Source organism: Gobio gobio (assembly GCF_949357685.1).
Source record: "Gobio gobio genome assembly, chromosome: 24".
NCBI lineage: Eukaryota > Metazoa > Chordata > Actinopteri > Cypriniformes > Gobionidae > Gobio > Gobio gobio.
The window spans coordinates 7,667,311-7,795,805 of NC_137120.1; the positions used below are offsets into that span (position 1 = coordinate 7,667,311).

General features: G+C 41.2%; 2 protein-coding genes across 2 annotated transcripts; both read left to right on the plus strand.

Annotated features, from left to right (window-relative positions):
• Window positions 1–62,541: 62,541 nt before the first annotated feature.
• LOC307120314 (uncharacterized protein) lies at window positions 62,542–74,698 on the plus strand. Its single transcript, XM_079807300.1, has 4 exons — window positions 62,542–62,648; window positions 62,961–63,284; window positions 73,576–73,686; window positions 73,910–74,698. The coding sequence occupies exons 1-4, from the start codon at window positions 62,600–62,602 to the stop codon at window positions 74,062–74,064; spliced, it is 639 nt and encodes a 212-aa protein (XP_079663426.1). The 5' UTR covers window positions 62,542–62,599; the 3' UTR covers window positions 74,065–74,698.
• Window positions 74,699–92,154: 17,456 nt separating this feature from the next.
• LOC307120312 (uncharacterized protein) lies at window positions 92,155–105,812 on the plus strand. The gene is made up of 4 exons (XM_079807297.1): window positions 92,155–92,306; window positions 92,419–92,763; window positions 103,736–103,852; window positions 104,079–105,812. The coding sequence occupies exons 1-4, from the start codon at window positions 92,258–92,260 to the stop codon at window positions 104,231–104,233; spliced, it is 666 nt and encodes a 221-aa protein (XP_079663423.1). The 5' UTR covers window positions 92,155–92,257; the 3' UTR covers window positions 104,234–105,812.
• Window positions 105,813–128,495: the final 22,683 nt, after the last annotated feature.

Sequence of the window (128,495 nt, forward strand, 5' to 3'; positions counted from 1 at the left end):
ATTTTCTTTATTTAAAATGAACAAAATTTAAACAAAATGATAGTAGAAAAAAGAATCCCCTAAAACCTAACTTTACAACAAAAAATCTAAAGTCTGACAAATAAACCAAGATATACTGTCACATGACAGCAGGCTACACTACAGCTACATCTACTATGATACACTAGTGTTGCAAAAACACTTTCATTTAAATCTGCTGATAAGCTTAATCCTCCATTGAAACAAATGTCCCATGTTAATGTGAGTGTGACAGGAGAGCATAAAAATCTTTCTTTAAACGACATCAAATACACAGGAACAGAAGCAGCCATGTCAGAGCAGTCTTAATATTCATACAAACACAATGAGATTAGTGTTTAAATCATGCTCAGTAGAATATTGCACGCTCCGAATATGTCCCCGCCTATAAGTCTCCTGAAAAGATTTTCTTGCTGATAAGTCTTTGCCGTGGGAAATGCACCAGCTCCAATAAATGCATTCCCTCTTCTGTACTTTTGAGTGGAGTGGGAGCTGAAAGAAAACAAACGAGACAGATGACACCAATGATTTCAGTAAAAAAATAAAAACCTAATTTCATATAAAAATACAATTGCCAATTTTCATGAGTTATTCCTAAATGTCAGTTTCCACTTTCTCTCACGTACCGCCTGTAGTACCCCTATTTGAGAACCACTGATCTAAACCATCTGAAGTCAATGTGTTTAAAGAGGACATACACCGATCAGGCATAACATTATCACAACTGACAGGTGCACAGTACCTGTTAGTGGGTGGGATGTATTAGGCAGCAATGTTGATGTGTTAGAATCAAGAAAAATGGCCGGTGTGTGCACGTCGCTTACCTGGGGAACACATGGCACCAGGTGCACTATGGGAAGAAGGCAAGCCGGCGGAGGCAGTGTGATGTTTGGGCAATGTTCTGCTGGGAAATCTTGGGTCCTGCCATCCATGTGGATGTTACTTTAACACGTACTACCTACCACAGCACACCTTCAGGGGTCTAGTGGAGTCCATGCCTCAACGGGTCAGGACTGTTTTGGCAGCAAAAGGGGGACCAACACAATATTAAAGCGTCATAATGTTATGCCTGATCGGTGTACATATGCTTTTTTACTTCTTCATCTTTCTTTAGTGTGTAATGTTGCACTCGGTCACTCCAGCGGGAGTTCTTCTCTATATCAGTGTCAGTGTTTCTGAACTCCATTGTAGTCTTGAGTTTTCTTCCGGGAACAAACACGTCACAATTTTCCTCAGTTGAATAATTCATACACCGATAAAAGGGGCGGGCCTGTTTGAGTTAGTTAGCAGTGTGTTGAAACTGCCGGTTATGCTAAGGTGCGGGACATTGAAGTGCTTGACCAATCACAACACACTGCTCCAGCTGACCAATCAGAACACATTGTGTTTTTCAGAAGGCGGGGCTTCATAGAGACCGGAACTGCACAAAGCATTACTGACAGACTGAGAAGAGAGGAGCTGCAACAATGGAGAATATGTAAGGAATAATTGATGACAGGCCATTGAATTATTAGAAAAATAATGCACACCCGAGGTGGAAATGTGGCCACAACACATGCCGGGTGCTGCATTATTTTTCTGATAATTCAACGACCCTGGAGCCAATTATTCCGCTTATACTACGGTTACCACACCTCAAAACATTGTTCAGATGATGTATTTAAAGACATTTGTCAGGTTTTGTCTCTCGTGTGCAGGACAAATTTCTTACGCATCTCATCCCAAGCCTCCGTTGCTAATTCCAAAAAGGACCCTTTAGCCACTGATAGCAAACTAATGCAGTGAGTCCTGCCGAATCCTAAACCGAATCCTAGGCTCCCATTATCACAGTAAACACATTAATGAAGTAGGCTAAACAATTTCCACAGCAGTGTAGGGATGCTCATATTGCAAAATATGTTACGCGGTATTAAAATACAGCAGTAGTACAAGCTCCAGACTGGTGGAAAGCAAATGAAAGGCACTTCCCGAGGCTTGTTTTTAAATTAGCCGTTGCATCGCAATGTGGACGTGGGCAATTCTGCATCGATGCAGTAATAGACCATAATCGATTATAGCCTACTGACGTCTATCTGATGCCATTCGTCACATACAAGCTTCTCACGCTAGCGTAAAATGTTGGAGGGATGCGAAACACAAAAGTGAGTGATAAAAAAGGCACCCACTATTTTAACATTTACAGCGTCCGAGTGTGTGTGTGCGTACGAGGGTGTGCGTGTGAGCACTCGTGATTGTGTGTGCGCGTTATTGTAACTTAAAGTCCTCATGAAATCAAAATCTACCTTATTTACTTTGTTAGCACACATTACTGGTCTTAGGGTGAACAATTAATCTGTGCAAGTTAATGCACAGAAAAAAAATTGTTTGCTGCGGTAAACTTCAAAATCTGAAAGTAACTTCCGGTCTGGAATGATGTTCCTTCTCTGATGATGTCAGTTTGACGGCTTGGGTTTGAATATCCTTAACCACTCCCCTCCAACCGTTAGTCTGCTATGAGCGAGAGATGGAGAGGAGGAGCGCTGAAGTAAAACCCTGCCCTCTATTCAATATTCCATTTCACTTGGAAATACCTCACAGCACTGAAGAAAACTCAGTGGCTACTTCCGGTTCACTGGGACTTTAAGTACATATTACTTGACAATTCCATGCACTTTTAGTAGCCTATTTACTTGTTTTTATTAGTTAAATGCTCCTGTTGCCTGGTGTGTTCAGAAGTTGTGTTTGATGTTTGCTACATTCAGGAAGTTTACTTTCTTGGAGCAGATAAAATAAAAAGGGTTATATAGAGTTCATATTTCTGACTTGCTTGTATTCATTGGCGAAAACGTAGCCGTGTAGTAAAGCTCGGGACACAGTGGAGTGCACAGACCTCCGTGGGGGCAGGGGCAATGCGATTAGTAAGGGGTTTCCCCCTCGGTAGAAATCGCGTTCGTGGGGGCACTTCGACACTTTCACGATTAAAGGGGCAGGGGCTCAAGAAGTTTGTAAGTCTTGCACCCAGCCGTAGCAGAATTGTTTATAAGCTTCCAATGACTTAAAGCTTCTGAACTCTTGCATTGTGTAGGCACTGATACCATAAACCAGATAACGGACGATGTCAGGGTGTGTGAGAGGTGGTAGCGATTGGGTTTTTCGTCCATTCTGTAGCTGGCAGGTCGTAGCTGCCCGATGTTGTTGATGTCAAGCAGTTTCTCTAAATAAGTGTTATTTAGTCTCTCCCGGTAGAGCACCTTTCCTTTTGTTTCCCCCTTCTCCATTTTTTCCCAAGAAACTGCGATGTATTGCAAAAATTCAAACCAATCTCAAGCTGCTTTCTCGGTCTGACTGTCAAAGTAACCATGGCAACGGATGGCGTATCCTCCTAATATGGCAGAACCTTCCCGAAATGCAACGTGGAGTGAACATCGTTACGTCATCTTCTCATTCTCTATTCCTGACATATTATAATTAACTAAATATATACTGAATATAAAAAATAAAAAATAAACTATTTTGTACATTAATTTAGTTTTACCATGATGAATACAGATTATGAATAAAGAGTAGAAGTTGACTGAAAAAATACTTAACATCATGACATACAGTCATAATCAACCAATTACAAGCTACTACCAGTGACATAATTTAGTAATCGCCTGTCGGGAGTGCAAATGCAAAGTTTCAAAGCTGATTTCGTCTAAAACACTTAACGTGCTTGATCATTCAACAAGCTATAATGGATTTAAGGAAATGGCTCTCGTCAACTGCAGCTTTTCTAAAGGTAGGATGTGTTTTTGCTTTTTTCTCTTTGTTACTAATATAATTGATTATATAGTCAGTGCTGGTCCTTATTAAAGGGTTAGTTCACCCAAAAATGAAAATTCTGTCGTTAATTACTCACCCTCATGTCGTTCGACACCCGTAAGACCTCCGTTCATATTCGGAACACAAATGAAGATATTTTTGTTGAAAGCTGATGGCTGAGAAAGGCTTCAGATAGGCCTCCATTGGCATTCAGTACATTTACACTCCCAAGACCCATAAAAGGCACTTAAAACATCGTTACAAAGTCCATCTCACCACAGTGACTCTACAATAATTTTACGATGCGACGACAATAGTTTTTGTGCGCAAAAAAAAAATCAAAATAACGACTTTATCCAACTTGTTCTTGTCTTCCGTGTGTGCCTCCACGACGCATGCGCGAGAATATGACGCAGATCCGGCGTTCGGACACATGACCCAGAAGCGATTTGTTTACGAGCAGAGGAAGACGCGCGTGTCTAAGCTGTTGAATTCTACATTGATCGTGCTTTAGGTCTCGGCGTAGTTCTCAAAATGGGGTTTAAGTGTGCATTTCATGGATTCCTGAACCCCGGCGCTACGTCATATTCTCGCGCATGCGTCGTGGAGGCACACACGGAAGACAAGAACAAGTTGGATAAAGGTGTTATCTAGATTTTTTTGGGTGAACATTTTTGGGTGAACTAACCCTTTAATGAGAATGCAGTAGCATTGCTCTGTATCGTCGGGTATATGATGGCATGATGGTTGTTGTTTTTAAAAAATTTAAAAATGGGTGTATTATTATTATTATTATTGAGGGTGGGAGTGGTAGGCCCCCCCAGTGACACATCGAGGCCCCCTCGTTCCGTATGTCCTGGCCCCGACGCAGGTGGATTTCATCAGTAGTGCTAGTTCTTTGGCGTAGGTATGGTGTGTCCCTACCTTATTAGTGAAAATTGAGGATGCAACTAATCGTGATGCATCCTGATATCGTGTCAAATCATTGACATGATAACCGTAAAAGAATTGAATCGTGAGACGAGTGACAATTCACCCCCCTATCGGCGAGGCATCAGCATTTCTCTCAGGTTGCGTCTTTGATAGTTCACACTACGCGATTGACTCTCATGTGAACAAGCAATGTTTTGCCTACGATTTCGTCCATTTATTGACAGCAATTATCACAAAACTGTGGGTGAGTGAAAATCTGGGCTAAAATCGTGATGAGATTTCTTTTGAACAACTGGGCCCTGGAGATCAATGTTCCCTCAATATTCATCTTCAACCTCAATCAAACACACCTGAAGCAGCTCATGAAGATCCTCAGGAACACTTGATAATTACAATAGATTTTTTGATTAGGGCTGAAACTGAACTACACCGAAAGCTAGATCTTAAGGAACAGGATTGTGCAACCCTGATCTAAGGGCCTGTTCACACCCGGTCACTTTATGCGTTTTTACAGATCAGATAGCTGATTTATCAAAACGATTTCATTTACACTTGGTCACATAAATGTGTTTCCACAAAACAGATATGAATCTGATCTTCAATTCCCGCGCTATATGCAGATTTAATGGATTTTACGTTGAGTGCAACAACAGCACTGGTACGATCGTTTTGTGCCCTTACTTTTAATGAAGATGATTGTGTGTTGAGCATCTGCGACTTACTTTCGGTTTTATTTGCAGTAGTTTGTGTGTTGACTTGAAGAGATATTCAGCTGCTCCCCTGTGCCTATCTGGCTATATTAGTTTATTTTTTAGCATTGTTGGGAGTAAAGTTTACATATGTGGTTTCAACAACCAGATGTATTTAGTCAAGTCAAGTCAAGTCAACTTTATTTATATAGCGCTTTTAACAATGTAGATTGTTTCAAAGCAGCTTTACAGTGTTAAACAGGAAAATAATGCAGCATAATTTTATTCAGCTGTATAGCCATTCTGGAAAAAACGCTGACGTCATCAGTTCATTTCAATTATCATACAGTGACAGTGTGGGCTTTAGATCAATAATTCGATCAGTAATTTAGTTTAAATGGTTAATTTAGTTTATTAATTAGATTTATTTTGATGTTTAGTTGAAAAATTTAGTGTTTTTTTTTAGTTGAAAAATTTAGACTTGTTCAGTTTCATCTGGAATGCGACCCAGACCACCTCCTGAAGTGGCTTGAGTGATTGGATTTAAATCCGTCTCAAATGCGTTTTGGAGGGCATTTACACCTGGTCTTTTCACGATCGGATAGCTATCCAATCAGAGAAAACGCATGAAGTGACCAGGTGTAAACAGGCTCTATATGACATTGTCACAGTGTGGATCTAAAATAAGGTCATTATTACACTGGAATATTTGAGTTACTCACCAGATACACTTCTACTGGCCTTAAGTTCAGAAGGTTTCCTTGTGTTGTTTTTGATTTTCAGAGATTCAATCTGATGATCCAGCTTCGGTCTGTCTCTGAATCTCCCATCAGGAAGATGATGTGTAGTGGTCTCTCTAGTCCCTCGGTTGGTATCAGGTAAATTCATGTTCACATAATCTTTCTGTGGTTTAGCATCAGTGTTGGGTGTGGAGGATTTTACCTTCATCTCTGGCACTGACACGGTCTCAGCAACTACAGAAACAGAAAATACAGAGGAGAATTTAGAATAGTAAATTCTAGAATAAAGAATAGATAGTAAAAAGCAACAAAATCAATGCTCAGTACCCCAAATTAACTCAGTCGCTCATTACTTGAATGTATTGTAGCTTTAAGTCAAATGGCTCATGCTTCCATGCATGTTGTGATCCATGTTTTGGCCCATCATCGTCTCTGATACATGTTTGATCAGTAACTGTAATATATGCTACATTAATTCACTAAATTGTTAAACATCAGTGTGTTTAATTTTGTTTATGTCAGGAAACAGGTTGTAAATATCTAACTTAAGGCGCTTTTCGACTCGGCTCAGTTCGTTTCGGTTCGCTTTACTTTGGCTTGGCTTGCTTTTCCACTGCAGTTTTAGTGGGTGGGATTATAGACTAATCTTTATAGTTGCTCTACTGCCGTGACACGATACATCCATTTCTTATTTCAAGTTGTGTGACGGTCATTTAAAGCAAATCGGTTAAAAAGGTGGTGCGAACAAATGATACTGCGGTGGCTGTTGCTGACTATTTAAATCTGGCGAGTTTGGTGTCTCGTGTGGTAAATCCAATAACGCTGGTAGTGACGATTCTGACCAACAAGTGATCTACAGTGTTTACACGTGATATTTTAGTATTGCTGCGGCTCACTTGGAACCTCAACTGAGGTGGTACCAAAAAAGGTACCAGGTACTAGGTACTAGGTACACAGTGAAAAAAACCCCCCAAAAGTTAGCCGTACCGAACCATAAGATGCAATGGAATATTTTTTAGCAATAATGATTATAGTGTAAATTATTATTAGTGTAAATTATTATATTTATTACAATTATTAAATGAATGAAGTCCTCCCTACACCTACCCCTAACCCTATCCAATAAATATTTTTATTATTATTAAACATTTCGTTAGTCACTTTATTTCCACTTTTAGAACATTTTCTTCATTTTTATTGAAAGTAAATGCCTTTCCGATGTGATATGTGATGGGAAAAGGGAGAAGAGCGAGATCTGCAAAAGGCGGATTTGAACCTGGGTCAATCGCGTCAAAACCAAGATCTTTGAGCCTTACACTCTACTGACTGCACCACTGAAGACACTGAAATGCATGCATCATTTTTAATCTTGTGTGGCCCAAACAGGCATTGTTGGGCGGAGCTATAGTGTAAATAGCGCTTGCCAACAAGGTGCGCTATTCGCACTTTGTGTAAATAGACACTCCATATTTTTTATTGCATTTACATTTTTAGATGTCATTTGCTCTAAATTTGACTTTGCTTTCTTCTGTACCAGTCTACAGATCTTATTCTGATAAACTCTAGACTTTATATTTTAGTACAGGTTAAACTCTAATTAGAATATCGTGCAAAAGTTCCTTTTTTCAGTAATTCAACTTAAAAGGTGAAACTAATATATTATATAGACTCATTACATGCAAAGTGAGATATTTCAAGCCTTTATTTGTTATAATTTTGATGATTATGGCTTACAGATAAATTAACTTTTGCACAATATTCTAATTTCTCAAGTTTCCCTTGTATATAATAAAATGTAGGTTTTTATTTTTGTCTGAATTGTTCTCTGCAAATAAGTTTTACATTTTATCAGTAGACTGATGGGTAGAATTACAGTATATCCTTATGAATAAAAATAATTCTACATTTCCTTCAAGCAAACAGACTGTTCTCTTTCAGACAGGTATATACAGCATATATTCAGCATTTATGCTGAATGCTGCATATATAAGCTACACTCTAAAAAAATGCTGGGTCAAAATAACCCAATTTGGGTTATTTTGGCAACCCAACGCTGGGTCAAATATGGACTAACCCAACGCTGGGTTATTTTAACCCAACTGGTTGGGTTAAATCTTTAACCCAACATGTTGGGTTGTTTTATTTAACTCAACTATTGATTAAAAATTACTACATTGCTGGTTAAATAAAACCCTGAAATAGGTTTGAAAATAATGAGTGCAGAGAATTACCAGAGGAAACAGTAATAATCAAAAGGAGAAGATTTATTAATAAGAGAGCAAATTTAAGATAAAAGAAATTCATAGAAAAAGGCAATATTTTCATGCTCAATGAACATTTAATTCCAATTTGTTTAGAAATATTTAAAAAAATAAATAATATCAATAAATTACATTAGCTTTACTTTTAACATTTACATTAAATACATTAAATACCCTTAAACTCATAGCTTTTATCAAATTGGCACAAGAACAGTGGCACAATAAAATGCGTTAGAAACAGTATGCATTACTTTGACAATTTTCCATTTATGAACTCATAACATCTTAGAGAGGGTTGTGGTTCCAGTACTGCTTAACATGACAAGTATCCACGGAGCAGTCTTACTGATGGAGATTCTGTTCCTGGGAGTTTGTAGACAACAGTTTGCAAAAATTCCCACACTGGTGCGCACTGCTTTGGGAAATGAATGTCCAAAACATAAAAAACTTTAAAACATGTGTCCACAGCACCAAGGAGAGTGTTTGCCTGTAGTGCCTGTTTGCCAACTATTACAAAGGCCTGATGGCACTGACTGTCATCCCCAAGACCAAGTACAAAGGGGAAGGGTTTAGTGAGCTCAGCCTCCTTCAAAAATTCCACCATGTTGGTCCCAACCTGTTAAAAACAGAAGAATGTTAAAAACATACAACTCACAGCACAATGTAGCATTATATACAAAAATAGGGGTGGGACAAAATATTGATATGGCGATATATTGTTGTCCTTCACAGTGTGATGCGAGAATCGATACACTGGCGCCAAATATCGATATTCTAATTGACAAAATAAGGCACTCTAAATTAGTAGTCGACCAATATTGATGGCCGATGTCGGTATCTTAGAGAGCAGGGTGGTCGATGGCCGATATAAAGCCGATATTTTTTAATATATATATATACACACACACACACAAACATAAAATTATATATATGATTTTTATTTATATTATATATATATATATATTATAAATTATAAAACAAATCTTTAAAATAAACATGCTTATACTTTAGATGGCATCTTCTTGAATCTGCAATCCTGTTACAGTATTTTTCACAAATAAAGTAATTGTTTAAAAATATATGAATATGTGGAAAAAAGGAAGTAGGCTAAACACTGCAACAGGGCTCTCAGTCATTTTGGTAATTTCATGCGCACTGGTAATCATATTTTTTTCAAATAAAGACAAGGTAATTCTAATTTTACATACAGCACACAGTAAAAACGATATGAATATGACACCGTGGGCAACTGGATACAGCACAGCATATTTTAAAATGAAGGATTTAAGGTTTTTCGATCGCATCTCCAGTGAAGCTGATCTTCTGTTCGCATTCACTCACTTCACACGGACCGACCGTCACTCGCAGTAACACGTTTATGCAGGCTAAAAATGCACACTTCACAAGATATCAGCTGGATTCGATTAAATCTGCAAGGTTTGTGAAATTAAATGTTTATTAGATATTCAGAAATTTGTTTACATGATGTAGATGTGCATTTGCTGAATGTTGATGGTAAATGATAAAGTATTTTCTAGCCTAATTGTTTGCCTTTTCTGTTACAAATAATAAAGCAAACACTGTACACACTAAAAAAAAAGTCTCGTAATCATAAGGGAACCTTTTTTAGTGCTATATAGCACCAATTTTGGTGCTTCAGTGGTTCTTCAGAGGTGCTATATAGCACCTTAGTCAAAGAACCGGTGAAGAACCTCTGAAGAACCGATGAAGAACCTCTGAAGAACCGCTGAAGAACCACTGAAGCACCAAAAATGGTGCTATATAGCACTAAAAAAGGTTCCCCTATGATTACGAGCCAAGAACTATTGTTGGTGCCATATAGAACCTTTTTTTTTTTAGAGTGTACTGGCATTTTGTTTTCATAGTTAGATATTGTGATGCATCATTATAGGATTCCTTAGCAATATACAAATTATCGCAGAATCGCTGTTTCGTGATATTATCGTTATCGTGAGCCATATATCACGATAGTACAGAATCGTGAGGTTCCATGCGATTCCTACCCCTATCCAAAATCAATCCTTATTTTAAATATAATGCAGTTTACTCAAATGGCATTTTACATTAATTTGCATAATTAGTCCTTTAGTCTTCATAGGATGCTTCTCAAATGCTCCTAGTGAGGCTGTGTCTGTCCAAGTCCAGTCCTTCTGGAGGCTTCTAGGATATAGAGTTCTGCTCAGTATTAAATCCTACAAGGAGACTAAGTGCGCATGGCTTTGCAATAGTATGTCATAAATGTTTTCAACCCCATGGTCGAGCACAAAAATAGTATTAAAATAAAAAATACAAAAAAGCAATTATATTGGAAATCTTTATATTAACTAACTTTCTATTAAAGCAGTCCAGGTAATGACAAATGTTTGTGGTCCCTGAGTGGCATTATGTAATTAATTTAGAACATACGTTACATAACATTAGGGCTGTTGAATATGCCGAAATTATTGAAATATCACAAATGTACATATCGCAATGCCTTGCAATAACTGGGTCGTATCGCATATTGATTCTTGGATTATTAATGAGTTACCGCATATCAGGTTTTTCTTCAACAGTTATTTTCTGATTCTAAGTCATGACAAATACAGAATGTAATACTTTGAAATTACTGTTGATACTGTTGCTCTTATAATGGCCTGCATAGTGATGTGTGCAATGTTACATTACTTACATTCTTGAATTCAATGAAAGACTTGATATTTTCTTCCAAGCTTGGTTTGAACATTTTCATCCCGTTTTTGTAGATAGGGGTGGGCAGTATCACAGGTAGCAGCCTGAGTGCAATGTCACTTTGGGCTTCTGTGCAGATTAATATTTTGTATCAATTAATTATTTTATTGTCATTATTTTAAGGCAGAGGTCTTCACCCTGCTCCTGGGGACCCCCGGTCCTGCAAAGTTTATTTCCAACCTGCTTCTGCACACCTGCCTGTGTATTTTCAAGTGATCCTGAAAAGCTAAATTAGTTGGTTCAGGTATGTTTGGGTTGGAGCTCAACTCCACGGGACGGTGGGTCCCCAGGAGCATGGGTTGAAGACCTATGTTCTTGCATTCACAACTGTACCTGGAGACAAATTGTCTACTTTGTGGAGAAGCTCCTGAGCCTTTTTCTCCTGGCTGGCAAAGTGAAGGATTTTGTCTTTGAAACTCAATTTCCAATTTTGACAAAGTCTCTCTGCATGGTCGGGGAATAATATAGAGAAGTCTTGTGAAATCTGAAAATGACAAATCAATAGTGCATTAGCTTATTTTAAACACTTTAAAGGCAATGATCTGTCTTCCGTCTTTATTGAATGTATTTAACCCATTTCAAAGCTTTTTCAAGTTGGTTTTTAAGACTATTAATTTTCCAGAACAGTACAGGCATTTCCATATTTTAAAATATATCCCTACAAGACACAATGTTCTTCAGCTAACACCACTCGAGAGATTGCAAAAAACAAAATATGTTACAGGGCTTCAGACTGTGACTAAATGGTAACATGAGGGTGAGTAAAATAATGACAGACTTTTCATTTTTGAGTGAACTATCCATTTAAAGCCCGGAACACACCTTTGCCTTGGTTGCACTGGTGTGCCTCAATTTTTTTATTTAGGTGCACCAGCACAAAATTTAGGTGCACTCAAATTTTTCCTCGTCTCGCGTTGCCTGTAACGCCACAATTTCAAGGTCACCTTTTTATCACCCTCCATATACATTCATATATATTATGTAAATGCTTTTAAACAAGAATAAGGTGTAGGTAAAAAAATATATATTTTTTTAAGCACAATTATACTGTATATAATAATAAAAATCAAAAAAAAAAAATTTTTTAAAGTGCTGTTCATTTGTACATTGTTCAAGTTAGGGTTGGGTATACAAATTTCACAATTTGATTAAATATTCGATTCAATATTGATTATTTTTGATATCAGGTTCTTTATTGTTTTAAGGAATGTTTAAGCATGTTTGCACAGTTAAGTTTACATTATCTTACTTTTGTTTATAAATTATATTTTTATAGTTTAATTAATAAACCCTCTGTTTTTTTCCAGGCTTCAGTTATTGTTGGGATACTCTTTAAGTTGGCAGCATCATCAAATAATATATCATAATAAATATTGTTATGAACAATATGGAAAAGTATCATGATCATTTTTTTTTTGCTTAATGACAACCAAAAGGAATTTTGACTTTCTGAAGAAAAAAAATAAGCATAGATTTGGACCTACCATGCCTGGAGTATCAAGGAGTCGAGGGAATTCACAATTTATGTCCTCAATCGATTTTGTCCCATTAGCTCTTATCCACTGAGCCCTGTGGATGGCTGTTTCTTTCATGTATTCTGCTACTTTGTTAGCTGGCCACATGTTATTTTTGAGCCATTCAGCAATTTGCACTGCCCTGTCTGGTGAAATACTTGGCTCTGCAAGTAAAAATAATTTTAACAACAATGAAATTAAGGGCATTTGCCAAAATAATAAGCACTTGTTTTTAGTAAAGGATAAAAAATTTACACATTTACCTGGTATAACCAAGATGCTGCTCATGGCTTGAGAATCATCCGTCTCACGGCTTGCGTGGTTTTCACGGCTTGCGCAGTTCTCACGGCTTGCACAGTTTTTACAGCTTGAGCTGTTTTCACGGCGTGATCTCTTTCTGACATTTCTTAGGTGTAGAAGAGGACTGGCTTCTTTGATTCAGAGAGTGTGAGGATCGTTAAGTAGAGCTCACAGCGGGTGATCGGTCAGAATCACGCAAGATTTTCTTCATTGGAAGTATTTATTGAATGCACAACTGCATGGCTGAATATGTACAGTGAGGAGTGGTTCTGAACAAATAAAAAATAAAACAAACATAATTAGTTGGATGCAAATGAATGGTTCTCATGCAACAAACCTCTATTTGTATTAACTGCATCCTATTCTAATAATGTAGCAGAAATAAATACAATTATATTTTAACATGGCCAAAACTAGCATTAAAGAATGAAAAGGGCTGTACTGTAGATCTAAACAGCTACAACTATAACAATGAGTAATTATGAACCATTCGCTATACAATGGCTCCATCTGCTGGTCATATAAATAACTGCATCAGGCCGCTCAGAGAGGTGTCACGTGACGACCAGCGTACATGCGGGAGGTGCGTGTCCTATAACCAATTAACTAGATGGAAGGCGAATATCACCGCAAACTATGCGCAGAGGGTGCTTAACTGGTATTCTACAATGTGTAACCAAAGAATAATGCTCGAGTGGCAATCTATACATTGATAGAAAGAAGTATCACGATACGAGGACTAACCGGGCAGGAAAGCCTGAGCTTACAGTTAGCAACACTAAACAGACAAAACACTACCAATCTATCCTTAGCAATGACAGTAAAAGATCAACAAAATACTGATTCTTACTTGTAAAGACGCACACAGAATAAAGCAGTTGTATCAAGGCGGGTTGCAAGTCCGTGCGGTTAATTTAAACTACTGGCAAAGTCTCGGACAGAATGCTACCAGCGTGCAGCGATCCTGAGTCACTTGTGATTGGCTAATAGTCCAGGTGAAGCGAGGCGTCCTCTAGTAGGAGGGAGAGAGAGAGTCACAGTAAAGTGTCTGATGCTTAGCGGCCACAAGGGGGCCTTTTTTACAGCCGCCCCCAGATTACTGAAGGGAATCTGCAGAAGAAGAAAAGGCGCCCACTCGTCCGGTAGTGGTCAGTCTGACAACTCTGGAAGCTGGATGAGTCGAGCCACAGGGCGGGTGTATGCCCGGTCTCCCACCTTCACTTCAGCAGATCGTACTTTACCGTCGAGGCCGGGGAAGACGCTGGTAACTGTACCCACTGGCCACAGTGAGCGAGGGAGCTGAGGGTCAATGATGAGGACCGTCTTGCCGATGTGCAGGTCTGGGTTTTCAGCATTCCACTTCTGTCGGGCCTGGAGGCTGGGCAGATAGAAACGGATAAAATGTTTCCAGAAGTGGTCAGCCAACAGCTGGCTATGGCGCCAACGCCTACTGCTCAGGAGCTCGGAGTCAGGATACACCACCTGCGGGAGAGAGGCATCTGGCCGCCCAATGAGCAGTGAGTTGGGAGTTATTGGATCAGGGTCGGCAACATCCGCAGATGTGTAACCTAATGGTTTGGAGTTGAGAATCCCTTCAATCTCAACTAGTAGGGTTCTCAACACTTCATCTGTAACAAGCTGGGCTCCAAGGGTTACTTGCAGGGCTTGTTTTACTGAGCGTATCTCGCGCTCCCAGCAGCCGCCAAAGTGGGGGGCGTTAGGTGGATTAAACTTCCAGTCGATTTGCTGAGAGGCGAGTTGAGCTTTGATGTCTGGAGCAAGGTCAGCGAATGCTTCCCGGAGTTCTCGATTACCACCTCTGAAGTTAGTCCCCTGGTCTGAAATCAGCTCGAACGGCTTTCCTCTGCGGGCGATGAACCGTCTCAGGGCCATGAGGAATGAGTCGGTATTCAAACTGGAGAGCAGGTCGATATGCACGGCTCGGGTGGTCATGCATTTAAAGATTATTCCCCAGCGCTTTTCACTCCTCCTTCCAATCGCCACAGAGTATGGCCCGAAGCAGTCTACTCCTGCTGAGTAAAATGCTGGCTTGAAAAGTCGGACTCTGGATGGAGGCAGGTCTGCCATTTTAGGGATTTGTGGCTTTCCACGCCATTTCTGACACTCTTGGCACTTGCGCTGAAAGCGGCGGATAGCCTCTCGCCCTCCTGGTAGCCAATACTTGCGGCGCATCTCTGCGAAGACCCTCTCTGGGCCTGAATGGTGCAGCTGATAATCATACTCTTGGATGAGCAGCTGCGTGACTGGGTGTTTGGCATCCAGCACCACCGGGTGAACAGTTTCCGGTTCCAGCTGATTACTATGGCGCAGACGTCCACCAACACGGATGAGCTTGTCACTGTGGTCGAACTCTGGTGCAAGCTTGAGAAGTCTGCTGCTTTTGGCGACTGGTTTCCCTGACTGCAGCTGGGCATAGTCAATAGGAAAACTGTCTTGTTGGACCTGTTGTAGCAGAGCCAGCTGGGCTTGGCTGTAGCTTGTGACGTTGCCTGAGGCCGCCCCATGTAGAGTCTTTGTTGTGGCAGTCAGGAGGTCTCTGAAGGACGAGAACTGCTTAGCGTCCGGGAGATGACTTGGCGCGGTAGTGGTGAGGCCGCAGAAATGAGGTTTCTTGAGCTCTTCACCCTGCTCTGCCTCTTTCTGGATCTGAGGACTTTGTGGCCATTTGTCGGGGGCACAACACAAGAAGGTTGGGCCCTGCCCCCAGCGGCTGTCTGGTGTCAATGTGTCGAGAGGTTTGCCGCGTGTTATGTCGTCGGCAGGGTTCTGCGCAGAATCCACATACCGCCATGTATCGCCCTCAGTGAGATCCTGGATCTCTGCCACGCGTGTACCAACAAACACTTTGAATCGGCATGACTCCGACTGCAGCCACTGGAGCACGGTGGTAGAGTCCGACCAGAGCACCACCCGCTTGATGTGCAGTGTGAGTTCAGATTTGAGGATCTGAGCCATTTGTGCTCCGGTCAGAGCAGCGCATAACTCCAGGCGTGGGATTGACTGCTGCCTTTTTGGAGCAACTCTGGATCTTGCAGTGACGAAAGCTACTTGGACGACTCCATGAGGATTCTCGGTTCGGAGGTATGCCACAGAGCCATAGGCTCGCTCTGAGGCATCACAGAACACGTGGATCTCACGTTCACAGGTGGGAGAGTCTAACTCATGTCCAGTGTAACACCTCGGAAGTGCTATGCTCTGTAGATGAGGTAACTCGTCCTCCCACTCTCTCCATGCAGCTAGCAGGTGATCTGGCAGAGCAGGGTCGTCCCAGTCACGCTTTTTGTCCCACAGGTGTTGGATGACAATTTTGGCTCTGGTGGTGTAAGGTACTAGAAAGCCAAGGGGGTCATATTGGCTTGCCACCACTTTATAGATGGAGCGCATAGTGACGACTTCTTCAGTGGCTAAAGCCTCTCGACACTTGAAGGACAGAGTGTCCTCTCGACAGTCCCACTGCAGGCCCAGGGCTGATTCTTCTTGGCCTGGGTGACCTTGGGCGATCCACTTTTCAGCACTAGCTGATCTTGCCTCAGCAGGGAGGTGACGGATGGTGTCTGGATGTGTACTGGCCCACTGGCGTAGCTCAAAGCCTCCCTCGGCAAGGAGAGTCTGCAGCTTGTCAATGATGGGCTTGGCATCTTCAACTGTAGGCACGCTTTGTAGACAGTTATCCACGTAGAAATGTCTTAACACAGAGTCTCTCACTGCATCAGCTGGTTGAGTATGGTCGGTGACGTGTTTCTGTAGGGCATATGTAGCACAGCAGGGGCTACAGGTAGTGCCGAAGGGAAGCACCTTCCACTGGTAGACTGTAGGTTGTTCATCACGCTTGAGCTCCCTCCAGAGGAAGCGGAGGAGAGGCTCATCCTCTGGAAGGAGCCTGACCTGGTGAAACATCCCCCGTATGTCACTGCTGAAGGCCACACAATGTTCTCTGAATCGCAGGAGAACTGAAAGGAGTGGTGGACCTAGGGTTGGACCAGGGAGCAGGAGTTTGTTCAAGTCAGCGGCGCTGTACTGGAAAGAGCAATTAAAAACCACTCTGTGCTTGCCATTGTGCTCGACAATGTGGTGAGGGATGTACCAGCTGCTTGAGGTGTTCTCTGTGCCAGGGGGTAGTTGTGCTACATAACCAGCCTGTTCAAGTCTCTGGATCTCTGCGTTATAAACTTGGGCCATCTCAGGGTTCTTCGCCAGCCGCCTTTCCGTGTTCCGAAGCTGAGGAAGTACTGCCTCCTTTGGTGCGCAGAGCTGGGGAAAGTTCTTCACGCGGAGGAGAGGAGTAGCATAGCGGTGGACACCATTAACCTGTACTCGCACCGTCTGTTTATCCAAGCATTCAATGGCCTCCTTGTCCTGCCGTGACCTCGTACTGGCCTTTTCGCTGCGCCATGGAAGGACGTCCAGCTGCCACAGCCTCTCAACATGCTGGTAGATGTCAGCCGGAGGTGCCCCAAAGGTGGTGAAAAGACAGCGTTGTTCGATTAGGTACTGCTTTAGATTATTGGTTGGACCTTGCAGCGTCCATCCGAGACGGGTGCGGACAGCAACCGGTGCACCAGGGGGACCAAAGATGACTGGCTCAACTGGAGTCACCAAATGAGGGTGGTCTGAGCCAATGAGCAGTAGTGGGACAATGTCCTTGAATGAAGGGATAGAAAGTTTCTTCAAATGTCTGTATTTACTCTGCAGTGCTTTGAAGGGATACGTGTGCTGGCCTAGCCCGAGCTTGGGTGCGGTAAAGGCTCCTTGGATGTTGTATACCATGGCTGGAGAACAAGCTGGAGAAATGCTAAATGAAACAGCCGCCCCATGAAGCGTCTGCAGCTCCTGTCTAACTGTACGCAGGGGCAAGTCCTCGGGCTGGCCTTCAAGTCCCAGTTGTTGGACAGCCGGTTGGAGGAGCAGGGTGCGCTCGGAGCCGTCGTCTAGCACAGCGTATGTCTCTAGAGTTTGGTCACCATGGCGGAGGATAACTTTACTGACCTTGAGAAGCACACGATGGCCCTGCGGTGGCTTGCCAATGTATAACACTTGGTCTGCACTTGGTATGGACAAAGGTTTGCTTTCACTAGACTTCACCTGGTCAGGCCTTCTCTCGCTGACATCGTGCAGAGCAAGCAGGTGTCTGCTGTTGCATGTTTTACAACACATCTTCAGATCACATTCAGCTGATCTGTGTTCTCGGCCGCATCGCCAACATCGGTTGTTGTCCTGAATCCAGTTACGTTTCTGGGTGGCGCTGAGCAGTTTGAAATTTGCGCAATTATTCAGAGTGTGCTTGTAGTTCTCACAGAATGGGCAGAACTTCTTTGCATCTAGACTGGTTGGAGGGGTGAATTTGGCCGACTCCCTAATCGTTTTGGGTTCAGCCCCCAGCATGAGGACTGAGGCCTTAGGTGACGACTTGACAGTACTCCTGATATCTTTGGGCTTAGATCCAGTGTCCTTTCTCAAGCGATACTGTGCTATATCCTCCTGGATCTGGAGCTCGTATTCCAACCAATCTGCCAGGTCCAGAAGAGTGGGGATAGGAATACGGAGCGGGTGGATGTAGCGCCTGAAACTGGACCTCAGGTCGTGCGGTAGCTTGCCCAGTAGACGGGTGACATGAGAACCACAGTCCAGCTCAACTTGCCCCTTTAAACCGAGCTGCTCCAACATGCTCACCAGTGATCTGACGTTCAGGGCGAACAACCTAAATGACTTGATGTCTCCACTCTGAATGTTGGGGCCGTCCATCAATTCAGCAATACGCTGAAGGGCGAGTTGGTGTGGTTGCCCGTACTGCTGGTTTAAAGCTGCCATAGTGTCAGTGAAGGGGTAGTCTGAATTGCTATAGGAATCTGCCACCAACAATGCTTCCTCCAGCTTCAGATGATCCACTAATATCTGGAACTTGAAACGTTCAGTGGCATCCCTTGGAAGGAGATTGTCTAGGGCAATACGGAGTCTTGCAAAGTCTCTTGGGTTAGGACGGTTGAAGTTTGGGATTGTAGGAGTGGGCCCTCTGTATGTTCTTTCCTGTCCACCAGGGGGAGTCACTGAGCGTCGGCGTCTGGGCTCGTGCCGAGGTGAAGGGGGTCTACGTCTCTCACGCTGGTCTGGAGAGTAGCTGTAACGGTGTGCAGGAGAGTAGTCACCTCGGCATGATGGTTCTCTGTATTCTCTGGAGGAATAACAAGAGTCTCTGTAGCTGGCGTAGCGCTCAGGTGAGCGGCGGTGGCTGCACTGCTCATAATTATAATGAGAACTGTAGCGCCCTTCTCTGGACTCATCGCTTCGTCGCGAGGCCTGGTGCTTGGTGCGTATTGGATCGGGAGAGCGCTTAGGTGAAGGGAGAGTCATACCTGGTTGATTCCCTGTAGTCCTTTGTCTCTCTACTGTGGCCATGACGCCTGTCAGAGGACCGTTGTGGTGGTGTCTCCCTGTCCCGGAAGTAGACTGATTTATACTGGGTTGAAGCACCTCCATAATCCAGCCCTTCTCGGCAAAGTCTATCTCTGGCAGCTACAGTACGTAGCTCTGAACGGGACTTGCTGGGCTCCGCTCTGGCTTTGAGCTGTTCGTTCTGTAATTTTAATTCCTTCATTGATGCCAGAAGATCTTCCCTTTCTCGCTCTAGTAAGCGGCACTCCCTTCTCCACTCATCTGCAGAAGATTCCCCTTTATCAGTGACTGACCATCGCACTGGGCTGTGGTGCAGCTGACCTTCTGGGGTTGCAGAGCGTGAATCAGATCTACTGTGGTCTTCTTCGTCTAGCCGCTCTCTGGACGGTGACTCAGAAGGCTTCTTGGTTTGAGATCTGGTCGGGAGATCAGATAAGTCATAATCTTGCAAGTAGTTAGGGAGGGACCGCTGCCTCCTGCATCGAGCACTAGACTCTTTATCCGAGGTGGTAGACATCTTGCTCCGCTGCAGGCTCTGGCTCCGGCTCGAAGGACCACTTTTGTAGAAGAGGACTGGCTTCTTTGATTCAGAGAGTGTGAGGATCGTTAAGTAGAGCTCACAGCGGGTGATCGGTCAGAATCACGCAAGATTTTCTTCATTGGAAGTATTTATTGAATGCACAACTGCATGGCTGAATATGTACAGTGAGGAGTGGTTCTGAACAAATAAAAAATAAAACAAACATAATTAGTTGGATGCAAATGAATGGTTCTCATGCAACAAACCTCTATTTGTATTAACTGCATCCTATTCTAATAATGTAGCAGAAATAAATACAATTATATTTTAACATGGCCAAAACTAGCATTAAAGAATGAAAAGGGCTGTACTGTAGATCTAAACAGCTACAACTATAACAATGAGTAATTATGAACCATTCGCTATACAATGGCTCCATCTGCTGGTCATATAAATAACTGCATCAGGCCGCTCAGAGAGGTGTCACGTGACGACCAGCGTACATGCGGGAGGTGCGTGTCCTATAACCAATTAACTAGATGGAAGGCGAATATCACCGCAAACTATGCGCAGAGGGTGCTTAACTGGTATTCTACAATGTGTAACCAAAGAATAATGCTCGAGTGGCAATCTATACATTGATAGAAAGAAGTATCACGATACGAGGACTAACCGGGCAGGAAAGCCTGAGCTTACAGTTAGCAACACTAAACAGACAAAACACTACCAATCTATCCTTAGCAATGACAGTAAAAGATCAACAAAATACTGATTCTTACTTGTAAAGACGCACACAGAATAAAGCAGTTGTATCAAGGCGGGTTGCAAGTCCGTGCGGTTAATTTAAACTACTGGCAAAGTCTCGGACAGAATGCTACCAGCGTGCAGCGATCCTGAGTCACTTGTGATTGGCTAATAGTCCAGGTGAAGCGAGGCGTCCTCTAGTAGGAGGGAGAGAGAGAGTCACAGTAAAGTGTCTGATGCTTAGCGGCCACAAGGGGGCCTTTTTTACATTAGGCGTTCCTCCAGAAATCCAGTGGCTGGACGGTGGCTTCGTCCTGGGCTGAACCATGCTTCCTAAAACACAAAATAAGTTTGTATCCTTTAGGAATGTGACCGAAACTAAATACTTTATTTGCAAAGGCACAGATAATGAATAACGCGTTCTATGGAGCCCCTAAAGGGACATGGTGATGGAAAAACATGAGATAGGAGGAGAAATTAATTTTCAATGCTTTTGCGTTTGCTCACAAAAGTTTAACAAATAAACTAGGTTTGTGCGATGTCTATCAAATTGACATCAGACAATGTTTACAGTGAAAGGTCTGCACGGGAATTTTTTCCCCGTCCAAGTGCGCAAGGTTCTATTCCGCACTAGGGCTGCACGATTTTGAGAAAAAACCTAATTGCGGTTTTTCTGACAAATATTGCGATTGCGGTGCGATTTTCGATTTTTGCGTTCGATACTTTTAAGTGCATAAAACCTAAAATTATGAATACAATATGTTGTTACTTTTACGACACAGAGGGTTAAATAAACTACATACATAGTGATTGAGGTAATGAGATTTTTTGATGCTTCGTGATTATTAAATACCTGAACCTAAATACCAAAGAATAAGACGACATAATGGAAATTAACTTAACCACTTGGTCATTTATTTTGTTTTTAAATTTAACAATCTTAAACACTGAAAAATAGAAAATGAATTCTTATTAGATTTACAATTAGAAAAACAAAATAATTCTGTAGTCCACTTCCATTTACTGAACATGAAACTGTTATATTGCAGACATTTTAAAATAAATGACAATAACAATTAAAAACAACACCTTATCCAGCCTTCTGCAAGATAAGAAAGCGCAAAATCAGAAACTGTGTCAGAGTGCTACATTAAAGGTTTTTTACTACAAATATTATAATATATATATATACTATATACTATACTATATTTTTAAGATGCTGGTATAGATTGGTAGTGTTTCCTCTGGATCTGGCCACGGCACGTCAACATATTTTACATTTAGCACTCTTTTGCTCCACGTCGTTCTTCGCGAATCCAAAATAAGTCCAAACAGCTGAAGTACCACCCTTCTTGTTAACCAAGTGCTCCGCTTCCTCTCCCGTCACCGAAGAAGTGCCTTCGGCCATTTCTGCGCAGTTACAAGCTTTTTCTATTGGCACAATTCGAGGTACACGACACGTTGTGTGTTAGCTGCTTTGCTGCTGACAGAAAGCCGCACGCCGCGCCCGGTGCATTGCATTATACAACCTTGTGTCCATTGCTATTTCTAATTGGCCAGCAAGCCAGGAACGTGAGATTCGACCATTTTGATTGGCTAATAGGTTTGTCACTCAAATATCAGAGGCGGGGGAAAAAACCTCAGACTCCTGAGGTTAGGTTATTGCGGGAGTTAAAACCTCAATATCGATGCGATAAAGGTTAATCGTGCAGCCCTATTCCGCACCCACCCGTACCCGCTTAAATAATGCTTATAATGATTTAATTCCCGACCCGACAGGTCCTGCTAAATGTTGATTGTTTCCAGAATGTCATATTTAAACTTCCCCTAAAGAAAGAGAGATTGGGGATAACCAATATAAAATATTGGCTATACAATAAGTTATACATTTGAATATCAGTCATTTAAACAGTAGAGATTTTATTGTGCAAAAATTATTAGAATTATAGGCTACTAGATGTTTTACACAAATTGTTCATCAAACTGTCTTGAATGTAATTTATTGTGATCGGGAAAAACTTCATTATGTTATTATTACCTAAGCAGAAAAAAAAATTGAAGTAAGGCCTTGTGTCCACCAAAGCATTTTTATCCAGCTGAAAACGTCTCGCTGTGGGTGCTTGAGAGCGTTTTGGCAGCGTAGTGTTTTTTTTTCAGTTGTGCTTGTTATGATACGGAATATCCGCGGAAGTGTTACTAGCATCTCATTTCACAGATAGTTTTTTTTCTGTATTGATTCTATATAAAAATGCGTTTTTTAATTATTTTGTTCCATTATTATACTGCTTGTTGTCATCTGTTGACGTTGTGCAGTACAAGCAGAATGTGGCAGTTGGTCAGTGTTGTATTTGTCCCGCCCGCCCCTCCTCCACTCTGATTGGACGGCTGGGTGAAAAGTGACAGTGATGAGCGCTGCGTTTTACTCAAAGTTGAACATTCTTCAACTCTAGGCGACCGGTAAAAAACGCTGAGCACTCAGCGCTTGAGCGTGAAATACTCGAAAAAACTAAAAACGCGGCACTCCCATTGAAAACAATTGAATACGCCAGTCAGCTGCATGAAAAAACGCTTTGGTGGACACACGGATGCACGGAAATTGAAAACATGCATTGCACTGGGCGATATAGTGTGATTAATTAAGATTTTCTTGCGGGGGTGGGGGGAGGAATCATGATGCTAGCAAAACATTGTGATGTCTGTCAGCCATCAGCAATGGACGATGGCATCGTCTATCGACCCAACGCTAAAATGAACGCAAAATCATTGAAATATATTCTCCTCATTTAATTTTTCCATCACCATGTCCTTTTAGAGGCTCCATCAGCTTCAAGAACATCCATAGTATCCTGTGAATGCAATAAGGCCATAGACCACTTTGTTCCTTTTAAAATGAAAAGCTTTAGAAATATGGCAACAAGAAAGTTGTACTTACATGGCCTTTACCCTGGGTGTCCTTTAGACAGGGATATTGCTCAACCAGAGAAACAGCCAAACACATCTTTTTCTTAGAGGATGGGCTAGAAATAGTAATAAAAATAAAAAAAGAATTAAGGAGTTTGCACATCATTATAATATAGACATGAAAGAATTTCTAGTGCTAGACAGACAGACAGCTCATGCAAGCTGGATGCACTATTTGACCAAAATTCACTTTTGTCAGTTGAATGTACAACCCATATGCAATAAAATATACTTTTCATTACGGACAAATGCATACATACTTTTCTCCAAAGCGACTTATAAGGTGTGAAACTAGTATTCTGACCATGCATCTTCGCTGTTTTAAAGATAAAGTGTTCTTCTCGACACTGGCCAAAATTTCCTTGCCTTCCTCGCTGCTCATTAAGACCTCAGAAATATTCTGTTGTAGAAGACAAAGAAGCAATCTTTTCAAATCCAGCTGCACATCTAAAAAATTTAGCCTACTAAATGTGGCTACACAGGACTAAATTTAAAAAATAACTGACAAAATTAAAGGGATAGTTCACTCAAAAAATTTAAATTCTGTCATTATCTACTCACCCTCATGTTGTTCCAATCTCCTAAGATGTCCTCGGAACACAATTGAAGATATTTTAAATGAAATCTGGGAGGTTTCTGTCCCTCTATTGATAGCTTAAGCAGCTGACACTTTGAAAGGCCCAGAAAAAAACATCATGGATGTAGACCATGTTACTCCAGTGGTTGAAATGTACTTTTTTTGAAGTGACGGGAATGCTTGTGTGCCAAAACCCCCCCAAAAATAACAACTATTTTTCTTCACTTCCGCTTCAATCTCTAACCTGTGTTCACGAGAGCTGCTTCTTCTCCCATCCTCGAGAGCACCACAACGCTGGTGCTTTTGTTGATGCGATGACTCTCACTATACAACCCGTATGCTGCAGTACTGTTTTTTGAAAGCAGAGGACACTGTATTACAGTATGACAATGTTATTACAGTAGTGTTCCTCTTCCTCTGTTTGCAAACAGTAACAGCACTTCTGGTACGGGTTGTATCGTGAGAGTCGTGCTCTAGCGTCAGCACAACACGCATGCGTTGTGGTGCTCTTGAGGATGGGAGAAGAAGCAGCTCTCATGAATGCACGTTGGTGATTGAAGCGGAAGTGAAGAAAATGTTGAATAAAGTTGATATTTTTGCATTTTTTTGCACACAAAAAGCATTCCGTCACTTCAGAAAGTTACAGTTGAACCACTGGAGTAACATAGTCTACATCCATGATGCTTTTACTACCTTTCTGGGCCTTCGAAGTGTCAGCTGCTTAAGCTGTCAATGGATGGACAGAAACCTCTCAGACTTAATTTTAAATATCTTCAATTGTGTTCCGAGGATGAACAGAAGTCTTAGGGGATTGGAACAACATGAAGAGATTAATTAATGCCAGACGGTTTTTATTTTTGGGTGAACTATCCCTTTGACACTAGTGCAAATCCCTTTTCCAGAGTTTCACATTTAACAGTTAATTTGTTTTAACTCGTGAACATACTATACACAAATAAAATAAGTGAAATAATTAGTAAAATCATTGTAAATTTTTGTAAACGTGATAAAACTGTGTTGCACCTGATTTACCCCTTTCTTTTATGTAAAGTAATTTGAAGTACAGAAAAGGCAATAACACATACAAATGTTGGCACTTCCTCCACTGATATCTGATTTTCTGCTTCACATTGTTGGTCCACGAGGTCCGGAAGTTGATCCAGTTTGGGTCTGCTCTGGTTGTGGCTCCTATAAAATTGCATGGAAAAAAGGGTTAAATAAATGGTTTAATTTCTTGTAGCAAATATTAAGCTACAATCTGACATGCATTTTTCATATTGACATTTATTCTACAAATAATAGTGCTTGGATGCTATATCTTAATTTGAAAATAGTATAGTATTGTAATATATTCTACATATACTTACGCAAAGCATGGTCAATTATAAAATTGTGAATTAAAGATAGCCTCCTTCGTGAAAAAAGCTTGCATCTCCAATATTCTTCACAGGTACAGTCCAAAAAATAAAAAAAATAAAAAAAAATTGTTCTTTGGAAGCTCAAGTTGAAAAAGGGGACATTTAAAACAACCTGTAGCGTATGGACACATAGTGGTTGCTGTCCCCTTCCTTGTATGACCTCACTACATGTAGAGGATGATAATCATCAATGGAGTCAACATCAATGGAGTCAATGACAGTAGTGGGAATGACACAGCATGCGAAATAGTGTCTTTCAAATCCTACTGTGTCCCATTTCCTAACAATGAACTTGATGACAGACTCAAAAACCACAATCGCCTGAATTGTTCCAAACTGAGGTTCACCATCTGGAGAATGAGACATAAGGAGGGTCATTCCTGGACGATATTCTGTCCCTTTCCACTTCACCCAAGAGGGTATGTACACTTCAGTCAATGGAGATTGCTCAAATCTTTGGCAGACTCGATCAAATCCCTCAATGGATGCAAGTTGAGTAGTGCAACCAGGACCAAGTTCTTTGTGATGTGAAAATATGTGTTCAGACAAAAGATTGTAACACAGCAACATTTGATGCCTGAAGGCCATTGTTTTGCAAATGTTTCTGAAATTGCATGTGACGTGGGCAAGCCTTTTAAAAAAACCATGCTTGGCCTCAAAGCGCATGGACCAGTAGTGCACCAGAGGGCCCAGTCTCCTTATGGCACCTGGATAATGCAGCATGAAATGATGTTTTGGCTTTAGATGTCTATCAGGGAAGAGTTCTAGGAAAAGGCTGTGGTGCTCATCAATGAGATGTCTGAGAAATAATACTGCATCTTCTGTTAAGGCTGGAGAAAAAATGTATTCCATACAGGTCAACAAAAGCAGCAAGAGGTCCCAGTATTTGTTTCCCTCTGGAATGAGATCTCCTATCATCAAAGGAAGTAGCCTTAACAGGCACCACATTTGTGCTGCCGTCTGCTTCATCGAACTGTCAGGTATTTTTAGTTCTTGAGGTCGGATTGTGGATGGCTTGTTGGCATAGTCACAGAAGCCATAATCATAACTTGTGATTCGGTAATTAACCTGGTCTAAGGTTAACACCTTCTGTGAGATGAGAGAGCCTAATACCAATTTAATTTCATATGCCCCTACTCCTTCAAGGATATCATGCATGACATCTGGTGCTACATTTTCTGTCACATGGAAGTATTTCAGGTTGTTCAAAATGCTCTCTCTTTTTAGGCCAGTTTCTGTTGGATTACTTTGTACCAGATCTGAAAGATGGCCATCCTTATTTCTAAGCAGTGAAGGATCTTCCATTGTTTGTGTTCGCAATAATGGTTTCTTCACATGGCACCAGCGACAAACACTGTTCCCAGAGAAGCTCTCTGTATAGCCAAGGATTGAATTTAGCCCCAAATTATCACCACAAATTTGGGCAACCCAAACCTTTAATGTGCCTTTGAAGTGAGTCGTGTCTACTTCCACACCATTTGTTTCCAAGTCATTGATATCATCAACAATTGACTTCAGGACAGCATCTATACCATACGTTTTGGCATCATCTGCTTTATACACTGCCAAAAGAAAGTGAGAATCAAGACTGGAAAGACACTTTGGAGGAAGACATTTAAGAGTGAAATAGATGAATCCCAACTTGTGGATTGACGTCTTGGAGCCTAGTGGATTAACCATTTCACAGTCGTCATTATACAGCAGAAGAGGAACAGAGGGCTCAGTGGGGAAAACAGAACTTGTTTTCAACACAGTGGTGTCATCCAGACTGTTTGAGTCACTAAGCTTCCTTTTCCACTCCATTATCTTCTCCATCGTCCCTGGACTCTCAAGAATGATTTTCAGTAGTGGACGTAAAGGAATCCTTTGGAAAGTATCCTGCACTGCCACCTGTTTTACAGTTCCTGTTTGTGAGTCCCTTTGTTGGGTGTACGAGACACCAGGGAGAGGCTGCGCCACTGGCTGAACTAGGTACCCAGTTTGAACAAAGTATTTCATCTGCTTGTGTTCAGTATCCAAGCATTGAAAAGGTTTAGCTGCATTTTCAAATTGCTGATTCAGCTGTTGGCCTTCAGGGGTCTCACTTTGGCCAATCCTTTTTAAGAAAGACATTGTCTGTCTTTGTAAAGCACTAACAATATCAAAGACCAGACTAGATGTTTGCTGAACTACAAAGTTGACAGTAGATAGGGTCATAGACGATTTTGCTTTCAACTTCGATAGAAACAAGGCCACTCTATCTGTGATATTGTTCTGCTCTAACTCATCCCATTCTATGTCATCAGCAGCATTATCTTCGCAAGCATTATCTTCCTCCTCGAAAGGCTGACTGTGAGAAGTCAGAGGTCTGCTGTCAGACCTCAATGTCAATGTCTCAGGCAAGTGTGTTGAATGACTGGATTCTTCTGTCTCAGCCTCTATATGGTGCTGGAGCAGATGTCGCTTAAAAGATCTGCTGTAATTAAATGTCCTGTGACACCCAGCTTGGCCACACTCAAAATAACTTGATGAACTATGTACATTATGCATTCTCCTTAGGTGAGAAAACAAAAAACGAACATGGGCCCCAACTGTTTTTTTACACTTAAAGCAGATATATCCCATCTTAAATGTGGATTTCTTCACTCACAACAAGGAGCTCTCTCAGGTGCTTTTTAAATTTCAGACGTAGGCCTATCTTTGGTATCATTGCTTCAAGTGATTTTTCATCAAGCAGCAGGAGGGTTTCTTCATCAATTTGTTCATCTGTAAAGAGAAGGAAACAAGAGACAAGAGAAGAATATAAGAAAACTGACCTATTCAGAGCTCAATGGGTTTTAATGAACATATAAAGAAGTGCATTTTAATTTTACTTAAAGTTTACCTTTAAAGCTTGGTATCAAGACATCCAAGTTCCATTCTTTCAGCTTCTCCTGTACAAAATGATCCATTATCATAAGCTGTTTTTCTGCAACCTGTCAGTGGGAAAATGGGAAAATTGACAGAGGCTGTGAGTTTTCAGTAGTCATCACGTTTCTTAAAACATTTAAAATGAGACAAAATGTCTGTATATCAAACAGATGAGAAATTCGAATACACTTAACTTTTGAGCAAATACTTTTTTTTAAATCAATGACTGACAAAAAAGACAACTGTGCACTATACAACAATAAGATTTATTTATTTTTGGCCTATACAGATATTTTCCATTTGCTCACTTATTTGAACTTTTGTCATTAAAACATAACTGTTTTGTTCATGTTTTAAATAATCAAAAGTCAAAAACACATGCATTAAAGGGACAGTTCATCCAAAAATGTAAATTCTGTCATTAATTCCTCACCCTCATGTCATTCCACACCCGTAAGACCTCTCTTCAGAACACAAATTAAGTTATTTTTTATAAAATCTGAGAGCTTTCTTACCCTGCATAGACAGCAACGCAACTACTATTTTAACAATGTCCTTACTACCTTTCTGGGCCTTGAACATGGTAGTTGCGTTGCATGAGGGTGAGTAATTAATGACAGAACAGAATTTTCATTTTTGGGTGAACTAACCCTTTGAGATATAGACTGGCTAGTTTATTGCTGTATATTCAAATCTGTTTCACTGAATCCATTTTTCCAGGATCCATTTAATACCCAAGAGGCAAATATTATTATTATTATTACTATTATTATAATATATAAAATGTATTTTGTACAGATTTAATTGTGTTTTACACAGAGAGAAACGTTGGATTATGCAACAGACATATTCAGTGCCTTCTCGTAGTTCATTAATAAACTATCACTTTGTTATGTCTGTGTAGATATGACTAGGGATGCACCGAATATTCGGCCACCGAAAATTTTCGGCCGAAAATGGCCCAAAAGTGCATTTTCGGTTTTCGGCCGAAATACTTTTATCACCGAAACAACACGGCCGAAATGTTGTGATGACGCAAACAGAAACCGCGACCTGCACGTGCTTGTCTGAAGCAGTATATTTGAGAAACACCCACGTCAGCTCCATGTACAAGCACTGACAGCCAGAGCTCATGTTCTCGATGAGAAGAGGAACAGACTTCACTGTGAGTTCCCACACAAACATCGATCAACATGTATCACGAAATTCAAACGATAAATGCCGTTTTGACGCTCTTTAATGTGGCATCACTGATCACATCACAGTTCAAGCCGCGGCGCGCGCGCGCGTGAACGCGATCATCTGTGAGCGCGATCGATCATCTCTTCCTTAAGAATAAACATGAATGAATATCTTAAGGTATGTTGAGGATACATTAACACTTACTGTCACGTATCATATGTGGTGTAATCGCTCAATCAGTGTTTCAACAGCGAAAAGACGTCAATATAACTGCTTGTAAACTAGCCTAAACAATGTCATGCAACTTTAGCATCACATTTACCTCAGGCAGTCATTCAGTGTCCACAGAATTTTATTCACTAGAGTAAATCAACTCTTTCACTAAATATATGACCTATATTAGCCGTTATATTCATTATATTCTACTTAACCTGTTAATGATATCTTGATTATTTCCTGTATGTTTAAATAAGCCTGTCATGAAAATGACAGACACTGTGTATAAATGATTATATTTCAACAACGAATTGGAGAAAAAACAATTTTATTATTAGATTATTAGTTATTGCAAAAACTGCCTTATGTGAAGTTTGCATGTTTGCGTACTATGTTATTTGAGTGTTGATTATTAGACCTAAAAATAAATAGCAACTGAATTTAGGCTAATAGTTTGGGCTCTGTTGTTAACCTTTAATATTAATGTGCAAGTAAGGGCTCCCTATATAGTTTACAGCAATATCTTCAATACACTTTTAGTTATAATTTAATTCATTTAAGAACAGATACTTTTTTTCCCCAGTAAACCAATAAAAATAAATAAAAAGTCATTTTGTAAAACTGCTGTACCGAACCGTCAGTTTTGTGTACCGTTACACCCCTATTCTACAGTTAACATATGGGCTATGGCAGTCTTTGCTTTGATACACTATTATGTTGAAGGCCTACAGAGAAAATAGTTGTATCTTTAAGCATTTGCACTTGTTCTGAATGCACTTTGTAGTAGTCCTACAGAGAAAAATTTAAAATGCACTAGACCTAAATGTACTTTGTTTTTATGAGAGAACATTTAATTTAAAAACCTTTCGGTAGGCCTGTACATTATTATTTAATGCACAAATGAGTGGGGTCAAGTTAAACATTTTAGTTTGAATTTTATTTTATACTGTGCATTGTTGCAATGTGCTAAATAAATATTGGCATAATTTGTAATTGATTTATTCTTTGAAACTTTAATATTAATTTATGCAATTACAATGCCTTGATTTTAGTAAAGTTAGTAAACAGTCATAACCATAAATGCAATGGTACTAATAATTGGCATAATTTATTTCGGTGTTTCGGTTTTCGGCCTTGGTTTCCTCTTTTTCGGTTTTCGGTTTCGGCCAAGAATTTTCATTTCGGTGCATCCCTAGATATGACCATATGACTATGGTTTTAAATTTCCACGCAAGTGCACCTTCTAACATTACAGATATGTCACACATGAACTCACTCATATGCTTTGTATAAAGCCATGTCTCAACATCTTGAGATATTAATGTGTGTGTGTGTGTGTGTGTGTGTGTGTGTGTGTGTGTGTGTGTGTGTGTGTGTGTGTGTGTGTGTGTGTGTGTGTGTGTGTGTGTGTGTGTGTGTGTGTGTGTGTTGTAGCTTGTTGGTCTAGAGCAGTGTTTCCCAACCTTTTTTCAGTCATGGCACCCTTTGAAAATGTTCTCCATTTTGTGGCCCCCCCTCGCATACGTTACACTAGGAGTGTAACGCTACAGATTGCTCACGGTTTGGTTTGTATCACGGTTTTAGGTTCGTTTTGGTACGGTTCAGTATTTGCTATGTTCAGGGAAAAAAGGACTACTGTCAGATAAAAATAAAGAAAATAATAAGAACAAATAATTTAAATACAAGCAGCAGCACATATAAATACTATTGAGCAAAGATACTAATAAAATAAACTATGCTTTTCAGGTACGTCTAACATTAGTTTTCAGGTACAGAAATTGATCAAATGTAAAATAACATTGCATATTTGACTGTATAAATCAAAGATTAATCCTATTAAACTTACAAAAGCTATTCAATCAAATATATATATATGAAGGACTTTTACACGGCACCCCTGCTCTCGTCAGACGGCACCCACCCCGGTTGGGAAACACTGGTCTAACGGTTAATAAGTAAAACTGTATATTATTCTGTCTGAAGAACCTTCTCTCTGTTTATAGATACGAATATATGACATACGTTTAGCTGTAGGTAACTTAACGTTACTCTGCAGTAGAGAAAGTCAGACAATAAAGTCCTCTTGACTCTTATTCAAGACTCACTCTAGTGTTTCATGACTGGACAAAAACACGGTTTGGAAGATGGACTCATGATGTACTCTCTAATATTGTTAATTTTAAACAAAAAATGCGATAAACCCCTGACGCGAGTGTCTTATCACAAAGCAAACGAGGCTCGCGTGTCTGTCGACTATCGACCTTAAAAAACCCATTATGAAGACACATAATGTTAGCGAACTAAATGACTCACATAAGTCACATATTTCTGGGGAAATGTTGGCCAAAAGAGACATGTGAATTATTCAAAAGGCAGGAAAAAGCTGTATAACAAAGTATAGGCTTAACAAACCAAAGAACGAAGCTAGGGGTTAACGTACTTTTTAAGACTGTTGTGTCGTGTGAATCGCCCTATTTTGCATACTTTTGCATTTTTCTGGGGTACAGTAATAGTTTTCTAGATTAAATACTCTAAAACATACCTTTTTTCTCAGAATAACAGCTGTCCTCGCTGAAAAACGATACCTCCTGAGTCCTGAGGTGATTCAAATGGCCGCGAAGGTAGAGTTGTCTTGTTTGAGGCGTTGATGGGGGAGGGGTGAGTTCACTGTTTCAACTGTCAGAATACTTGACCCAACCGGTAACCCAGCGGTTGGGTTACACAAAAAACATCCCAACACTGAGAAAATAACCCAATAAAATGACCCAACAGTCTCAACCCAGCGGTTGGGTTAAAAAAATAACCCAGCATTTTTTAGAGTGTATAATTGAACCAAATCAAAGAGAAAACCCATCTACAGTCACACCACAAGGGAAACTGCCTGAGCTGGTTTAAGGTGACCTAACCTTGTTAAAACTGGTCTTCCAGCCTGACCAGCCCAAAAGTGGCCAAAATGACTAAAACCAGCCCACAGACCAGCTGGGAGACCAGCTAAGACCATGTTAACAGCTTCGACAGAACAGGAAAACGTTGGTGCCCCAGAAGACTACATAATAGTCATAAAGTACACACACACAAACACATACACAGTTTGATAAAACTATTTGAAACCTGGGGCCAGGACCGGTAGCACCAGCTGTGTGCAAGTTATAACTCAGCCTAATTATGAAGTAAAGAGGCACCAAGTTACAACTTGCACACTACTAAATATTTTATAGTTGCACCATTAAACTTGGTTAAAATGTAGCTCTATGATCAGATATTTAAACTAAATAAAAACGTAAGCCTCCGATCAGGAGTAATGGTTGGAATAAAATGGCAGGCTGACTTCAGACTGCATCAATAAGCTCTTGTTTTACCCGACAGGCTTTAATCCTTATATACAATAATGCTGACATTTACACTCACTTTACATTTTAAGAGAGAACATATTATCCCCGTTTCACAGACAAGGCTTAAGCTCGTCTCAGACTAAAATGCATGTTTGAGCTGTTTTAACTAAAAGCTACTTGCACTGAGATACCTATGTCAGTGTCATTGTTTTGTCTCAAGATGCACACCAGTAATGTTTTTAAGGCACATTTATAAAAGCTATTTAAATCCATTAATTGAACAAAGGCCTAATCCTGGCTTAATCTAAACCCTGTCTGTGGAACCAGGCCTATGTGAATAGATTGCTTTGTTAACACGAACCTCTCCTAAACGTTAGACATAGCGTAAGCATTTTGAACTGCGAGAGGCAGGACTTTAATATAACTCTGATTTTATTAGTTTGAAAGACAAATTTCATATACACCGAGTATGACTTGAGGGTGATTGAATCATGGGCTCATTTTCATTTTTGGGTGAACTAACCCTTTAAAGTTAATCTTGCACAAAAACATTATACAGTGCATCCAGAAAGTATTCACAGCCTTTGCTCAATAATTTTGTTGAAGCACCTTCAGCACCAATTACAGCAAGTCTTTTTTGAGTATGATGCTACAAGCTTGGCACACCTATTTTTTGGCAGTTTCTCCCATTCTTCTTTGCAGGACCTCTCAAGCTCCATCAGGTTGGATGGTGAGCGTCGGTGCACAGCTATTTTTAGATCTCTCCAGAGATGTTCAATCGGGTTTAAGTCTAGGCTCTGGCTGGGCCACTCAAGGACATTCACAGAGTTGTCCCGTAGCCACTCATTTGTTATCTTGGCTGTGTTTAGGGTCTTTGTCTTGTTGGAAGACGAACCTTCACCCCAGTCTGAGGTCCAGAGTGCTCCGGAGCAGGTTTTCATCAAGGATGTCTCTGTACATTGCTGCATTCATCTTTCCCTCGATCCGGACTAGTCTCCCTAGCCTGACAAGCCAGACCCACATGAAGATGTTGGTTTGGGAACCCATCATTGGCAGGGCTCAATCCAACGGGCAGGATAAACTGTCTTTCAAATTCCCTCTGCACGCAATAGTATAGCGCTACAACCAATCAGAGCAGCGCAGGTGGTGACGTAGTCTGTAGTCCGTAATCCGTAATCTGGTTGTCAAAACTCCGAACACATCTTCCTTTCTTTAAGAATGACTTCAGTGCCGTTCTTTGTTCTTTTCTCAGAGAAAAGCTTAACTCCAAGTCTTCCAGAGTCGCGGCCAAAGCCGATTCGAAAGGCCACTGTTCGCCTTTGTTTTCAAGTAGCAGGGAATTCATGTGGAAACATTTAAACTCTTCCGTCATTATGTTAAGCCTGCCCACCGACTCTATACAAGATGTGATTGGCCTGACTAGAGTTTGGTTTTTCAAGCTCGCAAGCCAACGGAGAGTTGCTAGACGACCCTGGCTGCAAATTGCATTTGCTGCCACTAGGGTGCATCTAGATTTCTAGGCTATAGTCTCCCAGTTCCTACAGCTGAAAAACATCCCCACAGCATGATGCTGCCACCACCATGCTTCACTGTAGGGTTGGTATTGGCCAGGTGATGGGTACTGCATCGACGCTTGCCATTCAGGCCAAGGAGTTCGATCTTTGTTTTATCAGACCAGAGAATTTTGTTTCTTATGGTCTGAGAGTCCTTCAGGTGCCTTTTGGCAAACTCCAGGAGGGCTGTCATGTGCCTTTTACTGAGGTGTGGCTTCTGTCTAGCCACTCTACCATACAAGCCTGATTGGTGGAGTGCTTCTGGAATGTTCTCCTCTCTCCACAGAGAAACATTGGAGCTCTGTCAGAGTGACCATCAGGTTCTTGGTTACCTCCCTGACTAAGGCCCTTCTCCCCCGATCGCTCAGTTTGGTCAGGTGGCCAGCTCTTAGAAGAGTCCTGGTGGTTCTAAACTTCTTCCATTTAAGGATGATGGAGGCCACGGTGCTCATTGCGACCGTCAAAGCTGCAAAAATGTTTCTGTACCCTTCCCCAGATCTGTGCCTTCATTCAATCCTGTCTCGGAGGTCTACAGACAATTCCTTGGACTTCATGGCTTGGTTTGTGCTCTGGCATGCACTGTTAACTATAGGACTTTATATAGACAGGTGTGTGCCTTTCCAAATCATGTCCAATCAAATGAGTTTACCACAGGTAAATCTAAAAAAGTTGTAGAAACTTATCAAAGGATGATCAGTGGAAACAAGAGCACCTGAGCTCAATGTTGCATGTCATGGAAAAGGCTGTAAAAACTTATGTACATGTGACTTTTTATTATGTAGTAAAAAATTTAGTTATTTTATTTTAAAAAAATGTGCAAAGATTTTAAACAAACTTCTTTCATGTTGTCATAATGGGGTATTGTTTGTAGAATTTTGAGGCAAATAATGAATTTAATCAGTTTTGGAATAAGGCTTTAAATACTTAACGGATGCACTGTATAACATTTCATTTTAGAATTTACCAAAATTAGATCAATCAGCTTTTTTATGTAACTGAAAAAAAATAGATGACTAACTTGTAAGACTAATTTAAGCAGTTTATGCAACCGGCAACCTGAATTTGAACATTTTTACACCTTTAAACTCTAATGTAGTATAGCAAAGCTTGTTGTTTTTCCCTTGCTTGTATTAGCCATAATATGATATACTTTACGTTTCAGTTTAGAGATCTTGTGGTGATGGTAAATCACAACAGCAAGTACAGCAGCAAACACCAGCAGGACAACAGCAACACTGATCCCTGCTATTTTATCTGAAGACAGATCTGAGACTGCAATGACAAAGAGAGACAGTTATTAGTGCGAGTCAAAGAGTCTGACTATAACACTAAGCAAAATTGCATTTGGCTAAAACATAATTTTAATTTTAGTAAAATTAATTGTTTTCATAATTAATTTTAGTAAAAAGCGTTTGTCTTAAGTATTTTAATTGCCATAGTTTATGAAATGTTCTATATAAATAAACTTGCCTTGCTTTAAGTATCAAACGATTTTAATGTGTCAATATGTTAATGATAATAATAGTATTTCTTTACAACATTTTCAGTAAATTACACCAGAATTCTTTGAGAAACAAACAAACAGTTAAAGACAAAAATGATATAGTATTTAACAGTTCAAATTAATTTTAAATTGTTCATTTAACTTTAGGATTGTTTATAGAGCTCTTGATCGACTCACCACTGACAGTAACAGTGAATCTCAAGTGTATGGCATGTCTGTTGATCTTCAGTTCATAGAGTCCAGAGTTTGAGGTTTTGCATTGTGTTATAGTGAGAGATCCAGTCTGGTTATTAAGCTGCAGTCTGTCTCTGAATCTCTCATCAGCACCATCATATTTATAGAACTGTTGGACCAGCGAGGACTGTTTTTTAAAGATTTCAGCTAGGACAGTGTCTCCAAACATCCACAGTATGAAATCATAACTCTGTATTTCAGTCAGACCAGTGTCTAGAGTGACAGGCTCTCCTTCAGTCACTGGCACTGTCCTCTTTTCACCTGTAACAAACACATGAAGAACAGAGAATGAAATGCATACAGGAAGATTAAACAAATATTGTAGTTAAAAACGCTCACTAAGCCCTCTCTGTGAAACCAGGCCTGAAAGACGTGAGCTATACTCACCGCTGACAGTCACACTAAATGACTTGTGTATGGTGTGTTTGCTGCTGCTGGTACTGATGTCAACTTCATAGAGTCCAGATTGATTCATCCCGATGTTCCTGATGGTCAGAGATCCAGTCAAATAGTCCAGCTTCAGTCGGTCTCTGAATCTCCCATCAGCACCATCGTGTTTAGAGACTTTTCTGGCCTTTCTATTGATTTCAGCTATAGGAGAGTTTTGATGTTCAAACCTCCACCGTATCACATCATCTCGCTGTATTTCAGTAACATCAGTGTTTAAAGTGACAGGATCTCCCTCCAGCACTGACACAGACTTCACCTCATCTAAAGGTACTGACACACCTGAAGAAGAAACAGGAATTGTTACACTATATTGCAAAAAGTTTTGGGACGTCTGCCTTTACATGCACATGAACTTTAATGACATCCCATTCTTAATCCGTAGGGTTTGGACCACACTGTGGAGCTATAACAGCTTCTCTTCTGGGAAGGCTTTCCACAAGACTGCTTGTGGAAGCAGAGTCCAGCTAGAGTCCAGTGGCGGCGTGCTTTGCATCCCACGCTTTGCATTGCACTGGTGATGTAAGGCTTGGATGAGCTGCTCGGCCATGGAAACCCATTCCATGAAGCTCTACACACTGTTCCAGAGCTAATCTGAACGTCACATGAAGTTTGGAGGTCTGTAGCTATTGACTCTGCAGAAAGTTGGCGACTTCTGTGCACTGTGACCCTCAGCATGCGCTGACCCCCCTATGTGATTTTATGTGGCCTACCACTTCATGGCTGAGTTGCTGTTGTTCCAATTGCTTCCACTTTGTTATAATAGCACTAACAGTTGACGTGGAATATTTAGTAGTGAGGAAATTTCATGAATGGACTTATTGCACAGGTGGCAACCAATCACGGTAACATGCTTGAGTTCACTGAGCTCCTGAGAGCGATCCATTCTTTCACAAATGTTTGTAGAAGCGTCTGCATGCCAAGTGCTTGATTTATACACCTGTGGCCATGGAAGTGATAGAACACCTGAATTCAATGACTTAGAGGGGTGTCCCAATACTTATAGCATAGGCAATATAGTGTACTTAATCTTGTACTGCAACTGTTCAGATCATCACTGGTCCAAAACCACATTTCAACTCTAGGGCCCTGTTTACACCTGAGGCCAGATTTACTAAACAGGGAAAAATAGGGTGAGAGCGCAATTAAAAAAAAAAAAAACGATGGGAGTGGAAAGTTCAGCACGTGATCAGCACGGACGATGTGCAAATTAAAGAACAGAGACAGAGCCGGATAATTTCCATAATGACTGTTACGTGTCTCTGTGCTTATACCGTTTTGAGTCCATAGGTGGCGGGGGAATTCCCCAACTTGTGACAAAGACATGACGTCACCCGGGATACCGGATAAAAGGGCGTTGGCGGCGACATGGGAAGCTCTCTCTCATCTCGGGTCCTGTTGACATCACGGCTGCCGCTCTCCTCGCCTCTTAGGAGCATTTTCGTTCTCCTTTCTTAATTTGGTTAATTTGTGTTTCTTTGTGGTTTTGCTGAGTGTAACTATTTGTTTAGACTTAGCATTATTTACTCACACATTTACTCATTTCTCCCTAAGTTCAGTAACTGGTAGGAATTATTTCATTAGTTCACTTTATGGTTATTTAGAAAGAGTATGGAGGCAAGCAGAGGCCCGGAAGATTCACTTGTCTTTGTTTTGTCGGAAGCCAGGTAAGAACTGCTGAGTACAGACGTAGGCAGGTGTTCTCTGTTTGCTTTCTTAGTTGCCCTACCAGTTTACTGTTGTTTATTACTTGCTTGGTTTATGTTTGTTAATAGTTTATGACCTGTTTTGTATTCTGATTTGTATTCTCTTTTGGGTTATGTAAATTTGTTTCTCTTGTTCATTTCTATAGTAAAAGAAGGCGTACATGGCGTCTTGAAGCGTTACCTTGGGTCTGTGATTGACTCATGTGTTCGGTCCGAATCAGCTGTTTAAGTTAATTTGATTAATGAGCCTTATTTGCTGGTTATGGCCGTAACATATTTTGGGGCTTGTCCGAGATCTGGATGATTTAAATGATCTCGATCTCTTTTCGCCGTGGCTTTGTTTGATCTTTTGATCTGTCCACGTGCTTTGAATTTGTTACTTTGTAACTTTGGTCAATCACAGGAACTTGATGTGAATTTTTGAATTTCGGCTCGTGTTGTGCTCGCTTCTTTCTCTGTAACCTTGTAGGACGTTTAATTCTAACTATGTTCGAATTAACTGCTTTTATTCCGAATCCGACGCAAGCGGAGCTGTTTCAAGTTAACAGAGTAGATCTTATGAAAATCGCTGTTCATTAGAAGGTCAGTTTTCGTAATACTTCATCTAAACGTGAACTTCAGATTTTGCTTATAGAATCGTTACATAAGCAGGGTGTTTTTGGTGAAGAGGAAAAGCTGACAGATTATCCTGAATCAGCTGAGGGTAGCTCGGAGGATCTTGCAATGCAGGTGAAGAAAATGGAGTTGCAAGTTAAAGAGCATGACACAGCTTTGTTGAGGGAGAGAGAGGAATGGGAGCGTGAGAGAGAGAGACGGAGAGAGCGTGAGAGAAATGAACTTGAGCTGAAAAAGCTTGAAATGGAACAAGCTTGTCGCCTTAAGAAAATGGAGCTGAAAGCTCGTGAGAGGGGTGTAACTGATGCTCCTGATTTTGACGCAAGTCGAAATATTCGTATTGTTCCTCCTTTTCGAGAACAAGAGGTAGACAAGTTTTTTGCTCTTTTTGAACGTGTTGCCATCAACATGAGATGGCCGAAAACATTTTGGCCTATGCTGTTGCAGTGTGTGTTTTCTGGTAAAGCCCAGGAAGCTTATTCTTCTTTGTCAGTTGAAGAGTCTCTTGATTATGAGCAAGTAAAGAGAGCCATACTTAGGGTCTATGAACTGGTTCCTGAGGCATATCGACAAAAATTTTGAATCTTCAGAAAAATGATGAGGCTTATGTTGAATTTGTTCGTGAGAAAGAGTCAATGTTTGATCGCTGGTGTTCTTCCATGAAAGTGAGCACGTTTGAAGAGCTCCGTGAACTGATTCTTTTAGAGGAATTTAAAAACTGCTTACCAGACCGCGTTGTAACTTATTTAAATGAGCAAAAAGTTCTGAAATGTTCAGCTGCTGCTGCGCTAGCTGATGAATATGTACTTACGCATAAGAACGTGTTCACTGTTTCAACGAAATTTCCATCCGTGAACAATAGTCATCGGTCCTTTAAGCGTAATCTTGAGCGTACTCTGCCTGCTGATAATGTGGCGGAGGGTTCTGATAAGTTGTTCTCACCTGTTTGTTTTTATTGCAAAAAACGTGGACACATTATTTCTCAGTGCAATGTGCTCAAGAAGAAAAAAAGTGTTCCTAAACCTAAAGTAGGTTTATTGATGACGTCCTCGCCGCATCTGGAAGGACTGGAGTTGTTATTATATCAAGCTGACATGTGTGAAGATCAGGGGTATGTGCCATTTATAATGGACGGATTTGTGTCTTTGGCAGGTAATGCTGGGTCGAGTAAACCAGTTAAAATGCTTCGTGATACAGGTGCCGCTCAGAGTTTTATTCTGGAAGGGATATTACCATTGTCTGATGAGAGTTCTATTGGCTCGAGCGTCTTAGTACAGGGATTCAAAATGGGCTTTGGGAACGTGCCTTTGCACGAAATTGAAATTGAGTCTTCCCTTGTTGTTGGCCGCGCTGTTGTTGGAGTGCGACCGTGTCTTCCCGTTCGAGATGTCACATTTATTTTAGGGAATGACTTGGCGGGAGGAAAAGTTTTTGCTAGCCCTGAGGTAACTAATGTTCCTCTTTCCTGTTCTACTCCTGACAAGTTGGCTCAGAAATACCCAGAGGTATTTCCTTCGTGTGCTGTCACTCGTGCTATTATACAGAGACTGAAAAATCAAAACCGTGGTAAATCAGAAGGTAAGTGGAACTTTGATTTGAACGATACGTTCCTTTCTAATTCAGATTTTGGTGAGGTTAAGTGTTCAAACTCTGTTGACAGTTCAGACATCGCCGTTAAGAGTCGAGATGAACATTCTGTAGGGTTGGATAAACGGTCTCTGTCCCGCGAACAGCTTATTGTTGAGCAGAGGAAAGATGAGAAAATATCATCCCTCTTTGAAGTCGTTGTTCCTAGTGAGCAACTCGAACAAGTATCACAAGGATACTTTGTTGAAGATGGTGTGTTGATGAGGAAGTGGAGACCACCAACTGCATCTGTTGATGATGAGTGGCGAATCGTTAAACAGGTAGTAGTTCCCTCCTCATATCGCTCTGAAATACTGAGTCTAGCGCATGATAGTCCGTTTGCTGGTCATTTAGGCGTGAATAAGACATTTGATCGTGTTCTTAGGCATTTTTTTTGGCCTGGCTTGAACAATGATGTAGCACGCTATTGCCGAAGCTGTCATGTGTGTCAAAAGATTGGCAAACCGAACCAGAATATTTCACCAGCACCATTACATCCGATTCCAGCTGTTGGTGAACCATTCGAGCATGTGATGATCGACTGTGTCGGCCCTTTGCCTCGCATCAAGGCGGGTAATCAGTATTTGCTCACTATTATGTGTGCGTCAACACGATTTCCAGAGGCAATTCCTCTGCGGAAAATCACTGCACCAGTGATTGTGAAATCGCTTGTTAAATTCTTCTCATTGTTTGGCCTTCCTCGTATCATTCAATCGGACCAAGGTACGAATTTCATGCCCCGTTTGTTTAAAAAGGCTCTGGATCAGTTGCATATCCAACACTGCACGTCAAGTTGTTACCACCCAGAAAGCCAGGGAGCACTCGAAAGGTTCCACCAGACGTTAAAATCGATGCTACGTGCATTTTGTCTGGAGTTCCAGAAAGACTGGGATGAAGGAGTGCCTATGGTTATGTTTGCAGTTAGGGAGGTAGTGCAGGAGTCGTTGGGCTTTAGTCCAGCCGAGTTGGTGTTCGGGCATACGGCCCGTGGCCCACTGAAGCTGATTAAAGATCATTGGACTAATGACATGAGTCCTAAGAACATTCTTGACTATGACTTCCGTTTTAAATTGCATCGTGCATGTGAATTAGCCAAAGAGAATTTGCAGATGTCACAACGACGGATGAAAAACCGTTTTGATTGTAGTGCTAAACTTCGTAGTTTTGCTACTGGTGATAAGGTGTTGGTGCTGATGCCTGTACCAGGGTCTGCCTTGCAGGCTCGCTACTATGGTCCTTATCAGGTGAAAGAGAAGGTGAGTGAGCTTGGTTATGTGATAGAAACTTCTGACAAACGAAAAAAAACTTGTCTATGTCACATTAACATGCTTAAGCCGTATTTTGAGAGATTGCCAGATTCGTCTGGAAAGAAGTCGGCTGTGTTACTTGTTTCACCCACAGATTCTCTGGTGACCAAAGAGCAGGCGCTGTCCAGTGCTGAGTTACCTGATGCTGGGGCACTGACCGGTGCTGAACTTCGGACCCGCCCATTGTGTTCTGGTTATGAACGTGCTGATGTTCTGTCCATTTCTGAGGATGACGGTGACGTTGCGTTTCCTCCTCCAGAACTGGTGACGGGAAGGTTGAAAAATTCTGAGATAATCCAAAACCTTGACTTTCCCATTTAACTGTTACCAAACGCGCTGACATGACTGACATTATTCGTACGTACAGTAATCTGTTCTCTGATGTTCCCTCTCGTACTTCGCTGATTGAACATGATATTGACGTTGCCGATTAAACAGCATGCGTATCGGGTAAGTCCTGAGAAACGAACTCAGTTGCAGCAAGAGGTGACTTTCATGCTTGAAAACAACATTGCAGAACAGAGTTTTAGTCCTTGGAGCTCACCTTGTTTGCTGGTTAAAAAGCAACCTGGTCTCATTGTGAAAATGTACCTCTGGCAACGTTTTTGCAAACCGCCAAAATACGTACCAATAAGTACATATCTCTGCAGTTTCAAAGTGAAATGAACACTAGAGGCAGTAAAACAGCAAGCACTTTTTATCGTTTTTTTTTTTCCATGTAAATGAATACATTTTGGAGTTTGCGTCACTTAATCTGCTCCATATGCTCAGCTTTTTTTATATAATAAGTTTGCTCAGTAGCTCATCTGGTACAGATTTGTACTTGTAATAATGAAAGCTCAGGTACGAATCCCGTGAAAGACAAGTCATGATAAAAGAGCTCAAAGATGAGTTCACACAAGCTAACAAGACATGGTTACTATTGTATTTTTGTCACATTTGCTTTTGTTAACACTATCGGTTAGGTTTAGGGTTTAGTGTAGGTGTACGTTAAAAAAACAATGTCACAAAACGTCAGATTGACGCTCATCTGTTCCAGGAAAAAAACGAAGCTTTTGGCGGCACCCAGTGGACATATCACTTTGAAACTGCAGTGATATGTACATATTGGTACGTATTTTGGGGTTTGCAAAAACGTTGCCAGAGGTACATTTTCGCAATGAGACCAGGCTGTTAAAAAGTCTGATAATACGTTTTGTTTTTGTACTGATTTTAGACGCGTTAATGCTGTGACAAAACCAGATAGTTATCCATTGCCTCGGATGGAGGATTGCGTGGATCATGTTGGAAATGCTGCCTTCATTACCAAAATCGATCTGCTTAAAGGTTACTGGCAGGTGCCTTTGTCGGATCGTGTCAAAGAGATTTCGGCATTCGTTACACTGGACCATTTCCTACATTACACCGTAATGGCTTTCGGTTTACGAAACGCTCCGGCAAAATTCCAGAGGTTGGTAAATCGTGTCCTTGAGGGCATGCGTAATGTTGAGGCGTATTTGGATGACCTGGTTATTTACAGCGTGTCTTGGTCAGAACACGTAAAACAGCTGGAGGAACTGTTCAGTCGTCTGTCTAGTGCTAACCTTACGGTTAATTTGGCCAAGTGTGAATTTGGTCGAGCTACGGTAACGTATCTGGGAAAGATTGTTGGCGGGGGGCAAGTTCGACCTGTTGAGTCTAAGGTAGAGGATATTACTAAATTTCCCGTGCCGAAAACGAGACGCGACCTTCGACGGTTCTTGGGTATGGTTGGGTACTACGGGAATTTTTGTAGGAATTTTTCTGTTGTTGCCACTCCTTTAACTGACCTCCTGAGCCCAAAGGTGCCATTTAAATGGTCCGAGTCGTGTCAAAAGAGTTGAGCAGATTAAGGCGCTTCTGATTAATTCCCCTATTCTGTCTGCTCCTGATTTCTCTACTCTGTTCTTTCTTGCTGTTGATGCAAGTGACACAGGTGCGGGAGCCGTACTACTTCAACGAGATCAGGCTGGTGTTGAGCATCCCGTTTGCTATTTTTCACGCAAATTTAATAAACATCAGCGTGGTTACTCCACTATTGAGAAGGAGGCACTCGCCCTTGTCCTTGCCATTCACCAGTTTGATGTGTATATTGGTTCTGTTTCGTGTCCGTTGATCGTATACACAGATCACAACCCCTTAGTGTTCTTGAACCGAATGAAAAACAACAATCAACGTCTGATGCGTTGGAGTCTGTTTTTACAGACTTTTGAATTGGACATCCGTTAGATTCGTGGGTCGAGATAACGTCACCGCTGATGCTTTATCCCGTGTTTAATGGGAATAAATTGTTTTTTTTAGGTAAGATCCTTTCATTTTTACAATTTATTCACTTAAGGGTGAGGGTGTTACGTGTATCTGTGCTTATACCGTTTTGAGTCCATAGGTGGCGGGGGAATTCCCCAACATATTCCCCCGAATTATTTCATTAGTTCACTTTATGGTTATTTAGAAAGAGTATGGGAGGTAAGCAGAGGCCCGGAAGATTCACTTGTCTTTGTTTTGTCGGAAGCCAGGTAAGAACTGCTGAGTACAGACGTAGGCAGGTGTTCTCTGTTTGCTTTCTTAGTTGCCCTACCAGTTTACTGTTGTTTATTACTTGCTTGGTTTATGTTTGTTAATAGTTTATGACCTGTTTTGTATTATGATTTGTATTATCTTTTGGGTTATGTAAATTTGTTTCTCTTGTTCATTTCTATAGTAAAAGAAGGCGTACATGGCGTCTTGAAGCGTTACCTTGTGTCTGTGATTGACTCATGTGTTCGGTCCGAATCAGCTGTTTAAGTTAATTTGTTTGAGCCTTATTTGCTGGTTATGGCCGTAACAATGACCAACACAATCTATTAGCGTCTGGTTTAAGACATGCTTTTATTTGGGCTGTAAATAATGGCGCAAACACCAGTAATTTTACGTGTGCAAACCTTAGTAAATCACCTTGCGTGATTCATTTAAATACTCTCCTCCCATAAATTTTGCATCTGAAAGGGAAACTCCTACAAATAAATATGCAGGTCATAAATTAATAAAAAAAACCTAACCCAAATAAAAAGGTCAGCTGCAAAAATAACCCTTTATAGCCTTTTCAGTGCTAGTTTTTTTTACAGTTTTTTTTTTTTACGCCAAAAGAGGGTTATTCACTGTAAGTAAATCTATGGGCAGGTAAATGTATGGGTTCTTCAAATCTTTCAAGCTAATGGATGAAATAAGCTTGCGCAATTTACATTTGAACGCAACCAGAGACGATGGAAAAACACACGGAGAGCATCAGGTTTCCTTTCTGCTCTGACAGCCACAAGACCAGCCGAACGCCATGAGTGTGTGTTAGAAGTCAGGAATGGTGAAAGAGCATTGTGCTTGGTACGTTTTTCATCTTCAAACCAAACTTGGGACTTTAGCCGTCAAAGTTTAAATACCATCGGGCTTGCGTGCTTCCCATAATGTTAGGTCAGTAGGCGGAGAGTAGGAGAGTCTTTTGTATTGTTCGTCCACTATCTATACTATGAAAGCAATCTGGTCTAATGTGTTTTCTACTACTTCAAGAAGTGGTCAAAAGTGGACAAGCTCAACAAATTTTAGACCCTGTTTACACCTGTATTTAGCGTTGTCCATTTGGGATCCGATCAACCAAAACGAATCTTAATACCATGAGTAAACATGGTCAAATCTCCTGGATAAAGTAACAACACTTGCGACCCTAGACAGAGGATAAGTAGCTTAGTTAATACAACGGCAGTTGCCCAAAGTGCTGTACAAAGACAAAAATAAATAAAACAGGAATACAGAAATAGCAAATTCACAGTAAACACAGAATTCAGTGAGAAACATGCCTCAATCCCCAGTAGAATTAAAAGCCAGTTTGTAACCGAGTTTTAAAATTAGTTGGAGCCTCTCGAACATGCAGGGTAACGATTCCACAGTTTAAGTGCAGTCTAGCAACGGAAAATGTGGTTTTAATCTAGACCTATGAGCATTTAAAAGCAGCTGATTCACTGAGGTTTAAGTCTAGTTGGTTAGCGCATATGAACAGTCTCCCGTGTGTTGTGATCATAAAGAAACAGTTCTACGACTAAATAATCACAACTGTTAGGCTGCATTTCATGGGCATTTCTAACTTCTAACTAGAGCAGAATCGAATTACAACATTTAAAAACGTTATACTCACCACTGACATTGAATATCTGTGTATGTTTGCTGTTGGTAACTTCATAAAGTCCAGAGTGTTCAGTTCTGATGTTTCTGATGGTGAGATCTCCAGTTTGATTATCCAGTTTCAGCCTGCCTCTGAATCTCCCATCAACAGCTTCATCATATGTCAAGCTCTTATTGGATCCTCTGTTGATTTGAGCTATGAGGGCGCCTTCAGCTCCAAACCTCCACTCTAACACTTCATCTCTTTGTATTTCAGAAAGACCGTTATGTAAAGTGACATAATCTCCCTCTGTAACTGACACAGACTCACCAAACACACCTGCAGAAAAAAAGGAACAGTTGCCCTGTTGTTCTTTGCAAGTCGTTTTGGATAAAAGCGTCTGCTACTTTATGACAAATTTAAACTGTCAGCATACATATGTAATGTCATTTAGTCTTGCTTAAAACGTTCATTTAAGTTACATGGTAACACTTTACAATAAGGTTCATTAGTTAACATTAGTTAAGTACTGTAGCAACAATGCTCTGATTCAATCAGACATCTGGCCGGATGAAGCAAGGATGGAAATCCACACACCAACTCGTGACTTTCCTAAAATCAGCCATAAACAAAGGACTTTTTGTGTTGATCTTGGTTAATTAACAACCCAAGGAGCCACAATGTCTTCGCAAGAGAATGGAGCGTTGAATGTTATAGCCCCGAGACATTCACATGACTTCACGTCCACACACACACCCTTTTTACAAATGGACACACACACACACACACGTTATTTGAACCATGTGGACCAAAAACTGTCTCAATAATGTTCAAATATATATATTTTGTTGATTTAATGTCTTTATACGATGTATTAGAATAACTAGGATGTTTACTGTATGTAAATCAAACCCTGTATGCCAGTAACTGTGATAATCCTGTATCTCTGTACGCTCACGTCGCAGAATGACAGTTCTTGGTATCTCTGTTATCGCAGAGACCAGACTGTACCGAATCTCATTCACAAATTACAACAAGATGCATTATTACAGAAGTACCAGCTTTCTAAGAAATAGAGGCTTAAAATTACCACCCTATTGATTAACCAAGAGGAGGGGTATCCAAAACAATGGAACACTCGCGCCTTCTGTCTCCACGGACGTGATTGGACCCCTCCAACTCTCTGGGCGTCGGCTATTCCATCTATAAGAACAGGAGCTGATCATTAACTCTTTGCACTCCGCCACAACGAGGAAGACCATCCCGGCACTTCGCCACCCTGAGAGAAAGACCCCTTCGGCATCCCCGCCACGGAGAGAGAAACCGGCAGACTTCTGGAGCGACTTTCCAAAACTTCAAAGAAATTCTCCCGGGACCCGCAACTCCTTAGCGAACTTCCCCGACGATTCGAACTCAGACTCTTACACGAGAAAGCCATAATGCAAGTATTCTATTTCACATTTAAACTGCTTGTAAAAGGTTGTCTGAATTATTCTTGATTCACGGAATTGTGAATTTCTTGAGGGCTCTGGTGAAATTGCGGTGAAGCTGTCTCTCTCTCTCGCTCTCCCTCGTTAATTCTCTCTTTCCATCATTCTTTTCCCTTTGATTTTATTCGTTGAGTTTGATTTTTCCTTGTTTGTACCATATCGTTTGTTTTCTCCTACATATATATATGCATATTTACCCCCGTGTGACTCGTAGCTTTGTATTCTGTAGTTGTTTTATTAAAACCCAATAATTGCATTAAATTGAATCCGTATTGTTTTGCTCACAAATCTCGAAGTCACTGAAGCGTAAGATTTTAGCTACCCATTTAAGCTTGATTTTCCTGTATTACTACTTCAGTAATACAAATTGTACAAACATAAGAAATATTATTTGTCCTGATCAAACAGATTAGTGTTTCTTAAGGTTTGTAAGATTGATAATTGATGAAGAAATCAATTTGGATAAAGGTTACTTTTAAATGATTAAAGGTTCCGTTATACGTTAATATTGTCTGTACAACAAGCAAATCATATTCATAGACTCATGAATATTTATACCATTTGAATTAATTATTCCCCGAAACTCATTGTTGTTACACTACATTAGTTAACATGAACTAATAATGAACTGCATTTATAAAGCATTTTTTTATCTTTGTTAATGGTAATTTCAACATTTACTAATACTTTATTAAAATCTTGTCAACATTAGTTAATGCACAGGGAACTAACATGAACAAACCATGAACAGCTGGATTTTTATGAACTGACGTTAACAAAGATGAACAAATACAGTAGCAAATGTACTGCTCATTGTTACTTCATGTTAGTTAATACATTAACTAATGTTAACTAATGAAACCTTATTGTATAGTGTTACCATTTACATTAAATTTAAATTATATATTTAATTAAATAATTGGCTAAAAAAAACGGTTTAGGGGTGACCAATAACCTATTTTTGTAAAGTTAATCTAAACTTTAATTCTCACTCTGTGCTCATGAATTGTATAAAACTCCTAAATACAGAACTCATAAACAACACGACTGTGTCAGCAGGACAAAGTAAATGCACAAACGATACAGCAAATGTCTTACAAACAACCATCCTCAGTCTCCCCTACTACAAAACACTTAAACTAACAAATAAACCAGGTATGACCCCATCTCAAAGATTAACATCGTACCCTGTAAAAAGGTAGTAAATGCATCAAGACCAGAAACTGTTTGTGCCTAAAATATTGCACAGAACTTACTAAACTATAATCATAGTTCATTAAGAAACTGTGTCAAAAAGAATACAAAATGAATGAAAAATTTGGGATAAGGATTTTACAAAGTGAAACGAAAGTTGTCCTTACCGTCCACGACAACATAGAATACAAAGAAGAAAATGTTCTTCTGTAGATATCAGTAAAATCCAGATTTAGGAAGATGATTAGAGGATAGGTTACTATTTGTAATAATCTGCTCCGCTGTGTCCAGGGGTTAAAGTGGACAGGTGTCCCTGCCAAATTATTACCCGCCCCCCTCGTTGAAGTCGCTACCCGATTGCCTAATCCTAACCCCTCCCCCACACCTACTCCTAAACCTACCAATACTAGGGGGTAATAATCTGGCAGGGGGTCAGAATTCGGCACAACACCTGTTCGGTCTGTGTAGCTACAGTAAAGGCTCTGTGGTGAAACTAGCTGAACCAGACGGAATAGTTCCGACCATGTAAACTAAACTGAAGTGTTGATGTAAACTAGGCTGCCTACACATTATGTAATTAAATTAATTATTAAACGTATTGTAACAGCTGGATGGAACCAGGAGAGTAACACTACACCTTTACACACAATACTTTATTAATTATTAAAGTACAACACTACCTCATAAAACACGTTACCCTCTTGTATCAGTCGGCTCACATCAGCAGGGAAGGCACTCTGGAGTTCCCCTTGTTGATTGAATCACACAATTAGCAGATTAGGTTCGCATCATCCACAGCCCGGTTTCTGGGTTTCAGGTAACTTGACAGTTCTCTCGGTGTCCTTGGGAGCTCTCCTAGACAGCAAATCAACTCCTGACTATCTAACACATTTGCCCCCCGCTTACTGACTATCTTCACCGCCGGAGACACAAGCGGCCGGTTAGCATTTCCCACAATTGAGAGCTCTCACCACACACAACTCAGCCCGCGCCTCTTGAGCGGCACTCAAACAATCAGGATTCACACGCATCACATGCGCACATTAATTTCATCACGGGACACCCCTTCACTCAACCGTCGAGCTGTCGTCGTCACGTCAAGGGGCGGGGGAGGGGTGCAGTGTTTTAATTAAAGGGTAACTAAACCCCTGCTCAGAGCTTAACTCCACCCACTGGCAATTTAAAAAAAAAACGCTGGAAAAGTGGGCAGAGCCCAGCGGAGACAGAGGGGACGAACCGAGGGCGGGGCTGAGCGGAGGGCGTGCACCTGAGACACGCGGGGACGGATTGATTGACAGCTGTCTGACTCGAAATGGATCAACCCTCGTCTCTCTCCTTCAATCAGAGACTCTCCTGTGATGCATCATATAGAGGAAGCGCCTTACAGGCTTGGTGAGCTGTCAATCATTGCGCCCATGGTTTTCGTTGGATAAAGGCACTCGGTGCCCAGCCAATGCCTTTCCAACAAAGGTTTGATTGATGGACTTAGTACCCAATCAAAAGGCATTATCTTGCGCAGTTTGCGTAAGTAGGCTTTGGTGAATACTGTTTGTGCGCTGGCTGCGCGTTCTCCATGGCGCAACTGCAGTGGAGCGCGCAGTCTCTCACTGACGCTTCCCATCAGCTAAATGAGTTTTTTACACTTTGTAATCTCTGTAAATAGTTGCTTTAGTTTTTCAGTAACTGTTTATCCATTATAATTAGTAGTATATTGCAGTTTATTGCAGATTTATTTGAATGAAAAACTACTCTTTACAATAGCAAATGTTCTGAAATAAATGGCCTTTTTGAAATGACGCCTAGACTTTTCTTGACATAAAAGCTCACAGAAGCTACATTACTGAGAGAATCATCCTCATATTTGAATCATGACATGATTAGACATTCAGTTTTATATTTAAGTTATTTTCAGGCTCTTAACATTAAATTATAATATTTTTTTCCCTAAGTGAAAACAAAAAACAAAAAACGTGAGTCACTTACATGTATATTTACATGTATATTACTCTGTTCCCATATTACTTTGAGTTATTATGACTCTTGGGTAGCAATATTTCAAGTGTCTAGTTTAAAATAAGACCAGGTTTATGAATATAGACCATAGGGTTTAAGAGCTGCAGACATTTTCATTTGGGTATATCGTTTTCAAAGAATTCCTAAAAAATGGGGCGCTTGTTAGGTAGGGTAGGTAAGAATTGGTTAAAAAACTTTTTTTCCAAATTTGTTTAAACTTTCTTTATATATCAATACATAATTAAAATGTAAGTACTCTGAAAAAGAAAGTATAAAAATTGATTGTCTGTAGATCTCTCACGACTGTTTTAAAGACAGCTCATTATTTCCATTCACTCCACCTTCTCCCTTCTGGGCTCTTTCCAAAGTCACGCCCCTAAAACGCATGAACGCTAAGCCATCCGTCAGCTGGAAGATTAATTATTTACCTGAGGCGAGCGGTGAAGAAGGAGTGTAGTGATGTAGTGACATCATGTCAGAATCACATGAAATAAAAAAAATCTAACTTTATCATTATGAATATAAACAAATAAGATGTCTTTTAGTACTCACTATCAAGCTAGAATACCGATATTGGTAAAGTTTAAAATACACACACAACACAATGTCTACGACACACACAGATAAAAACATCATAGGTAGAGAATATAAAAACAAACCAAGGGCCGAAATAAACGTGCAGGTAATATGGACAATATGTTAAAAAATTATGTAAAATATCTTATTCAGGACAGTAAAAAATAATGCATTTTGTATGATCTCTTTTATTTTGTTAAAATTATACACATTTTTACAGATTCAGCAAGCGGTTCACATACTTTTTTCTACCAGTCAAAGTTTTTGGACGGAGAGATTTTGTAATGTTTTTTTTAAAAGAAGTCTCTTCTGCTCATCAAGGCTGCATGTATGTTATTATAAATACAAAAAACTCTAATATTGTGAAATATTATTAAAATGTAAAATAACTGTTTTCTATGTGAATATATAGTAAAGTGTAATTTATTCCTCTGATCAAAGCTGAATTTATCATCATTGCTCCAGTCTTCAGTGTCACATGATACTTCAGAAATCATTCTGATATGAGGATTTGCTGCTCATGAAACATTTAATGAGCTATTATCAATGTTGAAAACTGTTGTATTTTGGATCAAATAAATGCAGCCTTGCAAAAAATCTTACCGTTTGTATAGTTGTTAGTTTGTATTGTAATAATAATCAATATTATTCTATTAATGATCAGGCAAGTTTAATATATGATGGTGGTCCGATATCTGGAAATCTGATCTCACTATCTGGGCTTTTGCTTACAGTTTGGTCCCCCACTTTGAAAAATATCCTGCACCCGATACTTAACAATAAATGTTTCATTACTCAAACATTTTCAATAGGGTGTATGGTGTGGCCATCTGGTGGGCAAAAATATTAATTTCTTCATTTTTTGCACTTTATTCTGTACTGGTATCAATTTTTATTTATGTTTTTATGGTTTTTATTGCACTGTTTTAATTGTACGCAGCAATGCTGCAAATGCTTTGATAATATAAATAATGTGTGTCATGCCAATAAAACATGGAAACTGAAAAGCATCTAGAAATCTATGAATCATATATAATATACAGGCATTGCTGCTTTATGTCCAGGGTATAGGCATACACTCAGACAGGTCTCAGATGTGTGTGTACACACAATAAATCTCAAATTAAAATGAAATAAATTACATATCAGAGTAATATCACTTATGAACAGACACAAAACAACATATTCCTGTAAATGTAAAACAAATGAGAGTGAAAAAAAAATCCCCTAAATCCTAACTGTATTACAAACAACATATCAAAGACGGATATATAAGGTCAAATGATCTATACAATCCATGTTTGCTTTAGCTACAGGCAAATTCTGACAAATAAACCAAGATATGCTGTCACATGACAGCAGGCTACACTACAGCTACATCTACACTAGTGAAAATACTTTCACTTCAATCTGCTGACAAGCTTAATCCTCCATTGAAACAAATGTTCCATGTTAATATGAGTGACAGGAGAGCATGGAAATCTTTCTTTAAACGGCATCAAACACACAGGAACAGAAGCAGCCATGTCAGAGTTGTCTAATATTCATTCAAACATAATGAGATTAGTGTTTAAATCATGCTCAGTAGAATATTGCACGCTCCGAATATGTCCCTGCCTAACATCTGAAAGTCAGGTGAAGTTATCCACACATTCACATGTCCTCAGTTAAAACCATCCCCAGGTTGATCCATTACATTGGAACTGAAGACAATATTACACTAAAGGCCGGCGTTGTGCCTATACAATAACGGACCAAGAACTGAACCAACCAGGGGGTATAAATACACAGGACAAAAAGAGGAACAGGTGAACGGAATGGGTAACTATCTAAACCAAATTGGTTGCTGACATGAGGACTAAACACAGGGAATAAACTAAACTCAAAGAACACATACAAGATGTGACAGTAGTCCCACTCCCATAGGCAGCTCCTGGTGCTGTAAACAAACTGCACCAAAGAGAAGCTAGTGGATGAGGTGATGGCTATCAGTGGGTGGGAAGGACGGCCAGAACCCCGGAGAAGAATCCATGGAGGAACAGGCAGAGGTGGAGACCGCCACAGAGTAACTGCACCAAAGAGAAGCTAGTGGATGACTTGACTCCTTGACTCGACTCGACTCCTTGACTCGACTCCTTGACTCGACTCGACTCCTTGACTCGACTCGACTCCTTGACTCGACTCCTTGACTCGACTCCTTGACTCGACTCCTTGACTCGACTCCTTGACTCGACTCCTTGACTCGACTCCTTGACTCGACTCCTTGACTCGACTCCTTGACTCGACTCGACTCCTTGACTCGACTCCTTGACTCGACTCGACTCCTTGACTCGACTCCTTGACTCGACTCGACTCCTTGACTCGACTCCTTGACTCGACTCGACTCCTTGACTCGACTCCTTGACTCGACTCGACTCCTTGACTCGACTCCTTGACTCGACTCGACTCGACTCCTTGACTCGACTCGACTCCTTGACTCGACTCCTTGACTCGACTCGACTCGACTCCTTGACTCGATTCCTTGACTCGACTCGACTCCTTGACTCGACTCGACTCCTTGACTCGACTCGGCTCCTTGACTCGACTCGACTCGACTCCTTGACTCGACTCGATTCCTTGACTCGACTCCTTGACTCGACTCCTTGACTCGACTCCTTGACTCGACTCCTTGACTCGACTCGACTCCTTGACTCGACTCCTTGACTCGACTCCTTGACTCGACTCCTTGACTCGACTCGACTCCTTGACTCGACTCCTTGACTCGACTCCTTGACTCGACTCCTTGACTCGACTCCTTGACTCGACTCCTTGACTCGACTCCTTGACTCGACTCGACTCCTTGACTCGACTCGACTCCTTGACTCGACTCCTTGACTCGACTCCTTGACTCGACTCCTTGACTCGACTCCTTGACTCGACTCCTTGACTCGACTCGACTCCTTGACTCGACTCCTTGACTCGACTCCTTGACTCGACTCCTTGACTCGACTCCTTGACTCGACTCGACTCCTTGACTCGACTCCTTGACTCGACTCCTTGACTCGACTCCTTGACTCGACTCCTTGACTCGACTCCTTGACTCGACTCGACTCCTTGACTCGACTCGACTCCTTGACTCGACTCGACTCGACTCCTTGACTCGACTCCTTGACTCGACTCCTTGACTCGACTCCTTGACTCGACTCCTTGACTCGACTCCTTGACTCGACTCCTTGACTCGACTCGACTCCTTGACTCGACTCCTTGACTCGACTCGACTCCTTGACTCGACTCCTTGACTCGACTCCTTGACTCGACTCGACTCCTTGACTCGACTCGACTCCTTGACTCGACTCCTTGACTCGACTCCTTGACTCGACTCCTTGACTTGACTCGACTCCTTGACTCGACTCCTTGACTCGACTCGACTCCTTGACTCGACTCCTTGACTCGACTCGACTCCTTGACTCGACTCCTTGACTCGACTCGACTCCTTGACTCGACTCCTTGACTCGACTCCTTGACTCGACTCCTTGACTCGACTCCTTGACTCGACTCCTTGACTCGACTCCTTGACTCGACTCCTTGACTCGACTCCTTGACTCGACTCCTTGACTCGACTCCTTGACTCGACTCCTTGACTCGACTCCTTAACTCGACTCCTTGACTCGACTCCTTGACTCGACTCCTTGACTCGACTCCTTGACTCGACTCCTTGACTCGACTCCTTGACTCGACTCCTTGACTCGACTCCTTGACTCGACTCCTTGACTCGACTCCTTGACTCGACTCGACTCCTTGACTCGACTCCTTGACTCGACTCCTTGACTCGACTCCTTGACTCGACTCGACTCCTTGACTCGACTCGACTCCTTGACTCGACTCGACTCCTTGACTCGACTCCTTGACTCGACTCCTTGACTCGACTCCTTGACTCGACTCCTTGACTCGACTCGACTCCTTGACTCGACTCCTTGACTCGACTCCTTGACTCGACTCCTTGACTCGACTCGACTCCTTGACTCGACTCGACGACTCGACTCGACGACTCGACTCGACGACTCGACTCGACTCCTTGACTCGACTCCTTGACTCGACTCCTTGACTCGACTCCTTGACTCGACTCGACTCCTTGACTCGACTCCTTGACTCGACTCCTTGACTCGACTCCTTGACTCGACTCGACTCCTTGACTCGACTCGACTCCTTGACTCGACTCCTTGACTCGACTCCTTGACTCGACTCCTTGACTCGACTCGACTCCTTGACTCGACTCCTTGACTCGACTCGACTCCTTGACTCGACTCCTTGACTCGACTCGACTCCTTGACTCGACTCCTTGACTCGACTCGACTCCTTGACTCGACTCCTTGACTCGACTCCTTGACTCGACTCCTTGACTCGACTCCTTGACTCGACTCCTTGACTCGACTCCTTGACTCGACTCCTTGACTCGACTCGACTCCTTGACTCGACTCCTTGACTCGACTCGACTCCTTGACTCGACTCCTTGACTCGACTCCTTGACTCGACTCCTTGACTCGACTCCTTGACTCGACTCCTTGACTCGACTCCTTGACTCGACTCCTTGACTCGACTCGACTCCTTGACTCGACTCGACTCCTTGACTCGACTCCTTGACTCGACTCGACTCCTTGACTCGACTCCTTGACTCGACTCGACTCCTTGACTCGACTCCTTGACTCGACTCGACTCCTTGACTCGACTCCTTGACTCGACTCCTTGACTCGACTCGACTCCTTGACTCGACTCCTTGACTCGACTCCTTGACTCGACTCCTTGACTCGACTCCTTGACTCGACTCGACTCCTTGACTCGACTCCTTGACTCGACTCCTTGACTCGACTCCTTGACTCGACTCCTTGACTCGACTCCTTGACTCGACTCGACTCCTTGACTCGACTCCTTGACTCGACTCGACGACTCGACTCGACGACTCGACTCGACTCCTTGACTCGACTCCTTGACTCGACTCCTTGACTCGACTCCTTGACTCGACTCGACTCCTTGACTCGACTCCTTGACTCGACTCCTTGACTCGACTCCTTGACTCGACTCCTTGACTCGACTCCTTGACTCGACTCCTTGACTCGACTCCTTGACTCGACTCCTTGACTCGACTCGACTCCTTGACTCGACTCGACTCCTTGACTCGACTCCTTGACTCGACTCCTTGACTCGACTCCTTGACTCGACTCCTTGACTCGACTCCTTGACTCGACTCGACTCCTTGACTCGACTCCTTGACTCGACTCGACTCCTTGACTCGACTCCTTGACTCGACTCGACTCCTTGACTCGACTCCTTGACTCGACTCGACTCCTTGACTCGACTCCTTGACTCGACTCCTTGACTCGACTCCTTGACTCGACTCCTTGACTCGACTCCTTGACTCGACTCCTTGACTCGACTCCTTGACTCGACTCCTTGACTCGACTCGACTCCTTGACTCGACTCCTTGACTCGACTCGACTCCTTGACTCGACTCCTTGACTCGACTCGACTCCTTGACTCGACTCCTTGACTCGACTCCTTGACTCGACTCCTTGACTCGACTCCTTGACTCGACTCCTTGACTCGACTCCTTGACTCGACTCCTTGACTCGACTCCTTGACTCCTTGACTCGACTCCTTGACTCGACTCCTTGACTCGACTCCTTGACTCGACTCGACTCCTTGACTCGACTCGACTCCTTGACTCGACTCCTTGACTCGACTCGACTCCTTGACTCGACTCCTTGACTCGACTCGACTCCTTGACTCGACTCCTTGACTCGACTCGACTCCTTGACTCGACTCCTTGACTCGACTCCTTGACTCGACTCCTTGACTCGACTCCTTGACTCGACTCCTTGACTCGACTCCTTGACTCGACTCGACTCCTTGACTCGACTCCTTGACTCGACTCGACTCCTTGACTCGACTCCTTGACTCGACTCGACTCCTTGACTCGACTCCTTGACTCGACTCGACTCCTTGACTCGACTCCTTGACTCGACTCCTTGACTCGACTCCTTGACTCGACTCCTTGACTCGACTCCTTGACTCGACTCCTTGACTCGACTCCTTGACTCGACTCCTTGACTCGACTCCTTAACTCGACTCCTTGACTCGACTCCTTGACTCGACTCCTTGACTCGACTCCTTGACTCGACTCCTTGACTCGACTCCTTGACTCGACTCCTTGACTCGACTCCTTGACTCGACTCCTTGACTCGACTCGACTCCTTGACTCGACTCCTTGACTCGACTCCTTGACTCGACTCCTTGACTCGACTCGACTCCTTGACTCGACTCGACTCCTTGACTCGACTCCTTGACTCGACTCCTTGACTCGACTCCTTGACTCGACTCCTTGACTCGACTCCTTGACTCGACTCCTTGACTCGACTCCTTGACTCGACTCCTTGACTCGACTCGACTCCTTGACTCGACTCCTTGACTCGACTCCTTGACTCGACTCCTTGACTCGACTCCTTGACTCGACTCGACTCCTTGACTCGACTCCTTGACTCGACTCCTTGACTCGACGACTCGACTCGACGACTCGACTCGACGACTCGACTCGACGACTCGACTCGACGACTCGACTCGACTCCTTGACTCGACTCGACTCCTTGACTCGACTCGACTCCTTGACTCGACTCGACTCCTTGACTCGACTCCTTGACTCGACTCCTTGACTCGACTCGACTCCTTGACTCGACTCGACTCCTTGACTCGACTCCTTGACTCGACTCCTTGACTCGACTCCTTGACTCGACTCGACTCCTTGACTCGACTCCTTGACTCGACTCCTTGACTCGACTCCTTGACTCGACTCCTTGACTCGACTCCTTGACTCGACTCCTTGACTCGACTCCTTGACTCGACTCGACTCCTTGACTCGACTCCTTGACTCGACTCGACTCCTTGACTCGACTCCTTGACTCGACTCCTTGACTCGACTCGACTCCTTGACTCGACTCCTTGACTCGACTCGACTCCTTGACTCGACTCCTTGACTCGACTCCTTGACTCGACTCCTTGACTCGACTCCTTGACTCGACTCCTTGACTCGACTCCTTGACTCGACTCCTTGACTCGACTCCTTGACTCGACTCCTTGACTCGACTCCTTGACTCGACTCCTTGACTCGACTCCTTGACTCGACTCCTTGACTCGACTCCTTGACTCGACTCGACTCCTTGACTCGACTCCTTGACTCGACTCGACTCCTTGACTCGACTCCTTGACTCGACTCCTTGACTCGACTCCTTGACTCGACTCCTTGACTCGACTCCTTGACTCGACTCCTTGACTCGACTCCTTGACTCGACTCCTTGACTCGACTCCTTGACTCGACTCCTTGACTCGACTCCTTGACTCGACTCCTTGACTCGACTCCTTGACTCGACTCCTTGACTCGACTCCTTGACTCGACTCCTTGACTCGACTCCTTGACTCGACTCCTTGACTCGACTCCTTGACTCGACTCCTTGACTCGACTCGACTCCTTGACTCGACTCGACTCCTTGACTCGACTCCTTGACTCGACTCCTTGACTCGACTCCTTGACTCGACTCGACTCGACGACTCGACTCGACTCCTTGACTCGACTCGACTCCTTGACTCGACTCCTTGACTCGACTCCTTGACTCGACTCCTTGACTCGACTCGACTCCTTGACTCGACTCCTTGACTCGACCCCTTGACTCGACTCCTTGACTCGACTCGACTCCTTGACTCGACTCCTTGACTCGACTCCTTGACTCGACGACTCGACTCGACGACTCGACGACTCGACTCGACGACTCGACTCGACTCCTTGACTCGACTCGACTCCTTGACTCGACTCGACTCCTTGACTCGACTCGACTCCTTGACTCGACTCCTTGACTCGACTCCTTGACTCGACTCCTTGACTCGACTCGACTCCTTGACTCGACTCCTTGACTCGACTCCTTGACTCGACTCCTTGACTCGACTCCTTGACTCGACTCCTTGACTCGACTCCTTGACTCGACTCCTTGACTCGACTCCTTGACTCGACTCCTTGACTCGACTCCTTGACTCGACTCGACTCCTTGACTCGACTCCTTGACTCGACTCCTTGACTCGACTCCTTGACTCGACTCCTTGACTCGACTCGACTCCTTGACTCGACTCGACTCCTTGACTCGACTCGACTCCTTGACTCGACTCCTTGACTCGACTCCTTGACTCGACTCCTTGACTCGACTCCTTGACTCGACTCGACTCCTTGACTCGACTCCTTGACTCGACTCCTTGACTCGACTCCTTGACTCGACTCCTTGACTCGACTCCTTGACTCGACTCGACTCCTTGACTCGACTCCTTGACCCGACTCCTTGACTCGACTCCTTGACTCGACTCCTTGACTCGACTCCTTGACTCAACTCCTTGACTCGACTCGACTCCTTGACTCGACTCCTTGACTCGACTCCTTGACTCGACTCCTTGACTCGACTCCTTGACTCGACTCCTTGACTCGACTCCTTGACTCGACTCCTTGACTCGACTCCTTGACTCGACTCCTTGACTCGACTCCTTGACTCGACTCCTTGACTCGACTCCTTGACTCGACTCCTTGACTTGATGACCATTCCACACTGGACTGCAAACACAAGGAGATTAAATAGGGAACAAACAAAAGAGGGTAATGAGGGAAGACAGGTGGGACAAATGAACCAATAATCAGGAAACAAGGTGGGCGGGGTTAGACAATGGACACGAGCACATGGCACAAAGAAACACTTGACAAGACATGTGCTCACACCAAACATGACATGAACATGCAGCTAATGAGAACTCATCAGCTGCATGTTCACACAAAACATGACAACATGAACACCACGCCCGCACACAAAACACAAGGACAGAAGAGCACGCAGCTCGAGCATGCTCAAAGCTGCGCGCTCACACAAGACAAGACAAACAATACAGGAGTGTCAGGGCTCTGTCACAAACCAAGAGTAAACTAGACCGAAGTGACAGAACCCTGACAATATCACGATGAACTTTTATATATCAAAGGCTCAAGGGAAAGTTGATTTCTCAATTCATCACCCCTTAAACATATTGCTGGCCAACTATAAAAACAGAGGCTATTGTAATGTACACAAAAGCAAAAAGAGGTTAAGTCATAATAATTATTGAGTTTCATTATTAACATATTTCAAAGAGCCTGAATGATGTGCAACAGTCATGTGTTCAGTTCAATTAAAACCAGCACGTTATGCTATATCGGTGATATTGAAATACTGAAATAAAACAATGACAGTACTTTAATAAAATCATCAGCAAAGAATGAGGTCAGTTGTTTGTATAGTATTTTTGCCTTGCAACACCGCATTAACTTAAATGTAGTACATGATGAATTAATGAATTATCAGTGATCAGGCGCTATAAACAGTTTATATCAGGTTCAGTGAAACAGCTCGACTGATAAGTGAAGTTAATGACAGAAGACACAGAGCACAGTGTCTCTGATATTAGCAACACAAGCATCTTCGTAAAACATTTTGTTGAAATATATTTTGACTAAACAATTATATTAGCCACATATATTTGATACACTATATGACAAAATATACTTTAGGATAAATTAGCTATTTGAAAATAAACGTGAGATAGATCTGAACTTGTTTATGAAGTCATAGATTTATTTCTATTGGTGGAACATGTGTTTTTTTTTTTGTACACAATGTGTTATTAACCTTCAGATTATCTGATTAAACCACTTAGATTTCTTGTTAATCAATAATGTGAAATTAATATATTGTCTATATAGTCATAGAGATAACTGTAAAATGAACATTAAACTACTGTTGTCACACATGCTCTGTGTCTGTCCTTGGACTTTTAAGTTGAAGTGTTTCCTGTGCTTTATTTTGTAGTTCTTTGTAGTTTTTCATGTTGATTTGAGTTTCAGTTCAGGTGTGTCTCCATGATCTGTGTATTTAAACCCTGTGTTCAGTCTTGTTCTTGGTCAGTTTTTCTGTAACGATTGGTTGCAGCAGACGAGGAAGCAGGATCCAAGTGCAGTTGTCCTTTTATAAAATAAACTCAAAACTTCACATAAAAACAAGGCTCAGGAACAGGAACAGAACAACCAACATAAATCAACGATAAGAGAACTGACAAAGAACAAGACTGAACACAGGGTTTAAATACACAGATCATGGAAAAACTACAAAGAACTACAAAATAAAGCACAAGAAACACTTCAATTTAAAAGTCCAAGGACAGACACAGAGCACACGTGACAACTGTCACCTCTGCTGCCTGTATTTCACTGTTCATTTTAAAGACAATTTTTATTACAATTTAAGCTTGCTATTGTAATTTATGGTCAATATGCCATTTTTACTGATTGTCTTCAACCGCAGCTTTTTGATGTTTTTTTATAGTGTGTGTCTACATGTAAGATTCACCGTAATGGTGACTAGAGTTTCATTTGCTTGGGATCTTGGATCTTGTGTATTCATATTCAAATTTCTATTATAGTCATGTTGGAAGTGTGAGAAATGAAAACATTTGATAAAATGATGACAAGCTAGAATATGAAATAAGCCAATTGGTTGATTTTAAGATAGTCAAATTGTTCTTAGCATGAATATGAAGATTTTATGTTACTATTATTTCAGCATTAAGACTTATTTCAAATTCATAACTGTTTGTAGACGGATCTTTCACAACTGCTGAGTTTCATCTTTAAAAGATCTGACATCATCATGCAAAACTGTTTTCTTCCTCATAAACACCACCTAAAACACTACATTTGGGGGGGTTTGTAGAGAGGGCGTGTGGTTTGAGACAGGGGGCGTGGCCTAATGCAGTCTGGAGGAAGTTAGTGAATAGTCAACATCCTCTTCTCAACACATCTTTACTGCAGACACTCAAAGGTTTTCAGACGAGTGAAACTATTTCTGAACTGCTGAAAAAAATGTTTCAGATCTTTGTTTTTTGCTGTTTGTGCTGTTGCCGTCTGGTTGGTAAGTTATACACATGTTTTTTACAGTTGCATGTTATTTGTGTGGAGCTCTAATGAACTTCAGTTCCATCATTAATAAATAAAAATGAAGACATTTCTCCCACTGTTGTATTTACTTGTGTAACTCCTAACACTAAACTATCAAAAGTGCAAGATGTGTGAATTCAGATAACTGTTCCCATCTTTATTCATTTCTATCTTTCTACCTTCTCAAAACTCCTCCAAACCATAACCCTTTAGGTGACACTTTATTAAAATAACCAAAATGTAACTTTAATATGTGTGATTGAGAAACTGTCTGTTTGTTCTTCAGGTGTGTTTGGTGATGAACTGAAGTCAGTGTCAGTGATGGAGGGAGAATCTGTCACTCTACAGTCTGGTGTTACTGAAATACAGCCAGATGATGAGATAATGTGGAGGTTTGGAACTAACGGACCTCTTATAGCTAAAACCAATGGAGTGACCAATATGTTCCCTGATAATCTTGATGAGAGATTCAGAGACAGACTGAAGCTGGACAAGAAGACTGGATCTCTGACCATCACAAACACCAGAGCTGAACACAGTGGCGTTTATGAAGTTGAGATCAGCACCAGCAGATCAGAGACTAAACACAGATTCACTGTTACTGTCACTGGTGAGTAGAGAACTACAGCTCACTCTATTATATATTATAGAAGTGGCATATTTTTGTCATAATTATAACTTAAAGAAAAAATAAATATTGTATAAATCCAAAGATATTGAAAACTGACCATGAGACAAGCCTCTAATGAAACATCTCCACACATGGAGATGAGGCATCTCCTACAATGACTGAGGGCGTTTTCTTACATTATTTCTGTTTGGTTCTGTTCGCTTTCACAAGGCAACACTATGAACCTAAATGTGTTCATACGAGTCACGTGCGAGTGAACCGTCCACTCATTGGTCAGCTGGGACGTCTGACCAATCAGAGCAGAGTAGACCAATCACAACAGACTGGGCCATCTGACCAATCAGAGCAGAGTAGACCAATCACAACAGACAGGATCATCTGACCAATCAGAGTAGACCAATCACAACAGACTGAACCATCTGACCAATCAGAGCCGAGTAGACCAATCACAACAGACAGGATCATCTGACCAATCAGAGCCGAGTAGACCAATCACAACAGACAGGATCATCTGACCAATCAGAGCCGAGTAGACCAATCACAACAGACAGGATCATCTGACCAATCAGAGCAGAGTAGACCAATCACAACAGACTGAACCATCTGACCAATCAGAGCAGAGTAGACCAATCACAACAGACTGAACCATCTGACCAATCAGAGCCGAGTATGCTCACAGTAATGAGGTGATGTTCAGTGTATATTATGAGAGAATTAAAGTGTTTTTGACTTTGGATGCCTGTAAACCTGTGGTAGGAGACGGACAAAACTATGAGCCTTTAAAATATCATAATTGGGGCAGTTCATGCAGTAAAATCTGCAGAATGACAGAACACATTTAATTTAGTGATTATTCTACAGGCTCAAACTACAGACGGCCTCATGTTCAGATATGGAATGAGATCATGAACGTGAGAATGAGTGTGTGTATGTGTGTATGTATGTGTGTTTTATTACTGGACGTTTGTGGTTATTGTGTGTTTGTGTTTGCATGTCTTGAGTTGAGCTGTGAATAGTGTGTGTGTGTGTGTGTGTGTGTGTGTGTGTGTGTGTGTGTGTGTGTGTGTGTGTGTGTGTGTGTGTGTGTGTGTGTGTGTGTGTGTGTGTGTGTGTGTGTGTGTGTGTGTGGTTGAAATTACGTCCATAATTTAACTTCCTCTTGATGAGAAACAGCCTTACTGCAAATAATGGACAGAATTAGTTAACGCTAATGGCAAAATGATCTGTGTGTATGTGAAACATAAGTTTGATCTTCAGCTGTGCTTCTCTTTATATTTCCATGATTTGCTGTGATCTCGCAGAGAAGCAAGTTTCAGTGGAAGTTATTTACAACTACAGAAGTTATTTCTAAGAGGTTTCTACTCTTGTGTTCATGCCTGGGGTTCTAACTGGAAGAAATAACATTAACAGTTTTTTAAACAGAGACGCTTCTCCAGTAACAACATTTGTTGTGAGCACTAGCACTAGCGTGACAGACGCCAAACCACCTCCATCATGTGACTGATGTGTTAAAACTTCTTTCAGCTGACGGTGAAAAACACACGATTATCTTACACCATTAAAAGCCTCCAAAAACTACTAGTGTTAAATAGTCATTAAAGGAAAGAGATGCTTTTGCCTGCAAACTGGAGTAATTAGAGTCTTTTTAAGGCTATGCTAACCAGCTAAACCCTGAGCCCCTGTTGATCAGGACGATTGTTTGAGCCCCGGTCAGTGACTGAGACAGTAGTGGCCAAAAGTGATGACCGGAGGGGATGTTTGCACAATATCTGCTTTTAATGACTCTTCAGGCTCGATTAAACTATCAAAATATGAGGAGTATGTTAATGTAAGACTGGTTTTCTTGCTAAGACAGAACATGAGATCAAACTCCCTGAAATAAAACAATAAATCTCACTAATCTGGAGAAGATCTCAGAGAAAGAGCAGGACACCGGCTTGCCCAGACTTCTCTCCTCTCTTGTCTACAGTAGTTGTGTAATAAACCTGGCATTGTGCACTACAGCGATTGTTGGCTCTTTGATGAATGTGTTTGTTCATCTTTTGTAGGCCGCTTTGGCCAGCAGCCACATCACCCTGTAGCCCAAGACTGGTTTCCCACTGAAGCTAAGCAGGGCTGGTCAGTGCCTGGATAAGAGACCTCCTGGGAACACTAGGTGTCTGCTGGTAGAGGTGTTAGTGAGGCCAGCAGGGGGCGCTCACCCTGTGCTCTGTGTGGGTCCTAATGCCCCAGTATAGTGATGGGGAAACTACTGTAACAAGCACCGTCCTTCAGACGAGATGTCAAACCGAGGTCCTTACTCTCTGTGGTCATTAAAAATCCCAGGATGTCCTTCGGAAAAAGAGTAGGGTGTAACCCCGGTGTAGGTGCCAGCAATAGTGCGATGTCTCTTATTTTGAAATTGTTCTTTTCTGTTTGGGTAACTTCACTTGGGGTGTAGGTGCTTATATTACCTGTTCATTGTGAATGGCATGAATAGCTGGGTGAGCTATTCGGTGAGTAGCTGGGACGCTCACTTTCTGTTAACCGTTTTTGTACCTTATATAGTTTTGTATTGTTATTTGTTTATTTTATGTTTTATGCTTTATTATCTTTATACAACACTTGGCTGTTCCTTTAATTAAACCATCTTAATTTGAAACGAAACGCGTCAGAGATGTTAATCCCACTGCTTAGCCTCTCAGCGGCAACTGGCGGCCGCTATACCCGGCATCCTGGCCAAATTTGCCCATTGGCCTCTGTCCATCATGGCCTCCTAATCATCCCCATATCCCGATTGTCTTCATCACTCTGTCTCCTGTTGTGTGGTGGGATATGGCTGCCGTCACATCATCCAGGTCGTGCTGCACATTGGTGGTGTTTGAGGAGATTCCCTCCTTATATGTAAAGCGCTTTGAGTACCCAGAAAAGCCGTATATAAATGTAAAGAATTATTATTATTAATTATAAAAACGTCTGCTAAAAGCATAAATGTAATGTAAATGTAGTGATAGTGAAATAAAGCTTTGCTTACCAATGCTCTATTTGGATCGGAAAAAGGTTCAATATTTGCATAGTATAATACTAGTAAACTTATATCTCTCACACATGTCCCACATTGTCTGGAAGACAGTGCTAAGATTGTCCCGCACAATATTATGTAGCTGTTAGGGATGTACCGAAATTAAAATTCTTAGCCGTAGCCGAAGCCCAAAGGCGTTTTCTCGATTTCTTTCCATTAATTTTACCAATTTTAGATTTAGCCATCTTATCTTTGGCTAGTATGCCTACAGGTATCATAATCAAACACTGAGGGTGCTTCTGAAATCACTGAGGGTGCTTCTGAAATCACTGAGGGTGCGTCTGAAATCACTGAGGGTGCTTCTGAAATCACTGAGGGTGCGTCTGAAATCACTGAGGGTGCGTCTGAAATCACTGAGGGTGCTTCTGAAATCACTGAGGGTGCGTCTGAAATCACTGATGGTGCGTCTGAAATCACTGAGGGTGTGTTGAAATCACTGAGGTTGCGTCTGAAATCACTGATGGTGCTTCTGAAATCACTGAGGGTGCGTCTGAAATCACTGAGGGTGCTTCTGAAATCACTGAGGGTGCTTCTGAAATCACTGATGGTGCGTCTGAAATCACTGAGGGTGCTTCTGAAATCACTGAGGGTGCGTCTGAAATCACTGAGGGTGCGTCTGAAATCACTGAGGGTGCTTCTGAAATCACTGAGGGTTCGTATGAAATCACTGAGGGTGCGTCTGAAATCACTGAGGGTTCGTATGAAATCACTGAGGGTGCTTCTGAAATCACTGAGGGTGTGTCTGAAATCACTGAGGGTGCGTCTGAAATCACTGAGGGTGCTTCTGAAATCACTGATGGTGCTTCTGAAATCACTGAGGGTTCGTCTGAAATCACTGAGGGTGCGTCTGAAATCACTGAGGGTTCGTCTGAAATCACTGAGGGTGCATCTGAAATCACTGATGGTGCGTCTGAAATCACTGATGGTGCGTCTGAAATCACTGAGGGTGCTCTAGTAAAGTGCAAATGTAGGCTAAGCAAGTGAACATTAAAGGTGAGACATTTAAGATTATTTAGAATTTCAAAAATATTTTGCAACGAATATTTTTCTATTAGTCTATTAATCTGCCTTTACAGCTTTAATGTGTCACGATTTCACTGTCACTTCCGAAACTTTGCAGCGTGCAATTGGCCATTAATCCTGTTAAGAAGTTTCATCCAATCGGAGCGCTGTTTGCTAAGTGACGTCAGTCAATGCCTAGCAGTCAGAGGAAGACGAACTGAATGCTCCAATGCAGGAGATTGATATCTCCATTTCCTTCTTTCATTAGTGGACTTATGTGAGCGAGTTAATGACCAGAATGTAAGTTGTTTGTTACCTATTATCCAGTGATCATCCGATGTGTGTGGAAGCAGATTTGAGTACTTTATTGTGATACCACGAGCTTGTTTGTTTACAATCGCGGCAGTTCCCGCTAGCGCCTAATCGCCAAAGTTCCCTCGTGGCATATAACTAATTCCTAAACGAATTCCTTAACTAAGTACTTTCATAGAGTAATTAATATATCTGGATGGTGATTTATATTAGTGTTTATATATATTACGTTATGTGCTGTTTATTATACTGTCCGTTACTGCCTGTAATGCATGGGCGTCAGTTTGGTTTGAAATGTGCTGGGGACAGAGACGCATTCAGAAGTGCATTTTCAGAAGTGCTGGGTACATTTTTTTTCTCTTTCGCGCAGGTCATGTTTTGAAAGACTATGTCCTGCAGCTTACTAATGTAAATAAATAAAAATGTCAGATGAGAGACATATTGCGGGTCTTATAGCCTATCTTACTCATGCCGACGAAAGCGCCCCGCGAATTCTTTAATATTTTTCATTTTTGCAATTTTTTTTACCACTTCATTATCAGAGTCCCACTGGAGCCCGTGTTTTTTTTATCCTCCCTATTACACATTAGTTACAGCCATTAAAATAGTTCAGTTTTGTTTTTAATGTCAAAGTAGATATATTTCGTTTTGTTTCTTTATTAAGTTAATTTAGAAAAATGTTTAAAGCATTTAATGTTTGTTAAACTAAAGTTTTTGCTTTTTAAAGTGACGACCAAGCGGCCAGCGGCCGACATTGAGTTAACCCAACACTTTAGCCTCTGAAATCAACACTTGACTTGTCTTGCTTATTAAATCCATAAAAAACACTTAAAGCATCGTTTAAACGTTTAGCCTATTATCACCACCATCACAGTAAAAAGGCATTTTTGACAAGATGAGGCAGGCAGATCGCAACGGCGCGCGCAAACAAAACGGGCTACACAATCTAAACAAATAATTAAAAATAAAAAACATGCAGGTTGTCTTACCTTAGGCTACACCTCTCCGCGAAATGAATATATATCCGATCTTCAATCCCGTGCTATATGCACATTTAACGGAGTTCATGTCAACGAAATCAACCGATATGAGTAGGCTATTTTATTCATCAGCTCTTTTCAACATCAAAGACCGCATTATGAGAACGAGCGACCTAAACACTGGTAAGAGCATTTAGTCATTAATTTTAATGAAGATGATTGTGCTTTTAAGCATCTAAAACTTAGCTTATTTTCAGTTTCACTTGTGGCAGTTTGCGTGTTGGCTCATTTGCGGCGATGTGTGTTGCATAGCGCCGTCCTATAGCCTAAAAAATCCCAAAGCCTGGCCCGCGTCTGAGGTAGGCTATGACTGGAAAATTGGCCCGAAGCCCGGCCCTAGGGCGTAAAAAAGTCGGGGCCCGTCGGGCTCGGGCAGAAATGTAGGGCTCTACTTTGAGTAAGGCTGAAAGCGTCTTTCTTTTTAATACATTTCTTGAATGTCTCAATTACAGTAGGCCTAGCCTATAGATAATTATGATATTTGTGGCTGCACCGGGGTCCGTCATTACGCTAAATCATGAGCGGTCCATGGCACCTGCTACCCATGGCTGTTAAGAACTGTATAGGCTACATCAATCCATTACAACAATTTCGTGTTATGGGCACTGCCACTGATACAGGCAGCGGAAGAGTCTATTTTACGGAGCTTGCTTCTGCTTTTCAAACGTTTTTACAACAAAAGATGTTGTTAAAACGACATAAGATCTCGTTATTATGAGAAAAGATGTAGTTAAAACGACATAAGATATCGTTATTACGACACAATTGAGCATAGCTGTCAACATTGAACATTGAAAATAAGGGAGATTTCCCGGAATCCATCCACAAAATAAGGGATTTTTTTTTTACACGATTCTTACCCACAAACTTAAAAAAAAGAGTCTAAAGAGTTTACAACTACACAAAATATTTTGATTTTGGCCGTCAGCGTCCTGATCCATCATTGCACATCACACTCATCTACCTAATCTCCTTGAAGTTTACTTCCCGCTACTTTTTCCCTCTTCCTCCCGCCCACGTCTTCTTCTTCTTCGATAGTAGCCTAAGCCAGTGTTTCCCAACTTTTTTCAGTCATTTTATCATACGCTACGCTAGGGGTATAACGGTACAGATTGCTCACGGTTCGGTTTGTATCACGGTTTTAGGTTCACCGTTTCGGTACGGTTCAGTATTTGCTATGTTCAGGGAAAAAAGGACTACTGTCAAATAAAAAAAAGAAAATAATAAGAACAAATCATTTATATACAAGCAGCAGCACAAATAAATACTATCGAGCAAAGATACTAATAAAATAAACTATGCTTTTCAGGTTTTTCAGGTACGTCTAACATTAGTTTTCAGGTACAGAAATTGATCAAATGTAAAATAACATTGCATATTTGACTGTATAAATTAAAGATTAATGCTATTAAACTTACAAAAGCTATTCAATCAAGAGCAGTGAGTGATGCCCTTGTCTTTTGTTTGACATTAAACAGACAGCAGTAAAGGCTCCTGCCCCTTTAAGACCTCGGATATGCGTCGTCTTTTCTGGACTGTATAAAGTTTACTTAAGCCATAAACAGACTATGTCTGCTAGAATACTCATCAATATGGACATGTTGACATACTTTTTGCGTGAGTTTGTCCGTTCAAGAGCAAGACTTGAAAGAGAACTCAATATTTGCGCGCTGAGAGTCATGTGCGCGCTCTCGGATGAGTGCACAGACAAATTTTCTCACAGTGCGCGCGACTTCTCATTCGCGTCTTCTGGCACTAAACCAGATAGTTGCGTGTTCTGAGTTAACACAATCAGAACGTAAAAATACGGGATATTTTACGGGAAAATACTAAAACGGGAAGACAGCGGGAAAAGAGCTAAAATACGTGAGAAACCCGGAAAAAACGGGAGGGTTGACAGCTATGAATTGAGTGGAAAAAATAATGTGTGTGTGTCAGCAATGCTTCACCGCAAAATTGAACTCAAGGTTTAAAAAAAAAAAAAAAAAGTGGTGGGTACAAAAGGACTCATGACGAAATCTGGTGGGTACGCGTCCCCCCCGTCCCCCCCGAAATCGACGCCTATGCTGTAATGACATATAAGGGCGTCTCTCTTAATAACTCACTCCACTTGTGGACTGTAGGCGCCATCTTGTGGTCTAACTAAGTACTGCAACAACTTGAATAATGTAACCAGTTTATTGCTTATGTGAATGTTAATAATTATTTATATTTAATCTTTATTGTTATTCTTTGATTATTTCAGACCACTCACTGTAACCACTCACTGTACCCATTCAACTGAATCATAAACTCCAACTTTGATTCAACTGAGTCTTAAGGCCTGTTCACACCGGGACGATTTTCGCACGCGTTTATCGCCGACGTTTAACGCCTCGGGACTAAACAATGGGCGCCAATGTGAGTGTTCACACCGACGCGCAAAACGCCAGGCGTAAAAGCGTCATTTTTAAAAAAACGCCTCGGGTTCGTTTTTTTATTTTGACGCGGCGCGTAAAAAACTGTCCGACCAATGAGATCCGCGCTTTTGTTCACATGCCTGGAGCTGCTGAAGTGACAGTAAAACACGACTTGGTGGCGCTCAAGCACAAAACGGTCTTGCCGAGCACACATTGATACGACGAAGAAGTAGTAAGTAGACAAAGAAGAAGATGAACTGCTAATGCTGCTTGCCAGTTAGCAAAAAGTTTGTGAATGGTTTTGTCCATATACATAATATGTCTATGGTTTTGGCAAGCACATACTGTCTCTCTTCTCCTTCTGTGTGACAAGCGAGTGTCAGAGGCTTAAAGTGCCGCAGCACCATCTTGTGTACCGGGAGCGCATCGACTGAATGTGCACGTTCACTCGGCGCAGCGCCAGTGAAAATCGCTTGGGTGTGAACACTCAAGACGCGCCGAAAAACAGCACGAAAAACGCTGGCGATAAGCGCGCGCGATATTCGTCCCGGTGTGTACAGGCCTTTATGTGTTCTTGCCGACACACCAGTGCGGATACAAAGACACCTCTTCCAGTACAAATACAGTCCTCAATTAAATCTACAAAACAAATCCTTTTTGCAACGTGAGAGCCAAGACCTTTAAGATCACTAAACGCTGTCGCTGTCAGTTCATTGCGATCTCACAAAGTTTAATGAAGCTGCTAACAATGCACAATAAATATCTTACTTGCGTCGATTCGTGTCTACACTTTGTTTGTTTGTTCATGAGAGGTTTTGTGAGCTGCTGCAGAAATACGTTGTAATGGATACATTTGACGTTCTACAGACACAAATATGCACTGGAGCATTTGCCAATATATTATTACAGTATCAACTGAGGGTTGCATTTGAGGGTGCTTAGACAGTGCCTGCAAATGGCCATTTTTGCATCTATCTTGGACACTTTTATGCTTCCACACTTCCGACATGTTTGCTGCATTTAGAAGTGTGCGCGTCTCTCTCTCACACACGCTGGTTGCTATATTTGATCGCGTCATCAAAAACGTCATTGTTCGGTTAAATTTATTCGGCCTTTTCATTTATTCGGCCAAACACCAAAAGTGCAATTTTTGCTATTTGCGGCCGAACAATTTCGGTTGCCGAACAATCAGTGCATCCCTAGTAGCTGTGTATGTGTGTGTATCGGGATTGCGCGAGATCATTTTTTTTGGACAAGGGAAAGGTACTCCTCCCAGAAAACATACAAATAAAGATACTTTTAGATGTTTATTTGCTATTTTGAGCACTGGCATCACTAGACGAGAACTTAATGAAATCAAGCATTCTGCATTAGTTCAGGCAGGCCATGTAGTCAAGCTCCGCTATCAGCTGATTCGATTCCTCTGCACTCAATTGGCAACTCTCAAACAGGTCCAGGGCGTCTTACTTAAGCGCAGCTTCAGTTCAGTCTGCCTGCTTGGCTGCTTCTGCTGCACGCTGCTTTGCAACCCACCTCCTCCCCAGCTCCTCCTTAAACTGTTTCACTTATAATGTCATTCTGTTGTCTTTGATGCAAACTCTGTTCTAAATGGGGGATTTCGCTGCCCTCTCAGTTTAAAAAATGGGAGGTTGTCCCCAGAATCTGCTGCTGTTCCCTATCTTGGCTTTTCATGGAGCTCATGAAAAGGATGGGAAATTTAGAACAGAGCCATATCGACAAATGTAAATTATGCCAATAAAAAGTTGACTAAAACTCTTTTTTGTGAAAACCTCAAAATTGACCAAAATTGACATTATTCACTTGTTTTGCCTGAGCTCGACATTATCCTGTGCGCATTCCCACTAATTTTGCCAGCACGGGTCACATATAATTAATGTGTTAAAATAATTAATATATACTTAACATTAAAGTATACAAGTATATCAAATTTCAAAATAAACATAAACAAGTACTTTTGTACTTTTAATCAAGTAAAATTGGAAAGGAGTATGTTAAACTTTTCCTGGAGGAATATTATATTAATGTGTCTGTACTTTTACTGAAGAACTTGATTTGTGTACTTTGTCCACCATCGGCTTAAAAAAAAAAAAAAAAAAAAAAACGTACATACAGCTCCTTTAAGCTTGGATTGACGGCCATTCTTCACATTCTTCCAGCGCTTGGAAACAGTGAATCAGTTTTGAAATGCTTTGTTTCTCCCATCACTAGGCATAAGATCAGATGACTGAACAAATTTATAAGCGAAAAGACAAACGCAAAGTCACCTATCATAAGTAGACTATGTAGGCTACATGAATGAACAAATGTCTTTGCACACACACTGTGTCCCAAAGCCCACAATACACTTCAACATTTAGACAATGTCTTCAAGAAGATCAGGACTGTCTGTATTGAAGGATTGTGTTGCAATATTTTTTTTTTCTCATGTTTTCCAGCTCATCTGACAACTCCTGACATCAGTTCATCACCACGAGCACCACCACCATCATCATCATCATCACCATCATCTACACCACCATCATCATCATCACCATCATCATCATCAGGTTTGTCATGTTAACATCACTGAAATCTGTCAGACGTGTGCAGGTACGTCAGTGGTGATATGAGCTTTTTTGCTGATTTAATGCCAGGAAATCTAAAAATGAAACTCACTCATGTCATTCTAAACAGGTTTGAGTTTTTGTCGATATCAGAGTTCACTGAGACTAAAATCATCTTGTTGAAAATCTCAGTCCTGTTTTATCATTGCTCATGTTGTTTTTTCAGAAGTCCACGCCCACTCTTGTGATTCTGCTGAAGCTGTGCTCCGATTGGTTGTCACTGCGCTGATGGGCGTGGCTGCTGCGGCTGCTGCTGTTCTTCTAATCAATGACATCAGAGCTACAAGAGCTAAAACAGAGAAAGCAGAACAGATGTCATAAATATTGAGACATATTGCAGTTTTAAAATATGTGTGGTCTAATTCTTTAGTGATGGAAAATAAAGTTGTGCTTAACAATGCTCTCCATCTGGTGGCCAAAACTGAATATTCTTTAATATTTCATTTTATTGCAATATATTTTACATTTCTTTGTTTCTATTTTTTTTTTTAATTATGTTATGTTGCTATTTTACACATAATTGTGTGCAGCAACCCCGCAAATATAAATGTAAAATATTTGTCACACCAATAAATCCGTGTAGAATTGATCTGAATATTACTTACCGAACATTTATGAATATGCCTATATTTTAATTGAATGGGTTGTTTAGATGTATTTTTCCTATTTATTTTCTTCATAAGGATTTCAATAACTCTAATATCTCAAATATGAGCAGAGCAATAACCAACCGCTGCTGTTCTTCTGCTCAATGATGAGTAACAGAGAAACAGATCCATCTATTGTTCATCTGTTTTATCACTGTATCTATTTTAGTCTACAATAAGACTATTCTGGATTTTAATAGAAATCTGGGGTGTGTGATAGAAATGTGTGTATATGATGTGCTTTATGTATTTTTTTTTCTTTCTGGCAGCTAATGTAAATAATGTGATTATGTTATCTTGTGGCATTGAATAAAAAAAAACAGACCAGATAAATATTGTGAGTTTTAATCTTTAATAGTGATTCACATTTATGCATTTCAGACGCTTTTCTCTAAAGTGACTATATGGTGTAGTTTGGGTCCATCTGGGGCCTATACCATGAAGCCGGTTTAGCTGGCTTGCTAGATATGTTTAAGCTTAGTTTGTGCCTATCCTGGGTTTTAGGTACCATTAAAGTGGTTTGGCTTTTAGCAGTGTTCATCTCCATAGTAACTAATGCTCCACGGCTAACCTGCTCCAGGGCAGGTTATGTTCTGGATAAGAGATCTCAAACGGAAATTAGACCAATCAGCTGTGAGCAAGGGGTTTGTGGGGTTTCATAAACCCCTTATGATGACAAAAAGAAGGAGGACCGTGACGCCGCCCGGTATGGCGCAGCCGGGGCCCCACCCTGGAGCCGGGCCTGGGGTTGGGGCTCGTATGCGAGCGCCTGGTGGCCGGGCCTTCCCCCACGGGGTCCGGCCGGGCTCAGCCCGAAGGAGCGACGTGGGGACACCTTCCCGTGGGCCCACCACTCACGGGAGGGACCGTAAGGGGCCGGTGCAAAGCGAATCGGGCAGCAGTCGAAGGCGGGGGCCTAGACGACCCGATCCCTGGACACGGAAACTGGCTCTTGGGACATGGAATGTCACCTCGCTGGCGGGGAAAGAGCCTGAGCTTGTGCGTGAGGTTGAGAGGTTCCGACTAGAGATAGTCGGAATCACCTCCACGCATGGCTTGGGCTCTGGAACCACACTCCTCGAGAGGGGATGGACTCTTTACCACTCTGGAGTTGCCCATGGTGAGAGGCGGCGGGCTGGTGTGGGTTTGCTTATAGCCCCCCAGCTCTGCTGCCATGTGTTGGAGTTTACCCCGGTGAACGAGAGGGTCGTTTCCCTGCGGCTTCGGCTCGGGGATAGGTCTCTCACTGTCGTTTGTGCCTATGGGCCGAACGGCAGTGCGGAGTACCCGGCCTTCTTGGTGTCCCTGGGAGGGGTGCTGGAAAGTGCTCCGACTGGGGACTCCGTCGTTCTACTGGGGGACTTCAACGCCCACGTGGGCAATGACAGTGAAACCTGGAGGGGCGTGATTGGGAGGAACGGCCCCCCTGATCTGAACCCGAGTGGTGTTCAGTTATTGGACTTCTGTGCTAGTTACAGTTTGTCCATAACGAACACCATGTTCAAGCATAAGGGTGTCCATCAGTGCACATGGCACCAGGACACCCTAGGTCGTAGGTCAATGATCGACTTTGTGGTCGTTTCATCTGATCTGCGGCCGTATGTCTTGGACACTCGGGTGAAGAGAGGGGCGGAGCTGTCAACTGATCACCACCTGGTGGTGAGTTGGATCCGATGGCGGGGGAGGAAGCTGGATAGACTCGGTAGACCCAAACGTACTGTAAGGGTCTGCTGGGAACGTTTGGCCGAGTCTCCTGTCAGAGAGATCTTCAACTCCTGCCTCCGGCAGAGCTTCGACCGGATCCCGAGGGAGGCTGGAGATATTGAGTCCGAGTGGACCATGTTCTCCACCTCCATTGTCAAAGCGGCTGCTCGGAGCTGTGGACGCAAGGTCTCCGGTGCCTGTCGAGGCGGCAATCCCCGAACCCGGTGGTGGACACCGGAAGTAAGGGATGCCGTCAAGCTGAAGAAGGAGTCCTATCGGGCCTGGCTGGCTTGTGGGACTCCTGAGGCAGCTGACAGGTACCGACAGGCTAAACGGACTGCAGCCCGGGTGGTCGTGGAGGCAAAAACTCGGGCCTGGGAGGAGTTCGGTGAGGCCATGGAAAAAGACTATCGGCTGGCCTCGAAGAGATTCTGGCAAACCGTCCGGCGCCTCAGGAGGGGGAAGCAGTGCCCTACCAACGCTGTTTACAGTGGCGATGGGCGGCTGTTGACCTCGACTGGGGATGTTGTCGGACGGTGGAAGGAATACTTCGAGGATCTCCTCAATCCCGCCGTCACGTCTTCCATTGAGGAAGCAGAGGCTGGGGGCTCAGAGGAGGACTCGTCCATCACCCGGGCTGAAGTCACCGAGGTGGTCAAGAAACTCCTCGGTGGCAAGGCACCGGGGGTGGATGAGATCCGCCCTGAGTACCTCAAGTCTCTGGATGTTGTGGGGCTGTCTTGGCTGACACGCCTCTGCAGCATCGCGTGGCGGTCGGGGACAGTGCCTCTGGGATGGCAGACCGGGGTGGTGGTCCCTCTTTTTAAGAAGGGGGACCGGAGGGTGTGTTCCAACTATAGGGGATCACACTTCTCAGCCTCCCCGGGAAAGTCTATGCCAGGGTACTGGAGAGGAGAATCCGGCCGATAGTGGAACCTCGGATTCAGGAGGAACAGTGTGGTTTTCGTCCTGGTCGCGGAACACTGGACCAGCTCTATACCCTCTACAGGGTGCTGGAGGGTTCATGGGAGTTTGCCCAACCAGTCCACATTTGTTTTGTGGATTTGGAGAAGGCATTCGACTGTGTCCCTCGCGGCATCCTGTGGAGGGTGCTGGGGGAATATGGGGTCCGGGGTCCTTTGCTGAGGGCTGTCCGGTCCCTGTATGACCGAAGCAGGAGTTTGGTCCGCATTGCCGGCAGTAAGTCAGACTTGTTCCCGGTGCATGTTGGACTCCGGCAGGGCTGCCCTTTGTCGCCGGTTCTGTTCATAATTTTTATGGACAGAATTTCTAGGCGCAGCCAAGGGCCGGAGGGTGTCAGGTTTGGGGACCACACGGTTTCGTCTCTGCTCTTTGCGGATGACGTTGTCGTGTTGGCCCCTTCTAACCAGGACCTTCAGCATGCATTGGGACGGTTTGCAGCCGAGTGTGAAGCGGCTGGGATGGGGATCAGCACCTCCAAATCCGAGGCCATGGTCCTCAGTCGGAAAAGGGTGGCTTGCCCACTCCAGGTTGGTGGAGAGTTCCTGCCCCAAGTGGAGGAGTTTAAGTATCTAGGGGTCTTGTTCACGAGTGAGGAGAGGATGGAACGGGAGATTGACAGACGGATCGGTGCAGCTTCTGCAGTAATGCGGTCGATGTACCGGTCTGTCGTGGTGAAGAAAGAGCTAAGCCGTAAGGCGAAGCTCTCGATTTACCGGTCAATCTACGTTCCTACTCTCACCTATGGTCATGAGCTTTGGGTCATGACCGAAAGGACAAGATCCCGGATACAGGCGGCCGAAATGAGCTTTCTCCGCAGGGTGGCTGGGCGCTCCCTTAGAGATAGGGTGAGGAGCTCAGTAACTCGGGAGGAACTCGGAGTAGAGCCGCTGCTCCTCCACATCGAGAGGGGACAGCTGAGGTGGCTCGGGCATCTGTTCCGGATGCCTCCTGAACGCCTTCCCGGGAAGGTGTTTCGGGCATGTCCAACCGGGAGGAGGCCCCGGGGAAGTCCGAGGACACGCTGGAGGGACTATGTCTCCCGGCTGGCCTTGGAACGCCTCGGTGTCCCCCCGGAAGAGCTAGAGGAAGTGTCTAGGGAGAGGGAAGTCTGGGCATCTCGGCTTAGACTGCTGCCCCCGCGACCCGGCCCCGGATAAGCGGAAGAAGATGGATGGATGGATGGATGGAGCTGTGAGCAAAGTGACACACCTCTAATGCAATGAAGTCACTCCCCATGTTTCTACTCCAAATTAAAGGTCACTACATAGCAAATGGTTTTTAAAGACTAAAGTGTCTGGCTTTTAAGAATGCTTATTTATTATAATAATAATTTTGAATGACTTAGATATCATTTAAGTAATTATTATACCCTTAATCAATTACACATGTATCATTTTAGTTAATCAATCATTAATAGGCATATAGTTAAAATGAATATAAATAGCCTAAATAAAGGTCATACCAATAAGCTTTAAAATCAATAAATAAAGCTATACAAATGACTACATGTGACTTTAAATGTTCAATTCTCTCAATATATAAACTAAACTAACTTCATAACTTTTACTTGCACTAAGTAAGATTTTTCTTAAAGTTGTCCACTTTCATAGACAGCTCTTTTCTTCTTCCTGTGTAAATTTGTTTAAATTCTTAATATTTTCAATCATGTAATATTCTGCAGAAGAGAGAAATCAATTTCGCTGCTTCTCTCGTGAGATGTCAGTTTTACTGATCCACAGCATGTGATTGGCTGTTCACTACTGATGTCACAGCTAAAATCCTAAATTCAGGATCAAAGCCTGAGTTGACAGAGAAAGCTGATGATCAGCATCATGGGACCAACAAAGCCTGAATAGATTGGTTTGGTTTTGTCAACTCGAAACTAATCCTGTAACCCTGAGTTTGTTAAACTACCATCATGGTACAGGCCCCTGGTGGCCAAAGCCTAAAATAATCATCAATATTTAATTTAATTGGTATCCACTTTGCAAATTACTTAATTTATGTTTCGCTGCTTTGCACATTTTCACTCTGATTTGTTTTAATTGTACACTGTAAAAAATTATATCATCAGTTATGTAGTATTAGTGAGTTATGACAACATGTTTTTACATTGCTTTAACTCATCAAAATAAGTTTAAGTAAACCTTTTACGTTATACAAGATTTAACTCATTTTTTAAAGGGCTGAACACAAGGGAAGATATTTGGAAGAACCAAGTTGATTGAACTTCATTGATTTGAAGAAAAACAAGACATGTGTAAAAGGACACGTCCGAGGCAATGAACCCATGATTCTCTGATGGATTTTTCTTCAGGATTATGGATAGCGCAGTTCATTATGTGGAATTTGTCAATTAAATTAATTTTGTTCCCCAAGTTTCTCAATTGAATAAATGAATGGGGTTTTCTCTTCCAGAACTCCATCCATCCATCTTCTTCCGCTTTATCCAGGGCCGGGTCGCGGGGGCAGCAGTCTAAGCAGAGATGCCCAGACTTCCCTCTCCCTAGACACTTCCTCCAGCTCTTCCGGGGGGACACCGAGGCGTTCCCAGGCCAGCCGGAAGACATAGTCCCTCCAGCGTGTCCTAGGTCTTCCCCGGGGCCTCCTCCCGGTTGGACATGCCCGAAACACCTTCCCGGGAAGACGCTCAGGAGGCATCCGGAACAGATGCCCGAGCCACCTCAACTGACCCCTCTCGATGTGGAGGAGCAGCGGCTCTACTCCGAGTTCCTCCCGAGTGACTGAGCTCCTCACCCTATCTCTAAGGGAGCGCCCAGCCACCCTGCGGAGAAAACTCATTTCGGCCGCCTGTATCCGGGATCTTGTCCTTTCGGTCATGACCCAAAGCTCATGACCATAGGTGAGAGTAGGAACGTAGATTGACCGGTAAATCGAGAGCTTCGCCTTACGGCTTAGCTCTTTCTTCACCACAACAGACCAGTACATCGACCGCATTACTGCAGAAGCTGCACCGATCCGTCTGTCAATCTCCCGTTCCATCCTCCCCTCACTCGTGAACAAGACCCCTAGATACTTGAACTCCTCCACTTGAGGCAGGAACTCTCCACCAACCTGAAGAGGGCAAACCACCCTTTTCCGAATGAGGACCATGGCCTCGGATTTGGAGGTGCTGATCCTCATCCCAGCCGCTTCACACTCGGCTGCAAACCGTCCCAGTGCATGCTGAAGGTCCTGGTTAGAAGGGGCCAACACGACAACGTCATCCGCAAAGAGCAGAGACGAAACCGCGTGGTCCCCAAACCTGACACCCTCCGGCCCATGGCTGCGCCTAGAAATTCTGTCCATAAAAATTATGAACAGAACCGGCGACAAAGGGCAGCCCTGCCGGAGTCCAACATGCACCGGGAACAAGTCTGACTTACTGCCGGCAATGCGGACCAAACTCCTGCTTTGGTCGTACAGGGACCGGACAGCCCTTAGCAAAGGACCCCGGACCCCATATTCCCCCAGCACCCTCCACAGGATGCCGCGAGGGACACAGTCGAATGCCTTCTCCAAATCCACAAAACACATGTGGACTGGTTGGGCAAACTCCCATGAACCCTCCAGCACCCTGTAGAGCAGTGGTTCTCAACCTTTTTTGGGCCAGCGCCCCCTATCCATTATCCAGGTCCCTTAACGCCCCCCCCCCACCCACCCCCCACCTCTCCACACACACACACACACACACACACACACACACACACACACACACACACACACCAACCAAAAAAGAGCTATGTATGCTAATTATTATTCTGTTGTAATAATAATAATATGTATATTATTCACAATATTATTGTCCTTATTATTAATATTATTATTAAATCCGTAACTTTTTTTGTAGGGTGATATCAGCTAAATTGGGCCACTTTTTGGTAAATCGCTTGGGACAATAATACAATACCATATATGCCTTTTCCATGTGTTTTTATGATTATTAATCACTGTTTTTGATAATGTTGTGTTGAAATTATGTAAAAAATATATAATTATTTAAGCCCTACAGTTCTTAAAACATCAGCTGTGCCAACTTTTTTTTGCATAAGCAGTTTCAGGTAAAATGGGCCGCTGTTTCAGGTAAAATGGGCCACTATTTCAGGTAAAATGGGCCGCTGTTTCAGGTAAAATGGGACACTATTTCAGGTAAAATGGGCCGCTGTTTCAGGTAAAATGGGCCGCTGTTTCAGGTAAAATGGGACACTATTTCAGGTAAAATGGGCCGCTGTTTCAGGTAAAATGGGACACTATTTCAGGTAAAATGGGCCGCTGTTTCAGGTAAAATGGGCCACTATTTCAGGTAAAATGGGCCGCTGTTTCAGGTAAAATGGGCCGCTGTTTCAGGTAAAATGGGCCACTATTTCAGGTAAAATGGGCCACTATTTCAGGTAAAATGGGCCACTATTTCAGGTAAAATGGGCCGCTGTTTCAGGTAAAATGGGCCACTATTTCAGGTAAAATGGGCCGCTGTTTCAGGTAAAATGGGCCACTATTTCAGGTAAAATGGGCCACTATTTCAGGTAAAATGGGCCACTATTTCAGGTAAAATGGGACACTATTTCAGGTAAAATGGGCCGCTGTTTCAGGTAAAATGGGACACTATTTCAGGTAAAATGGGCCACTATTTCAGGTAAAATGGGCCGCTGTTTCAGGTAAAATGGGCTGCTGTTTCAGGTAAAATGGGCCGCTGTTTCAGGTAAAATGGGCCACTATTTCAGGTAAAATGGGCCGCTGTTTCAGGTAAAATGGGCCGCTGTTTCAGGTAATCAATGGGCCAGTCAAATTGCAAAGGGAAATAGTGATTTATCATCAATTTTAATTTTATGTAGCCACATAAATTTAAACTGCATTAAACAAACTTCTGCCTTCTGCATTGAATGCTGCCAGACAAGTCGTTGTCTCCCCCTTCTCTCCTGCACACACCTCCATACATGGTTGGCCAACCTGTCCAATGACCTTTGTCGAACTGAACTGGGCTTCGTTTCCCAAAACCATCGTTTTCCTTCTCCCTCTCTCCTCTATTCTTGCTTTCTTCTCGTTTGTCATACTCACTGTAAATGTGTAAATGTAAATCTACCACCATTATTACTGGTGGGGGGACATGGTGTGTGTGTGTGTGTCGGTGTGTGCTTGTTTATGTGATTTATGAGGACACAAATTTGTATAATGACATTTACCAATTACACTGGTATTACAACATCAAAGTGGTTTATGAGGACATTCTAAATGTCCCTGTAAATCAAATCGCTTTAAAAACATACTAAACAATGTTTTATTAAAAATGCAGAATGTTTCCTGTGATGGTTGGGTTTATGGGTGGGGGGATAGAAAATACAGTTTGTACGGTATAAAAATCATTACGCCTATGGAGAGTCCCCATAATGTTGTTGCACCAACATATGTGTGTGTACAAAGCGGTAATGTTTGCACTTAGGTTTTATTACGCGGGTTCTCACACACACTGAAGCACTCGCTGTGTTTTCAGCCTCTGTAGCCTGACATGAACTTCATCTTCAAGCCGCTCTGAGAGGAACTTCTTGAACATTTTTCCCGTTTTACCGTTCATTTGAGAAAACGGCCACCCGTCAAAATAAAAGTTCGGTTTAATTTGACAGAAATATATTACTGTTGTACAGTAAAATTTAGACAAGTCTCAATGCAATAATACTACTAATAAAATATTATCAAAACTTATATTTTTAAGGAATTATCACGTTCTCTTCCATGTTTTAATTTTATCAATAAAGCTCAGTGCAGCACGTTGACAAAAAACTGTTTAATTTCATATGAATAAAATTTAAATTAAATTAATATTTCATGTCTTCATTTGATTTGAAAACAGAATTTGAAAAATGAAACGGAATTGGATGGGGGAAAACAGGCTATTTCATAAGGCTCTAAAGATGTAATTTTTGCAAAATTGATAGGTTTCATTATTTAAATTAATTAGACATGCTTTTTTTATTACTAAAAAAATATTTAACCTTTAAAATGGAGTCCAAAAAACGGAATCCAGAAAATTTAAGACGGAATTAGGGGGAAAAATTAGCGGAATTTGAAAAAATAAAAACAAAATTATATATATATATATATATATATATATATATATATATATATATATATATATATATATATATATATATATATATATATATATATATATATTTGTATTTATTTATTAATGGATTTCACAGGGTTCTAATCATTAACCTTAGGCCTACTTTCAATAAAAAAATTATATAATCATGATTTTTCATGAATAAAATAAATATTATAATTATAGGCCTAAATTCCTTGGTATCAGCTTTCATCAATGGTAGGCTATAGCCTAATTAATAGTCTACAAATTAAAACTAATTTGGTTTGTCATGATTAATTCGTGTTCATGATCAGTAAAATAAAAACAAAAGCTTCTAGCAAGAATAAACACACAGGAACCGTTAAATTATTGTAGTATTAATTATTTTTTAACTATCTGAATGCAGAAGATTAAAGCTAAATGTAAAAGCACCCATTTAAGCGAGCTTGTCATTGTATCATGGGCGGATCTACAGGGGGGCAAGGGGGGGCAGGTGCCCCCCCACTCTAGAGCCTTGCCCCCCCAGCTGCCCCCCTAACTTTGATGATCCAAAAACTGTACTTGTAAAAACAACCCGCCAGTATGTCCGGGTATATTTAAATATTTACCAAAAGTAAACCGTTTAATTTTTTATTTTAAATGTGTTAAAATTAAAATACATAAAATACCCCTCCCCCCGCCCCTCAAATACTAGCTACGTCCCTGATTCAAGCGGGCAGAGCGGCGTTCACTCAGTCTGGCTCACACACAGCGAGTCTGCTGCGGTGCGGTGGCCCTACAAACCGACTGGAGAGACTGAGCTGCCCCAGAGCCCCTGAAGGTGAAGTGAGTTTCCCCAGGTGTAGTTTAAACACATGTTTAACTTAAAATTACATTTGTAATGAATGTATTGTATGCTAAAGAGGATTCAGCATCAGCAAAAACAGCGAGTCTATTACGTTAGCCAAAATCAGCGGTTGTGATTCGTAAGAGCACTCTTCCCTTTGATTAGCCTAATTTTGATTTTAGTAAAGACAAGAACAGCTTAATAAAAAATATTGTATCCATAACAGCCAACTCTCACGCATTCACCGCGAGACACACGCAATTGACACTTTTCACACTCTCACGCCGCACATACATTTTCTCACGCACAGAAAAATCGCGAAGCAAAGAGGACACGACAGACTAGACAGAGCAGGTTACTTATGATATTAAAAAAATCTCAGCTCTCAGATTCTGTCACTTTTATTACGAAATTCAAACAATAAATGCCGTTTTGGCGCTTGTAAATGTTATGCGACAGATCCCTAGCTGCACGTGGACCGATCATCTCTACTAGCTAATAGTAAATAAACACGAATGGACAATGTTTAAAGAAACAGTAGCCTACAACTTACCTAAATGTATATTTCTCATACATAATATCGACCAATCAATCTAACAAAGGGGTCAATAAAACAACTGGAGAACAATTATGTCACATAACATTTACCTCAGGAAAGCCATTTAATGACCATAATAGGCTATAGCACAGGGCTGTCCAAACTCGGTCGGGCCACTGTCCTGCAGATTTTATCTCCACCTTGCCTCAACACACCTGCCTGGAAGTTTCTAGTATGCCTAGTAAGACTTTGATTAGCTGGTTCAAGTGTGTTTAATTGTGGTTGGAGCTAAACTCTGCAGGACAGTGGCCCTCCAGGAGCAGGATTGGACACCCCTGCTATAGCACATTAGTTGGCTAGAAAAAAAAGAGCTATAGAGAGTATTTTGCTAAATATGTGTAGTGTACCATATTACATATTTATTATATTATTTATATCATTAAATAAAGTTATTATAATAAAAAAACGCATTATATGTAATTTGAGTTATTTTTAACCTTAAATAACACTGCCAGCTGATAGGGCTCTCTGTATGTTTACAGCATTAGGTGAGTTGTTTTTTCTTGAGATTAGGTACATCTTGTGTGCCTAATAGTTAACCAAATGAGTCAATATTAAATCAAATCACAATAATTTAATTAAAATAGCACAAAAGCGTAGCTTACCAGAAATTGTACCATGCAAACACCGCAACATGTTGTCACTAAACCCAATCAAATTCAGTTGTTACTAAAATGTTAGTGACAATCACAATACACTTATTGTGATGCAATTATTTTTACATTTGATTTAGTTAAGCAGTCCTATTAAATCCAATTCCTCTCAGATATCACAGCAATGAAACCAGGTTACAACTGGGGAAATAACAAATACAATAGGATTAAGTAGTCTAAACATAACTGGTGTGTGCATGTGATAAGTCTTTCTGATTTTATATTTGTTATATAGGCTACTTATTAGCTACATGGCCATACAGTGTAATGTAATACAAGGATAACCAGAGGTTTTCACAAATTGACTTTTGCAGGCAAGAGTAGTTGAAGAAAGTAGCTGAAGTATACAGTAGTATACTGTTTTGTTTTGTTTGAACACTGGGCTTATTCCTGTTGTGAATTAAAAACCTTCGTAGTGTGTAAGGGCATGATTAAACAATAAGTACTGTAGTTTAAAAGTGGTTTTGTGTTTGTTTTGTTAAAGCAATTCACATATAGGGATTTCCATGTACCGTCTACCCCTGCCACCCTGCCAAGACCTCTTGGCACCCCTTTGCCCCCCCATGTAAAATTTTCTAGATCCGCCACTGCATTGTATTGTTCTGTTTTTGTGTTTTTCATTAATAATAATATTGAACACACCTTTCAAGCAATTCGCTCCCAAATTGGCTCTAATTCTAAAGTGAAAGTATAATGTGCACAGCCGCACAGGGATTTATAACGGTGTGCGTTATGAATGCAGCCTTCGTTCTTCGCGAAATGTGGATACAAATGCGCACAGGAAACAAAAACCTTGCAAAAGTTATATACGACCCTCCAAATCCTGGCCAAATCACAGAGATGGCGATTCGCATAGGACTAATATTATCACAGGGTGTGTTCGGCGGAATATGGTAGGTCATTCGCGGGGTAATTTTATAAATCACAGACATGGCCGATTCGCACTGGATTAAGATCACAAACAACCTCCGCAATTATTACAAATGGCTAGAGGTCACCAGGCAATAAATCCTGTGCGAATAGGGCTTTTAAGAAAACATTTTGGCATTAGGCATTGCATTGATTAATGCCTAAAAATGTAAAAGTTTTACCTTTATACAAATAAAATTCATCACCGGAGTGAATATGAACATGATTTATTGTGGTTCTTAAGTCAATACTTTTTTAATGGCTTGTCAACTTCCCATTCCTCTGCTGCGTGATTCCAGTCAGTGCTGGATTCTAGCCACCACCGGATTGAGCGCTTTAGTCATTGTAAAATAAACGATATAGTTTACGTCGCATTAAACAGGCAGATTTTATAATGTGGTAGGCATTATTTTGCAAGTAATTATCATACATGTTTAATTTTGTCTTGCCTGGATCTTTGCATAGGATCTTTGGTATAAACTTGTGAACGCCCCCCAGGAACACCTGAACGCCCCCCTTTCAAGAATCTTGCTTCCAACGCCCCCCGTTATGCTCTGAACGCCCCCTGGGGGGCGGTACCGCCCCCGTTGAGAAACACTACTGTAGAGGGTATAGAGCTGGTCCAGTGTACCACGGCCCGGACGAAAACCAGACTGTTCCTCCTGAATCCGAGGTTCTACTATCAGCCGTATTCTCCTCTCCAGTACCCTGGCATAGACTTTCCCGGGGAGGCTGAGAAGTGTGATCCCCCTCTAGTTGGAACACACCCTCCGGTCCCCCTTCTTAAAAAGAGGGACCACCACCCCGGTCTGCCATCCCAGAGGCACTGTCCCCGACCGCCACGCGATGTTGCAGAGGCGTGTCAGCCAAGACAGCCCCACAACATCCAGAGACTTGAGGTACTCAGGGCGGATCTCATCCACCCCCGGTGCCTTGCCACCGAGGAGTTTCTTGACCACCTCGGTGACTTCAGCCCGGGTGATGGACGAGTCCTCCTCTGAGCCCCCAGCCTCTGCTTCCTCAATGGAAGGCGTGATGGCGGGATTGAGGAGATCCTCAAAGTATTCCTTCCACCGTCCGACGATATCCCCAGTTGAGGTCAACAGCCGCCCATCGCCACTGTAAACAGCGTTGGTAGGGCACTGCTTCCCCCTCCTGAGGCGCCGGACGGTTTGCCAGAATCTCTTCGAGGCCAGCCGATAGTCCTTTTCCATGGCCTCACCGAACTCCTCCCAGGCCCGAGTTTTTGCCTCCACAACCACCCGGGCTGCAGTCCGCTTAGCCTGCCGGTACATGTCAGCTGCCTCAGGAGTCCCACAAGCCAACCAGGCCCGATAGGACTCCTTCTTCAGCTTGACGGCATCCCTTACTTCCGGTGTCCACCACCGAGTTCGGGGATTGCCGCCTCGACATGCACCGGAGACCTTACGGCCACAGCTCAGAGCGGCAGCTTTGACAATGGAGGTGGAGAACATGGTCCATTCGGACTCAATATCTCCAGCCTCCCTCGGGATCCGGTCGAAGTTCTGCCGGAGGTGGGAGTTGAAGATCTCTCTGACAGGGGGCTCGGCCAAACGTTCCCAGCAGACCCTTACAGTACGCTTGGGTCTACCGGGTCTGTCCAGCTTCCTCCCCCGCCATCGGATCCAACTCACCACCAGGTGGTGATCAGTTGACAGTTCCGCCCCTCTCTTCACCCGAGTGTCCAAGACATACGGCCGCAGGTCAGATGAAACGACCACAAAGTCGATCATTGACCTACGACCTAGAGTATCCTGGTGCCATGTGCACTGATGGACACTCTTATGCCTGAACATGGTGTTCGTTATGGACAAACCGTGACTAGCACAGAAGTCCAATAACTGAACACCACTCGGGTTCAGATCAGGGGGGCCGTTCCTCCCAATCACGCCCCTCCAGGTGTCACTGTCATTGCCCACGTGGGCGTTGAAGTCCCCCAGTAGAACGACGGAGTCCCCAGTCAGAGCACTTTCCAGCACCCCTCCCAGGGACACCAAGAAGGCCGGGTACTCTGCACTGCCGTTCCGCCCGTAGGCACAAACAACAGTGAGAGACCTATCCCTGAGCCGAAGCCGCAGGGAAACGACCCTCTCGTTCACCGGGGTAAACTCCAACACATGGCGGCAGAGCTGGGGGGCTATAAGCAAACCCACACCAGCCCGCCGCCTCTCACCATGGGCAACTCCAGAGTGGTGAAGAGTCCATCCTCTCTCGAGGAGTGTGGTTCCAGAGCCCAAGCCGTGCGTAGAGGTGATTCCGACTATCTCTAGTCGGAACCTCTCAACCTCACGCACAATCTCAGGCTCCTTCCCCGCCAGTGAGGTGACATTCCATGTCCCAAGAGCCAGTTTCGTGTCCAGGGATCGGGTTGTCTAGGCTCCTGCCTTCGACTGCTGCCCGATCTTCTCCGCACCGGCCCCTTACGGTCCCTCCTGTGAGTGGTGGGCCCACGGGAAGGTGTCCCCACGTCGCTCCTTTGGGCTGAGCCCGGCCGGACCCCGTGGGGGAAGGCCCGGCCACCAGGCGCTCGCATGCGAGCCCCAACCCCAGGCCTGGCTCCAGGGTGGGGCCCCGGCTGCGCCGTACCGGGCGACGTCACGGTCCTCGTTTTCCTTGTCGTCATAAGGGGTTTTTGAACTACACACAGAAATCCTTGCTTAGATCCTTCACAGGTAAAAGTGCTTTATCATTATTAGAGTGATCATTTCATCAAGTTACAGCTCAAAAACGAAAGCTACATTTCACATGAAGTGTTTTTAGAAACTGAAAAATAAGAAATGTGTTTTATATCAGCTTCAATGTTAATAATGGTAATAAGGAATAATTGACTGCGGGCCGCTGGATTATTAGAAAGATAATGCACACCTGATGTGGTAATGCGGTCACGACGCGAAGCGGACTCAAATATTCCTCTCACGGTTCCCACACCTCAAAACATTGATGATGTATTTCAAGACATTTGTCAGGTTTTGTCCTTAAAACGCTCTTGTGTGCAGGACTCATTTTTTTGCATCTAAACCCAAGCCTCCGTTGCTTCCAAAACATCTTTGGCCCTTCTTGGTTTCAAATGGCACTTCATATGCACTTTCGGTCTTGTGGACTTAAAATGGCTGCCGCGTGTGCGTGTGCGCGTGCGTGTCCGTTAAAGGACAAAGTATACTTCATACTTTTTACGCATATGCGAGGGTCATGGCGAAAGATTGCTAAAAATTGTGCATATGTCGAACGCCTGTGTACTTTTTCCCGATAGTTAAAGCGACGCTACGTCATGAAAGTGCAAAGAGAGAGAGAGAGAGAGCGAGAGAGAGAGAGAGAGAGAGAGAGAGAGAGAGAGAGAGCCTGTCCCAAATGGCACCCTAAACCCTCACGGTCTTCCTCTGAGTCTGCACTTTCACAACGTTGTAAGGATCGGTTTTGCAGCTAAGACAAAAGCTGAGATCCAAACCCCCAGCGATAGAACAATAAAACTCACTAATCTTGAGAGAAGATCTCACAGAAAGACTGTGGGACATCACCCTGCTCAAACCTTCTCCCCCTCCCTTTGCCCTGTTTCAAGTCACAGAATGCAGATATACCAACAATGATGTATCTTGTGAATCTATCCCTTTCATGTTTGGTGTCTTTTCAAATGTCTTAGTGCGATGGGTAAAATGGTCTCAGTTTCACTGCAGTCACTGGGAGTATTAGAAAGGTTGAAAACTAATGAGAATTCTGTTCTCCCTTTTGAGAGGTCTCTTCAAAGATATCTGATCCTTTCCCCCAAAACCAGGTGTTTTTTGTTGGAAATATTTACAACCCTTTTGTTCTGGTCTGACAATTTAAAGTCCCAGTGAACCGGAAGTTGCAACCGACTTTATTTCAGTGATTTGAGCCCAAGCCCAAGCCGTCAAACAGACGTCATCAAAAAAGGCCTACCAATGTAGAGGGGAGGAGCATTTTCAGATTTTGATTAAAGATTACGAAGCCAAATAATTTTTTGATGCGGATTGACTTGCACGGATGGATTGTTCACCTCAAAACTAGCAATTTGCGCTAACAAAGTAAATATGATCAATTTTGATTTCACGAGGACTTTAAGGAAGGGTAACAGAGCTGCCATTGAGGAAACATTCTGCAGCCAGAACCCCCATGGAGTCTCTCAAAGACACTCACACACACTGTGTGTATTGTGCCAGACACGATGACTCTTTGAAATTATTTTCATATTACTTTGCAATTGTGTTTATGTTTTTACGCTGATCCGTTGTGTACCATGGATTCTTGTTTAAGTATTTTCTTTTCCTGTCTGGCCAAAATAAATGTTAATCTTGATTTTTCTTGTATTATTCTGAAATCATTATTTTAGTATGGCTCAATGTGGAGTCCTTTACTGTATTTCCGCAAATCTTGTTTTATTATAGATCAAACCGAGGACGGCACTACTGAAGCATGAAGCGCAGAGTGCGCGATAATCTGATTTCTGACTATCACTGTATTAGTGCTTTCGTGGATTACACTTCAAATTACACTTTTTGAGTGAGCATATGCAACCACTTAAAGGTAAAATTCACTCTGCATCCTCTGATTAATATCAGAAGAATCTGTTTGTGCTCGTGAACACGGTTGCGACGCGTCTGTTTCTGTGCGATATCGGGTCCCTTGATGAACGAATATTTAAAAATAAGAGATATTAAGAAAAATCTAACATCTAAATTAAATCACTACTAATCTTGAAATCAGCTGATAAACTCTAAACGTAACACACTTAATGGAGTCACATAAAATTGGAGTCAGATCAAATTATTCATGGAGTCCTAATTAAAATTAGATGTCAATAAATTAAGAGAACTTCACAGAAATGCTGAAAAGGCTTACACACAGAAGTCCTTCAACCAAGCCGTTAGATTCCTTTTTTGGGGGCTAACGGATGGACCTTACAACGTAATGCTGCTTTGACTGCCGGGAAGAAGTCCGCTGTGTAACCCACACCAGTGCGGGCTCGGCAGAAGTGCGCTTTGAGGGCACATATCGACCGCAAAGGGGGCACTCGCGAGCACCATTCTGAGACCTAAAAGGACAAATGGGACACCCTGCGGTCTCGTGGACTTAGCAGACACGCACATGAAGTGCGGCATTTGGGGCAGGGCCTACATTGGTTGTACACTCGTTATTGCGGTGCATTGTGGGATTGAATGAGTGTACTTGATGACGTCTACTTTGGTTTTGGACACCAATACAAATGGCTGCCCCCTCAAATATTGCCATATTTCGGACACAGCCAGTGCTTCAAGCTGCAGTGCATTCTGGGAGCATCATACAGAACTCATCCATGGCTCCTCCCAGCATGCATTGCAGCATGAGTATGTCCCTGTTGTTGAAGTTCGCTGATTCTTGATGTCTGTATGTGTCTAAATGATGACAGAGTTCCTCTTCTTACTGTTTCTTCAGTTGATGGTCTTCAGCCGTTATGTTCATTAATGCTAAACGTTTGCCACCCTGTGCTGACACACATTTCACAGCTTTGATGTTTTTCTTTTACAGTCTGTGTGTAAGAAAAAAATATATAATTATTCACCACTGAATTTGTTTTGAATTCAACGTAATGTGACCAGAGTTTCATTTGCTTGGGATCTTGGATCTTGTGTATTCATATTCAAATTTTTGATCTAGTCATGTCAGAAGTGTGAGAAATGAAAACATTTGTTGAAATGATGACAAGCTAGAACATGAAATAAGCCAATTGGATTATTTTAAGTTAGTCAAACTATTCTTAGCATGAATATGAAGATTTTATGTTAGTATTATTTCAGCATTAAGATGACATTTCAAATTCATAACTGTTTGTAGACTGATCTTTCAAAACAGCTGAGTTTCATCTTTAAAGGATCTGACATCATGCAAAACAGTTCTTTCCCCTCATAAACACCACCTAAAACACAACATTTGGAGCAGGGTTTTGTAGAGAGGGCGTGTGGTTTGAGACAGGGGGCGTGGCCTAATTCAGTCTGGAGGAAGTTAGTGAATAGTCAACAGCCTCTTCTCAACACATCTTTACTGCAGACACTCAAAGGTTTTCAGACGAGTGAAACTATTTCTGAACTGCTGAAGAAAATGCTTCACATCTTTGTTTTTTGCTGTTTGTGCTGTTGCCGTCTGCTTGGTAAGTTATACACATGTTTTTACTGTTGCATGTTATTTGTGTGGAGCTCTAATGAACTTCAGTTCCATCATTAACATTATTGACTGAGAAACTGTCTCTGTTTGTTCTTCAGGTGTGTTTGGTGATGCAGACGCAGTGAAGTCAGTGTCAGTGTCAGTGATGGAGGGAGATTCAGTCTCTCTAGACACTCATGTTACTGAAATACAGGCCTTTAATAAGATAACGTGGACGTTTGGAACTGACGGGTCGGCCATAGCTAAAATCACCAGCAGGTTCAGTAAGATCTTTATACTTGATGATGCTCTTAATGGGAGATTCAGAGGCAGACTGAAGGTGGACAATCAGACTGGATCTCTGACCATCACAAACATCAGAAACACAGACTCTGGAGTTTATGAAGTCGACATCAGCAGAAAAAGCAGCAAATCGACACACAGATTCACTCTTACTGTCTATGGTGAGTACAGAATCACCAGAGGTGGACAGTAACTAAGTACATTTACTTGAGTACTGTACTTAAGTAAACTTTTTGAGTATCTGTACTTTACTGAAGTATTATTTTTTAAGGAAACTTTTACTTTAACTTCACTACATTTGAAAGACAAATATCATACTTTTTACTCCACTACATTTCTATCAAGATCCTCGAAGTCAAAAGTCATTTCTGTAGCAGCTTTGCAAGTCAGTGGATGAATTTTTTTTCTTCTTTAAAAGTGTTTTTTTTTTTTTTTTTTGCAAAATGTAAATATCTGGGAGAAAGAGAAGTAGACATATGGATGAATCTGAAAAAGCATGATGAAAGAGTTCAGTCTGTTTTTTTGTGCCTCTGAGATGCCAGAGCACGAGTACTGAATAGAGCTTTATTTTGTGTTTTTTTCGCACTTAAACAGACCAATACACACAAAATGTCACAATTTTCATTTTGGAAAGTATTCACGTAAACAAAGTTGATTATGTCTCAAGTGAACGTAAACAGTTGGGGGAATATCAGATGTGTATCAGTGTGTAGGATTTGTGCATTCAGCCTTAAAGTGACAGCAGCTTTATAAAAAGCTTTGTAACTTTTAAGTATTTAAATTAGTTCAAGGTGGTCGTATGCTAGCATGTTGGCCCATGATGGAATAGCGTGCATTTATACAACAATGCAACAATAATGAAATAATGCATTGACATAAGTACTTTTACTTAAGTACTTTTAAAAGCAAGTACTTCTGTACTTTTACTTAAGTAAAAATAGTTTTTAACAACTTTCACTTGTAACAGAGTAATATTTGACAAGTGGTACTTTTACTTTTACTCGAGTAATGGAGTTGTGTACTTTGTCCACCTCTGAGAATCACTGTATTATATATTACTATATTAGACTCCGCATATTTATTGTCATAATTATTAAATAATTGATTTTTTAAAAACATTTGTTTAACATTTCTCTATGACACCCTTGTAAATTCCTTGTATTCCTTGTAAAATATTAATCCATATGATAAAAGAAATTCAAAACTGACCATAAGAAAAGCTCTAACTTTTGTAATGTCGTAAATAATTAGTCCCTGTCACACCTGTTATAATATTTCAGAACTCATAAAGCTCAATCCAAGTGAATATGTCATGCAAGCAATGGCCAGATGCAAATATGATGAAACATCTCCACACAAAAGCTTTATATATCTGCTCACTGAGGCATCTCCTACAATGACAGGGCGTTTTCTTACAATATTTCTGCTTGGTTTGGTTCGCTTTCACAAGGCAACACTATGGACCTAAATGTGTTCATATGAGTCACGTGTGAGTGAACCGTCCACTCATTGGTCAGCGTGCAGCTGTCTGTGTTCCAGGATTCGGCTCATATCGGTCATCCGTCAGGATGGACAGACAACAGATCCACGGGCTTATTGGCTTTCTTTGTAGCTGTTGTTATATTTCTGTAGCATTGTGAGAAGAATCAAGGCTTCGTTATTCTTATGTGTTTTGGAGAGTTGTTCTGAAATATCTTCATCAGACCACATTTCAATTATGCATTTCATTTTGTGTTTCATTTTGTCCTTTTGTCTACAGTTTAACCCAATATTTATTTTGAGAAGCATTAGCAAAACAAATACTGCTGTTTTTCACACAACATATGCAATTTCCCATCATAGATTGTGATAAAGCCTGGTTCATTGGTCATTAGGATGGATTGGTTTGAACTCTGAACGGCTCCAGAGTTCGTTTTCAAGCGGGTCGAGACCATCAGGCGATCTCTGAGTGATTTGTTTGGTGTGGATCTGAGTGTGATTGTCATATTCATGTGTGCCTAAACTAACTGAACTAAGAGAGAAAACGCTCCATTTCAGAAACAAACACTACAAATGAGCCAGGTGTGAAAACGGCCTTAGATTCAAACAGAACCGCTTCTGATCTGACAAACTAAATTGTGCTTGACATGTAACACGACACCACAAGCGAAAACGTTTTATGTGTTTTGGCCTTTCATTTACACGATAATGGCGGACCTGGATTTGGCGACCTGAAAACACAAACGTTTGAAATCGGGTTTCAAAGTGTACGTTTTTGAACGATACCATTATCGTCTCCGTGTAAACTACAAAAACGTGAATTTGTGAAAATGTGACATGTCATGCGCACGTGTATTATGTGTTCCACCATCGACTGGCCTGGCAGAAGTATACAGCGTTTTAGTCGTTTTCACAGATCCGTGTTAGTACATCATTGTCGTGTAAACGTGCCCTCAAACATGCATGAGCACCTCTTCAGGTGAAAGTAAAGATTGATATTAACATTCATCCCACTTTACATAATGTTAAAAAAAGGAAATATTTCTGGAAAGGGTTGTAACAGCAGTCTTGTCTGTTTTGTCAGTGTTTCATGTGCCTCTATCTTGTGCTTTGTTTGACAAACGCTCCAGCCAAACTCACTTTCAAAGATCTTCTGTTCACTCAGCGGCCATATTTGCCTCCAGACAGATATTTCAGCCATTCAAGAACAAGTCCTTTCTACTTGAATGGGGGAATCCTGACATCTCAAACACTGCTTGCCAAAATCAGCGACAAAATCTGACATGAACTGTCACTTCACGAGTTCACACTTACATCAAATTAAATGGAGTAAAGATTATGAGTATTTGGCGTGCTGTCCGGGGGAGGGAATTTTGGCCCGAACCCAGAGTATGTGCTCCACATGTGTTTAATTAGGTTTAATTATCTGAGGGTGCTCCACTTGGGTTTAAATAGGTTTAATTATCTGGACATGCTCCTCCCGAAATTAGTTACTAAAACTTCACGCAAATGTTGTTTCTTATGTTAAAAAAGCAATAAAAATGCATATTTTTCAGGCTAGACCAGCCAATGCACATATGCTGTCCTAAACGCGAGTCTCAAAGTCTCACTCTGCTTCTATAGCAACCAGGGCTGCTGCAGTTTCGCAATGACTTTACCAATCAGTGATTGGCTCTTTTTAGGGCTGTAATCAACCAAAGAAAATCTTGGTCGACTGAAGTCCTGAAATTTTCGACTAAAAATCGACTAAAAATGACGTTAGGAAAAAAAAAGTTAAATTAATTAGCTGCGCACTGTGCGCAGTACTTGGTAGCCTTGTTGTCTGCATAAATTAATTATAAATAAACACAAAAAACTAGTAGGCTATTTGCAGTATATTAAATCGTCTTTGAGCTGATTATTTTGCACTGAAATGAGTCTGACACACGAGTCTGTCGGCTCTGACAGCGTCGCATCAAGTGCACCTGCGCAATATCATAGCCTATGACTTCCCAAAATATAGTACTATTGTCAACTAGATATCATCACAAGAACTTTTGAGGAATATGCAACATAATTTAGACAATTGTTTTTGTCATATGTATTATAATAACTGACAGACAGTATAATTTCAGCCGCTCTGTGCAGCTCGAACGTTAGGAGCTCAGCTGAGCTCAGCTTCGCGGCTGAGACACGAATAGACTATTAACTTAAAGCTTTTACTCTTAAACACAAAAGGCACGTCCACTTTAATAAAAAAGGAATATTTATTAAACAAGCCAGATCAAGAGCAGAAAAAACGCTCTCACAATTAAATAAATAATATAAGTTACAGAAAACTAGCCTTCTTCAATCTGTCTCTCTTCTCCAGTGGGTTGGGCTAATCCAAAAGTGAAAACAATGGGGGTGTTCTGAAGGCAGACTGTTACCTGTGAAACAGGGGTGCTCTGAAAACACCCCCATTAGCAATTAGTGTTTTCCACCTGTTGAAATGAACGCGGCGCGGCAAAACTGATTAAATGAACGCGGCAAAACGGACAGTACAGATCCACTTTTGCGGCACGACTGAAGCGTGGTGTTGTGACGCTTCCCCTCATGTGTATGTTGATGGGCGTTCCTCAAGTTTACCGCTATGGGTGTGCGTTTGAGCCAGCGGGAATGAAAAACAAAGGACCGGCGAGAGACTTCTCTTCGCCAGTTGGTTGGGCCAATCCAAAAGAAGTGAAAACAATGGGGGTGTTCTGAAGGCAGACTGTTACCTGTGAAACAGGGGTGCTCTGAAAACACCCCCATTAGCAATTAGTGCTTTCCACCTGATTAAATGAACGCGGCGCAGCAAAACTGATGAAATGAACGCGGCAAAAACGAATGAAATGAACGCTGAAAAAAATCGACCAATCAAAATTTTGGTCGAGCCAGAACGTATCGACCAATAATCGACTAATCGACTGGGAGATTACAGCCCTAGCTCTTTTACTTTAGAAGGCGGGGCTTATTCCACCATTCTGCGCATTGCAGCTTCTCCCATTCATAGGAATACGAGTGCACTGTCTTTGTATATCTGAAGTCTTTGGTTCCACCCTCCATTAACGCCGTCTCTGGTGACGCTTTGCAGACTCTGCACTGGCTGTCTCGGGTTCATGTGCTTTGGAGGAGGTGTGGTTTTGGAGACGCTCTGAAGGGAGGGCGGGATCTTATGCTTTCAAAGCTAGCTTGCTATTGCTAGCCTTTTTGAAACTGCACACCCTAACACTGCAAACACTGACACTCTGTTAGTGCGGCTCATTTGAATAAGTGTGATCACTGCCTTCTGAACCCTGGTGTGCACCAATAAAGCGGACTGAGTCCACTGAAAAGATAAACTCTGGCGTGGTTCGAATGATATGAACACAACATGAATCAAAGACATGTAAACGAACCAAAAACAGGAAGATGAGACCCTAAAAAGGACAGAAAGCTTACCAAACATATCGATTTTTCTTGTCACAGTCGTGATGTTGCCCTTCACAGTTCAGTACAGGCGTCTGAACCGCGTCCCCTGGCAGCAGATCTTCATTTGTGTGTGTGATAGAGGGATTCCTGCCGCTGTTTTGACTCCTTTACACTTTTTATAAGCTCTTCATGAGTTCTCAGCTGGTCAAGATACTGTAAGAAGTGAGATGGGAAGGTTTAAATAAAGTTAGATTGTAAGCGAGATATCAAGAGAGAGGAAAGAACGGTGAGGGTGATCGGGTGGTACGTTTCATGGAATCACTGAAAATTCCGTGACGGAAGTGATGCCTAAGTCAATGACAGTAAAAAGTATGATTTTATGAATATTTATAGGCTACTTTTATATTTTGGAGCAACTAACTCCACTCCTACCCTAAACCTACCCACTCTCAACAATATAAAACACATTACAGGCAAATGAAAGTACAGCCACAGGTATTTATTGCAAAAACTGACCCAAAACAGTAACAGTATTGCATTCCAAGTCTTCTGAAGTCACACAATGTCTTCATGTAAAGAACAGAGTTGATCTTAATGTTTTAATCGCTGAGATGATGATCCCGCCGCTCCGTGCACACACTCATTCATATCTCATTCAAATAATACAGCTGACTCTTGAGCATGACGCGATCACGAGACACACGAGAGCCAATGGTATTTTACAATCAAAGCTGACGTAATGACGCAATTGGTCACGAGACACACGAGAGCCAATGCTGTCAAAGCTGACGTAATGTTTCTTCCGGCGGTAAAATTTGAAATGTGTTTATGATCTTCGGCAGATGGAGACGCTGATCGCTTTTGGGGATTTTCTTCACACAAATCAATCGTTTGGCCTCGGAACACTTGGAATATTTGTACTTTTTGAATGTTGAATGTTGTATCTGCCTTTTATATCCTGTGTTTTTATAATATACAAATGGGTAGGTTTAGGCAAGGTATTGGGTTAGGTGTTCAAAACGTGTCTGAATACCCTAAATAAAAAAAAGAAAATAATTGCAAATGCTGGCTGATTAAATCGATAATCACACTCCATGTCATAATGGCAAAATCATAGTTTCATGACGATAACCATGCCCGCTGTATTCTGTCATTGACTTACATTGGCATCACTTCCGTGGACCCATAACGGAATTTTCGGCGATTCCGTGAAACTACCACAGATTTTGAGGTAAAGGGCTGTAGGGCCACTGAATTCGCTCCAAGGATCGGTAACGAACCGCGGTGAAGGTCGTTTGCGCGTTTAATCATAATCATATTCAGAGGCCAAACGATTAGTTTGTGTGAAGAAAATCCCCAAAAGTGATAAGCATCTCCATCCGCAGAAGATCATGCACACATTCAAATTTCAAAAATTGCCGCCCGAAGAAACGTTACGTCAGCTTTGATAGAGAAATTGTATTGGCTCTCGTGTGTCTCATGACCGATCGCGTCATGCTAAAGAGTCAGGTGTATCTTTTGAATGAGATATGACTGAGTGTGTTCACGGAGCGGCGGGATCATCATTTCAGTGATTAAAACATTAAGATCAACTCTGTACTATCGTATTACTTCAGAAGACTTGGAATGCAAAATGAGTCACCTTTTATACTGTTTTTGAATAAAATACCTGGGATTGTATTTTATTTGTTTTATATTGTTGAGAAGTGGGTAGGTTTAGGTTAGGAGTTAGTTGCTCCAAAATATGAAAGTAGCCAAAAAATCATGTCTGCTTTTACAAATGCAAAGGATTAAATGATGCATTGGGCAAACCACTGAAATCAATGGAGCACCCTGTGCATTAAAAAAAGTGACGCCGAGGGGTCCTGACCAAGCGTCAATATGTGAAGAGTTGGGAGTGAGAGCGTAACACACACAAATCACACATAATTACATAAACCGTCAATACAAAACTGCAGAAAAAAAAGAAAAAGAATTAAAAAAATCTGAATCCAGTACTGCCCCATTAAGAGCAAACCATCCAGGGATGAGAATGGACAGAACACCCAAAAAAAGGCAAGGTGAAAACCAGCAACAGAGAAAGATGAACACTGGGGAGAGGTAGAAATATGATCATAAAATGACAAATTAAACATCCTAAAGTCATCAACATTTATTTCAAGATGACTGATTCGCAGAGTAGACCAATCACAACAGACTGGGTCATCTGACCAATCAGAGCAGAGTAGACAAATCACAACAGATTGGGTCATCTGACCAATCAGAGCAGAGTATGCTCACAGTAATGAGGTGATGTTCAGTTTATATTATGAGAAAGTTAAAGTGTTTTTGACTTTGGATGCCTGTAAACCTGTGGTAGGAGACGGACAAAACTATGAGCCTTTAAAATATCATAATAGGAGCAGTTCATGCAGTAAAATCTGCAGAATGACAGAACACATTTAATTTAGTGATTATTCTACAGGCTCAAACTACAGACGGCCTCATGTTCAGATATAATGTGGATGTAGTTCCTCTGTTGGGTAGAGATCATGAGTGTGTGTGTGTGTGTGTGTGTGTGTGTGTGTGTGTGTGTGTGTGTGTGTGTGTGTGTGTGTGTGTGTGTGTGTGTGTGTGTGTGTGTGTGTGTGTGTGTGTGTGTGTGTGTGTGTGTGTGTGTGTGAGAGTGTGTGTGTGTGTGTATGTGTGTGTGTGTGTATGTGTGTTTTATCACTGGATGTTTGTGGTTAATGTGTGTTTGTGTTTGCATGTCTTGAGCTCTGAATAGTGTGAGTGTTTGAAATAATGTCCAAAATTTAACTTCCTCTTTATGAGAAACAGCCTTACTGTGAAATAATGGACAGAAATAGCGATTGCAATATCTGACAAAAAATCTCTCTGAGATCTGCGTGAATGTGACGCAGATCTCAGAGAGATCTTCAGCTGTGCATCTCTCTACATTTCCATGATTTGTTGTGATCTCGTAGAGAAGTAAGTTTCAGTGGAAGTTATTTACAGCTACAGAAGTTATTTCTAAGAGGTTTCTCTTGTTATCATGCCTGGGGTTCTAACTGGAAGAAATAACATTAACAGTTTTTTAAACAGAGACGCTTCTCCAGTAACAACATTTGTTGTGAGCAATAGCACTAGCAGACGCCAAACCGCCTCCATCATGTGACTGATGTGTTAAAACTTCTTTCAGCTGACGGTGAAAAACACACGATTATCTTACACCATTAAAAGCCTCCAAAAAACGACTAGTGTTAAATAGTCATTAATGGAAAGAGATGCTTTTGCCTGCAAACTGGAGTAATTTGAGTCTTTTTAAGGCTATGCTAACCAGCTAAACCCTGAGCCCCTGTTGATCAGGACGATTGTTTGAGCCCCGGTCAGTGACTGAGACAGTAGTGGCCAAAAGTGATGACCGGGGGGGATGTTTGCACAATATCTGCTTTTAATAACTCTTCAGGTTCGATTAAACTATCAAAATATGAGGAGTATGTTAATGTAAGACTGGTTTTCTTGCTAAGACAGAACATGAGATCAAACTCCCTGCAATAAAACAATAAATCTCACTAATCTGGAGAAGATCTCAGAGAAAGAGCAGGACACCGGCTTGCCCAGACTTCTCTCCTCTCTTGTCTACAGTAGTGTAATAAACCTGGCATTGTGCACTACAGCGATTGTTGGCTCTTTGATGAATGTGTTTGTTCATCTTTTGTAGGCCACTTTGGTCAGCAGCCACTTCACCCTGTAGCCCAAGACTGGTTTCCCACTGAAGCTAAGCAGGGCTGGTCAGTGCCTGGATAAGAGACCTCCTGGGAACACTAGGTTGCTGCTGGTAGAGGTGTTAGTGAGGCCAGCAGGGGGCGCTCACCCTGTGGTGTGTGTGGGTCCTAATGCCCCAGTATAGTGATGGGGACACTGTACTGTCTGTGGCGGAACTAGACTTTTATACATGGGGATGGCCAAGGCTAGGGGGTCCATAGACCGTGAAAGAATATAATGTGTAATGCTTATTTGTTTTCATTGTTTTGACCGAAGTAACATTGTATTCTAATAAATAAACAACCAAAATGGTAGAAATTTCACGATTCCAACAAATATTCTACAGGAAAAACTACAAGTGGCTAGTAGGTTAGGCCTACATAAATTTAAAACATTATTGCATTTAAGTGAACAGTCAGCCATAAAGTGAGAACAGTGCTAAGAATGAAGGGCTTGAAGGTTCAGGTCTGACAGTATTTCAGGTACAGAAATTGAATAATCAAACGTAAAATAACATTGCATAATCTTTACTGTATATGAATTCAATTTAGATGAATGCATGTTAAAACTACAAAGGTTATTCAGTAAAGATCAGGTGTTCTTTTTTTTCTTTTGTTCATTAATGAACTTTAATGACAGACTGAAGGAGGTGCGGTCACTTTAAGACCAAATGCACAATGTTGAATACAAAATCTGATTTTATCTGAAGACATAGCCGACTGTATTAACTATGATACTCGCTATTTTTGGCATACCTTTATGCATATTTATCCGTTCAAGCACAAGACGTGCTCTCTGTGTTTGCACTATTGATGAAGCGCCACATGCCGCGCACCAGGCGCGTCGCGTTCTCATGATCAAGTCGGCAATGCAAAACAGTGAATCTAAATCACCATACAGAAAAAAAAGGTTCACTTCAAGAATGAAAAAAGTGGCATCGATGTGTTTTGCTGTAAAACTGCACAAACGGAAATGCAGGATTGTTAACTCTGTGCTTATGCGCTTTTATTATTAATCATCTGTTTGGCAACTAACATTAATATTCTCTTAATATTCAACGTTAACATGAACAATGTGCCGCGCCGCCGCACGTCAAAATACACGCTTCTTTCAGTAGGAGGTGATGTGGAAGTAGTGACTAGCGATCTAAATTTTGGGATGGCACCCAGGGTGGCCAGTCAGTGTCCCCTCTGGCTCCGCCACTGTGTACTGTAACAAGCACCGTCCTTCAGATGAGATGTCAAACCGAGGTCCTGACTCTCTGTGGTCATTAAAAATGGAAAAAGAGTAGGGGTGTAACCACGGCATCCTGGCCAAATTTGCCCATTGGCCTCTGTCCATCATGGCCTCCTAATCATCCCCATATCCTGATTGTCTTCATCTGTCTCCTGTTGTGTGGTGGGATATGGCTGCCGTCGCATCATCCAGGTGGTGCTGCACGTTGGTGGTGTTTGAGGAGATTCCCTCCTTATATGTAAAGCGCTTTGAGTACCCAGAAATTATTATTATTAATTATAAAAACATCTGCTTAAAGCAAAAAAATGTAATGTACATGTAGTGACGGTGAAACAAAGTTTTGCTACCAATGCTGTCCTTTGGATTAGAAAAAGTTCAATATTTGCATAGTATAATACTAGTAAACTTATATCTAGGTTGTCCCCAGAATCTGCTGCGGTTCCCTGTCTTGGCTTTTCATGGAGCTCATGAAAAGGATGGGGAATTTAGAACAGAGACATATCGACAAATGTAAATTATGCCAATAAAAAGTTGAATAAAACTCAAAATTGACCAAAATTGACATTTTTCACTTATTTTGCCTGTAGCTCGACATTATCCCGTGCACATTCCCACTCATTTTGCCAGCACAGGTCACATATAATTAATGTGTTAAAATTATTAATATCTACTTAATATTAAAGTGTCCAAGTATATCAAATTTCAAAATAAACATTCATTGATCAGTACTTTTTAATTTTAATACTTAAGCACATTCAAAATCAAGTACTTTTGTACTTTTAATCAAGTAAAATTGGAAAGGAGTATGTTCAACTTTTCCTGGAGGAATATTATATTAATGTATCTGTACTTTTACTCAAGAACTTGATTTGTGTACTTCGTCCACCATCGGCTCTAAGACAAAAAAAAATGTACATACAGCTCCTTTAAGCTTGGATTGACGGCCATTCTTCACATTCTTCCAGCGCTTGGAAACAGTGAATCATATTTGACTTTTTTTATTTTTGTTTCTCCCATCACTAGGCATAAGATCAGATGACTGAACAAATTTAAGTGACTTCTCAAGAAGACAAACTCAAAGTCACCTATAATAAGTAGATGTGTATATGAAGGCTACGTGAATGAACAAATGTCTTTGCACACACACTGTGTCCCAAAGCCCACAATACACTTCAACATTTAGACAATATCTTCAAGAAGATCAGGACTGTCAGTGTTGAATGATTGTGTTGCAATAAAAAAAAATCTTGTGTTTTCCAGATACTACTACTTCTGTCATCAGTTCATCACCACGAGCACCACCACCACCATCATCATCTTCATCATCATCACCATCATCATCATCATCATCATCATCATCACCATCATCATCATCAGGTTTGTCATGTTAACATCACTGAACTCTGTCAGACGTGTGCTGGTATGTCAGTGGTGATATGAGCTTTTTTGCTGATTTAATGCCAGGAAATCTACAAATGAAACTCACTCATGTCATTCTAACCAGATTTGAGTTTTTGTCGATATCAGAGTTCCTGACAGAGACTAAAATCAGCTTGTTGAAAATCTCAGTCCTGTTTTATCATCGCTCATGTTGTTTTTTCAGAAGTCCACGCCCACTCTTGTGATTCTGCTGAAGCTGTGCTCCGATTGGTCGTCACTGCGCTGATGGGCGTGGCTGCTGCGGCTGCTGCTGTTCTTCTGCTCAATGACATCAGAGCTACAAGAGCTAAAACTGAGAAAGCAGAACAGATGTCATAAATATTGAGACATATAATTGCAGTTTTAAAATATGTGTGGTCTAATTCTTTAGTGATGGAAAATAAAGCTGTGCTTAACAATGCTCTCCATCTGGTGGCCAAAACTATGAATAATCTTTAATATTTCATTTTATTGCAATACATTTTACATTTCTTTGTTTCTATTTTTTTAAAAATATGTTATGTTGCTATTTTCATTTTGTTTCATAATTGTGTGCAGCAACCCCGCAAATATAAATGTAAAATATTTGTCACACCAATAAATCACTGTAGAATTGATCTGAATATTACTTACCGAACATTTATGAATATGCCTATATTTTAATTGAATGGGTTGTTTGGATGTATTTTTCCTATTTATTTTCTTCATAAGGATTTCAATAACAGTAATATCTCAAATATGAATCACAGCAGTACAAAGTTAATGATGAAAATATGAGAAACAGACCGGGTTAAGACAGCTTGACGTCTTTTGTGATGGAATGAACTACAATCCCATGATGCAACATTTGCCATGATACTTTGATTTCAGTTTTCACACAGTATAATAGTAGTAAATGTATCTCTCACACACACGTCCTGCAAAATCACATGAACATCTGCAGCAGAGCAATAACCAACCGCTGCTGTTCTTCTGCTCAATGATGAGGAACAGAGAAACAGATCACAGTGAATTTATCCACTTAAACATGTCTGGAAAGATTTAAACTCAACATTTATCTAATTCAACTATTGTTCATCTGTTTTATCACTGTATCTATTATTTTAGTCGACAATAAGATTATTCTGGATATTAATAGTAATATGGGGTGTGTGATAGAAATGTGTGGATATGATGTGCTTTATGTATTTTTTTTTCTTTCTGGCAGATCATGTAAATAATGTGATTATGTTATCTTGTGGCATCAAAAAACTGACCAGATATCATAAATATTGTGAGTTTTAATCTTTAATAGTGATTTACATTGATGCATTTCAGACGCTTTTCTCTAAAGTGACTATATGGTGTATTTTGGGTCCATCTGGTGGTCAAAACCTAAAACAATCATCAATATTTCATTTAATTGGCATCCACTTTGCCAATTACTTAATTTATGTTTCTCTGCTTTGCACATTTTCACTCTGCTTTGTTTTAATTGTACACTGTAAAAAATATATATAATCAGTTATGTATTAGTATTATATAGTAAGTTATGACAACATGTTTTTACATTGCTTTAACTCATCAAAATAAGTTTAAGTATAAAACTTTTGTTATACAAGTTTCAACTCATTTTTAAAGGGCTGAACACAAGGGAAGATATTTGGAAGAATGTTGAAGAACTTGAACATCCAAGTTGATTGAACTTCATTGATTTGAAGAAAAACAAGACGTGTGTAAAAGGACACGTCCGAGGCAATGAACCCATGATTCTCTGATGGATTTTTCTTCAGGATTATGGATAGTGCAGTTCATTATGTGGAATTTGTCAATTAAATACATTTTGTTCCCCAAGTTTCTCAATTGAATAAATGAATGTGATTTTCTCTTCCAGAACTGACATCTAAATGTTGAGTAACAATATTAAAGTTATTTGGACAAAGCTTGAAAGATCATTTCATCCTCGATCAAAGTGACAGTTCTGACCAGCGACTTTATGTCCAGTAACCGCTTTCATTAATCTCCATCTGACACTTACAGTTGTGTTCAAAATTATTCAACCCCCAATGCTGTAAATGGTTTTAGGGAATTTAGTGTACATTTGTAATTGTATTCAGAATGAAATCCTACAAGGACTTCTTAAAGAACCATATGCAACTAAAATGACATCAATTAGTTTTGTAATACAGTAGTAAATGTTTCTTTTGTGAATTCTTCATTGACACAATTATTCAACCCCTTAAAGACTACCACTCTGAAGAACAGAGGTTCATTGAAGTGTTTTCAATCAGGTATTGAAAACACCTGTGGATGTCAGGGAGCAGCAATAAAGCCTAATAAGCACCAATTAGGCAGCTTTAAAATGACTGTGATACTCAGCTCCTTCTAGACATTTACTGGTGTGGTTACAAACATGGTGAAGTCAAGAGAATGGTCACAGGAAGGGCAATGGCTATAAGAAGATTGCAAAGATGTTAAACATACCAAGAGACACCACAGGAAGCATCATTCGCAAATTCAAGGCAAAGGACACTGTTGAAACACTACCTGGTCGTGGCAGAAAGAAGATGCTGACTTCAACTGCTGTGCGCTACCTGAAGCGTAGAGTGGAGAAAAGTCCCTGTGTGACTGCTGAGGAACTGAGAAAAGATTTGTCAGATGTGGGTACTGAAGTTTCTGTATTTCTCAGACAATACGGCGCACCCTGCGTAATGAAGGCCCCCATGCCAGAACTCCCAGGCGCACCCCCTTGCTGTCTCCAAAGAATAAGAAGAGTCTCCTGCAGTATGGCAAAAGTCATGTGGACAAACCACAGAAGTTTTGGGATAGTGTTCTGTGGAGTGATGAAACAAAATTAGAACTGTTTGGGCCCATGGATCAACGCTATGTTTGGAGGAGGAAGAACAAGGCCTATGAAGAAAAGAACACCTTGCCTACTGTGAAGCATGGCGGGGGGTCAATCATGCTTTGGGGCTGTTTTGCTTCTGCAGGTACTGGGAAGCTTCAGCGTGTGCAAGGTACCATGAATTCTCTTCAGTACCAGGAGATATTGGATGACAATGATGCAGTCCGTCACAAACCTGAGGCTTGGGAGACATTGGACCTTTCAACAGGACAATGATCCCAAGCATACCTCCAAGTCCACTAGAGCATGGTTGCAGATTAAAGGCTGGAACATTTTGAAGTGGCCATCGCAGTCACCAGACTTAAATCCGATTGAGAACCTCTGGTGGGACTTAAAGAAAGCAGTTGCAGTGCGCAAGCCTAAGAATGTGACTGAACTGGAGGCTTTTGCCCATGATGAATGAGCGAAGATACCCGTAGATCGCTGCAAGACACTTGTGTCAAGCTATGCTTCACGTTTAAAAGCTGTTATAACTGTAAAAGGATGTTGTACTAAGTACTAAGATTGAATGTCACTTGGGGGTTGAATAAAACTGATAATGATGTGAGCTCAGAAAAGACATTTGTGGTTATTTCATTATAAATGTTATGTTATATTTGTCTGACCTTCACGTGCCTCTTTGATTTAATTGTAAGCAGGATGACTGAATGATCAAAATCAATGTCAAACCGACCAAAACAATCAATTTCAGTGGGGGTTGAATAATTTTGAACACAACTATATTATAATAACTCCTGTGATAAAGTGTGTGTGATGCTCATCTGATGATGTGGATAAAAACACAGTTATCATGTGGTTTATTGAATAATCTTAGTTGTTCAGTGTTATAATACCACAGCAAACACAATGGAAAATCACATTTCACCACATCATCATTTACATTACAAACATTTAAATGAAGAAAATATCCCTCAAAACCACAATAAAACATCTCTTAAAACCACACAATCATAAGACTAAACACCAATATCAAACATTGCAAAGATTAAAGAAAATAAGGGAAAAAATATATATACCGGTATATATAAACACACATAAATGATGATTTTGTTTCATCCATTTTGGGGAGTTTTAAATTAATTAGTCTAATAGTTTTTCATTAGTATTATATATATTTATGTGAATCAGAATCAGAAAGAGCTTTCTTTCTGAAAAGAGCAAACACAACAAGAACATAGTAATACAAATACTAAGAATAAAAATATGAAAAATAGGATAAAAAATATAAGGTCACAGTTACGTTTAGTCAGACTAAACATTTACAGATGATGAACATATTTACAGTATTTGAGTTGTATTTGAATTGTATTTTATATACAATTTTATATTTTTATATATATTGAAAACAAATTTTTTTACAGAGATGCTTTTCTAGTCACACTTTTATCTACAAGCACTAGGTAAGGGGTCGGCAAGTAAGTTTGCCATCGGGCTAAAAATTAAAAACAAAAAAACGCCACTAGATGGCGGGCCGGAACATAGTCAAGGGATAATTTAAGAAATTGCAACTAATTGCCTGTTACAGTGTCTTTTGTAACTGGCAGTGAGCTGTTACACCATTAAAAAATGTGATAAATTAATCCAATGTCTTGTTTAGCAAATGTTGTGTTTTTGTTATTTTCTGATTTGTGTGTGTCATGTTTGGTGTGAGCACATGGCTGTGTTCCTTGTGTCATGTGCTCTCCTGTCTATTGTCTTGACCCCGCCCCTCTTGTTATCTGATTATTGGTCATTTCCTGCCTATTTAAGGGGTCATTATCATTGGTATGTCGCTGTTCCTGTTGGCTGTTCCCTTCATCACGGTTGTTTTCGCCATTGTATGTATTATGGTTTGTTCGATTATTGGGTTATTGTTTGTGTTGAATTTATTTTGGATTTAAATGTCCTCGCTCCCTTTTCATGGTACCACACCCTGACACTAACTTATTTTTTTTCTTTATTAAAACATGAAAACAAATACCAGTCCACCCACCCACCCAACGTAACCCAGTGGCCTCTGTACAATGGGCTACATAATGCATGGAAATAGGGAGGGGGGGGGGGGGGGGGGGGGGGGTATTCATTCTGAGTCCTGATTATTACTTTAGCTATATGGACTATATATTGCACATAGTCCAAAGTCCAAATAGTTTAAGCTATAGTCCAAATCTTTAATATAGACACTAACTTATTGTAATAATTATTTGACGTAGCCGTCAAGTGATTCCATCTTCTCCTTAAGTTGTTTATTTTGTCTGATATCCAAACCTGTACCACATCATGTCGGTGCCCAAAATCTGTGTTGATATGCCTATCAAAATATTAAGTATTTTATCAGCCCAAGATAAAGCCAAGAAAGAACAGAACACAGGAGACAAAGTGATGGTAAAATTAGTTTAGTGAATAGTCTTAGTTGTGTCCATTTCAATGCAGTCAAACCAGTACAAATTCACCTTATGTTACTATACCAAAGCAAACAATGGAAAATAACTGCTTCAAAACATCTTCGTCCTGGGATGTTAAAACTGCTGCACTCTGTTACAGTAGAGGTATATCAAGCGTGAAGTTATCTAGCAAGCACACACTCATACAGAGATGTAGAGAAACATTACAGAGCCAACATTACAGACATGTTTTAGACAAAGTTTGGAAGATTATTTCTTGTTTTCAATAAAACAGCAGACCCCATTTTTGCACTTCAAAAGTCACTATGGTAAATGAACAACACCTGGTCTCCATCATTCACAAAGAGGCACAAAGTCTCTTTCCTGAAGCTTCATACAGAAACTTCCAATGTAATCCACAACCATGACTATCAACCTAACTGACCACCAAAAACTATAACTGACCACCAAAAACTATAACTGACCACCATAAACTATAAATATAACCCACCACCATAAACTATAAATCTAACCCACCACCATAAACTATAACTAACCACCATAAACTATAAATCTAACCCACCACCATAAACTATAAATATAACCCACCACCATAAACTATAAATATAACCCACCACCATAAACTATAAATATAACCCACCACCATAAACTATAAATATAACCCACCACCATAAACTATAAATATAACCCACCACCATAAACTATAAATATAACCCACCACCATAAACTATAAATATAACTGACCACCATAAACTATAAATATAACTGACCACCATAAACTATAAATATAACCCACCACCATAAACTATAAATATAACCCACCACCATAAACTATAAATATAACTGACCACCATAAACTATAAATATAACCCACCACCATAAACTATAAATATAACCCACCACCATAAACTATAAATATAACTGACCACCATAAACTATAAATATAACTGACCACCATAAACTATAAATATAACCCACCACCATAAACTATAAATATAACTGACCACCATAAACTATAAATATAGCCCACCACCATAAACGATAAATATAACCCACCATCATAAACTATAAATGTAACTCACCACTATAGGGCGGCATTTCTATTTTTTGAGAACTCCAAGCAACGCTATTCATTTTATTCTCGTTATATTCTATGATTAATTGTTTTATTACAGACAGAGAAAGATGGAGATCATGTAACTTATAAATAAATATTAATTTGAACAGATAGGTCACTATTCAATTCCAAAAGGTCCGGTCTCTATATTTCCTTCCCAATGGAGGTCAGACTATAATTTTTTTTTGGCAAAAGTGATCAATTCCCATATAGGCAGCACTACTTTGTAAAAGAAAAAAAAAAACTGTTAAAATAGTCTACAAAGATTAGGTTATTAGCACAGAGAGACAAAGCAGTGTCTGAACATTTTTGACAAACAAAAAAACAAAAACAGTTGAAATAAAATCACAAGAGTGACCTTTAGTCACACACACAAAAAAAAAAAACTCAACCCACAACAACGGTTTAAAAGTAGCCCAATTACACGGGAAAACCACATTTATTACCGTTAGTTATGCGAGGTAAAACTCAGAATCAAGGATGTATTTGAAGGCTGCTATTGGATCATTGATATTGGAGAGTAAACGCCATATTATGCGACTACGCATTACTTTATCGGGAGCTTAAGACCTACAAGCTTTATTCTGCCTTAAGTGCAGAGTTAGTCATACTCGTTTCTCTGAAAAGCAAAGCTACAGCAGTTATTCTACTTTGAAATGTGCGCTCCGCGTCAGAACGTCTTTTTGTTTTGGTCTGTGTGATCCCGCTGCCAATTTGCCCAATAGTATTTAGACACTCTGGGTTGCCATTGGCAGGAAAACACAGTGTATTGAGCCATGGAAGCCAGCAAACAAACTGGGTCAGAGACACTACCCGATCTTTACAGCTTCGGCATCCACCAAACAAGCTCTATGTCCAGAGACATATTAAAACGCAGATAAATCTGCTGTACAACGTAAGGCTCAAAGCCTTTCATTGTCAATTGCGCTCGTTCCTGTTGCGTGTGGCAACCAGTCGAGTCTGAGGAGGAGGAGGTGGAAGAAACAACCTCCATTTGGACTGCAGTATCCATTTCAACCACTAGAGGTCAATATTACATACTGCATCCAATCTACCCAGTTACACTATTGACCCCTACCCTAGATGAACAAACAAGTTCAAACAAGACCGGTCAGCAATATCTATGCTTTCATTGACAGGTGGTTCAATATTTCTATAACACCTGCAAATCATTTCATCAAGTTAAACAGCTCAACGTCCTTTATCGCACATGGCCTCCATCTTTTCTGTTCAATGAATCAGCGTCTTGGAGATCTGGATTCTGTCCATCTCACTCTTGTATTCCCAGACGGGCTTGATCATGGTGAGATCTCTGTGGACTATACAGTCCATACAAAAAGTGAATTGGATTATTAAATGGCAAAATTAACGTTTGTAAAATGTAAACTGATATATCCTAATGGCACACTAAAGCGAAATATATGAATAACCATTTTAAAACATATATCGGTGATTAATCTAAAGTGCCATTTGCACAGTACGGTATATTTATCCGATGTAAGGTCAAAGTTTTTACAAAGTCTTACTACATTAGCACAGTATCTTAGGGCTGCAACGACGCGTAGACGTCGTCGATGACGTCGACTACGAAAATACGTCGACGTGCGTGAAATGCGTCGACGTGTCGGCGGCACATTATTTACGTTCTAGAATGGAACAGAAGATCTAGAATAATGGCAGCTTCTGCCCCCGGGCATAGTGAAAATTATCATTTATCATATAAAGCCAGACCGCGACATTCAAAAGTGTGGGATTACTTTAAACAGAAGCCGAATAAAACTGTGCTTTGTTCGCTCTGTAATGCCGGTTTCACACTGCGCGCGGTGGCAGAGCAGGAGATGTGTGTGTGGAGAGCGGGAGCTTTCACACTGCCAATCAGTGTTGCAAAGTCCGCTTTTTTTCCCGCGGAATTGGGCTACTTCTACACTGTTGCCGCGGGCTGTGTCTCATGTCCGCGGGTTGAAGCAAAAACACACACATATTTAACCCACCGAACGCGATGTTTACCAGATAACCTCCCCGAAACGCGATTGGGCTTGTTTTGGGCTAGTTTTGAGTAACGAATAGGTGGGTTTTGTTGTGTAAACCTGGCAACCCTGCTGCCAGTGTTCTCTCCATGGTTCTCTCGCGCAGCTGAACCGTGGCGCGTGTATTGCAACAGACGGTCACATTTTCCGGTGTTCTTCTCCGACCCCAGTACGTCTCGTGCTTTTATTTATTATGGGCTGCATATATCTCCTGTTAATGCGACCCGGTTCCCCTCTGTCCCAAACACATATGCATAATAACATGCTGTGTATAGGTAGTTTGCATGATTAAAGTAACATTAAAGTTAAGATATGCCTCTAGCTTTAATCATTTAAATGTGTCTTTGAAGTTTGGGCAAAAACTTCTGGCAGCTTTAGTCGTTGTTTATGCACATGTATCTTCAAAATAGACGACTAGTTATACATTACAACTATGCTGAAAGCTCCTGTATGTGAACCTTTTGCAGATACAAGTGCATTTTCGTTTACTTTTGACACAAATCAATAAGTAAATAATACTCAACTACTATAGTAAACAACTTTTCCTAATTAGGCCTACTCTGTATACATTTTATGATGAATAGTATAATTATATATTATGTTTAAAAAGCTTCTTGTGTTCCTATATTTCATTATAAAATGGCATACTATGTACACTACCCTTCCTGAAATACAATTAATATTGTCATCATTCATTGATTTCATGTTAAAATAATATACAAATTCACTACCCTCTTTGAAATACAATAATCAGTAAAAAAGAATAATAAGATTAATCTGGAAAAATAATCGTTAGATTAGTCGACTAATCGAAAAAATAACCGTTAGATTAGTCGACAGAAAAAATAATCGTTAGTTGCAGCTCTACAGTATCTTACCTCTTTCTTGGGCGTTTTACAGAACCTCATTGTTGTTTGCTTTAAAAAAATGATCACACAATTAAATACTAATTTGGCACAATACAGATGTTATTTTTCACCTCACTATAATATCTGTAGGTGATACTTGCCTTTTTTAGAGCTCCTGCGGCGATAGTAAATCACACCAGCAACTGCAGCTCCAAACACCAGCAGCAGAACAACAACAACTATTCCTGCTATAACACCTCCAGACAGACCTGAACCTGGAACAGCTGAAGAGAACAGGCATTAGTGTGAGAGAATCTGATTGTGTGTTTATGACATTTTCATTGTTTACATTTAGCAACGTTTATCTCTAACTGATTGACACCATTAAAGGTCCAAAGTGGAGATGCAAAACAAATATTCCTGTATCAAATCATATTTCAGCATGTTTCCACATTAGTTAATAATTTGAGTTTACCTTCCCCCGTTTAGATAAACTGTCTGTGCTTCAAAAATAAAGCGCTATTTGACAATGGGTTAGGCTAGATCTTGACAAAATCCAGTCAGAAAAGCCCACAGGAGTATCCTTCGAGTTAAAGCAATGCATCTCAGCTGACCATGTGTGATCAGATCAGTAAAGATATATATTAATACCAGATGGAAACATCCAAACACACAAGGTTCTGCTTTGTCAAGTGCTAAAATTTGGGGCCAGCTGCTCTTTTTTGTCATTTTTCTGTCAACACTCACTGCATGTAAAAGAGTGACCAAGATCATCAAAACATTTCCTTACATGTTTGACATGAGGAAGTAAAATGACATAAGGGTAAGAAAATGATGACAATAATATTTTGTGTGAACTACTTCTTTAAACTCAAGCTCATTTGAATGCTGCTGTGACTGAAGATGCGTTAACAGCATGAAACTACAGCATATTTCTGACACAGAAGTATTAATTAGCCTTTAAAGGGTAAATCTGTCAATCACTTTCAGCTCAGCCTATAGAGGTCACGTGACCCATTCTGTTTACGACGCCATTTTGGCAGGCAAGGCAGTTTCAAGGCAATGGAGTTCACTGCGCACTTTAATTCAAAAGACAGATCCCTATATCCCCGGGGTGCTTGTCACGTGTATGGATAAAGGAACGGATAGCTTTCCTGTCAGGACCCCTGTGGCACCAGCTGTGCGCAAGTTACAACTAGCCTAGTTTGGACGTAAATGGACACTAAGTTAAACTTATGCAGTACTAAATATTTTTGCATTGCACCATTAAACTAAACCTAAATCTACATATAAACTAAATATTTACGGAAGCCACCGATCAGGAGTAACATTAACTGATCAATACTGCATCAATGCGCTCTTGTTTTACATTGTTTTAGGGAGTCAGCCCATTGACTAATGTCCTGATCAGTGCCCTGACTACAGAACCAGGGAGCTGATTGAGACGCACCCTTCAATTCTTTACACATATATGATAATGCTGACGTATTACATTTTAAGAGAGAAAACATGTGAATGGATTAACGTTATATGTGGGTAACACAAACCCGTCCAAAACAGCGCCGTTGTGTGCATCTGTCCCATCAGTCCGTGCTGTGCATGTCAAATAAAATCAGTCATAAAGGTAATTTCTTATTTTTTTTGTTTCAGTATTTTTTTATTGATCCATAATTTAGTTTCAAATAGCCTTTCTTGATGTTATTTATGTATAAAAGCATGCATGTTATTCACGATTAAGTATCATATTTAAATGGTTAGTTCACCCAAAAATGAAAATTCTGTCATTAATTACTCACCCTCATGTCGTTCGACACCCGTAAGACCTCCGTTCATCTTCGGAACACAAATGAAGATATTTTAGTTGAAATCTGATGGCTCTGAAAGGCCTCCATTGGCTCAATGGCACGGTTCACTCTCAAGACCCTTAAAAGGTACTAAAGACGTCGTTACAAAGTCCATCTCACTACAGTGGTTCTAAAATAACTTTATGAATCGGCGAGAATAGTTTTTGTGCGCAAAAAATCCCTAAATAACGACTTACATAGTGATGACGATTTCAAAACACGGCCTCATGAAGCTTCGAAGCGTTATGAGTCAGTGAGTCGATTCAGCAGTTTGAATCGCCAAATTTCAGCAGTTTGGCGGTTTGACACGCGATCCGAATCATGATTCGACTCACTGATTCATAATGCTTCGAAGCTTCATGAGGCCGTGTTTTGAAATCGTCATCACTATATAAGTTGTTATTTAGGGTTTTTTTGTGCACAAAAACTATTCTCGCCGATTCATAAAGTTATTGTAGAACCACTGTAGTGAGATGGACTTTGTAACGACGTCTTTAGTGTCTTTTAAAGGTCTTGAGAGTGAACCGTGCCATTGAGCCAATGGAGGCCTTTCAGAGCCATCAGATTTCAACTAAAATATCTTCATTTCTGTTCCGAAGATGAACGGAGGTCTGACGGGTGTCGAACGACATGAGGGTGAGTAATTAATGACAGAATTTTCATTTTTGGGTGAACTAACCCTTTAATGGGAACTTATTTTTATCATTAGTGATGAAGCAAAAGTAGTTAAGAATGAAGAATAAACTGAAATTCACGGCATTTCAACAACTTACTGTGATAAAATTATTTTCCCTTTGCTTTCCCCTGCCTGGTCTGGCAGCCTGGCACACATCAGCTGTCCATTATGTTGAAATGAAGTTTAAACAGTATGGTTTTAAATGATTTTATAGATACCAATTGTACAGCCGCTCTAGCGCTCCCTTTTTGCCTGAGTTTAGGCTGCGAGATGTCAACCTCTGGAGCTCTATAGCGTGAGTTTGGGGTCTGTTTGGGGAGTTTTGGGCTACTGTAGCAGGCGAAGCCAGAGGGTGTTTAGCTGATGTGGGACCATGACTCATACTTTTTGCCTACTCTTTTATGAGTAATGTGAATTCTGACATACTTCTTTTGTCACATGCCGTTTTTCGCCTACTATATTGAGCGATTTCGGATGCAGCCCATGACTGACGCATAACACAGGAAAAGAAATCAGATTCGCAAAAGTGTGCAAGCCAAAATACACAGAGATACAATCATGTTAGAAACATGCACATTGACACACAAAATGGAGTCTGGCAAAGTCAATGTGCACTTAAATGATGTCATTTTTCCTGTTGCGCACAACCAAGCAAACTTGCAGATGCAGTGAGTATAAACCACACTTAAGGTGACAATCAGCAGACCCAAGATACATAAAAACATCAGCAAACCTTGATCACTATCAGCAGCAGCTTATGAACACCAACACGCTTTTGAAACAAGAGGTTGTAATAGTGAGATAAACATTGTTAATTACACACACCTGAACATAACTGACAGATCTAAGGAATATGGAGGAAGACAAGAACAAAGTGCATTTACAGATCATTTATAACATATTTGATGTGATCTACTTAAAAAAAAACATACCCTTACTCTTTTCAGGAACTTGCTTCACCCTCTCCCTGTCAGACTGCTTTTGTTTAGCTGCAAGAAAAATGATTAACAGGGAACATAATATTAGTTGCACTGGTATTAAATACCATAAATATGATATTATAGTTTATTTGTCCTCAAAAGGAAATTTGTTTCCACTGTAAGTGCATACATAGCACAACACAACTTATCATAACAAAATCAACACAATCACATACAAACAAAAACAAACAAGGGTTAAAATTATTATTTTTTTAAATGCTTGTAAGGCTATCAGTAGTAAATATTATATTGTCTAATAGCATCATGCCGAATTTTCACAAGATATTTCCCCAGGAAATTATAGAACATTGTCAGTCATTTCCACTGTCTTACCCGGCCAGGAAAGCATTTAGAACCATTAAACCAACTAAACTAACAGCATGTGAACTGACTGATGTGAACTGTGACAGAAATAAGTTTGTAGATGTGAACATTTATGTTTGAACAGTGCACTGAAAAAAAAAAATGTGCTGAAGGGCAAATAACATTGAGTGACTCACCAGTGAAGGTCACACTGAATATTTTTATGGTGTCATTATGAATGCTGCTGTTTTTTCTGAAGATTTTTGTGCTGTCACACTTGCGGTTTCTGTTCAAACTTTGCCTTTTGCCTGAACTCTCGCTTCTGATGAGCTCTGCTTCATAACCTCCAGTGTGTTCAGATCTGATGTCTGTGATGGTCAGAGATCCGCTCTCATAGTCCACCTTCAGTCTGTCTCTGAATCTCCCGCCTTCTCCATCATATAAACAGCTCGTATTGGGATCTCTGTTGATCAGAGCTATACGAGTGTTGTTAAAAAACCACAGCACTGTATCATGTTGTTGTTTGGTAACACCAGTGTTTAGAGTGACTGAATCTCCTTCCATCGCTGACACTGGCGTCCCTTCACCTCTAACACCAGACACACCTGAAGACACAAATAAACAGTTTGGACATGAGGACATGAAATCAAGTGATTCAGAAATGCCTAAGATCTTGACAAAACACAAAAGATATAAACAGATCGATTTCTCAATGTTAAGTGGTCTCTTAATTTTTTCCAGAGCTTTATAAAGAGTTAAAGTCTGTAAATAGAGACATCTTTATCAGAATTCAAGGTGTAGAGGAAGTGACCCTGTTAAGCCCATTCACACATACAGTGTTTTATATACGAACAGCCTTCCAGTAAATGTAGTTTTCAAATGAAGATTAATCTCATATCTAAACACTTTTGTTTTAGCATTAACCAAGGTGGCAATGCACATGATTTTCATCGAGTGCGGAAAGATAGATTCAAAAACAACACGCTCGAGTAAGGAGGAAAACTGTAGGACCGCATCTTTAAGGATGATATAAGTATATGACGATGATACCTGCTGAAGTCTAAACTATTTATGAAACCATTTGCCACATTTGTAAAGAATCGTCACCGCTATACTTACAAAATAACAGGCAGATCATAGTTAAATAGACTGTCATTTCCCGTTTTTTATTTTCCAAAACTCCGGTTAGATGTGTTTTCATTCACGCTGCCCAATTTGTCCGATTGCTAGGGATGGCTGACGCGAAACCACGGACGTTTCTGCGCTTCGCCTCGGTTTCTGTTGAATACGTCATTGCTTCATTCTGAGTATCGCTTCCGGATAAAAGTGGTTCGAAACCTCGCGCCTCTTGTGGGGTTTGCAGTAGGCGTTTGGATTGGTGTTGAGGTGTTGGTTGTACGTAGTAGCAAGTAGTAGCGTGTTTGTAGTAGCATAGTTATCATTATATATCATAGCTTGTATTATATATTATATTACATTATACTTAGTTTAGTAGATTATTAGAGTAAATTAGTTCAGTAGATTATTAGAGTAAATTAGCCTATATCTAGTTGTAATACCTATAATACGTGTATGTATATATATATATATATATATATATATATATATATATATATATATATATATATATATATATATATATATATATATATATTATTCATTTTATTTATAGGCGCCTTTCATGACACTCAAGGACACCTTACAAAGTTCACACAAAAGATAAAAGTTTCATCAAACAATAAAGACAATACAGATATATATATATATATATATATATATATATATATATATATATATATATATATATATATATATATATATATATATATATATATATATATATATATATATATATATATATATATTATATGTATAGCCTCCCAGTTCCATGCACTATTGCACTCCCAATCAGCACTGCACACACAATAATTTCTTTACAATCATTTGGGCCATTCACTGTCATCACTAACCCAAAGAACTACTGAATAGTTGAACACAAAGTTGTGTGTTTGTGTGAGTTGTGTGTGCATAAGTTAATACGAGCAGAGTAAAATACTTTATTTAATACACAGGCAATAGAAAAAGGGTGTGCCCACACTATGACAATTTGGTTGCTCAGGATGAATAGATTTGTGTGCGATACATTGCTTTGCACAGCAGGTGTCACTAGGGAGCACACTGTTTCATGAGGCTTCAGCTAAATGAACCTTTTGGTGAACCAATGGGCTGGAAAGCTAGCCTGGCTCCGCCCTCCTACGTACTTCCACTCAATTTTCATTTTCCTTCAGTACTACGTCTGGGACTGCGGTGTATGCTTAGGTTTTCCCCCGAACAATTTTTTACCGGTCCAATCAGCGAACAGAGGGAGTGGCTGAGAGCGATGACGTTGATGTCATGCGCTAGTTTGAGTTGTAGTTCAGTAATGGCGGCGGTGAAAGATGCGAGTGTGTGGCAGCGCTGACGAATGTCCAGAAGTTAAAAGTGTGGCGAGGTGGACGAGCGAGCGAGAGCGGTGTGCGTGATTGAGACACACCGGTCTCGAGTCCTCTCATGAGGGAGCACGGAGGCATATAAGGACGAGCGACACCGGTGAAGGACGAGAGAGGACCAGGCCTGGATTTTAAGTTGGGTTTTGTTATGTTTGTGCGCGGCAGTCGTCCGTGAGGGGCTGCCGCTTTTACTTTCATTTTGTGTTTATTATTTGATTAAAAGTTGTTAAACGTTCGCCGGTTCCCGCCTCCTTCTTCCCTGAACAAACGAACTCCCGTTACACGAGCAAGAACAAACACTGCTGTACTGCTGATGTTGTGGTCCGGGAAAAGTCTTTTCCAGCTCGCTCCGTTAGTGGTGAAGGAGTTGCTGAAGCCGTCCGTCTCCCACCACCCGCGAGAAAACCCCAGGCTGAATTATCGACTTTTGACAAACACCAAGGTCGTGTGGTAATGTAATTGCTCTCCGAATCCACATCTCTGAGTTTTCAAGAATATATCACTTCAAAACTCACTGTTTATATCCTTTATATAGACCCCTGCAGCAGAGCACTGTGCGGTTGCGTGAGCTGTAATTTGCATTTCTAGACTTGTATTTCTTTAAATACTGGCAAGTGTTTACAAGAGCAAAATATTTCACCACCGCTCAAAAAATAAAATAAAAGCACGTAAACATTTGAATTGGGCTGTTATTCAAGGCAGCATTTATTCTTATCATACTAAGCATATGACAGCATACAATCATGTTATTGATTGCACGAGATATGCACCACGAGAGCAGCGCGTTCCGAACACAAAACTCTCCTCTCCACCGTGAATAAATAACAATCCGAATGCACGAGGTTTTATCACTGACACTGAGGTCGTGTGCTCAGTTAACGTGAGAATCAAAGGCGAACGGCGCGTGACATACGTCACGACCAAACGTTAGTGATTGGTTAGGCAGATCCAGAGTGACTCTTGGCAGATCCAATAGTTTTAAACTTCAACAGAGAACCCGCCTTCAAGGAAGTAAACGCTTGTCAATGGAGAGTGGCCAGACTCTATGTACAAATGAAATGTACGAGAGTCTGGTAAAACCAGGCTACTGGAAAGCCTCAGTGGTTCAGAAAGCCTCATTTGGCCATCACTAGCTCCGAGTCCGAGCTGTGATTCTTCTTCTTCTTCTTTTCGCTTTATGGCAGATTGCAACCATGACTTTAAAGGTGCATACCGCCACCTACTGTATAGGAGTATGTAACATGAGAATATATCATTATGACTATATCATAAAAAAACAAAAAAAAAAAAAACACCCACGCACACATACATACTACCTATATCCTATTATATATTCCTATGTTTTTCAAATATTGTACAACTGCTTTCTGTGCATCCTTTACCCCGTCTCCTGTTGTGCCTAACAAACCTTCAATATTCCACTTTCTTCCTACCTGATTTATCTTTTGATTTAGTCTCATCCTCTCATCCCTATATTTCCTGCAATGCAATAATACGTGTTCTACATCTTCCTTGGACCTGCATTCTATACATTCATCTGATTGACTTTTACCCATTAAAAACAATGTTTTATTTAATCCTGTGTGACCAAGCCTTAGCCTGGTTAACACACTCTCCTCTCTTCTGTTAATTCTATTCACACCCTGTGCATTAATAGATTTTTGCAATCTATAATATTTCCTTCCACTTTTATCCACATCCCACCTGTCCTGCCATTTTCCCATAATTTCTTTTTTAATTATTGCCTTAGCCTCTCCTTTTCCAAGGGGTATATTTATAATATCGTTCGTCCTGGTTGATTTTTTTGCTATTTTATCTGCTCCCTCATTCCCTTTTATACCTATATGAGCAGGTACCCAACATAATCTCACATCTATCTGTAGTGTCTGTAATCTAAATAAACTTTGTTGGATTTCTAACATTAAATCTTCTCTATTTGAATTCATATTTTGAATACTATAAAGAGCTGCTGCAGAATCAACACAACACACCACCCTGTCTGGTTTTACTTCCTCAACCCACTGCAGTCCTACAATAATCGCCATCATCTCTGCCGTATACACTGAAGCCTGATCAGGTAATCTTTTCCCAATACTTATATGCAATCCAGCATATACTCAATGCTGGTATATATATTCCTATTCCTACATTGTCCTTCTCATCCTTAGATCCATCTGTATACATTTCTAAGTAACTATAGTATTTGTTCCTTATATAGTGACTTGCCAGGTGTCCTTTCCTACTCTCTTCCCATTCATTTTTTAGTTCCAAAATATTTAAGTCTATCTCAATTTTAGTAAATAACCATTTAGGGATATTACTAATAGGTGTAGGTGTATTAAACCAGATATTATTCACTCTATATTCCTCTGATTTTGTTCTTGTTACCCAGCCAAAACCATTACCTTTAAAAGACCTATACTCCCAACATTCTTGAATAGTACTCTTTGCATGGTTTTCATATCCACATCCCCTTAAGCGACTCCAATATGCAAGCATGAGCTTATCTCTTCTCAGATCTGAAGGCACTTCTCCTAACTCAACCTGTATTGCTTTAATTGGTGTTGATCTCATTACACCCGCACATATTCTCAATGCTTTATTACTAACTCTATCCAGCTTCAATAAATGTGTTTTAGCTGCTGCTCCATATACATAACATCCATAATCTATTGTTGACCTCATTAATGCCCTGTAAATATACATTAGTGATTGTTTATTTGCTCCCCAGTCTTTCCCCACTACTGCTCTCATTAAATTTATGACTTTCTTGCATTTTGATTCCACCTTTTCAATGTGTATTTTCCATGTTCCCTTTTGGTCTAACCACATACCAAGATATTTAAAATGATCTACGGTTTCCATATTGTGTCCATATAACTGTAAGTTCTGTTTTTCTATCCCTTTCTTCCTTGTAAATATCATATGACAAAACTTACTTGGAGAAAGCTTAAAGCCCCAGCTATACGACCATTGTTCTACCTTTCCTTTTGCTTCCTTGATTTTATTTCTTACCCTTATGGGATCTCGTCCTCTTACCCAGATGGCCCCATCATCTGCATACAGAGCTGATCCAATCCTTCTGTCCAGATTCATAAAAATATCATTAAGCATAACATTAAATAAAACTGGACTAATAACACTACCTTGTGGAATCCCATTTGCAATTTCAAATTCCTCAGATACGTCTGATCCCACTCTAACTCTAAATCTTCTTTCTGACAGAAAGTCTAATACCCAATTATAAAACCTACCTCTAATTCCCATTTTGTTCATTTTAATTAACAGCCCTTCCCTCCACATGGAATCATAAGCTTTTTCAATATCAAAGAACACAATACTCATTATTTCTTTCATTTTAAGAGTTTTCTCCATCTCATTGCTTACTTTCACAACAGCATCCATTGTGGAACGCCCTTTCCTGAACCCACTTTGATATGATGCAAATAATTCTCTATGTTCAAGGGTGTAGTTAAGTCTTCTGACTAGTATTTTCTCCATCCACTTGCAGAGATGTGACGTTAGGGCAATAGGTCTATAATTACCAGCATTATTAGGATCTTTCCCAGGTTTATTAAATGGCAAAATTAACGCACTCTTCCAGCTTTTTGGCATTTTACCTTCTTCCCATATCTTATTAAATAAATGTAATATTCTCTGCAATACTTTTTCAGGTAATTTCTGGAACATGACGTAACTCAGTTGATCTTCTCCTGTAGCAGTATTCTTAATATCATTTAATACTATCACTAGTTCATTCAAGTTTATTTCTGCATCCATAGTACACTCCTCGCTATCTTTTTTAATAAACACATCTCTATTTTCTTTAAGAACCTTCTCTTTATTTAATTTATGTATATCATCTAAATGGTCACCACTATGAACACTGGCAAACTTCTTTCCCAATACATTTGCCTTTTCTTTATCTGTTATTGCCAGTATTCCATCATCCTCTAATACGGGTATTTTAGTATACACTTTTTCCCACTCATTTTCTTCAGCATTGACCACACCTCTCCTATTTTAACTTCCCTCCCTATAGTAGAACAATAGTTTTTCCATGCATTTTGTTTACTATTCTTAATTATTCTTCGTGCTTTAGCCTTTTTCCTCTGATAATCAATTAAGTTATCTTGATTCAAATTACTTCTTAGCATTCTCATTGCCCTATTTCGTTCTTTAATAGCTTTTGTACATGTATCATTCCACCACAGGACCATTTTCCTTTTCCCCCCCACTGACTTAAATGGTATGCTTTTTAATGCTGCATTCATTATTAAATGTGTAACCTCAGATGCACATTCCTCAATATCACCCTGCATTGTAATTTTTTCTTCTAAAATACAACATATTTCTTTAAATTTTTCCCAATCAGCTTTTTCAAACTCCCACTTCTTATGATTAGGCCTTTCTTGGAAATCAATTTCAATATTGATAGAGCAAACTATTGGAAAATGATCACAAAATGATTTCCTTAACCTTCCATTCACAAGAGTTTGCCATATTATTAGAAACCAGAGTGAGATCAATACAAGAAAATGTGTTAGAACGTATATCAATTCTTGTACCATTCCCATTATTTAAACAAACTAATTGCCTAACATCTGTAAATCTCCATCCATTAGCCCAAAAACCGAAAACTAATGACGTGGTCAAAAGGAATTCTGCGTGTAAGCCTTTTCAGCCTTTCGGTGAAGTTCTTTTAATTTATTGATATCTCATTTTAAAGGTCCCCTTCTTCACGATTCCATTGTTCAAACTTTAGTTAGTGTGTAATGTTGCTGTTAGAGCATAAATAATACCTGTAAAATTATAAAGCTCAAAGTTCAATGCCAAGCGAGATATTTTATTTAATAGAAGTTCCCTTTCAAAGCCTACAGCGAACGGCTGGCTTGGACTACATCCTGGTACTTCCTTCTTTAATTACGTCAGTAGAGCAGTAGAACAGACTAACCTCCGCCCACAAAGAAACGCGAAAAAGGGGGCGCGGTCTTGTTGCTGTCCCACGTGGAGAAGCGGACGGTCGCGTGGAGAAAAGGAACTGTTGCGTTGAGTGTGTTTATCGCCATGTCATCGAGACGCTGTTATTTTCATCCAGGAGTCAAATTACCTTTGTTTGGCTTTCCCAGGGACGCTGTAGAGATTATTGAACGCATACATCTCTCCGTTAAGAGGCGTGACCTTTCCAACGTGCGCTAAACTGCTGTCAAATTACAACACAGGAACCGCATTCACGTGCGCTAAGCTGTGGTCGAATCAAAGCACAGGAACCGCTGGCACAATCAGAACTCGTTACGTGTTTCTGAAGGAGGGACTTCATATCACAAGGAAATCACCAGCCGTTTTTAGGACAGTGGAAACAGCAGTATACAGATAAGTAAATTGTGTGAAAAATACTGTGTTTTTTTACACGCGAAACATGAACACATGTTATATTGCACACTGTAAACACAATCAAAGCTTCAAAAAAACACGAAGAACGGGACCTTTAAATCTGACTCCATTAATAATTTTATCTGACTCCAATTCTATCTGACTCCATAAAGTGTGTTACATTTAGAGTTTATCAGCTGATTTGAAGATTAGTTGCGATTTAATTTAGATCAATGATTTTTCGTAGTATCACTTATTTTCAAATATTAATATCCTCCATGGGACACGGAGTCTCAAATAGGCTAAGCGTCCGGATTTTCGCTTGCTCTAACGGTCACAGATTAGTCAGTTCTGATATTACAGAGGATTGCAGGGTGAACTATCTTACCTCTAAGTGAGTCACACATATGCACTCATAATAAAACATGTAATTTTAGTGATAGTCACGGAAACTGCAACTTATAATAACAGTGGCAGGTCAGAAATCAGGTTTTCCCTCATGCATGGCTCAATGCTCCTGCTATGGAGTTCCCAGTATGGCCTGCCCTGGCAGAGAGATCTGCGGTAACTCCTACAAAACTCCGCATGGACATGAATAAAATAATGATTTCAGAAAGATACAGAATAAATCAAGATTAACATTTATTTCGGCCAGACAGGAAAAGTAAATACGTAAACAAGAATCCATGGTACACAACTGATCAGCGTAAAAACATAAAACACAATTGCAAAGCAATATGAAAATAATTTAAAAGAGTCATCATGTCTGGCACATCTACATGCAGTTTGCACGGGGGGTCTGACTACAGAATATTCCCCCAGAGAGTTAGAACATCCAACCTTAAATACTCCAACTAGAACAAAAGGGCTGTAAATACTTGCAACACCCCCACCTGGTTTTGGGGGAGTGGATCAGATATCTTTGAAGAGACTACTCAAAGGAGAACTCAATTCTCATTAGTTTTCCAATCTTTCTAATACTACCAGTGACTGCAGTGAAACTGAGACCATTTTACCATTCGCACTGAGACCTTTAAAAAGACATCAAACATGAAAAGGATAAAACAATAAATTTACAAATAACATCATCACTGATATATCTGCATTTGGTGACTTGAAACCAGGACAAGGAGAGGGCAAAATGGGGAGGGGGGAGGAATGTTTGTCAGGGTGTTGTCACAGTTTCTGTGAGATCTTTTCCTCAAGATTAGTGACTTTTATTGTTCAATTGCTGAGGTATGTATCTCAGCTTTTGTCTTAGCACCAAAACCGACTCTTACACATCCATCAGTTCTTCCACTGCTTCTCCATTGCTATCTGTATGCTTACTTCCCCAAAGACTATTATGTGCATTGAAGTCTCCACACCATATTTCTTTCCGGTTTCCTTGTCTACTTATTATTCCCTCTAAGGTTTCTAGGTTTAATGATTTACAAGGGTTATATAAGTTGATTACTACTAAGTGCCCATCTGATTTATAAATTTCAATAATTACACATTCTATTTCTGTTGTACTTTCTATTCTTCTAAATGGTATCCCATTCCGTACAAATGTTGCACATCCTCCACCCTGATTCTCACCTCTATCAAACCTAACAGACTCATACCCAGGTATAATAAAATCAAGGTGGGGCCGTAGCCAGGTCTCTTGAATGCAAATAGTATCAGGTTTGACTTCAGACTCTACTATAAACTTCTTAAATTCTTGTCCATTTGCAGTCAGACTCCTAGCATTCCATTGTAAAATATGGAATACCATCATAATATTAAATAATACCCTGAGACCCTCCATCATTATTATTGCTTAGCATGCCATGTATATCTTCTGCTTTTAGATCTTTGATACCTAAGAATTCCTCTGCAGCTTCTACCACCGTCTTGATCCTGTCACTTTTTCTTTCTTGTCGTGTGGCAACATTCACAACTTTACATATAAAAGCTACAAAGCTCTTTTTTTCTACCATCAAGGTGTTCTCCTCCACTATACACTTATGTTTACATGGTTGCTGAATGGTTACGGGTATTGTGTCTACTTTTCCTGATTGAAATCTCTTTATGGTTAACCTCTGGGGTAGGCCTACTCCATGTATTGCACTTTCATTCAGGTTGTCATGACTCTCTATTTGACTATTTTCCTTTGTTTCATATCTGCCTATGCTTTTTATAGCCTCTGCATATGACATCTTATTCACAACAACCTTGTACCTTTGTACTTCTTTTGCTTGTTTCACCTCCGCAGTTGCAGCATTTTAGCTTGGTATCCTTGTTACATTTACCATATTCATGGTCTCCTCCACATTTCACACATCTTTGTCTCCATTTACATTGTTGTACTGTGTGTCCCATTCTCTGGCACTTAAAGCATCTCAACGGTTGGGGAATATACTCCCTAACTTTGTAATTGATCCATCCTATTTGAATTTCATATGGTAAGGATTTTTCAAAAACAAGCAGTACAGATAGACTGTCTGATTTAACGCCACTTTTATTGCTTTGGAGCCTTTTCACCTCTAATACTTTCCCACCTTTGATCTCACTCTTTACCTCGTCCATAGACATTTCCAGAGGAACATTTGAAATCACTCCTCTTAGTTTTGCTGCCATTCCTGGTACATGCACTTTCCACCACCAAGATTACTAATTTTCAAAATCATTTCCTGCTGCTTCTTATTTACTGCTGAAATTAGAATTCTTCTATTATTCAGTAGTTTAGCGTATTTAATTTTCCCCATATCCTTCTCAATTGCTTTGGTCACTTGAACTGGGTGAAAGTGACCTTTATCATTACTGAGCGTAATAATAACTTTCCACTCTTCCTGCTTATCATCTACGTTAGGTCTACTGTTCCCTTTAGATTTAGCTTTAATCTTTTTGTTAACTTGTCTTAGAATACTCTCTCCTCCACTACTCGCTTCAGACCAAGATTTTTTCCTTGCCTTTTTTGTTTGACTAGTCTCCATATCTGAAACCCTCCCATAGTTATCGCTACCATCTGAACTATCTCCCATCGTTACACTCACAATACAGTTCGGTTGCAATCTGCCTTCGCTTCCGTCCGAAAGTGTTCAACGCAAAAAACAATGGCCTAAGCAATCTTCATCAGGTGACCACCACCAGCAGCCCCGCTGTGATTCTTCTTAAAGGTGCATTTCCGGTGTTGTGCCGAAAACTGCACCCCTGCCGTGAAAAGCACCCCCGTAGCGAGAACGCGCATTTGTAGATAACCGCCTTAAAGGTCCTGTTCTTCGTGATCCCATTTTTCAAACTTTAGTTAGTGTGTAATGTTGCTGTTAGAGCATTTATAATACCTGTAAAATTATAAAGCTCAAAGTTCAATGCCAAGTGAGATATTTTATTTAACAGAAGTTCCCTTTCAAAGCCTACAGCGAACGGCTGGTTAGGACTACATCCTGGTATTTCCTGCTTTAATTACGTCAGTAGAGCAGTATGTCGACTAACCTCCGCCCACAAGAACGCGCGAAAAAGGGGGCGTGGTCTTGTTGCTCCCGCGTGGAGAATAGGAAGTGTTGCGTTCGGTTGCGTTCGTATAGTTTGTTTGTTGCCATGTCGTCGAGACGCTGTTATTTTCATCCCGGAGTCAAGTCACCTTTGTTTGGCTTTCCCAGGGACGCTGTACTTAGAGATCATTGAGCGCATGCATCCCCGTTATGGTGAG

Bases quoted from the DNA above. Each gene is read 5' to 3' on its own strand.
- LOC307120314 (XM_079807300.1), top strand. From the start codon at position 62,600: ATGTTTCAGATCTTTGTTTTTTGCTGTTTGTGCTGTTGCCGTCTGGTT. The intron at 63,285-73,575 runs GTGAGTAGAGAA...CATGTTTTCCAG, and splicing joins ATTCACTGTTACTGTCACTG to CTCATCTGACAACTCCTGAC. The intron at 73,687-73,909 runs GTTTGTCATGTT...TTGTTTTTTCAG, and splicing joins ATCACCATCATCATCATCAG to AAGTCCACGCCCACTCTTGT.
- LOC307120312 (XM_079807297.1), top strand. From the start codon at position 92,258: ATGCTTCACATCTTTGTTTTTTGCTGTTTGTGCTGTTGCCGTCTGCTT. The intron at 92,307-92,418 runs GTAAGTTATACA...TTTGTTCTTCAG, and splicing joins GTGCTGTTGCCGTCTGCTTG to GTGTGTTTGGTGATGCAGAC. The intron at 103,853-104,078 runs GTTTGTCATGTT...TTGTTTTTTCAG, and splicing joins ATCACCATCATCATCATCAG to AAGTCCACGCCCACTCTTGT.